This window comes from Peromyscus eremicus, chromosome 11 (assembly GCF_949786415.1).
Source record: "Peromyscus eremicus chromosome 11, PerEre_H2_v1, whole genome shotgun sequence".
Taxonomy (NCBI): Eukaryota; Metazoa; Chordata; class Mammalia; order Rodentia; family Cricetidae; genus Peromyscus; species Peromyscus eremicus.
The window spans coordinates 6,007,353-6,124,601 of record NC_081427.1 but is presented as its reverse complement, the minus strand read 5'-3'; the positions used below and the strand labels follow the sequence as shown (position 1 = coordinate 6,124,601).

At 40.3% G+C, this 117,249-nt stretch overlaps 2 protein-coding genes and 1 pseudogene across 5 annotated transcripts; 2 read left to right on the top strand and 1 right to left on the bottom strand.

Annotated features, from left to right (window-relative positions):
- Positions 1 to 26,270: 26,270 nt before the first annotated feature.
- Positions 26,271 to 85,648, top strand: LOC131921985 (zinc finger protein 493-like). The gene is given in 10 exon segments (XM_059276726.1): positions 26,271 to 26,736; positions 36,548 to 36,674; positions 37,665 to 37,760; positions 44,607 to 45,942; positions 47,745 to 47,779; positions 47,888 to 48,070; positions 69,432 to 69,544; positions 72,663 to 72,789; positions 73,948 to 74,043; positions 82,653 to 85,648. Coding segments are annotated over 10 exon segments (3,309 nt in total). The 5' UTR covers positions 26,271 to 26,730; the 3' UTR covers positions 83,843 to 85,648.
- On the bottom strand, positions 49,632 to 53,951 carry LOC131921397 (protein PIMREG-like; annotated as a pseudogene).
- Positions 85,649 to 86,912: 1,264 nt separating the features above from the next.
- On the top strand, positions 86,913 to 109,474 carry LOC131921395 (zinc finger protein 58-like). 4 transcript variants are annotated; one of them, XM_059276083.1, is made up of 5 exons: positions 86,913 to 88,945; positions 89,841 to 90,926; positions 96,539 to 96,665; positions 97,650 to 97,745; positions 107,972 to 109,474. In XM_059276083.1, the coding sequence occupies exons 3-5, from the start codon at positions 96,542 to 96,544 to the stop codon at positions 109,171 to 109,173; spliced, it is 1,422 nt and encodes a 473-aa protein (XP_059132066.1). In that variant the 5' UTR covers positions 86,913 to 88,945; positions 89,841 to 90,926; positions 96,539 to 96,541; the 3' UTR covers positions 109,174 to 109,474. The 4 variants fall into 4 exon arrangements, with proteins under 4 accessions (XP_059132066.1, XP_059132065.1, XP_059132067.1 ...); XM_059276082.1 differs by lacking the exons at positions 86,913 to 88,945; positions 89,841 to 90,926 and adding an exon at positions 91,288 to 91,397; XM_059276084.1 differs by lacking the exons at positions 86,913 to 88,945; positions 89,841 to 90,926 and adding an exon at positions 92,135 to 92,238.
- Positions 109,475 to 117,249: the final 7,775 nt, after the last annotated feature.

The following is a 117,249-nucleotide window of genomic DNA, read 5'->3' as shown; positions in this document are numbered from 1 at the left end:
ATTTGGCTCCAGAATTCTTATTGGTAAAATAAAAGGATAGAGTTAGTTAAAACTACAGGAAAGGCTTGTAGCTAGAGTTTTCCTGCCTGGCCCACCTCAGGACAAATCTCTCTCACCTGCCAGACCCACAGCCGCTCAGATCCAACCAAGTAAACACAGAGACTTATATTGGTTACATACAAACTGTATGGCCATGGCAGGCTTCTTGCTAACTGTTCTTACAGCTTAAATTAATCCATTTCCATAAATCTATACCTTGCCACATGGCTCGTGGCTTACCAGGATCTTCACATGCGGCTTGTCATGGTGGCGGCTGGCAGTGTCTCCCTCACCCAGCTTCCTGTTTTCTCAATTCTCCTCTCTGTTAGTCCCGCCTATACTTCCTGCCTGGCCACTGGCCAATCAGTGATTTATTTATTGACCAATCAGCAACACATTTGACATACAGATCATCCCACAGCAAAGGCTCTTCCAGTCTAAGGCCTCAGTGTCAAGGCAGAAGCTGCAGAGACACAGTCATCAGCTGAGGCAAAGATGGCATCAGGTGCAGCTGCTGTGCCTCATAAAAAACAACAGTGCCCATAGAGCAATAATGACAGGAAAGTTATGAGAGGAACCAGTCGCTTTCTGATTGGATTTAAAGCTCATTCCACAAACGGGAGCTAATGTGACATTAAGTTGGTGATACACTTTTGCCTGGGTGATATGTGCTAGGGAGAATTTAACGCTGTTATTCTAATAGGTGAATACTAACTACATCAACCCAAGTTCTCATCTTTATACCAACAGAGTGAGGCATCTCTCAACACCCACCAGAAAATTTAATTGTCTTGTCAATGGAGATGCAAATTGGTTCAAGTGTGAGAACATTAGGCTGTGGAGGGCCCTAATGTAAAAGTGACACCTGTGGCACATATTGTAAAAGAGGTCCCTTACGTACATCTAAAGCCAAATGTCATGGGTTTCTGAGGGAGAAGAGGCAGAAAGAATGTCAGAGCCAGATATAGTAGATGTCTCCACTAAGATAGTAGAAATGTTGAAACATCTGTAGAAGAGTGAAACATTGCTAGAAATGTCACTACCATTTCATGCATGAACACACTGTGGCACCAGGTAGTGGTGCATGCCTTTAATCCCAGCACTTGGGAGGCAGAGGCAGGTGGATTTCTATGAGTTCCAAGCTAGCCTGGTCTACAGAGCAAGTTCCAGAATAGGATCCAAAGCTAAGTGGAATGAAGAAATAACACAGAAAAAGCCCAAAAGTTGGGAGAGTAAAGTGTTTTTAAGGGTAAAAAGCAATAGGTGAAGGAATGTGTGGATTTAAATAAAACATTTAACATACATGTATTAAATTCTCCCCAAATAAATATCATTTTAATGCTTGTTGGCTTTAGACATACCAAACTGACCTGTTTTAACAACGATTACAGCACATGAATCTGGCTGTCATAAAGCTTACAGAGGGTCAGCATCCTCCTGGGAAGGCATCATGAGGGATCAAGTGTGAAAACTCCCAGAAGGGCTCAGATGCTGAGGACTCAGGAGCCCTGCATCAGTGTAACCTCAGGGCAGAGACAGGGACAGTTTTGCAGAGATGAGATTCAGCAGACTCACCATATATTGTCCGCTTGGCTTTGCCATGAGTACATAGAGTAATGATAAACAGTGGTTTTACCTCCCTCCTACCTTCATAGTGATCACAGTTGTTGTTGTTCCTGGTTACCCATCATTACTAAAGTTAGGAAAAGAATGTAACAGTCATATGAACTTGGTGGGTAGAAAGTTAAAAGACAACACATCACATATCTCTGTCATTGAGTTTTGTTAATGTGATATGCACAATAAAAAAACAGAAAAATAAACAAACCTCTAGATTACATTGCAATGAAAGAGTCTATGATTCTGGCTTTAATTTCCATCAGAGTTAATAACAAAGAAAGGCTGATATGTGGGAAGGTTTCTTTTTTAAAAATGTCTAAGATGTGGTCAGCAATACACCTTGAACAAAGGTTGGGTATGCTATGTGTATGTGTGTCAATGTTTTCTTCCTGCTTGGGTCTGTACCTAGTTAGTAATTTTTTCAGAACATAAGAAGATTTCGTTATGAATGGAAATGACCTTAATGAATGTACATTTGTTCTACAAGAGAATGATTTTTTAGAGCTACAGTCTGTAGAGAAAGCTTCTCAAGGGACCAGCGTATGTGAGAAGTATAGCAGAGATACACTCAGGAGTAAATAATGTAGCAAAGGCTCACACTGTCAAGAGTAGATAGTATAGCAGAAACATACTCTCAGGACTAAATAGTATAGCACAGACTCATATCTCAGCTGGCATTTCTCATTTAAATCTTTATTTTTGAACTTTATTAATTTGAAAGTAAAGAATGATTTATATGTGAAAATTATCAAGAGCTGAACACTACAGTGTTGTGGAATATTATTTTAACTAGACAAATTTGTAACTAATTTCCTGCCTTGCCCACAGTCAGGACAAATCTCTGTCACCCACCAGTCCCATAGCTGCTCAGACCCGACCAAGTAAAAACAGAGACTTATATTGCTTACAAACTGTATGACCGTGGCAGGCTTCTTGCTAACTGTTCTTATAGCTTAAATTAATCCATTTTCATAAATCTATACCTTGCCACATGGCTCATGGCTTACCGGCATCTTCACATGCTGCTTGTCATGGCGGCGGCTGACAGTGACTCCTTCTGCCTTCCTGTTCTTTCTTTTCTCCTCTCTGTTAGTCCCGCCTATACTTCCTGCCTAGCCACTGGCCAATCAGTGTTTTATTTATTGACCAATCAGAGTAATTTGACATACAGACCATCCCACAGCAGACAAAGAATTGTTACATTTGTTTATGCTGTGGAACATTAACTGTGTAAAGTTGTGTTACATTTGTTTCTGCTTCCTTTGTTAACAATGTAAAGATGTGTTGCATTTGTTTCATCTTGCCTGCCTAAGGCACCTGATTGCTCTAATAAAAAGCTGAATGGCCAATAGCTAGGCAGGATAGTGATATGTGCAGCTCACAGGCAGAGAGAATAAATAGGAAGAAAAATCTAGGGTGGAGGAAAAGTAGAAGAGAATGAGGGACAGAAGGACATGCCAGGGCCAGAAGCCAAGTAGCCACCAGACAGCCACAGAGGCAGCAGAAAAAGAAGATATACAGGAAAAAAAGAAGGATAAAGAGCCCGAAGGCAAAATATAAAGAGAAACAAGTTAAGCTATATGAGCTACCAAGAAACAAGCCTGAGTTAAGGCTGAGCATTTATAATGAATAAGTCTCCGTGCATGATTTGGGAGCTGGTTGGTGGCCCAAGAGACAGCCTATTACACTACAGAGGTCATGAACTTCTGTTCAGTTAGAAAAGACATTCAGTTAGAAGGGACATTCAGAACAGACTCTGAGGCATTCACATTGGATTTGACACTGTCTGCACTGAATATGTTTTATACACTTATACACCATGAAAATTAAAATCCATGGCAGATTTGGAACCTAAAAATCAGTTCTTATGTCCTCTTTCACAACCCATGTTCATTATCTGCTTTAAATCTTCCTCATCTCCTAATATTTAACCTTTATTCTCTTTTCTACTTTACGTAGTATATGCACATACACATTTTTCACATATGTAGATTATATTACTGTCTATACTAACCATATGAGAACATGCAGTATATTTCTTCATATGACTGGGTGACCTCAACTGATACATGTTCAACATTCGTTCATTTTCTGTAAAATTTTGTGATTTCTGAGGTGAGTACACATTCTTTCTCTTCTCCATTGGAAAATCACAGAAATAAGTGTCTTTTTAATTGCCATGAGAAGATACATTAATAATTCATGGCTCATTGTTTCATTGTGCAAATGTCCTCTGCTGGAGAGCATAGTATCTGGTGGGCAGGCTTTTCCCTCAATCAGTAACAGACAGCTTACATATTTATCCACAATAGGAGGTAGATAAAGCTAACTGGGAATGTCTTGGGATCCTGCATATTCAAAATCCACCCCCAGTGACACATCCCTTATGTCAAGGCCACACCTCCTAATCCTTCCCATATAGTTTCTACCAACTGGTGCCCAAGCATTCAGTTGTATGAGCCTATAGGTGCCATTCTCATTCTAAGACCACAGTGACTTTAAATTCATAGACCATTTGAAATCTGATGTAATTGTCAGAGAGATTAAGGTCAATATTGGTAATTCTAATACCTTGAGCCAATGATAAATGTGTTCGGAACCAAGAGCACATTCATGGAAGCCTCTATCTTTTGGAAGTGCAATTTAATTTGAAAGATAAGGGGCCCTTGTAGAGTTTCAGGCTCTAAACTATACTTCCAGGAAAGTTTCTTCAGGGACAGAATCCAGATAACAAAAGAAACCTTGCTATGGGATCTGGAACTATCCGAAGATTGAAGTCAAACTTGATGGCACTGTCCAAATTGCACTACTTATGTAGACACTAAGGTGCAACATGTAAGTCAACATGGAGCTTTGCAGCAGGGTTAAAGAGAACTGATTCAATATGAAAGATGGAAATGACAGCTAAGTTGTCTTGGAAACTGCTGTGGGATGTCTTTCTGTATGCTGTGAATATGTGTTGCTCTGATTGGTTGATGAACAAAGCTGCATTGACTTATGGCAGGGCAGGATAAGGTTAGGAGGAACATGCAATCTAAAGACGAGATGAAGAAGGGTGGAGTCGGGGGAGATTCGAGCCAGCTGCCCAAGGAGCAACAAGATGCCAGCAGATTGGTAATGCATGGCCACGTGGCAACATATAGATTAATAGAAATGGGTTGAATTAAGATATAAGAGCTAGCTAACAAGAAGCCTGACCCATAGGCCATACAGTTTGTAAATAATATAAGTCTCTGTATGCTTACACAGGACCAAACAGCTGTGGGACTCAAGTGGGAGAGATTCATCCAACTTGGGCCCAGGCAGGACCAGAGAAACTCCCAGCTACAGAAACATAGCAAAGTCTAGACAAAAGCTATCTTTTCTTCAGAGTGAAGAGATGAAAGTTGGAGTTTACACAATTCTTTGGAATCCAGACATTTCAATCAGGATCCTCAGATAGCGTGTATGCGATGTTGTAGGATTTGCAATTTCCCACTGCGTTTCTGTCTCACTTAGTCTTATCTTTTCTTGCTAGATAACATCTGCCTTGTGGAATGACAGGTCCCCACTATTCCATGGCATGTTGAAGCCATAATATTGTAAGCACAGTGGGATAAGCAATTGTTTGAATTACAAAGTCAGTTTGACTCTTTGAAGCATTAGATTCTAGAAGAACATAAAGAAGTGGACTGCTTTTCCCAGTAAGAGATGAAAGTGAAACTCTCAGAAACTGCCAGGGTAGAGGTTATGGTATATAGTTAGGTATTTGATTGTCAAATTCCAATAAGATTATTTGATATGTTTGTATTTTAGAAATAATAATTTCTGTGTCCTGATTTTGAGAAACTGAGGTAAATTCAAGGCAGAAACCATGAATTTCAAAGTACTGTCACATAGGAATCCTTTCAGCATCAGAAAAGAGTGTATTGAAACAGCAGATGAAATCTCTGCAGAGGGAATTCCAACAATGGATAAAGGGTGAGGTGTCATTAGACCCTGGAGCTGAGTCCCTCCATTTTGGAGAGGAGCAGGTTGTAAGCATGAGCTCACAGCACACCTGGTGCCAAATACACCCCTGGCATTGTGAAAAGACAAAAACCAAAGCTCAGAGAACATTGTTAAAATTGTAGTAGAGCCCTACAAAAACTGAATTTTTTAACTTAGATTAACAGTTGAGAGTTTCAAGAGACTTAAGGAAAGGTGACAAATACTGAGATAGATTATGGTGTTATTTATAAGTAAATGTCAGAGAGTTGAACTTTAACTTTCTTCAGTGATTATACTATCTCTGTGTCTCTGAGGAATCTCCTACACTGTAGGGATTCCAGTGTTCACAGGAAAACTGTTTTACAAGCTGTGGAGTCAGATCCATATCTGGAACATGAAGTATCAGTACAGAGCAACATGGATTATTTATATGTAGAACTGCATATTAAGACAAAGCCTAACTTGTACTCAAACTGCTTTACCATGTATGTTTTATTCATTTATATTGTGGTGGGTTTTTTTTTTAGTTTTTTGTTGTTGTTATAGTTTTTGTTTTTTCTTTTCTTTTGTATTTTTTTGTTTTGTTTTGTTTTGTTTTTTCCTTTATTTATACAGAAGGTCTCTAAATTTTCCAGTACAGGTTTGGGTTAGGTCCATTTGTCAGAAGCTGTCAGCACTTAGAAGCACATTCAGGCACACCAAGGTGTGGCAACATTCCTGGTAGGCTATACCTGGCTTGGTTCCAGAGAGTAGCACTAAGCCCTAATCCATCTTCTCTTTAGCAGACACTCTTTATTTCTCTTGTTTCCCAATGTGAATCTTGTCTCAGAGTCTCCCAAGGATACAAAACCTATGCAAAACTTGGTTCATGAAATCCAGAAAACTGTGGTACCTGATGAATTGAGAAATTTGCACTTGGCACTGTATTTTTGGAAGCTTCTTTCAGGTTGTTTTGAACATATGGAAATCAACTGGCTGCTGTGGGATGGTCTGTATATCAAATGTGTTGCTGATTGGTCAATAAATAAATCACTGATTGGCCATTGGCTAGGCAGGAAGTATAGGCGGGACAAGGAAAAGAATTCTGGGAAGTGGAAGGCCGAGGGAGAGACACTGCCAGCCGCCATCAGGACAAGGAAGATGTAAGGTACCAGTAAGCCATGAGCCATGTGGCAAAGTAAAGATTAATAGAAATGGGCTAAATATAAGAGTAAGAGCTAGACAATGACAGGCCTGAGCTAATGGCCAAGCAGTTTAAATAATGTAAGAGTCTGTATGTTTATTTTATAAGTGGGCTCTGAGACTGGCGGGACTTGGTGGTGGGAGCTGGAGAGAAATTCTCCAGCTACAAATGGCGCCCAACGTGGGGCAAGAGTCTCCACCTAAAAACAGAAAAAAAAGATTCTAAAACGGAGCTAAAAACAGCTCCTAGTTGTCTCTTTTAAGCTAGCGGCAGCCTGCATGTTTGAGCTACTATGGCGGGTTCCTGGCGTACATGCTCAACCTGCCGCCGTATGGCGGGAATGAGGCCTCTGCGAATGGCACATTAAGCTATGTGGTGAATTTAGCCTTTGCTAGCACAAAACAAAACAAAACAAAACAAAAAAAAAGAGGTTTCTGCGCTACACGCTGCTTTGATAAAAGCATAAACCCACTGTTTCTGAGAGTTGATGGCTCCCAGAGCTGGCGGAAAACGGACTACCGCCATGTTGGGAAGCTGAAGTGGGCGGAACCAGCAGCCACAGCGCCAGTGCCGTTTCAGGCTTAGAAGGCTACAGTTTAAAACAATAGGCTCAAGCTAATATAAAAAAATAAGCCACGTAAAGATGACTACCACACAGAGAATCTGGATTATGTTCTCTTTGATATTCGTAACTACAAAAAAACATTTGATTGTAAAAGCTGTTGAGTTATGCCAAAATGTATATTTTAAAGGTACCTTGACTTCAAAATTTGGATATAAGGATATGTTGCTTTGAAAAAGAGTCTCTGCTTTTGTTTCCACAGAAAGCCAGAGACTATGGATTTGTTCCAGATTAAGATACATCAGGTTTGACCAGCCAAGACCCCCTGAAAGGTCTCCAATGACACCATGGCCCAGATGATTCAACATCCAGAATGGTTTCAAGTCAACTGGCTCAGATATACAGCCTCACGGACTACTCCATGATCCTAAAATTTTCTTTCTGTCTCCAGGAGATACAGCGCCCCCCTCCAACAGGAAGTAGTAAGAGAAGCTACGCCCAAATTCCCAAATATACCAAGCTGGCTTTAGAGATGGAATTGGCTCACTCCCCCTCTAAACCCAGACATATTGCTCAAAAAAAAAAAATGGTTAAGAGATTCTTATGTCCCAAATCAGAAGAGCCCTCTGGTGTGGGACAGAGAAAAAACAATATTTTTATTTAAATCAGGTTGATTATAAATACAATCTCTTTCTAAAGAAAAAAAGGGGATAGTTTAGATATGATAAGATAAAAGGGTAAATTAATGAACCTACTTTTAAAGAGTAACAACTTGTTTAAAATGTTTTACATTGCTACAGATTTTAGTTTATTGATACAAGTTTAAACTTAATTTTGTTATACTATATATATATTTCTATTCTTGTTTGAGGTATTATGTTTATGTAACTCATTTAAAATTGTAATGGATAATTAAAAAATAGATTAATAGTTAGTCATCTATGATAATATTTGTAGCCATGTTAGTTAAGTCTTCTAGGTATACATAGATATATTTCAGATAGATAGGTAGTCTTCAAACACTTCAAAGACCTACAGAATATGGCATTTAAAATGTTTTAAAAGTTTAGACTTTTTGGACAGTGAGACATGTCTGCTCCTGACAGCACCGATTTACTTCAGAGAGGAGGATGGGCATCGAAGACACTCCATACGGAGTTTATCTTCACCTTGACAAAAATAGCCATTTGGGCAAGAAACTGTTCTTGCCTGGACTGTCTGATCAACTGGACATGCAGGACCCATACAAAGGCGACCACTGAACTTTGCTTGACAAAATGGTCCTTCAGGTTCCTGCTTTGCAGAGAAAACTGCCAGACATTCTACAGGACACAGAGAAAAGTGAATAAGAGACTCTAGGCCTGTGGGCTAAAGACAGATGCCCCAACTTTACAAGAGAACTTTGAATGACTGTCCAGGCTCAGCTGTCTCTGTCTACCCTACAAGACTCCTAAAAGTTGCTTATATCCTTCTCCATTTCTCAGGTAGTAATATATCCTTCTGAGGTCTTTGATGTGGTTAAAGACTAGATACTTACAATTTTCCTTAATGATAATAAAAGATAAGTTAGATATAAAACCTTAAACTTACAAATATAAGATAGATAGGATCTCTTCTTTAATATTGTAACTGTAATTCTTGCTTGATAATTGTTTTGTTATATGTAATTTTACTATGTTAAAGTTAAAACCTTCCTTTTTAAGAAAAGAAAAGGGGAAGTGCTGTGGGATGGTCTGTATATCAAATGTGTTGCTGATTGGTCAATAAATAAATCACTGATTGGCCATTGGCTAGGCAGGAAGTATAGGCGGGACAAGGAAAAGAATTCTGGGAAGTGGAAGGCCGAGGGAGAGACACTGCCAGCCGCCATCAGGACAAGGAAGATGTAAGGTACCAGTAAGCCATGAGCCATGTGGCAAAGTAAAGATTAATAGAAATGGGCTAAATATAAGAGTAAGAGCTAGACAATGACAGGCCTGAGCTAATGGCCAAGCAGTTTAAATAATGTAAGAGTCTGTATGTTTATTTTATAAGTGGGCTCTGAGACTGGCGGGACTTGGTGGTGGGAGCTGGAGAGAAATTCTCCAGCTACAACTGGCTAAAGTGTAAATATGGAGAAAAATAAAAATGCCCTGGGTGAAGGGAAAGGGCTTCAGTCCTTAGAGTCTGGAACCATTTGTGTAGCTGAAGTTTTCCTGGTCCTGCCTCACCCATGGCCAGGACAAATCACTCTCACCCACCAGTACCACAGCCTCTCCGATCCAAGTAAACACACAGAGACTTATATTACTTATAAACTGTATGGCTGTGGCAGGCTTCTTGCTATCTAGTTCTTATATCTTAAATTAACCCATTTCTATTAATCTATACCCTGCCACATGGCTTGTGGCTTACCGGTATCTTTACATGTTGTTTCTCATGGCGGCAGCTGGCAGCATATCCTGACTCAGGCTTCCACCTCCCAGAATTGTCCTCCCTCCTTATCCTGCCTACACTATACTTCCTGCCTCACTACTGGCCAATCAGCATTTTATTTATCAATCAATCAGAGCAAAACATTCACAGCATCCCAAGCACATCTGCAGCAGCAGAAGGCTAGATTCATTCTTTAGGTGCCTCTGAGTCTTCGTTCAATGGACATTCGTGACCCACACATCTGTGCTATGACAATTGGCCTTTAACATGTGGCTTGAAGGACAAAGGATCCACTGAGGAAGTAAAGAGGAGCCAGCTATCTAAAGAACAGAAAGGAAGTACCCTCATGGTAAGGGGACTCTAGGATTGGCAGGGTCATCGGGGATTTAAACTCCCCATCTCAGGAACAACAAAATGTACAGTTGCTAAAATGCTTGTCAAAAAAAAATTGGTAATTGCACAATTTTTAAACATAGGAATATAGAGGCTCCTGGGACCGGAAATAAATCAAGGAAAAAGACCTTTCTCAATAGAGAAAAGGGAAAGAAAGAAAATAGAAAAGGAAATCTTCACCAAAAAAAAGGAAAGAAAGGAAAGTGAAAGGAAATTTCTCTATGCAAAAGGGAGAAAATTTTAATCAAGAAAAAAAGGATTTTCCCAGTGAAAAGGGGGAAAATGTGGAAACTAGGGCTGAAGATTAAGAGGCCTTGTAAAAGAAACATAAAGGAAAGAAAAAGCCTCTTCGGAGTGTTGTGCCTGTGTCTTGGAACCCCCAGAGACCACCAAGGACCCAGTTTCTGATGCAAACACACAAGGGTCCACACAAGGTTTTATTATCAGATTTGAACCTGGGCCTTTAACATATGCTCCCATGCAATGAATACAGGAAAATTCGGAGGCCACATACCCAAGAATAGAGAGTTTTTATAGGGAAAAACCACAAGCTGGAAATTGGCAACTTGGGATTGGGTAGAAGGGGTATGGGGCCAGGTGAATTTTTGAAACTACTGGTCCAAACTTTGGGCACAAAACCACATTTGAAACCATTAGATTAGACTTTTGGTGGGGAACCACAACTTGCTGAGCAGGATTATCTGGGTTGCCTGGCAGGATTATCTAGGTATCTTCAAAGGCCATAAATCTCAGACAGGATGTCTGCAAGAGCATCTGGATCTTGTTAAACTTTACTTCCCTGGATCTGTTCTAGTTGCCATGGCACATTCCTGAGATTCTTTCTGGAACTGAGTACAGCAGGTGGTCTGAGATGGTGGCCCTTTCCCTAAGATGGGGTCTGTAAAAGTCAAGTTGAGATCTTCACACCCAGTAGAAATAGAAGAAGAAAAGACTCTGATATAAGAAATTGAGGATAAAAAAACTCTGAGTTCTTTCTGCCTGTCAGCTCTTTCACAGACCTGCTTGCCAGCACAGAGCAGCAGCATCTGAATAACAAGCAATCAACAGCCGGGGCCTCAGTGCTCCCACCTCAACAAGCACAGCCTGGAGCTTAGAGTTTTCTTGTCTGTTTGCTTAACTTTGGTTTAAATGTTTTTTTTATTTTTTCCCTCAGAGCATGAACAACTCAATATTAAGTATCCCTTCATGAGTAATGTTTTTAGTTTTTTCCTAATGATGGGAATTGTTATGTCCAGATGGTGGGAACCCCCAAAAGACCACTACGAAGACTGAATCCCATCTGTAAAAGCAAAGAGCCTTTATTTCAAGCTTGGAGTGGGGAGGGGCCCCAAAACAGCTTGATCACACAGCAGTCACGACAGGCTTAGGGGCCTAGACACAGCTTCTGTGACAGGCTTACTGGCAGGCAACACCCAGATCCAGGAAAAGCCTCCAGCTGATACCACCCAGGGATCCACCCAGGGGTGAGGAAGCACCTGACATCCCAAACATTCCAACCATTAGATAAGGTGGCCAGATGTCCTTGATTCTAGCGCACACCTATTTTTTGTTTTACAGATACCCCTAGACAATTGTCAGCCAATCAGGGTCCTGGACCCTGGAAATCCCCTCACCCCAACCTCTGCTATGATAAAAATCCCACCCTGCCTGGGCTCAGGGCTCTCTGCTTTCACCACTGTGGGACCAAGCTCTGAAGCTTGAAATAAAGGATCTTTGCTTTTACATGTGAGATTTGGTCTCTGTGGTGGTCTTTTGGGGATCCCTGTGATCTGAGCATAACAGGAGCTTGGTCTCCCTGTCTGTCCAATGCAGTGGTGAGAGCAGAGAGGCCTGAGCCTGGGCAGGGTGAGTTTTTTTTTTTTATCATAGTAGAGGTTGGGGTGAGGGGATTTCCAGAGTTCAGGACCCTGACTGGTTGACTTTTGTCTAAGGTATAGGTGTGTGCTATGGAATGTCAGATATTTCCCTTAGATGCAGGCCCTCCCTGGGTGGGGTCAGCTTATGAACTTTTCTGGATCCGGGTGTTGACTGCCAGCAAGCCTGTCACAGAAGCTAAAGTCTGGGCCTCCAAGCCTGTCAGGGCAGTTGTGTGGTCAAGCTGCCATGTCCTCCCCCTGCCCCCACAATAAATCATTAGTAGTTCCTTCATGGGATAAAAAGGAAGTTTAAATGGGCCCAACACCTGATGAGGAAGGGTTGCAGTTGAGAAATGGAATGATATGTCCATGCTGTTTGAATTTTCAGAGGTACTAATCCTCCATGGTATGGAGGATGTTCTCTTCTTTTGATTGTCTAACAATTGTTTAGATGAATGTTTGAATTTCATGGTAGATAAACTGAAGGAACAGGATTCACAATTTTAAACTATATATTGAGTATGCTCTTGTCTGCTTATCATTACTGAGAATTTGGCTCTGCTCTTTAGAGTGTTGCTTTTTAGAAATTTTTGGTCAAATTTTTAAAAATGTTAACACCTGAAACAGATTGGGTTGTTAGCTTATTAATGAGGTTGCTATGATAAAAACTCATAGAAAATAATCTCTCACCAATAAAGAGCTTAGAAGATCATTTTTCCACTAAATAAAATACAGATAAAGTGTGATCCACACTGTTAATAATTGGCAGCTTGCATTAATGTGTTACTTGGGATCTATAAAAAAGGATACTCTTTTTAAGATTTTATAAAAATACTCCAGATTATTGCCTAAAGTTACCTCTTAAAATCCTATAGAGATTGCTTTTATTGCTTTTATAGATAGCATATGTAAAAAGAACCATGGAAATAAAAGCTGGTGATAGAAATGCTCAATTATTTTTGCTTCCATATCTTAAAGGCAAAGTGGTGCCTATATGTAGAACTGGAGGCTTTGGAAGTACAGGGAAAAAAGGTGTTTTAGCAAACAGTTATCAATGATGGCCTAAATTAAAAGTAAAACTTAATGGGCTTGTGATTGAAGGATTAATGGATTCTGGTACTGATATATCTATAATTTCATAAGAACCTTGGGCTCCCAACTGGCCTTTACAAGAAGTCTCCACTCAATTTGTAGACATTCGAACCTTATCTCAAGTAAAACAAGGGTGTAGAGTGGCTTAAATATATAGGACCAGAAGGACAAGAAGGGATATCAAAGCCTTATGTGGCTGATATGGCCATGATTTTATGGGGAATAGATGTTGCAACAATGGGGAGCCCAAATTAATATCCTACAATTTCAGAAACAGTTCATAAAATGAAGTTGAAAATGGAGTATATTCCTGCACCGGGTGGTGATGGCACACACCTTTAATCCAGCACTCAGGAGGCAGAGGCAGGTGGATCTTTGTGAGTTTGAGACCAGCCTGGTCTACAGAGTGAGATCCAGGACAGGTACCAAAACTACACAGAGAAACCCTGTCTCGAAAAACCAAAAAGAAAAAAAAAGGGGTATATTCCTGGGAAAGGTATTGAAAAGAATTATAAGAGAAAGTCACAGGCTATGCAGGTTGTACAAAAGCAAGATTGGACAGGAATTGGATATCCAAATTTAGAGTAGGGGCCACTGCCAGTAGTCCTACTGCTCGGCCTTTAAAATGGCTAAGAAGCCTGGATGTGTAAAGCAGTGGCCCTTAACTAAAGAAAAACTACAGGCACTTAAACAATTAGTAAAAAAAAATAAATAAAAACAAATGCTAAGCACATAGAGAAAACTACTAGTCCTTGGAATTCTCCTGTACTTGTAATAAAAAAGAAATCTGGAAAATGGAGAATGTTGTCTGATTTGAGAGCTATTAATAAGATAATTCAACCTATGGGAACTTTGTAGCCTGGAATCCTTTTACCTTCTTTAGTATTTAAAGATTGGCCTATTATAGTGATTGATTCACAGGGTTGCTTCTTTATTATTCCTTTACAAAAACATGATAGAAATAAATTTGCTTTTACAATGCTTACTAATTATAATGCTCAACCAGTAAGAAGATATCACTGAATGTCCTCCCACAGAGAATGCTAAATAGCCCAACTTTATGTCAATATTTTGTAAATCAACTGTAGCTAGAGTTTTCCTGCCTGGCCCACAGTCAGGACTAATCTCTCTCACCTGCCAGTCCCAAAGCCACTCAGACCCGACCAAGTAAACACAGAGACTTATGTTGATTACAAACTGTATGGCCATGGCAGGCTTCTTGCTAACTGTTCTTACAGCTTCAATTAATCCATTTCCATAAATCTATACCTTGCCACATGGCTCATGGCTTACCGGCATCTTCACATGCTGTTTGTCATTGTGGCGGCTGGCAGTGTCTTTCTGACTCAGCCTTCCACTTCCCAGCTTTATTCTCCTCCTTGTCCCGCCTATACTTCCTGCCTGGCCACTGGCCAATCAGTGATTTATTTATTGACCAATCAGCAACACACTTGACATACAGACCATCCCACAGCACTTCCCCTTTTCTTTTTTCTTTTTTTTTTCTTTTTTCAAAAAGGAAGGCTTTAACCTTAACAAAGTAAAATTATACATAATTTGGGAATTTGGGCGTAGCTTCTCTTACTACTTCCTGCTGGAGGGGGGGGCGCTGTATCTCATGGGGACACAAAGAAAATTTTAGAATTATGGAATAGTCCATGAAGCTGTATTGTCTGAGCCAGTTGCCTTCAAACCATTCTGGATGTTGGATCATCTGGGCCATGGTGTCATCAGAGACCTTTCAGGGGGTCTTGGCTGGTCAAACCTGATGTATCTTAATCTGGAACAAATCCATAGCCTTTGGCTTTCTGTGGGAACAAAAGCAGAGTCTCCTTTTCAAAGCAACACATCCTTACATCCAAATATGTATATCTTTAAAATATACATATTGGTTTAACTCAACATTTTTACAATCAAATGTTTTTCTGCAGTTAAAAATCCCAAAGACAACACAATCCAGATTCTCTGTGTAATATTCATCTTCATGTGGCTTATTTTTTATATTAATTTTACTGTCTCTTTAAAGACTTTATTTTTTAAAACTATATATTTGTTTATATAACTGTATATATCCCCTTTTTTGTCTCTTTCAAGCCTATGTATATTTTACACACATTGTAAACTTTTACATCTGAATCTGTCTTATTGGGAATTTATTGCTTTAAACTGGCGCAGCTGTGGCTGCTGGCTCTGCCTACCTCAGCTTCCCAACATGGTGGTGGTATCTATCGTGGGTCTATGCTTTTATCCAAGCAGTGTGTAGCCCAGAAACCTCTTTTTTTGTTTTGTACTAGCAAAGGCTAAATCCACCATGCAGCTTAATGTGCCACTTGCAGAGGCCTCATTCCCGCCATACTGCAGGTCGAGCGCACATGCTAGGAACCCACAAGTAGCTCAAACCAGCAGCTGCCGCTCATTTGAGAGAGACAATTAGGAACTGTTTTTAGCTCCGTTTTAGAATCTTTTTTCTCAGTTTTTAGGTGGAAACTCTTGCCACCACATTGGGCGCCATTTGTAGCTAGAGTTTTCCTGCCTGGCCCACAGTCAGGACAAATCTCTCTCACCTGCCAGTCCCACAGCCGCTCAGACCCAACCAAGTAAACACAGAGACTTATATTGCTTACAAACTGTATGGCCATGGCAGGCTTCTTGCTAACTGTTCTTATAGCTTAAATTAATCCATTTCTATGCATCTATACCTTGCCACATGGCTCGTGGCTTACCGGCATCTTCACATGCTGTTTGTCATTGTGGCGGCTGGCAGTGTCTCTCTGACTCAGCCTTCCACTTCCCAGCTTTATTCTCCTCCTTGTCCCGCCTACACTTCCTCCTGCCTGACTACTGGCCAATCAGTGTTTTATTTACCAACCAATCAGAGCAACACATTTGCTATACAGAACATCCCACAGCAATCAACCACTGGAAATGATATGTAAACAATTTCCTTAGTCTATTATTTATCATTATATGGTTGAGTATTGGTTGCTTCTGCTATAGGTACCTTAGAAAAAATGTTTAATATAATAAACAAATTTTTACCCTATTGGGGATTACGGATTTCTCCTGAAAAAAAAATACAAAGAGGAGATTCTCTTAATTATTTAGAATTTAAATTGAGTAAACAGAGAATTCAGCTACAAAAAGTACAGATTAGGAGAGATCATTTGCACACTGTTAATGATTTTCAAAATTTATTGTGTGATATTAACTGGTTGTGGCCTACAATTGGATTGTCTACCTCAGAATTGAGTAATTTGTTTCAAATCTTGCAAGGTGACTCAGATTTACTCAGATTTAAACAGTTCAATACAGTTAACAGCTGAAGTTGAAAGGGAATTAGCCCAGGTAGAATGAAAATTACAAAATGACTATATAGATACAATAAACCTCACGAACAGGTGTATTTTAGTAATTTTACATTTAAATCATTCTCCTACTAGACTCATTTTGCAGAAAGAAGATTATATTTTGGAATGGATTTTCTTAGCTCACAGAGTAAAAAAATTAAAAAACTATATAGAAAACATTTCTGAACTAATCATAAAGGGAAGATTAAGACTTCATCAAATGTCAGGTATGGATCCAGCTGAGACTGTGGCACCCTATGCCAATGCTGAAATTAGGCAATTATGGGAGATTAATGATGATTGGCAAAGAGCTTGTAGTAATTTCTTAGGAGAAATTAACAACAAATATCCAAAAAGTTAGTGAATTCGGTTTATAAAAAGAACTGAGTGGATTTTTCCCCACATAGTGAGAAGGACACCTGTAGTCGGAAGATTTCCTGTGTTCCACCCAGCCTATGGTCAGAACAAATCTCTCTTACCCAAAACCCATAGCCACTTACAAAATAATCACTCAGAGGCTTATATTAATTACGAACTAGATGGCCTAAGGTTCAAGTTTCTTGCTAGCTAACCCTTACAACTTAACCCATTTCTATTGATCTATAAGTTGCCATGTGGCTGTGGCATTACCGGTCTGATGGCATCTTGCTGCTCCTTGGGTGGCAGCTGGCATCTGTCTCACTCTGCCCTTCTTCTCTCTGTCTCTCCTGGCTGTAAGCTTTCTTGACATAGGCCCAAACAGCTTTATTTACTAACCAATGGGAACAGCATGTATTCACAGTGTACAGAAAGACATCTCACAGCAGGCACCTATTTCTGGGGCTCTTACATTTTATACTGATACAAGTTAAAACTGATAATGCTCCAGCTTACGTTTCCGATAAAATGAAACAATTTTTTTGTATATTACAACATAAAACACATTACTAGGATACCATACAATCCTACAGGATAAGTAATTATTGAAAAATCTAATCACATTCTAAAAGAGATGCTTGTTTAACAAAAGGGGGATATGAGGACCCACAGGGATAGATTGCATAATGCTTTACCAAGCTGCTAAAAACTATTGGATTCTGGGAAAAAAAAAAAAAACCAAAATGCTAAATTCAATCAGGCCATCTATTGTAAATCTTTTTCCATCAAAATAGTCCAGGGAAAGTGTTAAGTTGAGGCCTAGATTATGCTTATATTTCCACAGGAGATGGAAAAATTGCGGATCCAATCAAAATTGATAAAAATCTAGCATGCACAAGAGACATCTCCAAGATACTGCAGGTGCAGAGATGCCTCTGCCAAAGTTGAGACACAGGAGACCTTTGCAACAAACTAATCTTCACACCTGGGAACAGCTTAAGAGTTTGTCTAACAAAGGAAAAATGATACTTCACATGACTAACAAGAGTCTAAATGCTACAAACTTTCCATGGTTACTGTACAGGTAAAAGGGATGGAGCATAGTTATTGCTCTTTTATCCCTAACCCCCCAATTAACTTAGCAGTGAGTTGGGGAGATATGAATAATTTTGTATTAATTCTGTAATAATGTAATTAATTGTTAATTAATCTTTTTGGTCCTCACTGATATGGATTCACAAAATGCCCCCACAGTTGGGCATGGTTGCACTTCTGCCTAGTCAAAACGTCTCACATGACCAGGACCCTGTGGCTTTGCGTGGTTGTGTAAAGCACGCAGCACAACCATGTGGTCTACGTGCATGGGTGGAATAGCCACATGGGCCTGTGTGCGCAGGCACAGCTCAGTCTTTATAGGCCGGCACCATGATTCTTGGTCCCATCTTTACTCATGTGTCCTTTCTACAGGCCTGTGCACCTCTGTCTCTTTACCTTATCTTAATAAAACTCTTGTTACTGGATTCTGTTGTGTTTCATGACATTTCCTCGCAGGATAAGAGCGCCACAAATAACCAACACTCATGACAACTGAGGTCCTGTTCAACCAATGAAGGAGAGTAAAATGATTGACAATTACAATGTTGGAGTACAGGGAATTCCTATTTGCATGGGAAATGGAATTCAGGGCCTAACTATAACTTCTCAAATATGGCTATCCATAGTCAATATTATCCAAAATTATTGTAATAAGTCTTAAATGCTTCATGAATCTGGTTTTAAAGGACAGGAGAATAATGCTACTAGTTCCATAAATCTACCATTCTGGAAGATGAGGGTTACCAATAAGGAATCTGACTGGGTCCATTGGCCACAATGTAAGAGTGAGAAACTTCAAGTGCTAATTAATCTCCCAAGGAGCCTTCATTGACTGGAGACCTTATGGCTCCCCTCAAGGAAAAGATTCTCACTCGAGTTAAGATGGAAATGATATAATACAATTGGAACTATGGAAATCAGTGCTTCTGTTAATGAACCTATTTGGTGGTGTGGAGTTAGAATGGCAAGTCTTCCTGCAATTTTGTCAATTCAATTCAGACTAACTTATAGAACTTGTCAAGTGCCTTCCACCCTCTTAAGGCATGGGAAGGAAAATTAAACATTAACAATGATAAGTACACTCTGTCTTTTAGACTAAATCAAAGCCATCCTTTTATGGCATGTGTACCTTACTTGCTTCTGAAAGAGTCTGTATAATGGCACCCAAATAATTACAACATCACTTTTGAACACTGTACTCTTCATACCTGTTTTAATTCTTGTATGTTTTTATATTTGACCTTTGAGAGTTTATATATTCTTAGAGCAAGGCCAGCAATCTGGATACCAGTGAAATTGTCAAGGCCACAGTAAGACTACCCTGTGATGATCCTGGTACAGAAGCTCACTGAATGAATATTAAAAATAACACATCCAGTGGTTGAACTGGTTGTTGCAGTTATTATGGGAATCATTGCATTGACAGCTACAACAGCAACAGCTGGAGTAGCACTTCATAAAGAAATCCAAACCACTGAATTCATTAGACATTCAGAAGAATTTTGGACTGAGCAAAATAAGATTGATAATGAGATAGTAAATGAATTAGCTGAGTTAAGGCAAGCTGTTGTATTCTTAGGGGATCAGTTAGAAATTTTGAAGGAGCAGATAAAATTAAAATGTGATTGGAATGTTTTCTTGTTATTGTATCAGACCCTTATGATTTAATGAAAGCAAGTATGATTGGGATAAGTTTAAGATGCATTTGATGGGTCACCCTAATTCTTAAATGGTTTATGATTTACAGACGAAATTAAAGAGACTTTTGCAAAAAAAAATTACCTGATATGACACAAATGGATATTATAGGAAGTTTTGCAGATACCATTGTAAGGACTCTGTCCTTAATTACATCACCAGCCTGTCCCAGCCTAAAAAGTGAGCAGGCCTTCTGTGCATCCCTTTCTCCTCTTCTCTCCCCCCCTTTCTCTCTCTCCCAATAAAGCTCTAAAAAGGTAACCATGGCTCTTGACTCTTCCTGTCATGGATACATCCAGTACTCTCCTCTGTCAGCCTGGTTGCCATGGGCACCAGCCAGCCACCAGTGTTGCTGCGTAACCAACATCGGTGCCATTCGGGTTCGGATACACCACCAAGACCTGCTGTGACTGCTGCCGCTTGCCACCTCCTCCACCATTCAGCGAGACCGCGAGACCATGAGCGCACGCGCATCCCTTGCCACTGGACCCCCTACACAGCTACCACTAATGATACCGCCATGATTTTTTTTTTTTTGCTTGCAATAGGGATTCTTTATTGTTTGCTACTGGGTGTGCCAAGCTTGCTGAATGCTAGGTTTCAAGGATTTTCTTGTGTCTGATTCCCTTCTCTCCCTAGGAGTGCTGGGTTTATAGATATGCACTATTGTACTCAGTTCTTGTGCTGGTTCTGGGTGTTCAAATTCAGGTCCTTGTGCTTACACAGCAAATGCTTTCCCACTGGGCCATCTCCCTGATCCCTTCAGCCTTTTAAAGGCATTAATCTCTTTTATAGCCGCCATGATCTTTAACACAGTGAGTCTGCCGTTCTCGCAGCTGTAGTCTGAGCTATATTCTTTGCGACGGACACCCCGGGGGTTGTCCTTGGGCTGTGCTGGCAATGGCAGGCACATTTTCACTCCTGACAAGGGGGTAAATGCTGTCTAGGGTCCAACGGTGGACCAACTCCAGCACAGCTGCAGCCCTCACAATCCCTTAACAAAGAGGATCTGTGACTTGAGCTGATTCTTAGATCTCTCTCCACTCTCGGGGACGCCCAAGATTGGAGTCTGATCCCGGTTTGTTATTTTATTTTTTTTATTTTTCTCTCGGCTACAGCCGTGGCACAAAGGGGAGGATACATCTACCACCTACATTGGAGGATGGGGTGGGTACCGATAACTCTGGCTGAATAACAGCTTTGTGGGAACTTCTGCCAGCAAATGGGCAAAAGCCATAGAACAAAGGGGCAGGTACTGGTAAATCTGGCCGCATAACAGCTTCGTGGTACTGGTAAATCTGGCGACATAACAGAGTTGCGAGAACTTCTACCAGCGAAAGGACAAATAAAAATTTACTTTATCTCCAAGCTTTCTGCTAAAGCTCTAAACCCTTCTTTCTCCCCACTTCTGCATCTGCCACGTGCAATCTTTTCTGTCTGACTTCCACCGGCAGTGGGTGGGCTCAAATGGGCAGGCTTGGGCAGTTTCTATGACTCTCGCCCTAACTCACCTTAACTCTACCCACTCATTCTCAAACTGCCTTGAAAAGCACAGACAGGTCTGGTAGCAGCTAAGATCCAAACAAATAAGTTTGGATCTTAAGCCAAAAATCAGCTTATAGCCTCAGACAAGTCTTCCAAAAGGATCAGTTTATAGTCTGTCTCCTGGCAGATCTTCTAAAATCTGTCCTTAAGCCACCAATCATCAGGAAAAAAACAAATCAGGCCATGGAGTAAAATCCATCTCTTGTTCCCCACACCTCCCCTACTAAAACTTAAGCATCTGGAGAGCAAGGCTCCTGACCCCACAGGCAAGAGAGTCATCTGTGGCATTTAAGGTTGCCAGGGAAGAGATAAATGCCCGAAAACAAAATTGCCAAGTGTTGGCACTCGCTGACTCCCAAAAGCTGTTGGGTCCCTGTTTTAAGTGAGGAAAAGGCCACAGGCTAGCGAATGCCCTGCCAGGCCATCGACAGCCTTGTTAAAAGTGCCACCTAGAAAGTCAGCTGACTGCCTCCAGGCACCAATATGCATGGGTACATCAAGCTAAGTATCAAGCCCCTCGATAGTCCCCTCTCAGGGTCCAGGAAGAATCTACAACCAGCTGATAATTAATCTTTGATGAAAAGAAATGAATCTATGTACACAAGACTCCTTGGTTCATACACTTTATTATTCTGTGATAGTTCTCTCTCTACACAGCTTCTATTCTGCTCTCATGTCTAGCTCCTTTCTTGTCTGATTTCTCTATATTTATCTACTGTCCCCTCTAGGTTCTATTTTAATTCCTTCATCTAGTTCTGTCTTTTCTAGGTTCTCATCTATCTAGTTCTTTCCCTTATCAGCTCCTCTCCCATCTCCTTCTCTCTCATCTGGCTCTTCCTCATCTTGTTCTTCCCCATCTGGCTCTTCCTCATCTTCCATCTCATTCCTCTAGTCCTCTCTTCTAGCCCTTCAATCTAGTTCTTCCCCATCTCAATTTGTTCCTCTCAAGTTCTTACCCATCTAGTTCTCCCATTCTCTTTTCTCCATCCTGTGCCCTGGAAGTCCCGGTATATAAAGGGAGGGTCTGAGCTAAATTGTGTAAAGCTATTACTTAACGTCCACCTCCCCTAGGCGGTTTCTCCTTGTGGAATTTACCTTAAGTCAGGAGACTTGCCTGTGGGCTGTTATCATTGTTAGTCCTCGGAAGTTGGGCACCCCCCTGGGTGTGTCTCCTTGTGGAATTTAAGTCAGGAGACTTGCAGGTGGGCTGTTATCATTATTATCCTCGGAAGTTGGCTGCCCACCTGGGTGGTGTTTCCTGTAGTCCTTGAAAGTGGCTAAGGGAGATAATCTGATTCCAGAGAAAGCCTTTCCTGAGGCTGTTCTCCAAATACCTGGAATGTGTATGTCTAGAGAGTGATCAGTCCACACTGTTAGCCCTTCTTAGGGAAAAGTCAATTCAGAAAACTGTGAAGGCACACATGATTTTCATAACAGAATACAGCTGATATATAACAAGCCAAGTAACACCAAAAACTCCTTGGGATTTGGCTTCCTCTGGAGGAATTCCCTCATCCCTCCAGGTAAGTGAGTTTGCCATAACCAGCTGAGTTCTTATGATATATTCCTGTGTAGCCTGCAGCAGCTAAGACCTCCAGCAGACCTAGGCTTGGCTACAGACATGCAGGGAATCCAGAATGCAGCAGGGAAGCGATCCATTTCTTTCCTTCTCGACACCAGTGCTGTGGGATGGTCTGTATGGCAAATGTGTTGCTGATTAGTCAATAAATAAAACACTGATTGGCCATTGGCTAGGCAGGAAGTGTAGGCGGGAGAAGGAGGAGAATAAAGCTGGGAAGTGGAAGGCTGAGTCAGAGAGACACTGCCAGCCGCCACCATGACAAACAGCATGTGAAGATACCGGTAAGCCACGAGCCATGTGGCAAGGTACAGACTAATGGAAATGGATTAATTTAAGTTGTAAGAACAGTTAGCAAGAAGCCTGCCATGGCCATACAGTTTGTAACCAATATAAGTCTCTGTGTTTACTTGGTCGGGTCTGAGGCTGTGGGACTGGCAGGTGATAGAGATTTGTCCTGACTGTGGGCCAGGCAGGAAAACTCTAGCTAAACACCAGAGCCACTGACTTAGTCCTGGGAGTTTTGGGATGTCACCTCTCCTTTATTGTCGGGCACAGAGGACAGCCTTACCACTTCTGTGCATCCCTTTCCTCTCTTCTCTTTCTGTTCTCTCCTGTCTGTTCTCTCTCTCTCTCTCTCTCTCTCTCTCTCTCTCTCTCTCTCTCTCTCTCTCTCTTTCTCTCTCTCTCCCTCTCTTGCTCCCCTTCTCCCAATAAAGCTCTAAAAAGGTAATCATGACTTGTGATTCTTCCGATCAGCACTCTCCTCTGCCGGCATGGCCGCCACCCACGGTGGCCAGCCATGAGCAGCGTCGTTTAACCAACCCCATAGCCTCATACACTCCTATGAATCACTTTAATAGGTTTCTTATCCTAGCAGGTCTTGCTCTTGTTCTAGTGTGGGGGTGCCCAAAAGAGACTGACCACACAACTACTATGACAGGCTTAGAGACCCAGACACAGCTTCTGTACCAGGCTTACTGGCAGGTAACACCCATATCCAGAAAAGCCATGAGCTGACCCCACCCAGGGAGGGGCTGCATTGGAGAAGAAATAACTGATATTCTAAACATTCCTTATACCTCTAGACAAATGTCAGCCAATCAGCATCCTGACCCTGGAAATCCCCTGATCCTAACCTCTGCTATGATAAAAACCCCACCCTGCCTGGTCTCGGGCTTTCTGCTCTCACCGCTGCGTCAGACAGAAAGTCCAAGCTCGCTGACCTTGAAAATAAAGGCTCTTGGCTTTTACATATGGGATTCAGTGTCTGTGGTGGTCTTTTGGGGGTCCCGGTGATGTGGGCATTAACACTAGCAGAAGTAAGTATATTGGCTTTAAAACGTGTTTTGGTCTACATATGTGAGATTGTAAGACCAATAGATAAAAGAAAGGCTGTATTTATGATGAGGCTATATAATGTTCAAGATAATTAATTTTTGTATAAAGGAAAGAGATCTATGGCAACATTCCCACTGGGCCACGCCAGGCCCTGCTTTTGAGAGTAGCACCTGGTCCTAATTCATCTTCTGTTTTGCAGATACCCTTTGTATCTCTTGTTGCCCTATGTGAATCTTGTCACAGAGTCTCCCAAGGATACAAAGCCTATGCAAAACTTGGTTCAGGAAACAGGGAAAACTGTGGTACCTGATAAATCGAAAAATTTGCACTTGGCACTGTATTTTTGGAAGTTTCTTTCAGGTTGTTTTGAACATACGGAAATCAACTGTAAGTATAGAGAAAAGTAAAAATGCCTTGGGCAAAGGGAAAGGGCTTCAGTCCTTAGAGGCTGGATCCCCCTGCAGCCAGAAAAAGGCTACATTCATTCTTAAGGTACCTCTGAGTCTTCATTCAGTGGACATTTGTGAATCCACACACCAGAGCGTCAAACCAAGGGTGGTTTCAAAATCTGCTTTAAAGATACTTTTCATTTCCATGTTAGTGTATTATATATGTTGTACTTGCTTGTCTGAACTGCCAGCTTGCAAATAAAGACAGGGAGAGTTCCTTTTATTTTATTAACAATTTTTTCATTTATTTTAGATACCAATCACAGTTTACCCTCCCTCCTCTCCTCCAATCTCCCCCCTCACACTCTCCTCTCTCCCCCTCCCCATCCACTCCTCCTCTGTCTCCATTCAGAAAGAAGCAGGCTTCCTATGTGCTTGAACAAAGCATGACATATCAAGTTGAGGTAGGACTGAGCTCCTCCCCCTGCATAAAGGCTGGGCAAGGTAATCCAGCATGAGGAACAGGTTCAGGGAGACTTCTTAGTGATTATGAAAACTTGCCCTTTAGCTTAGGCTTTTCCCCAGCTAGCTCTTATAACTTAATTTAACCTGCCTTCATTAATCTCCGATCTGCCCCATGGCTTTTCTTTAAATGTGTCCACCATGCTGTATGCCTGACTTGGTCCTCTTGTAGCTGGTGTCTCCCTGCAGCTGGATTCATCTCTTCTGCTCTATCCCATGAATCCTGCCTGTCCTCTCCTGCCTAGCTATTGGCCACTCAGCTCTATTAAACAAATCAGAAGGTGCCTTGACAAAGACAGATCTTCACAGTGTATAAAAAGATTATCCCGCACAGTATTGCTTTATCATTTTACAGCACAACTGAGTCAACATGATTCTTATTGCTGTAGTAAGATTAAAATCAGAACATATGGACCAGAAATGATCTGTAAGCCCAATATTTCTGTGTGTTGTGGATCTGGAAGTGAACACCAGCCTGACTTCCCATGGCTTTGAAACCAAAACAGAAGCCACATTGTTGTTAAGAAATCACATTTTTATACACTGTTATTAAGGATCCATATCTTACAAGAATAAGTTTCTGTTTCCTAAGCCTAATGTGCCCTCCAAAACATGTGTGGTGATATTTTATCTGTGTCCCCAATAAAATTTATCTGAGGATCAGAGGAAAAAGCCAGGCACTATATTAAGTAGAAGTCAGGCAATGGTAGCATAAGCCTTTAATCCTATCACTTCGGAGGCAGCTGTCTGGATCTTTGTGAGTTTAAGCCCACTCTGGGAACAGAGCCAGTCATGGTGAAACACGCCTTAAATTCCAACACTACTTAACCATGAAGGTCTGGAGGTCTATACAGACAGACAGGAAGTGACAGCTAGGCAGGAAGAGGAAGTGATGTAGCTGGGCATAGAGGAAATGAGATGGCAGAACAGAAAGGCATGTAGGTGTGGGTATACAGGAAGTAACTCTCTTTGGAAGCTGAAGGTCTGTAAGGTGAGATTGGCTTTGGCTTGTCCTATACCACTGATCTTTCGGAATTTACCCCAATATCTGGCACCAGGTTTTATTAATAATATCACTTAGCAATTTGTCTTACAACATGTTTCAACTATTCTGAACTTGTGGCCCCATGATGTCTGCCCATCATTTGCCTTACAAAAATAACCTGTGAAATGATTGCACTTTTGCCTAGATACCTTGATGTTTCCCCTCCCACGTGATTTATTTTTGAACTTCAGCTGTTTTTATTTTATCCTTTCTAACGGCCAACTCTCTTGACATCTGTTTTCTATTAACCATAACCCCCATCAAGGGAACTGAAAAGGCTATTGGGGGGGCGGGTGCTGCTCTCTGAAATACCGACTTTGGGAGAGAAAGCCAACGGGCCAGTTCCTGGTGCTCCTGTAAAATGAAGCCTGCTTTAATCAGACATTCGTGCAATTAGTTTTTCTCAGGCCAAATAGCTGTCCACCGGATTGTGTTTCTTCCTCCCAAACTCTTCTGCAAGTAACCAAACTAATCCAGGAAGACTAAACATCATCTAACTAGGAGAACAGGAATTCCTTGCTCAGACTTCTGGGAAATGTAGTCCATGCGACTGTGACATCACAGGGAGCCGACCAAGAAATCCCCTTCCGGCGTCTAGCACTCACAGGTATAGCTTCCTCAAAGTTTGGCGAGAGTCCTGCCCTACACAACGCATCTCAGACATGGAGGTTAGTCTAGGGTGCAGCGCGGCCTGAGGCACTGTGCGGGGTGCGGGGATCCGTCTTGGAGGGAGCGGACCTGGGCTGGGTGGGAGGGCGGAAGAAGCTGCCTTGGAGGTGCCGTGCTGAACTGGCTGGGTCACCTGAGGTTGCAGCTCATGGCTGGGGAGAGGTTGATAGGAAAGGTGCCCTGAGTGACAGTTTCCTTAGGACACCGCGCGCAGCCCGAGTCCACCTTGGGCTTCTGGACAGGAGAGCTGCCTGGTAGCGCGGAGTAGATGATAGTGCAAAGTCCAGGATTGCAAACTAATGATGGTCAGCTGACTGCCTGCTCCTGGGGTTGAGCTGGGAGCTCACTGAGCAGCTTTGGTGGGGAAGCATGCTTCTCTAGCTGAGCCGTTCTCACATGGACGCTGTCAGATTTCTCAGAATCTGTAGAGCAAACGGGGTCTGGTCCTTCCTGAACTCTGTAGCCAGCCTAGTGTAACGGTCTTGAGGTCTTGATCATGTTCATTTTCTCTGCCAGTTAAGGAATTAAGAAAGGAAAAAACCTGAGTCCCAATAACTCGCCAGTGGGAAATTCTGGATCACAGCTGACAGATCTACCAGAATCAGCTGCTATAGAAAAGCCTTTACTAGGGTGAGAGAACACACATTCTGCAGACGTGTGGAGGGAAAGACCCAGTGCAAAGCAGAATGGGGATTAGGGAAGCTCAACCCAGCTTCACCTTAATGGCTGGGTTTTCTGAAATCTTTGAAAGGCCCTCCATCCTTAATTTAGGTCTGAGTATTTGTAAGAAAGTGCTGATGTCTGCTTGTCCCAAAATGGTTGTGTCAACATGTTTTCATTGAAATTATTGAATTGTCTAATAGTAGGGTACCTAGACACAGGTAAAAAACTCTCATGGCCTTGTGTTCCAGTGCCAGGCTTTTGTGTCAGGTCAGCAGGGTGAGGAAGAACTCACAGAATGTGTGTATTCATGTGATTTAAAGTAAACAGACCTGTGATAGAAAAGAAACTTCAGTCTACTCTATTGCACATCCCTGTCATCTCTTGTGGTAATATTGTGTTTCCCAAAATATTGTGCACCCTAATAAACTTATCTGGGGTCAGAGAACAGAACAGCCACTAGATATAGAGGCCAGAAAATGTTGGCACACACACCTTTAATCTTAGAATTCCAGAGGCAGAGATCCATCTGGATCTCTGTAAGTTCAAGGCTACACTGGAAACAGCCAGGCATGGTGACACACGTCTTTAATCCCAGGAAGTGATGGCAGAAAGCAGAAAGGTGTATAAGGCGTGAGGACCAGGAACTAGAGCCTGGTTAAGCTTTCCGGCTTTTAGCAGCAGTTCAGCTGAGATCCATTTGGATGAGAACTCAGAGACTTCTAGTCTGAGGAAGCAGTATCAGCTGAGGAATTGGCAAGGTGAGGTGTTCTGTTTGTTCTGCTTCTCTGATCTTCCAGCATTCAGCCCAATACCTGGCTTCAGGTTTGATTTTATTAATAAGACCTGCTAAGATTCGTGCTACAGTCTCTGCATTTGTGTGTGTGTGTGGGGGGGCAGGACTTCTGGTCATCCTCTGCTTCATAGCAAATTCAAGGATGCCTAGGATACCTGAGTCTGTGACAGAAAACACTTGACCATACTTTATAGACATGATAAATACTTTCTGTTGTCCATTTCATGTTTTTTTACTTGTGTTGCTCATTCCATGTGTAATGTAAACTTTTTTCACTATCATGCTTTTGTTGTATGTATTAAATTTTTGTGATTACATACTTGTTTTCATTTATTCTGTGAGGAAAAATTCCTCTTTGCCTGTCTTGAATACTCATCACTATATGCAGTGATTGTTCATTGTTTCTGGATATTAATCTGTGTTATTTACTTAATGACCTGATGCTGATTTCTTCTGGTTTCACTGATTTCTTCCAGTTTGCTCCTTTCATATCTAATCTGAGACTCCATTATTTCTTCATTTCCATTCTGCAGTTCTTGACTGATGTGGCTGCTGTGGTTACATTCCTGGGTCTTTTTCTGCATTGGGATGCCTTCCCCTGTCCTTACACCAGAGGTTCCACTGTGTGCAGATGCTTCTTACAGTGAGCCAGAACAAAATCACTTCCTCCCTGTCCTTCACATGGGCACTGCCATATCCAACCAGTAAAGCAAAGTGCTAATGCTGGTTCCTGCTCTTCACAGGTCCAGTCCAGTTCTCCTTGTTGAGCAGTCCTGTCTCTTTCCTCCCAGGCTTCTTTCATTATATTCTAATGTCACCTAATGTCAGTGTGAGGGAAGGAGTTCCTTGTGTTTACAACTCATGCATGAACCTTGCCGTGTAAGAAATCTGGGAAACTCTGGAGGGGAGGTGTGCTGGGTGATGACATTCATTTCATGTTGATCGATCTATATGACTATGTCAGAGGCCTTGGAGAGACATTGCAAGGTTTGAACAGGGGTCAAAGACATGCAAAGGACTAAACCTGAGCAGCTCAGATTTTCATCACATTGTCGTTTACCGGTTATAAAAGTGTCTGCCATAGTGTCCTCCATAATCATTATCAAATGCAGCAACATATTTTGAATTGATAGGTGTGTGTGGTTGCAAGGCCAACTCTTTCAAAATCTGCATCCCATTGTTCTCTTTGCAGCATCTATATGAATTTAAATTGGATTTATGAGGATGCATGTCCCAAATCGTTATTGGATATATTACACATACTATTGCTTGAAGAAGACTCAGCAACAATATGTTGACAATTAAAATCCACAAATATAGCTAGACATCTAATGTACAGAGCAAAACATGTGATACATTATGAAACTAAAGTTATATAGTTCATGTTACCAAAGCCAGTACTATATTTTGTCTACCATATTTTTTTCATGGTTTAACTAACTTTCTGTGTCATAAGATTGCACAACTTGGTGGCTTGAAGCCAAAATTAGTCATTATTCATGGCACAGTTGTGTGAGTAAAGCCCTGGGAAAAAGATTTAGGAGTTGCTTCTCCATGATGTGTGTGCTGTGTATTTAAAGGACTGTGTTATGTATTCTGTAGATCGGTGATTTTGAATAGAGAGTAATTTTTTTTTAAGTTCCTGATCAGTAATCCAGTCCTCTCTTTGCCTATCATTTTGACTTCCCACCAATGATCTGCTAGTCTTCAGTTTTATCTGACTCTCTGAAAAGATATTTCTAAGGGACACTGACAGAAGATTCAGGAGTTCTTATTACATCTACCCTGTTCATTTTGTTGTTCTAGGCTCATCTCTAGGACTAGCCACCATGCAAGTGGAGTTCTATATCTACCTCCTAATTATAGGAAGAATGGGTAACAATTTTTAATGAATGGCAATGTGCCCCTCAGACCAGACATAATTTGCATTTTTTCTCCATTAAAAGTGAATTTTGCGCCGGGCAGTGGTGGCGCACGCCTTTAATCCCAGCACTCGGGAGGCAGAGCCAGGCGGATCTTTGTGAATTCGAGGCCAACCTGGTCTACAGAGTGAGATCCAGGACAGGCAGGCACAAAGCTACACAGAGAAACCCTGTCTTGAAAAACAAAAACAAAAAAACAACAAAAACAAACAAACAAACAAAAAAAAGTGAATTTTACCAGTTTCAAATGCCCCTGAAAAGTTTGCCATTAATAGAATTGGGTAAAATCTTTACTAAATGATATCCTGTTTACAGGTACACTGCCCTCCACCCACAGTGTCTTACAGGAGATAGGCCCCAGGACAGCAGACACTTTTCCATGTAGAATGGTGCTATGTTGTGCTGTGCAATGTGGGGAGTGGTCCTTACAGTTGATTCTGCTTTGGGAACCTGTTCAATTTCTCTCAGAGGTTCAAGATTTCATCTTCATTTTCTCTGGGCTCTGGCCCTTTTCTTCTGTGGTCATTTTTCCCTCTTCTTGGTGACCCGCTAGTTCTGCTGTCTTACCTTTCCTAATGCTGGGACCTTTAGTGCAGCTCCTCATACTGTGGTGACCCTAACCTAAAATTATTTTCCCTGCTGCTTCATAACTACAAGTTTGCAAAGGTTATTTATGATAATGTAAATATTTTTGGCGATGAAGGTTTGCCAAAGAGGTCATGAACCACATTTTGAGAACCAGTGCTCAATTTAAAAGAGAGTGGGATCTATTTTTCTTTCTTTCTTTCTTTCTTTCTTTCTTTCTTTCTTTCTTTCTTTCTTTCTTTCTTTCTTTCTTTCTTTCTTCCTTCCTTCCTTCCTTCCTTCCTTCCTTCCTTCCTTCTTTCCTTTCTTTCTTTTCTTTTCTTTCTTTTTTTTTTTTTTTTGAGACTGGGTTTCTTTGTGTAGTTTTGGTGCCTGTCCTGGAACTTGCTCTTTAGGCTAGGCTGTCCTTGAACTCACAGAGATCTGCCTGGCTCTGCCTCCTGAGTGCTGGATTAAAGGTGTGTGCCACCACCACCCGGTGGGATCTGTTTTTCCTTTGCTTACTTCTAAAGATGGTAACATTCTATACTAGCTACACAGAAGCTTTCAGAATAATTCAATTTCTTTTCCCTTGAGAATGTGCTGGGTGTTCTGTTTACCAAATTGTTTCATTCTGCCTGTTTCTTGAATATATGCAGGCCTCCTCATTGCTGCTCAACTCTGCATTTATTTAAATAAAAATTCTATTGTTATTCTTTGTAGAGGATATTCTTTAGTTGTCCCAAAAGTATTGTGATGATACGCTACTTTCTCCTCCCAATGGTGAAAACACCATGCCCTGGAGACACAAGAGTCAGGGGACTGGAGCTAGATCTTACCTGAACATCTCCTGCCTAAGGGTGAGTTTGCATAGTGCTGGAAGGTGCTTTGGACAGTCCAAGGGAGAGAAGTAATAAATAATCCTGCTTAGCTGTTACGCCTGTGAACCATAGCAATGACCAGTATAGCATGATATCTCTAAAGGTGCCACAGTGCCTCTCACATCTTGGCCTTAGCAGCAGCTGTCAATGGGACTTAGAGTGGACAGGAGACCTACAGAATACTTGGAGCTGCCTCTGATGACTTGTTAGGTCTTAAATCATAGAGGAGAACATACTAATGCCACTAAACCCTCATAATCCCTAACTGCACTCCAAGTACTTCTCCTTGGACCTACACTGCAGTGTAGCTGTCACTGCTCCTCAAAGGTGCTTCTTTCTGCAGCATAGAGAACATTCCAAAAAACTAAAACTTACAAAGTGCACAGAACTATTGCCTTGTGATGCCCTGACCCAAAAGATACCCTGCACCACAATTCCTGCACATGAGGCTCAGGGAATATCTCTGCACAGAGGTCATGTTGATTATGAGAGCCAGATGTCCAGGAAGTCTGCTGTGAGGTTGTGCCTTTTAGAAAGTGAAGGGAAGCCGCACCCATGATGCCCCAACAATATGACTGCCTGAACAAGGACTGATCAATGACAGTGGCACAAGATCCCCTGCCGGGGCCAGTGTGCTGGGTCAGCATCCAAGTGTAGGCACCTGAGAACTGCTGAGAGAAGGAGAATTAGTGTTTCCAGGATGAGAGCATTCACTGTTCATGCAGTAACAAGTGGTCAGTCCTTAAACTTACACAAAAATCGGCCATTTGTATTTATGAAGTTACGTATATCTTTACATATATGTATATTTATGTGCTGTGTTTGTGTGTGTACCAATAATAATTACAGAAGTATACACTATATATTTGAGATGAACTATATGGGGACATGAGAGGAGTTGCAATGAAGAGATAGTGGGGGAAATGACATTTTCAGTCATTTTTCAGAGTGAATTTACACTCTTGCCAATTGTGACTATATTGTTGAAACTAAGTTTTTTCAGGCAGTAAAGGTAAATAACATATGATCTCATTAATATGTTAAATGAAATGAATTGAAACTCATGTAAGATAAAGATATTAAACATAAAGAATTATAACAGAAGTTGGAGATATAACGGTATTTTCCATTGACCAGTGACCTCAGGAAGCCATCACTTTGGGAATTCCTTGTTGTGGAAAATTAGTTTAACTATGTAAAGATGTGTTGCATTTGTTTGTGAAATATTTATTTAACTATGTAAAGATGTGTTACATTTGTTTACCTTGTGGAATATTGGTTTAACTATGTAAAGATGTGTTTCATTTGTTTACCTTGCCTGCCTACAGCACCTGATTCGTCTAATTAAAAGCTAAATGTCCAAAAGCTAGGCAGGAGGTATAGGTGTAGCACGAATCTTAAAAGTTCTTTTTAATAAAAACAAACCTGGAGCTAGGTATTGGGGTGAACACTGGAAGATCAGAGAAACACAACTACCTCTCCTTGCCAATTCCTCAGCTGATCCTGTTTCCTCAGACTGGAAGTGTCTGAGTCCTTATCCAAATGGATCTCAGCTGAACTGCTTCTCGAAAGCCTGAAAGCTTAACCAGCTAGTTTCTGGTTTTCATGCCTTATATACCTTTCTGCTTTCTGCCATCACTTCCTGGGATTAAAGGTGTTTGTCACCATGCCTGGCTGTTTCCAGTGTGGCTTTAAACTCACAGAGATCCGGATGGATCTCTGCCTCCCAAGTGATAGGATTAAAGGCGTGTGTGCCACCATTTTCTGGCCTCTATGTCTAATCTAGTGGCTGTTCTGTCCTCTGACCCCAGATAAGTTTATTAGGGTGGACAATATATTGGGGGACACAATATCACCACATATATGTGGGACTTTCAGGCAAAGAAAGTAAGAGGAGGAATGTGTGAGACAGAGACAGATGTCAAGGGCCAGCCGGACAGGAAGGAAGCAGGAAACAGGACATACAGTATGAAAGAAAAGTAAAAGCAACATGGCGAAACAGATGAATAGAAACAAGGAAAATTAAGTTATAAAAGTGAGTGGAACAAGCATAAGCTAAAGGCCAAGCTTTCATAATTAATAAGAAGTCTTCATGTCATTAAAAGAAAAATGCCAACTACCCTTCCTGAAGAATGAATGTTCAGGGATAGGAGGGAGAAGCCCCCAGTACTGTTGTCCCGAATGCCACATGTGTATAAGCATCATGCAGGGTACTATCAGAAGCCTGAAAGATAGTGTTTGAGGAGGTGACCATACCGTAACTAGGAAGAGGATCCAAAGCTTAACCATGAAGTTAGAACGGCACTGGTGGTGGTGCTGGTTACCGGCGGAAAAGTCACAGGCCATGACTACCAGAGTTATAAAGAGCTTTATTAGAAAGAACGAGGGGATAGGAGGGAGGAGAGCCAGGCCCGTAGAGAAAGGAAGATGGCGGGAGCAGAGAGAGAACAGAGAGAGTGTGGGGGTCTGCGTCTGGCTTTTTAAGGTGGGGATTGCATGACCTTGGGGCAGGTACATAGTCACCAACGCCTGCTGATGATGTAAGATGTAAGACACAGGACCCTGAGCTGCGCATGAACAGAATCCTAACAGTTATTACAAAATACCTTATTATTACATAAAATACTAATATTTCCTGTATTGATAAAAAGGAAAAATAATGTGTGACTATTCCCATAGGTCATTCAAGGACTTTACTCAATAAAATATGAAAAACATAAATTATAAAATTAGAAACATTTGAAATACAAAAATAGCATCAGCAATTATATTGCTCAGCTTCAGCACACTGATGCCTAGATTTCATATGTGCAAAACATGCTTTAGGAATAATGTAAATACCTCAATTAATACCTGTTAGGGAAAAGATAGAAAGGGAAAATGGCAAAAAAATCAAATGATGTGTGTTCTAAGTTCTCATTTTTGTTAGTCCTGTACTTGCCTGTTTTCTCACATGATCAGATACTTAATTGACATTCAGTCTGTGAGTTCTACCTCCTGCCTGCTCCTTCTCATGTCCCTTGTCACCATCATTTGCATCATTAGTGAATCTGTAGAAATCCTGAAACCCAGATGACAGCCCAAGCTGCTGCATCAGACTCTGTATTTTCATTTCATTTCACATTCATGACTGTATCTTGTATAATATTTGAATGACAAGCCTTAATATTATACATCCCAGGGGCTCTGTCGAGAAACTATGAATGGCAAGGACTATTTTTGTAAAATAGAATCTCAGCACTCTGAGCTCCTTAGTCCATTCATTTTAATCTCTTCTGGGATAACATCCTATTTACCAGCTTCAGTTCTGTTCTCGTGCCTAGCTCCTTTCTTGCCTGATTTCTCTCTGTATTTATCTATTGCTCCAAGTTCTATCTTAATTCTCTCTTCTTAATTCTGTCTTATCTAGGTCCTTTTCATCTCATACTTACCCAACTAATACTTCCCCACCTGACTCTTCCTCACCTTCCATCTCATCCACACATTCTCTCTGGTCAAAATCCTCCTTGTACCTCTCCATTCTCCATCTCTAAGTTCTACCCAAGTCTCTCAGGAGTCTAGTTATAAACCCAAGCAATAGCAATTCCCTGGTCGAGCAAGGTCACCAGTCTTGAATTCTATGAGGTCACAAAGGTAGGTAAAAATTTTCCTCAGGCAGTGACCACCAGCCTTTCTTTTATGTCCTAAAAATGGGAGTGGTAAAAGAGGAGGTCAGCTGAGTGCTAATGACTGGTTAGTATATGGAAAAGGGATCTATATGCTCAGTCTGCATTCCTAGAAGTGGTTAGGTAAGAAGTTAGGGGTCTATTAGTAAGGTTGTATAGAAAGGATGGTCTCACCCTAAACTGCACAAGAAATAAAGCTATCTGCCTGACCTAGGAGACAGGTGTTGTTTCGTATGGCCTTGGATGCTTGATAGGCATTTTAGATAAATACACTGGTAGTTCTTGGAAGCATGCAAAACAATCATTTTAGCAACCAGCTAATATATATATATATAGATATAGATATAGATATATAGATATATATATATATAGATATATAGATATATATAATATATATACATATATACAAAAGCTAAAATATCACCAAGACCCCTTAAGCCATGGCTTGACCTTTGGAGAAGTCCTTGGCTTTTCCAAGTAGTAGCTTTTGTGATAGTAGCTGAATTCCATTATGTTTTCCTATGGCTTGCAGCAACTAGGCATATTAACTGTTGAGGAATTCCTTCTCCCTGACCATGACTTTCTCCTGTGAGATATGTGTGTATGTGTGGTGTATAGTAGCATATGGTACTAAATGCATGTTCTGTGTATGCATTTATTTTTACATTTCATCTGTCTTTAATGAATTATGTCCAACTGGTCTTATAGGAGCTCTTACCTTGTGTTTCCTAGAAGATAGGTTCAGGGTAAGATCATGTGACCACTTCAGACTTGTCTGAGGAATATTACTCACCTATGTAAGAAACATTTCCAGCTCTCTTTCACAAAAACCTACATTTTTTACCACTGACCCATGATGCCTGTGTTAGGGTTTCTATTGCTGTGATCAGGACCAGGATGAAAGACATCTTGGAGAAGAAAGGGTTTATTTAGACTACAACTTCAGGTTACAGTCTATCACTGAGGGAAGTCAACGCAGGAACTGGAGGGAAAAAAATGGAGCAGAGGCCACAGAAGAACACTTCTTATTGACTTGTCCTGCCTGCTTTCCTATATCATACAGAAAAGCATGCCTAGGGTGGGCACCACCCATAATGGGCTGTGCTATGTCGTTTCAATCAGTAATTAGTAAAATGCCACCTAGGATTAGCTACAGGAAGTCGCTATAGGCATTGTCTCTATTATGTTTTTCTGTTCTCAAATGACCCTAGGTAGTGTCAAGTTGACAGGAGAACTCTCCAGCCCAATGCATCTTGGTATTTATATTATTAATGGTTTTAATTAAACTAAAGTGTGATATCATTCATTGATCTTTATTTCAGGAAATGCTGTCTTTTTGGGATGTGGCCATTGATTTCTCTCCAGAAGAGAGGGAATGCCTGGAGCCTGCTCAGTGGAATTTGTACAAGGATGTGATGTTGGAGAATTACAGCAACCTTGTGTTCCTTGGTGAGGATCATATATTGTAAATTCTTATTTTACCATCAACATGTAGCTTCCTCACTTTGTATGGTATCTCATGGGAGCATTTCAACAGCCAGTTTCATGTCCTTCATTTTCAGAAAAATTAGGGAGATTGCTGTATTAAAAATAATTTTGGGGCTGGTGAGATTGCTCAGTTGTTAAGTGCACTGAATGCTTCTCTAGAGGACCCTGGATTCATTTCCCAGTACCCATATGCAGCTCAAAACTGTCTGTGATCCTAAGACCTGTTGCCCTCATGCTGTGTGATATTTTGTGTGTGTGTGTGTGTTCTCACATATAAAGCTTGCTTTAGTCAGAGGGCAGAGCTAGCCGCTATCTGACCATAGAGGTTTAGAGGACTGTAGAGAGAGGGATAGAAAATGATAAGGTGGGGCTGAGACAGGATCTCAGTCCTTTTTGATGGAGGAATGGAAGATGTAGCAAGTCAGTGATGGCTGCTCCCCTGCTTCTCTGATCTTTCAGGTTCTTTCCCTGATATCTGACTCTCAATTTTTTTTATTGATAAAGTTAATTAGATTAAAGCTTCATCCTCACACAGACATATATGCAGGCAAAACACTAATACATATGAAAAAGAAAAGTAAATTGTGAAAAAAAAAGAATCATTTCACTGTTGTTCTCTTTTTGTGTTTAACTTTTCTATGTTGGATGTATATTTCCTTCACTCTAGTGGGACTGTTAGAAATTCAGTGGCATGAGACTTGGAGTACACTTATTATTTAAAGTGTTTTATAATTCAGTTTTAATGTTATTTCTTTAAATGAAACTCATAATCTGAATGTTGTAAATTCCTTTATGTAGTGTAGTGATCCTATGAGAAAAAATTCAAGGAACTGATTGTCTGCAATCATTTATTACATCATCTCTTTCCTTATAAGCCATGTACTGGAAGTGACATGTCAATTCCAAGTAAGAGAACACATAAGCAATCTTCTCCCCTTTTCCTACAAACAGGTCTTGCTATGTCTAAGCCATACCTAGTGACATTTTTGGAGCAAAGACAAGAGCCTTCATATGTGAAGAGACAAGCAGCAGCCAATGTGCATCCAGGTCTGTAGGAATGAGGGGTTTGGGAGCAGAATTGAGGTCCAAATATTTAACAGAAAAGCAGGCTTTCCCATGTGTCTTGAAACATGATACTATGGTAATCATTCTTTGGGCCTCTCCTTCATGTCTTATCAAAGCACATCATTCATTTGTTTATGATGGTTGAGTCACTTAAGCTTTGTATTTCCCCAACAGAGAGCTGTGTTTGTATTTACAGTGTCTACCAGGTTTTTTGTTGTTGTTGAGTCTGTATTATAGTGTAAGACTCAGGCAACAAGAACTGAGTGCTGGTGACACTGAGAGTGATTTTTCTTTGCAGAGGTGAGAGTAGACTCATGCCAAAAAGATCTCTACACCAAAGTGAGCATGATAGGATTTATTAAGCCAAAACCACAATTCCATCACTGAGAGTCAGGCAGAGACAGAAACAGCAACACTTTCAGTTCTACTGATTAGAACAATTTGGGGAGGGGAGCAGTTGGATAAAACTCATACAAACCAGAGACACTTCGGACAGTTCATTCAGCACTGTTCTTACTTATTGTAATAGGGGTTGTATGGGGCCATTATGTGCACTGATTTACCGAGGATGTTTGGTATTTTCAACCCATTTACCACCAGTCCGTTCAGCAGGGCCTGACCATCAGACCTAGGAAGAGTAGGACAGGATGAGCTACAAGGCCTTAAACTGTTAACTCAAGCATGCCCATCAAACTAGTTTGTATACAGTGATTTTGTGCCTTACTTTTATGGCAATTAGTAGATTTAGATTTCAGTGTGTTGTAAGGCTCCTTGGTTTTTGGGTTTGTTTTCTTTTCTTTTTTTTTTTTTTAAATCTTTTTTTTTTTTTTTTTTTTTTTTTTTTTCCTGGAGCTGAGGACCGAACCCAGGGCCTTGCGCTTGCTAGGCAAGCGCTCTACCACTGAGCTAAATCCCCAACCCTTGGGTTTGTTTTCTATTCTTTTTTCAGATAAACATATTTATCATATATTAGGTCTAACTGTTATTTGGATATATTCTAGGTCAAAACTTGTTAGAGAAATTAGAAACATTTACATACAAACCTGGTAATCCCAGATACATAAGAGCTAGTAAAATGTTTTGTTTCACATCCAGTCAGGGTAGCTACTGTGGCTAGCCCTACAGGAAGCATTATGGCTAACATTACCATGAGTCCAATGAGCTCTTGGGGTCTCTTCTTTTCAAGGTCTCTTGCTGGTTCTCAAACTTCCTCTAAGTGTACATTTTCATTGGCTTCCAGATTTGTAATAGGATCAGGACTGTGGAGTGCAGGCGATATTTTTTAATGGACCATGATCAGCTGTGTCCCTCCAGCCACTCTCAAATAACCACTCAGACACTTATCATTAATTATAAATGTTCAGCTGATGGCTCAGGCTTATTACTAACTAGCTCTTATATTTTTTATTAATCCATATTTTGTATTTACACTCTGCCATGTGACGGTACTTTTATTCTCCATATGGCATGTTTATCTCCTTCTCCTCTGCCCTTACTCTTCCCAGCATTCTCTCTGCCCCCAAAATTCTTACCAGCCATGGGTCAATCAGCTTTTTATTAACAATAAAAACACATTCTCACAGTGTGCAGAAAGATTATTCCACATTATTTCCTCCTTTTTGTCTAATTGAAAAGGAATGTTTTAATTTCACAAAGTAAAACTAAGTATAACAAAAATGTTTATGTGAAGCAGGATATTCTGAAAGGCTGTCCTACCATTTCTTGGGAAAGTTAGGCAGTTCCTTTTTTGTGTGTGTCCTGCTTGTCCATTTTGGACAGCATACAGTCAGCAATTGAAGCAAGGGCACTTTCTTTCCCAGTGTCTAACTTTTCCCACAAGGAAAGGAAACTCCATATAGAGTTTTCCCAATGCCCACCATCTTCTCTGAAGTAGATTGGTGATGCCAGGACCACAAATGTCTCATTGTTATTAAAAAAAAAAAAAAAAAAAGAATCTATGTTATTAAAACATCTTAAATGCCACATTCTGTAGATGTATGAAATATTTGAAGATGACCTTTCTATCTAAAATATACCTCTCTTTGACCTTGAAAACATACCTAACTTTAATACAGGTTTGATTATAATTGGAGACTAATTAAAAACCTTGCATTTCTTCATTATCCTAAATAGTTTATAATAATAACTTTCAAGGACTAATAATTTGCATTATATTGTTAAATGAGTTGCATAAGTACAATGCCTTGAACAAGAGTAGAATTGTATGTACAGTATGTTCTAATAAAAATAACCTCAGATTTATATCAATATACAAAAATTCAAACCAATGTAAAGTTTTTATAACTAGTAGTTGTTCTTTTTTGTTGAAAAGCAGATTTAACAATCTATCTTTTTATCCTATCATGTCTATACCCCCTCTTCCTTTTCGGCGTAGATTTATTAATCTACTTTTATGCTATCATATCCGTATTTCCCTTTTTTTCTGTTCAAAACAAGATCCTTGAATTGAATCTCCTTTGTTCAGCTCTTTTCCTAATCATTACCAATAACAACTTTTAACCAACCACCCTAAATGATGATAAATATCCATAATCCATTGAGTGACCAAAAACTACACACATCACCTCTTGGGAATATGGTTCTTAAATTTACTTCCTGCTGTCTGTGGGCAATGGAATCTTTAGGGTACCCTATTTAGGGTATCCTAAATTCTATTTTGTATCCTAAATAATTAATAGAATGTTGCCTTTGAATTTTTTCAAGAGCAATTTGTAACCCGAAAAAAGGCACAATTTTGTTTCATTTCTCCAACAATCTAAAGTATCTATATTTGAGTCAGCTAGTAAAATGTAATTCACATAATGGAAACCTATAGATTCATGAAGTTGCTTATGTATCATTTCCAATGGCTATTATATAAAATGTTGGCACAAGGTGGGGCAATTTAACAGTCCCTATGGGTAAAGCTTTCATTGATATCTCTTAACAGGCTGAAAATTATTATAAATAGAAAACAGGAAGGAAAATTTTTTCTCTGTGCATTTTTTAAAGGTATAGTGAAGAAACAGTCTTTTAAGTCAATAACTATAAGAGGTCCTTCTTTGAGTAATAGAGAAGACAAAGAAATTCCAGGCAGTAGAGAGCCAGTTGGCTGTATCACCTTATTTATAGCTCTTATATCTGTTACCATTCCCCATTTTTCTTATTTATTTATTTATTTTTGATTTTTTTTTTTTGAGACAGAGTTTCTCTGTGTAGCTTTTAGAGTTTGTCCTGTGGCTCACTCTATAGACAAGGCTGGCCTTAAACTCTACAGATTTATTTTTAATAACAGACATAAGAGAATTCCAGTTCCAATTCTTGCCTGGTTGATTCTTCAGTATGCTGATCGTTTAGTTGCTTTTATACCAGTTGTTCTAAGGCCTGTAATTTCTCTGATGTTAAAGGCCATTGCTCAATCCATACAGGTTTGATGATTATCCATCTTAAAGGTAGGGCTTTTGTTGCCTTTGAAAGATCAGCAGCTGTTGTGCCCTGTTCTTGAACAACCTGAATGGTCAGTGACTGTTCTTTATAATAACCTTTTATATTATTTCCAGAAATATATGATAGTTTTGGTTTGTTTTTGAGATTTGAGGGATGTTAATCTGAATATATAATTGATGTCACAAATCACATCCTCATAAATTCATTGCTATGCTAGTCACATATGGCTTTTATATGCTTCTCTGTCTCTCTGGCCTTACACATTTGACCCATCTTGCACTCTGTTTTACGTGAGATAATGATCAATTCCCTAAAAGCTGAACATGTATCTCCTGAATAGGCTAATTTGGATGCCACGATTCTGGTGCAGTTATGTTTACATCCGCACCTGTGTCTACAAGACCTTCAATGGCAATGTCATTTATTCACATTTTTAAGTTTGGCCCCTGTTCATTTATAGAAGTTTACCAAAATATTTGCTTTACTGTTTCTCCAGAATTTTTTGTTTTATCTTCTAAAGGTGTTATATCATCTAGAGCAGGTTTTTTTTTTTTTTTTAAACAATAGGCTTTAAGTTCTTCAATTGCTGTAGGAATGTGTTCCCCCATAGTCACAGGAAATGACTGAACCAAATTTGGTACAGGGGCCAAATGACTCTAGATGTCAAAGAGTTATTTTGTCTGTTCCTTGTTGATCTACATTCTTTAGTTGAATGCTGACCTTTGCCACACCTTGTGCATACTCCAGAAGGGAGGGGCATTCTGTTTGGATTATTCTTAGCAATGTTGTGAGCACAATCCTTTGTTAGGTGACCTTGTTTACCACAATTGAAACACCTAACATTTTGGTGTTTCTTCTGGAAACTACCTCTCCTATCCAAGCATCGTCATGGTTATGAGATTCAATATTGACTGTATCTCAAATCTATTCCTCTGTGGGTGCTGATCTTGCCTTTAGTGGCCTAATTACCCTTCTGTATTGTGAATTAACATTTTCAAAAGGTAGAGATTCAATTATTACTAGTCTGGCTTCTGAATTTGGTATTATTCTATTTGTTGCTGAAGTCAATGTTTGTTAAAAAAAAAGTCATTGAAGGTTTCTTTTGGGCCCTGTATAACTGTAGTAAATAAGTCAATTTTCTTTCCTACTTCTTCAATTCTGTCCTAAGCATTCAAGGGTGCTGTGTGAGTGCAAAGCCACCCTGAATGAATCACATGAGATTGACTGAGTCTAAGAGAGAAACAGACAGGCATTGGTTGCATAACACCTTTAATCCATTTCTCGGGGGTCACAGGACTTTAATCCCAGCACTAAGAAGGAAGCACTATAGCTGGGTGGAGAAAGCTGTGTAAAGCTTAGAGAGACAGGAACTAGAAATGTTTTGGCTGAAGCTTTTCACTGAAGCTTTTCGGCTCGAGAGCTTTTGGCTGAGGACTCAGAGACATTCGGTCAGAGGACTTATGGAGTTGTTGACGTGAGACATGGCAGTGGCTTGTTCCTTTGTCTCTCTGATCTTTCAGCATTTACCCCAATATCAGGCTCCAGGTTTTTTTTTTTTTTTTTTTGGTTTTTCGAGACAGGGTTTCTCTGTGTAGCTTTGCGCCTTTCCTGGAACTCACTTGGTAGCCCAGGCTGGCCTCGAACTCACAGAGATCCGCCTGGCTCTGCCTCCTGAGTGCTGGGATTAAAGGCGTGCGCCACCACCGCCCGGCCAGGTTTTTTATTATGATACCATTTAAGAATTTGAACAACACTTACCAATTCTTCTCTTCCCCCCTGCCTTATGACTTCTTGTTTCCTTCTTGCAAGTGCTGGAATTAAAGGTGTGTGCCACCACTGTCTGGCTTTTATGGTTAACTAGTGGCTAGTTCTGCCTTCTGATCTCCAGGCAAGCTTTATTTGTTAGAGCACAAACAAGCTACCACCACAAAGGGCAGTTTCTTTGCCCTAAGGGCTGGCTTTTGCTGTAAAGAAAACAAGCTCCCTACAGAGTTTCTTCAATGCCTATCATTTTCTTTGAAGTAAATTGGTGCTACCAGGAGCAGATATGTTTTTCTCTATTTTTAATTACACATTACATTTTTAAATGAGCTGTATCAACACAATACGCAAAATGAGTAGAAATATACACTATTAAAAATCGACTTCAAATTTGATTTAATAAACTAAAATGCATACCAATATAAAATACTTTGAGATTAATGATTGTCTTTTGGCTTAAAGTAGATTCAATAATCTACCCTTTTATTCCATCATTTCTATATCATATCCCCCTTTTTTCCTTTAGAAAGAGATCTTTGAATTAAATTCTTTTGTTCAGCCTTTAAAAAAAGATATGACCAATACATACTTGTAACCAATCCCCCTTAAATAATAATAAGCATCCATAATTCATATTTTGGGAATGTGGGTGTTGTTTTGTGGACTACTTCCTCTTGTCTGTGGGCACTGCTCTTTTGGGGGAAACCTTGAGAACACCAGGATAATTGTTGGGTATTGTCTGGAGTAGTCTGTGACCTTTAAACTAGAATGTATTTTGCATACCAGTTGGGTGGGAGGCATAGGTATACAGATCCCCTCGGTATCCTCAACTATCAGAAGCAGATAGAGCTCTTAAGTTTTAGGCCAGCCTAGTCGAGATAGTGAGTTCCAGGACAGGAAGGTCTACACAGAGAAGCCTTATCTTGAAAAAGCAAAAATAAACAAACAAAGAAATCAGTAATGTTGTCATCTATTCGCTGACAAATATCTTGTCTCCAATAAAATTTGTGTAATGTACAGGTGAGCCTGAAGTTTTTTTAAATCAGGACTTGATATGTTTCAGGTTTATATTTTTTTGTCAACGAAATAAAACGTAAAATACTGTCCTGAATTTATGAGTTATAAATGCAATATTTTCATGAACCATCTACTTCTTGTGCAGCATATCTTTTATTCCTTCTAAGATAAAACTCTATGGGGAGAAAAATTTTGTATTTAGATGATACAAATTCACACAGTCACAATTAACTTTCTCCTTTCCTGGCTTGATTCATTTATAATTTCATGGGTTTCCATTCCAGCCATAGAACATCTCTACTGTTTAGTGGTTTTATTTCTGTTACTAAAATTCCCTTACACCTTACTTAGCTATTAAACTTTGAATAATATGCCAGCATATCTATGTTGTATTTGGTTGTGCCCTTATTCTAGTAGAAGTATAGATTATTTCTACCTCCAATATTTTGTCATTTATGCTTAGTGACTATAGGTTTTGAAATGTACTGTAGTTTCTCACTGATGTTTCAATATTTATAAGTAAATGGTTCCTTTAAAAAGACAAACATTAAATATGAAGAATATTTCCTAGCCTCTGATGATATCTCAACTTTTGCTCAATAGGAATAACCACCAATGATTATAACATTTACAAGACCATTGATTGTAAGTCACTGTATATTCAACGCCAGAGAATTCATAAAAGGGAGAAACTCTACAAGTGTGACGAATGTGGTAAAGGCCTTAGTTCTCATAAAACACTTTCCATACACAAGAGACTTCATACTGGAGAAAAGTCCTACATGTGTATAGAATGTCATAAGACCTTTAATACTCGTGAATCACTTTTTATACACCAGAAAAATCATACTGATGAAAAGTCCTACAAGTGTGAGGAATGTGGCAAATTATTTTACTATCCTTCAATGCTGAAGCAACATCAAAGAATTCATTCTGGTGAAAAACCCTACAAGTGTGAAGAATGTGGCAAATCCTTTTATACTCCTTCAGTGCTGAAGCAACATCAAAGAATTCATACTGGAGAGAAACCATACAAGTGTATAGAATGTGGCAAAGCTTTTTATGAATCATCAATCCTTCAGGTACATAAGCGAATTCATACTGCAGAGAAACCCTACCAGTGTGAAAAATGTGGCAAGTGTTTTTGTTCATCTTCATACCTTAGACAACATCAAATAATCCATTTTGAACAAAAACCCTACAAGTGTGAAGAGTGTGGCAAGTGCTTTTGTTCATCTTCATCCCTTAGAAGACATCAAACAATCCATTCTGAAGATAGTGCGTTCAAGTGTGAAGAGTGTGGCAAAAGGTTTTCCTACTTTTCACACCTTCAAGCACATCAGAGAGTCCATACTGGAGAGAAACCATACAAGTGTGAGGAGTGTGGTAAATGTTTTTCCTCATGTTCATCTCTTAGAAAACATCAACCAATCCATTCTGAAGGGAATCACTACAAGTGTGAGTCGTGTGGTAAATGTTTTTCCTTATCATCATCCCTTAGACGACATCAAACAATTCACTGGGAAGACAATCCCTACAAGTGTGAAGAGTGTGGCAGACGTTTTTGCTCATCTTCATCCCTTAGAGGACATCAAACAATCCATTCTGAAGACAATCCTTATATGTGTATACACTGTGGTAAACGGTTTTCCTGTTCTAGGCGTCTTCAGGAACATCAAACAGTTCATACTGGAGAGAAACTATACAAGTGTGAAGTATGTCACAAAGCCTTTTGTTATCGATCAGGCCTTAGGAGACACAAGAGAGTTCACACTGGAGACAAACCCTAAAAGTGTGAAGAGTGTGATGATGTTTTTCCTTATTTTTAACTTTTAGACGACATTAAAAAAGAAATTCATTCTGAAGACAATCCCTAAAAGTATGGGGAATGTGCCAAAGACTTTGCTAATTTTTATATCCTTACTCAACATATGATATAGTTCATACAGGAGAGAAATCTTTCAAATGTTTTAAGAAGTTTACTTCTTCAGTCTTTAAAACACATCAAATAATTAATTCTGACTACAAATTCTATGAATGTGTGAAATGTGGTAAAATCTTTGCTGATAATTCAGGTTTTATCCACCTCTAATGAATCCATAGTAGAGAATATTAAGTTAATTATGTTGGAATGTCCACATGAACACCTAACTTCCAAGAGCACAAATGCTAAGAATTATGTGAGCCATAGGAATATGAAATAGAAGTCCAGCTGTATATAATAATCTATACCTTGATGAGGCCAAGGGTCAAGTGGGAAAGCCAATTAGCAAGGTCTATTGGTGTTTTGCAGCTTAATATTCAGTTGTGTCTTGCTATGAATTCTTTGTGCTCATAATTCTCCTAAAGTGTGTGTGTGTGTGTGTGTGTGTGTGTGTGTGTGTGTGTGTGTGAGTCTCCTTTGCAAAGCACCTGAATAGTCAAGTAGACAGAACCTTCTGCCTCTGAGCTCCAGGCCCCCTCTTTAGCATTTGTTTTGGGTATCTGCCATTTGCAAATACCCTCCTTTAGCTACTTCCTAAGATAAAGTAAACCCCAAACAAAGTCTTAAAAGACAAGCAAGCAACAGACAGCTACCAGGTCATCTGTTAGATACCTGAGAACCCCCCAACTTAGATAAAATGTCCTTTTGGAGACTACATGTCTCATAGGCCAAATGCCTACCAACTAGATGAACAAGCTTTGTTTCTTGTGCAAATCAAGGCCCCCCATTTCACTGCCCCAGAGAACCTCTTAGATCAAAGGGAGTTTCCCCTCAGCAGGTGTTTCAAGCTATGATGCAGATTGAGTAGCTATCTGTACTCTTCTCCCCCTCTCTCCCACCCCCCCCCACACCTTCAGGAAACTGGTGGCAGAGGAAAAAGGTGACAGTTTTAACTTTTAGTGACCTACAGACTTTGCCTACCCTATTACCTGTAAGTCTATAGTTGATAGATTCATAACGCCTTACCACAATAAGGATATATTTCTAGCACATAAATTCCTTTTCTGATTTATCCCAACTGCTAACTGACTCCACTTTTATCTCTCCCCTTTTGGGTTGCAAATAAAATTGCCAGGAAGCCTCTAGTGGGGACCCCTACAATCTTATGCTGTATACAGAATATAAGGTGTTACTGTCTTGGATCGGATATAGACCAGTCCTGGGAGAAGGAAAGGAAGGAAGGACTGAAGGATGGAAGATTGAGGGGTTGAAGATGGGAGAGAGCTAGGATTAGAGAGAACTAGGAATGGAGGGAACAGAGAGTTGAGGGAATGAGGAATTGAGGGAACTAGGAAGTGAAGATTGAAGGATTGAAGAATTGAGGAACTGAAGATTAGAGGGAATTAAGAATTGAAGGAACAAGAAGAAGGGAACTAAGGAAATAGAGATCTGAGAGAGTTGAACTGGTGACTGAATGATGGTAACAGGAATAAATGAATTGAACTAAAGAGCTCTGAGCAACTGGATTTATTCCCACGCCGTTGGTAGTGTCTTTCCTGGGCCCCTGGATTTGTATAAATTTAAGACTGGACCTTGAATATTATAGAAAAAAGAATGTCATCAGAGAAGAGACTTCTTTTTGTTGTAACCCCCAACAGTTTGATCAAGCAATATGTTTTAAACTGCCTTGACTAATGAGTCCCTTTTTTCTGCAACTATAAGTATTACATGAAACCTTTACCATGTCATAACTTTGTCCATTGAGTGCATGGAGTCTGAGATCTAGGCTGTGGCATAGTTGCTGTTGTTTTTCCCAGTGGAGTCATCCAAGCTCCTGTAATATCTCCCCTTGGTATGTAAGAATCTCTGTCTCTCTAGCAGTATCTAGCTCCTGAATCCTTATTGGTAAAATAAAAGGATAAAGTTAGTTAAAACTACAGGAAGGCTCTTCCGGTCTTAGGCCTTAGCAGCAAGGCAGCAGCTGCAGAGACACAGTCATCAGCTGAGGCAGAGATGGCATCAGGTGCAGCTGCTGTGCCTCATGAAAAACAACAGTGCCCACAGAGCAATAATGACAGGAAAGTTATGAGAGGAACCAATTATTTTCTGATTGGATTTAAAGCTTATCCACAAACAGTAACTGGTATGATGTTAATTTGGTGATATACTTTTGCTTGGCTAGGTGATAAGCCCTAGGGAGAATTTAATGCTGTTATTCTAATAAGTGGATACTAACTAAATGAACCCAAGTTATCTTTACACGTACAGAGTCAAGCACCTTTCAACAACCACCAGACAATATTATATGGTGTGATAGATGAAGTGTGGGAGCCCAAAACTGACTTAGTTTCCCAGTTTTAATCTGAAGTCTATTCTTAGTCAATAGAGTTCAATCTTGCTTGCTCTAGGGTGTGAGAAAGTCCTGATTAGCCCACAGGAAGGAACACACTATCTAGCTAGATGCAGGCTGCTGATGCCAGCCGGAGGTACATGGAGATAGAAAATGAAACTGCTTGCTCCTTGACACAAGGCAGGACAGATAGTGGTTGAATGCCTGTTCTGTGCATTGTTTTACCTCTGTCCTTCAAGACTGTATATAAGCTGGCTGTGAAATAAACAAGGGACTGTCGGGCATTGACTGGCAATCTTCTCGACTCTTTTCTGTCTTCTTCATTGTCTCTACAGTTTGCATGCCCTCACCCAGATACCCAGCTGGTTGTCGGCAGAATCCAAAAATAATGAATAAAAGGAGATGCAAATTGGTCAAAGTTTAGAGAATATTAGCCTGTGGAAGGCCCTAATCTAAAAGTGACACCTGTGTCACACATTGGCTTCATATACATCTAAAGCCAAAAGTTGTTGATTCCTAAGGGAAAAGCAGCAGAAAGAATGTCAGAGCCAGATATGGTAGATGTCTGCAGTGAGACAGTAGAAATGAGAAACATTTCTAGAACCCTGAAACATTGATGGGAATGTCAGTACCATTTCATGCATGAACACACTGTGGCTGTTATTACATGGATAACACTTCCACAGGCTAAACCCCACCATACAATAAGCATGGTTGCCTAAGGGCCTCAATTTGTCTCTCACCTTGTGGAGAAGATACTGGCAATTGATGGCTCCTGAGGGAGACAGTCAATCTGAGAGGCTTCCAGGTTCCAGTCAGTTGTCCTACACCCCTACACATGGAGGGAGCACTAAGTGGAATGAAGAAATAATGAAGAAAAAGCCCACGAAGGTGGGAGAATAATGTGTTTCTAAGGGTAAGAAGCAATAGGTGAAGGAATGTGGAGATTTGAATAAAACATTCAATATACATGTATTAAATTCTCACAAACTAATATCATTTTAAACCTTGTTGGTTTTGGATATGTCCAAACTGACTTTTTTTTTACAATGATTACAGCACAAGAATCCAACTGTCATAAAATTTACAGAGGGTCAGCATCCTACTGGGAAGGCATCATAAGGGATCAAGTGAGTGGACTCCCAGAAAGGCTCAGATGCTGAGGACTAAGGAGCCCTGTATCAGTGTAACCTCAGGAGGAGACAGGGATGGCTTTGCAGCAATGAGATTCAGCCAGACTCACCTTTTTTTTTTTTTCCCAAAAGCGAGTTTTTAATTATGAAAAAGCAATGTGATCTAGAAACTGACACACTGGTATCTTTCTAATAAAATGACATAGTGGATTTCCTAAATAATTTACAAAGAGCAGAAACTGGTCTTGAACAGTGTTCCCCTTCCTGCACACCCCAGTTCCCCACACTGAGCTGATAAGTAGGCCCCAAGAGCTCAAGCTTGCAGTCTACAAATATCTCCTCTTTCTATGGGACCCTGTGGGATCATGGTAAAAGTGGCTCCCCAAGAATCTCTGCAATGGGAATAAAGGGGGTGGTTTCATGCAATGACTCCTGCGGGGCCTTGGTCCTAGTTACAAGGTTCAGAACTGTCTAGCATCTTCAGGTACATTCCTAATATGTGTGGGCCTCTGTGAGGCTGAAGAACAGGGTGCTGTATGAGTCCTCCTGGAGAGCATGGGCAGTTCCCATCACCTCTTCAAGGTCTTCCTAAATCACTCTTGGGCTGTGGCCAGTGGTTATCAGTGGGCCCAGATATGGCTGAAATAGAAGGCTTCTGGATCCGCTGTTAGTCAAGTCCTTATTAGCAGTGGCCTGGGGATGCTGATGAGCTCAGTGCCTCCTCTGGAAGTTCATGGGGTGGGTGGCCCGGACATCCTGATGGCTTGGTGGCTGGACAGGGCCTGTTTCCTGTAGGATGCCTGCTGTCCTCATTCACGAATAAGGGAGACAGTCATGTCACCACTCTCTTCGGCCTTGATGGCTTTGTCCAGTTTTTGTGACAGCTTCTGGAGATGCTGGATTCCAGCCCCCACAGGCTCTAGGTCACTGTCAGACTCACTGGGAGAGCAGAGAGGTTCTGTGGAGGAACAGGAGCTCTGGAGGACAGCCTCCCTCCTTAGCCACTGACGTCGATGGGCATGTAGACCCATCTGGCCAGAGAGGCGCGGATGTCCCCCGACTCTGGCATCCCGGTTGGCCCTGTATAGCCGAGTGTTCTTCTGGCTCAGACTGGGTGGTGAGGACCCTCTGTCCTTCTGGACTCGTTTTTTCCTCACTTTCACATGTGTTCCCATCAGCCACCTGGTGCCACTTTGGCAAGACTCCTGGATTCTCTGGGACATAGCACCCAAGGTGCTTTTGGCTGAGCGAGCTGAAGCCTGAAGATGCTGCTGCTCTGGCTCTGGGGTTTCCAGGCGTTTCCAGAAGGGGCCAGTCCTGAGGTTGAGGCTGATGGCTCTCAGTGGCAGCCTCCTTTGGAACTGTCTGCACAAGGAGCCCAGGGGACCCGTCTCCAGATGGCCCTCAGCAGACCGGGTCACCGCCTTCTCTAGATGTTCCTCCTTTAGGAGTGATCATCTGCGCATGGAGGCAGTCATGCCCTGCCACTGATATGCCATGTGCTTGGTCCAGTCTCCTCTGTGGCTCGATCCTCCCTGCCTGATACCCGAGACCTGAAGATTGACACGCGCACTTCGCACACCACAGTAGATTTCCAGACTCACCTTTTAACTTCCACTTGACTTTACCATGAGAACAACAGAGGAATGATGAACAGTGGCCTCCCCTGCTGTCGATATGTGCTATGGACACTGTTAAAAGATGGAAGCAAAACATGACAGCAACGCTGTGGGTATCTCTCTGTATAAATAAAATGCTTATTGGCCAGTAGCCAGGCAAGAAGTATAGGCGGGACAAGCAGAGAAAAATTCTGGGAACAGGAAGGCTGAGGCAGAGAGACACTGCCAGCTGCCACCATGACAAGTAAGATGTAAGGTACCTGTAAGCCATGAGCCACGTGGCAACTTATAGATTAATAGATATGGGTTAATTTATGATATAAGAACTAGATGACAAGAAGCCTGCCATGGCCATACACTTTGTAAGCAATATATGTAGTGGGTAGCCATTCCAGCTTTAATCTGGAAGTTCTAACCCCCATTGAGGCTTCAGCAACTGTCACACCTACAAGGTGGGGCCAAGGGAGGACCCTGGAGACCCGAGATTGGGATGGGCCAGCTCGTGCTCTGTTCCTGGACCCTTGACAGTGGAGGTTGACCAAGCAGAGATCCAGAGAACACTGCTGGACTGTGATACACCTTCCCCAGACCCTGCGACCTACCTATCCCTTCATTTGTAAGTTACCCACTAAATAAATCTTCCTTTTAACTACATGGAGTGGCCTTAATAATTTCACCAATATCTGGCGCTGACATGGGGCAAATTCCAAAGGCCTGGGTGGCTCCCACCCTCAGCCTCCTCCCCGGCTGGCGGGTACCTAACCCCGCCTGCAAAGTTCCATATAACCAGGGAACGCCTACACGGTTCTAGTCCCAAAAAAGGGAGCAGCTAGTCTGGTCTCAGTTCCCTAGCTTAGCCCCGAGACCAGTGAAAAACCGTTGTGAGTGAGGCATTCCCTTGCTCCCTGAGTGCCAGCTCTGGCTCCTGCCATCTCAACTCCTGCCTTCAGCTGTGGTCAGTCAAGGTCACCAGCAGGCCCTGCTTTGGAGCTGTACCAACGCCACCTGCTGGCTCAAAAAGTGCTACTACACCCCCCAAAACCACAAAAGGTAAGCGAGACAAACAAGCATATTGTTTCAAGTAAAAGTACTTGATAATTTTACACCTTAAAATTGACTAACAAATTTTGAGTAATTCTTGTAATATGGCTGACAATATTACCTCACAAGAATTTAAAAACCTTTTACCTGTATGATGAATGACATCTTCCTGGAAATATACAACCTTCCTAAGGCATATCTGGCCTGTACCATTTTGGCATTCATCATAATAATTCATACAGTGTTCAAACACTGGTTTAATAACAAGAACAAAGATGAGTCATTATTGGGACTGATACAGGCTTTAAAAAATAGCAATGAAGACTTACAGAAAAAGATTCTCTTTCTGGAATCTGCTTTAAAAAATAGCAATGAAGGCTTACAGAAAAAGATTCTTTCTCTGGAATCTGCTGATCAGGATTTACAAAACAGGCTTGTACCAAAAATTGATCTTATTGATAACAAATGTGAATATTTAATGGACAGAACACTAACTCTCCAGACACTATATAAGGAAGAAAGATTATCACTAATAGATAAGGTCCATGGAATCATGTGTTTCTGAGGAACATAAAAACTTCTATGATTCCATGAGAAATCTGGAGTCCCTTGCATGAGAGGAGGTTCACTCCCTAGAACAGACCCTAGGTGCTCGTTTGCAAGCCTTAGAAGAAACTCTCAGTATACATGACAAGACAAGGGATTTAATAAGCAGAAGGGCAAAACCATAGAGGTTGTAACATCTCCAAATGGCTCTCATGCAATGGCTTATCCTGTTATCATCCATGGGAAGCCAGCAGATGACACACACCCCGAGCCATATAATACATATACATTACAACCAATTTCAACAAGGGACTTTAAAAATATAAAGGAAGCAGTAGTTACTTATGGGATACACTCCACATACATAAAGCAAATGTTAAATTCGTGGTCTACTTCACATAGAATCATTCCAGATGACTGGCATCAGTTAATTTCAGCTGTTCTAGAATATAGCCAGCAGTTACAGTGGAAAAGCTGGTTGAGAGAAGAGGCAAAAAAATTTATAACAACAAGGTAAACTCAGAGGTTTTGTGATCTCCCAAGATCAAATACTTGGTGAGGGATGTTTCACTGACAGGAATGTACAAGCCACTTATGATGAGCATACAATATCCCTATGCCATACAGCAGCTCTAAATGTTTGGAAAAAAATTCCAGAACCTGGAAAACCAACTGAGGTATACACAAAGATATTTCAGGGACTGCACAAACCCTTCAACGATTTTTTACAAAGGCTGAACACAGCTATAACAAAAGCCGTATCAGATAAAGAATTAAGAAAAGTATTAATTGAGTCCTTGGCATTTGACAATGGTAATGCAGAATGCAGAAGAATACTTACACCATTAAAGATCAGATCAGCTCCTTTGGAAGAATGGATTCAGTATACTAATGGTGTTGAGTCTCTTAACTACAGTAATGAGGCTTGGATAGGAGAGACAAATCCCAGAGGTGAAAAAAGGGCCCATGTTACCAAATGTTTTAAATGTGGTACACCAGGTCATATAAGTAAAAACTGTACATGGGGTACTCCTAAAAATAATACTCCTTTTAGGAATAGCCTAAACAGGAGACCCCAACCACCTCCTGGATTATGTAGAAGGTGTGTCAAAGGCCGACATTGGACCAATGAGTGCAGATCAAAAATAGATATACAAGGCAACCCTTTACTGGCGGGGAAACACCTCGGGGCCTCTTGCAGGCCCCCAAATCAAACATAGTACGAACATTCTCAGCCACTGTGGAAGAAACTCCTCTCCAGGACAACTGAATAAACCAATGCCTAATGTAAAAACCGATACTGCAATGGATGATAAAACAGCTCTGATAGATGGATCACAGTTTACAAAGAACACTATAAAACAAATATTTTGGCAGACTTCCATAAATGAACAAAGACCAAAGCTTAGAATTCGAATTAATGGCCTGGTTATGGAGGGCCTGGTAGACACAGGTGCAGATGTGACTATAATTACACCAAAATCTTGGCATCCAAATTGGCCTCTTCAAGAGGTAGATGTCCAACTTTTAGGGATTGGCACCCTATCTCAGATAAAACAGAGTTCTAGATGGGTTGAATGCATAGGGCCAGAAGGACAGAGAGGAAGGCTGAAGCCATATGTAGCAAATGTAGCAGTAAATCTTTGGGGCCGAGATCTGTTAAAACAGTGGAATACCCAGATTAAAATTCCTACACTCTCAGAAAAGAAATACAGACCAATGCATGTTTCTAGGAATAATATCATAACATGCTATAAAAAACAGTCACCAACCATTCAGGCTGGTGCAAACAGAGCACAACTGCTGCTAAACTCTCAGAAGTACCAACTGTCTTACCTTTAAAATGGCTAACTAATAAACCTGTCTGGGTTGGACAATGGCCTTTGACAAAAGAGAAGCTACAAGCATTAGAACAGCTGGGTCAAGAGCAGTTAAATGCTCAACACATTGAAGAATCTACCAGCCCTTGGAATTCTCCTCTATTTGTTATTAAAAAAGTCTGGTAATTGGAGAATGATGACAGATCTGAGAGCTATTAATAAAGTAATTCAGCCAATGGGCTCCCTACAGACTAGGATGCCCTTGCCCTCTCTGCTACCTAAAGAATGGCCTATAATGGTTATTGACTTAAAAGATTGTTTCTTTACCATACCCTTACAAGAAAATGATAGAGAAAAATTTGCCTTCACAGTACCTAATTATAACAATTCTCAGCCAGTCAAGAGATATCAATGGAAGGTCCTCCCACAGGGAATGTTAAACAGCCCTACTTTGTGCCAATACATTGTGCATAAACCATTGGAGATAATTCGTGTAAAGTTTCCACAATCCATAATTTATCACTATATGGATATTATCCTATTAGTTGATCCAAAGTTAAATACATTAGAAAGCATGTTTGAAGAAGTAAAAAAAGTTTTGCCTCGCTGGGGACTGCAAATTGCTCCTGAAAAAATACAAAGAGGAGATTCTATTAATTACTTAGGATATAAGATAGAGCTACAAAAAATTAGACCCCAAAAGGTACAACTAAGGAGAGATCGATTGAAGACTCTTAATGATTTTCAAAAGTTATTAGGAAGCATTTCCAACGTACTGGGTATCATGGGAATACCCAAAGATGGACTACAAAATTTGGCTAATACTCTAGAAGGGGACAAAGAATTAAATAGTCCAAGAGAATAATCAGCCAAAGCTGAGAAGGAATTGGCTCTAGTAGAAAAGACAATTCGAGAAGCACATGTGGATCATGTGGATCCAGAACTTAAATGCATTCTTGTCATATTCCCCTCCAGACATTTCCCCCACAGGTATTTTGATGCAGAGGGAAGATATTATATTGGAATGGATATTCCTACCATGTAAACCAAATAAGAAATTAAAGACTTATATAGAAAAGATCTCTGATTTGATTCAAAAAGGTAAATTAAGACTTCGCCAGTTGACAGGAATGGACCCAGCAGAAATTGTAGTACCTTTAACTAATGAAGAAATTTCATCACTATGGAAAGATAATGAATACTGGGAGAGAGCCTGCAGTAACTTTTTGGGAGAGATTAACAACCACTATCCCAAAAGCAAGAGAATAGAATTCATAAAGAAGACCGCATGGGTCCTTCCTCACGTTGTACAACAACAGCCAATTTCTGGAGTCCTCACATTCTATACTGATGCAAATAAATCAGAGAAAGCAGGATATAAATCAGGAGACTTAAGTAAAGTGGTATAAAGTCCATACAGCTCTGTACAAAAGGCAGAACTGTATGCCATTCTTATGGTACTGATGGACTTCACAGAACCCCTTAATATAGTCACTGACTCTCAACATCCAGAGAGAGTTGTTTTACATATTGGAACTGCTGAATTTATTCCTGATAGTACAGAATTAACTTCATTATTCATACAATTGCAGGAAATAATCAGAAAAAGGGGACATCCTATATATAAAAATGCATATCATATCCCATACAGGTCTGCCAGGACTTCTAGCACAAGGTAATAATGAGATTGATCAGTTACTAATAGGTAATGTGCTAGAAGCCTCAGAATTTCATAAGAAATACCATGTAAATAGCAAAGGTTTGAAGAAGGATTTCTCCATCACTTGGCAACAGGCTAAGGATATTGTGAAAAAATGTTCCATCTATAACCAAACTCCATTACCTGCAGGGAGCAATCCAAAAGGTATACAAAGAAATGAAATTTGGCAGATGGATGTGTTTCATTTTGCAGAATTTGAAAGATTAAAGTATATACATCATACTATTGACACCTATTCAGGATTGCAATGGGCAACTCCTATGAGTTCTGAAAAGGCTGATTCTGTGATTACACACTTATTAGAAGTTATGGCCATCATGAGAATACCTGTACAAATTAAGACAGACAATGCCCCAGCATATGTCTCCAATAAAATGAGACAATTCTTTGCTTATTACAATATAAAGCCTGTTACAGGTATACCACACAATCCCACATGCCAAGCAGTCATAGAAAGCTCCTATCAAACTTTAAAGGATATGCTACATAAACAGCAACAGGTAACAATGTCTCCTAGAAATAGATTGCATAGTGCTTTACTAATCTTGAATTTTCTCAATGCTGATGAGAAAGGAACAACAGCTGCAGAGAGACATTGGACGACAGACAAAACTCCTGAGCTAAACCAACCCAGGATGACAGACAAAGCTCCTGAGCTAAACGAACCCGTTTATTTCAAGGATGTGCTGACCTCAGAATGGAAGCCTGGACATGTTCTACGTTTGGGAAGGGGTTTTGCTTTTGTTTCTGCAGGAGAAGAAAAGCTATGGATACCAACAAAATTAATAAAAATTCGATTCGAACAGGAAAAACCCCTTAATGAGGAGAAGTAAAAGATCATCCACCAATGTGACATCTCTACAAGTTGTAAGAAAAATTTAATAATCAAAGGTTGGGGTAGGGTTCTGTTTTTGTCTTTCCAGGATAATGGAAATAATCATCTTCCAGAAATCATAAGGCCTTGGATATCTGGATGTTTACAGCAGAAAGAAAGAATCTATTGGTACCAATCTACACAGGGTAAAATCTCACTGTCTAACATCTATATCTCTATCAGTCTAGAAAAGCTGTGGTTCCAATTCAACTATAAGCCAAGCTGGCTTTGAAAATGGAATTGGCTCACTCTAAACTCAAGCATATTGCTAAAAGTAAGGTTGAGAGATTTTTCAGTCCCATATCAGAAGAGCCTTCTGGTGTGGGACAGAAGGAAACCAATAAAAAGGGACCATTGTCTTAAAGATTCTAATTCTCTCCAAGCTTACTCTCGATTTCTCAGAATCCTTTCTTACATGTTATGTCCTCTTTAAATCCAAACTTTCCATTTTGATAACAAATAAGTTTTTCCTATAGCAATCTCAGAAGTCTCCAGAAGGAAGATGGGGCCCCAACAACAACAACTCTACACAATCCAGAATGATGCCATGGTAATCATCATCATACTATACTTCTTGCCAGAATTTCAGACAATCTTGCCCATTACTCTAAGACTTGCTGCGGAACCTACAGTTAGTCTAACTGAGATTTAACTATCTGAGCTTTCTCACAGTACCCAGCAGAGATACCATCACCCCCTAAACAGCAGGAAGCAATTCTAAGAAAACGACACCCCTTCTCCCTTAGGTTTCATAATTCTCAGGGTTATGGATAATGATTATAGGGTTGGGGATGGGAGAAAATATTAGACTCAGTATTCTCCTAAAAAAGAGGGAGAAGAAGAAATGGAATAGGTATAAGATATTATGGTAGATTATTGTATATACTAGTAAACAAATTTAGTAAAATAGCAGCCTTAGATAATTTGCGCTGTAATTTGCACTGTTATGGATTCTTATATGTTGATACAAATGTAAACTATTTTTATATTCCTGTTTAAGATAATTTGTATATTGATACAAATACAGAACTATATTTGTTATAATGTACATATATTTCTACTCTTACTTGAAATATTTGTATATTGATGCAAATGTAAATTTATATCTGTCATACTTTATGTATGTTCTACTTGTGTTAGGATATTTGGTATATTGATATATATTTAATATTATTGTCATATTGCATATTGCACTATATATTCCACCTCTGTTATAAATATCTTGTGTATTGTCACAATTTTGAAGTCATCGTTCTTTACTGTACATTTGCTTATAGACTGTTTACCTTGTTTACATGAAGCCTTAGTCCTTAGGTTATTTCAGTAGATAAGACTTATAGATTTATAGTCATCTATGCTTGTCTTCTCTATAGTTATGTTATTTAGGTTATCCAGATTTACAGATACATAGGTCAGATGAACAGGTAATCTTCAAACACTTCATAGACCTAGAGGATATGGCATTTAAATAACTTAGAATTGTGTTGACGTGAGACATAATTGCTCCTGGCAGCACCAATTTGATCCTGAGAGAATGTTGGGCTTCTAAGACATTTCCATTTGGAAGTTTGTCTTCTTGGCACAAAATGGCCTACTGGGCAAAGAACTGCCCTTGCCTCAACTGCTGACAGTACGAATGCAATGCTGTCCTTTCTGGACAAGCGGGACACAAGGAAAGTGACCACTGTACTCTGCCAAGACAGGGTAAGATGGTCTTTCAGAACTCCTGCTTCTGAAAATGGTCTGTCAGATACTCTAGGCCTGTAGCCAATTTGAACGCACCAACAATGCTGAGAAACATTAGGTGACTGTCCAGGCTGCCAGCTATCTCTGTCTACTCTTGCAAGATTCCTGAAAGTTGCTTGCATCCATCAACTATTTCTCAGGTACCATTATATTCCTTCTCAGGTCTCAGGTCTTTGATGGGATTGAAGACTAGCAGTTATAGTTACAAATATATATATATATATATATATATATATATATATATATATATATAATCTTAGATAGAACATATTAACTATTAGATTCAGATTCTTTAGGATAGGACACCTTTTGGAATGATCTTTGTAACATGCCGTTTACCTATGCTCTATACTTCTCTGGATTTTAGTATGTGTTTTTTGCTTGATATTGTTCACATTGGTTGTAGTTCCATCTTATCTAGGTCATTATCCCTCATTATTCCTGGACAATATTTGATAACCATTCCTTTGTATATAGTCTTGTATTAGATTGGAACCTTCTTATTTAGACAAAAAGGGGGAGATGTAGTGGGTAGCCATTCCAGCTTTGATCTGGAAGTTCTAACCCCCATTGAGGCTTCAGCAACTGTCACATCTACAAGGCGGGGCCAAGGGAGGACCCTGGAGGCCTGAGATTGGGATGGGCCAGCTTGCGCTCTGTTCCTGGACCCTTGATGGTGGAGGTTGACTGAGCAGAGATCCAGAGAACACTGCTGGACTGCGATACACCTTCCCCAGACCTTGCGACCTACCTAGCCCTTCATTTGTAAGTTACCCACTAAATAAATCTTCCTTTTAACTACGTGGAGTGGCCTAAATAATTTCACCAATAAATATAAGTCTCTGTGTGTTTACTCAGTTGGGTCTAAGTGGCAGCGGGACTGGCAGGTGAGAGATTTGTCCTGATCTGGGCCAAGCAGGACCAGGAAAACTAGTTACAAATGGTGCCCAATGGGTTGGAAAGAGTTTCCACCTAAAACCTGAGAAAAAAGATTCTAAAACGGAGCTAAAAACAGCTTCCTAGTTGTCTCTCTCAAGTTAGTATCAGCCAGTGTGTTTGAGCTACTCTATGGCGAGTTTGTGGTGTGCAGGCTTGACCTATGATATGTTACACAGAGATGTCTCCAAGCTGCTCACTATGCTGTGTGTTGGATAGTTTTTGCTAGTTTAAAAAAAAAAGAGAGAGGTTTCTGGGCTACACCCTGCTTTGAAAGAACTGCTTCTGATAGTTGATGGTACACATGGCTCCAGACCCAGAGCTGGTGGTACCACCGCCATGATGGGAAGCTGATGGGGGCAGAACCAGCAGCCACAGTGCTGTTTCAGTCTTAGAAATGCTGCAATTTAAAGCAATAGTTACACAATAAGACAGATTCAGATGGAACAAGACTTTAAGTGCTTTACAATGTGTGTACACATGTACATAGGCTTGGAAGAGAGAGAAAAAGGAATATATAGAGTTATATAAAAAAAACGTAGTTTTTAAAAATAAAGTCTTTAAAGAGATTGTAAAAGCAGTATAAAAAAATAAGCCATCTTAAATACAGGCTTACAGCACAATGCGAGAACCCTGGAGGGCAGAAGTTCGCTACTGATGTTTTACAATCTCGTATCTAAGCTGTTAACGCCCGTTATGCAGGATACACAGACAAGGATCTTCCCTTAAGCATTCAGGAAGGTGGAACCAGGCAGGGAATTAGCATAGGGAGGATATTAAAGTCAAGGTCAGCAAGCAAGGCAACAGTTACCCAAAACAGGGGTGAGGGCCCTACAGGTCCCTTTTTTACTAAAAAATGAGCTTCTGACTTAGGTTGCGTGGGACGTCAGCAGGTCACCTTACCCATCATGGAGACGCCTGCACAGGCCACACAGTCACTCTGTCTTAGGTTGGTGAGCGCCCCCCAAGCATTACCCATCTCTGAATACTCATTATCATACAGGCTCAATTGTGTGTGAGCTGCAGAGTTAACTGCTGCCAAAGATCTCAAAGTGGCACTGGGCTTGCAATGTGTGTGTTCAACACAGAAAAGACCAATAGAAATCCTAACCCACCCATAGCCAGTAGGCTAAAGGCAACTGAACTATTCCCTTCCTTAACAAGCCTTATTGCAAATTGGAGTCCTTGTAAGATAGTATCCCAAAAGCAAATGGATCTTGAGTTTATAAATTTATAATTTTCAAAGCCAATCGAAACGTATATACTATTGAATTAAATTTATCATGCCCAATAGAATGAAAAATTAACTAACGATGGTAGCTACTTTTGCTGCCAGGGTCTCCACTGTGCTAGCTGTAGTAAGTAATTATGAAATGGTAATCCCAGAAACAGTAGCAGTGGTGGCCGCCACTACTATAACAGCAACAATGGCAGCAGCAATGTCAAATTCTCTTCTGGGGCGTGTATCTTTTGGGGACACAAGGAAAATTTTAGGATTATAGAGTAATCCTTAAAGACTGTCTTTTAGCACTAAGAAGGTAAAACTTTTTTTGGGGGGCAGGGAGGGTTTGTTTCAGGACAGGTATGGTGATATTTTATTTGTATTAAAATTTTATTTGTATGTTAATAAATAAAGTTGCCCGGGGGTCAGAGCTATTAGCAAGCCATAGGAAAGCAGGGCAGTGGTGGTGTACACTTGTAATCCCAGCACTTGGTATGCAGAGCTGGGTAAGTCTCTGTGTGTTCAGGGATACAGCCATTATTGGACACACATGCCTTTAATCTCAATACCAAGCAAGGAAAACCTGGAGGCCTATACAGACAGGCCGTGACGAGGCGGTCATGTGGTTGGGTTTACAACCAATGAGAAGGCAGAACAGGAACACTATATAAAGACATTAACACAGGGGTAGTGAGTTCGGAGAGGTAGGACCACTGCAGGAGGAAGGGTAAGGTTTTAGCTCTTAGCTCTGACCTCTTGGCTTTCTTCTTTGCATTGGTTCTGTGTTTCTTATTTAATAAGAAGGTTGGTTACATCTACAGACAGGTTTCCCCAAGTTAAAAAAAAAAAAAAGAATCCAAGCACAGAACCTGACATGTTGTAAAGGCTCAAGTATAAACTATTATTCTCACTATCAGCAGGATTTTTTTATTTTGTGTGCATTGGTGTTTTGCCAGCATGTATGTCTGTGTTAGCGTGTCAGATCTTGGAGTTACAGACAGTTGCAAGCTGTTTCAGTGCTCATAACCACTGAGCCATCTCTCCAGCCCCTATTACCAGTATTTCTATGTGTAAGTCATTGTATGAATGGAGAGATGGTGTGAGCTCCTTTCCCTTTGGACTGCTGGTTGGTAAAGGGGAGACAAACTTGTCTGTAGGTCAGGATGACTATCATTTCACTGTTGTCTGCCTGGAACAGTCCAGGTTTTAGCACTCTATCCAACAAAAACTCTTAACATCCCAGAAAATCCTTCAGTACCAGAAAATTGGAACTGTTGGTCCCTACACAGTAGATAAATACTTGGCAGAATGAATTGCATATTATAATAGACTTGCAAGCAATGTGTCAGGATGGAATAACCTAAATTGAGGACCTGAAATGACACCTTGAAGGTGACATTTGAGTGTTTCAGTATATTAAGAGTTTGATAGGATACACTATCAAAAAGAAAAAATACTTCATTAAGAGTGTGAACAAAGTGCCTGGTGGTGGTGGCATGCACCTTTAATCCCAGCACTCAAGAGGCAGAGGCAGGCAGATCTCTGAGTTTATGCCAGTCTGGTCTATAGAGTGAGTTCCAGGCCAGCCAGAACTATACAGAGAAACCCTGTCTCAAAAACCAAAACAAAACATAATTAATTAATTAATTAAAAATAAAAGAGTATGAACAAAAAATAAACCATGTAAAGATGGATATTACACAGAGAATCTGCAATGTGTTGTCTTTGGGATTCTTAACTGCAGAAAAATATTTGATTGTAAAAGCTGTTGAGTTAAGCCAATATGTATATTTTAAAGATACCTTGACTTCAAAATTTGGATCTAAGGATATGTTGCTTTGGAAATGAGGCTCTGCTTTTGTTTCCACAGAAAGCCAGAGGCTATGGATTTGTTCCAGATTAAGATACATCAGGTTTGACCAGCCAAGACCCCCTGAAAGGTCTCTGATGACACCAAGGCCCAGATGATCCAACATCCAGAACCGTTTCAAGGCAACTGGCTCAGATGATACACCCTCACAAACTACTCCATAATCCTAAAATTTTCTTTGTGTCACTATAAGATACAGCACCACCTCCAGCAGGAAGTAGTAAGAGAAGCTACACTCAAATTCCCAAATATACCAAGCTGGCTTTGGAGATGGAATTGGCTCACTCCTTCTCTAAACCCAAGCATATTCCTAAAATAAAAGGTTAAGATAATCTTGTGTCCCATATTAGAAGATCTCTCTGGTGTGGGACAAAGAAAAACCAATATTTTTATTTAAATCAGGTTGATTATTAATGCGATCTCTTTCTAAAGAAGAAAAGGGGATATGATATAAATATGATAGGATGAAAGGGTAGGTTATTAAACCTACTTTTAAAGAGCAACTTGTTTAAAAATGTTTTACATTGCTATAGATTTTAGTTCATTGATACAAATTTAAAGTTAATTTTGTTATACTGCATGTATATTTTTACTCTTGTTTAAGGTAATATTATATCCTTCTGAGGTCTTTGATGTAGTTAAAGACTAGCTAGTTATAATTTCCTCAGTTATGATAAAAGATAAGTTAGATATGAAAACTTAGACTCACAAATATAGGATAGATAGGATATCTTCCTTAATTTTGTCAAATAAAAATAGACTAGATGTTGTAACTGTAATTTTTGCTTGATAATTGTTCTGTTATATGTAATTTTACTACATGAAAGTTAAAACCTTCCTTTAAAAAAAAAGGAAAAAGGGGAGGTGCTGTGAATGATTGATTGATAAATAAAACGCTGATTGGCCAGTAGCCAGGCAGGAAGTATAGGTGGGACAAAGAGAGAAGAGAGGTCTGGGAAATGGAAGGCTGAGGCAGAGAGATGATGCCAGCCACCACCAAGACAAGCAAGATGTAAGGTACCAGTAAGCCATGAGCCACATGGCAACTTATAGACTAATAAAAAATGGGTTAATTTAAGATATAAGAACTAGATAACAAGATTCCTGACACAGCCATACAGTTTATAAGTAATATAAGTCTCTGTGTGTTTACTCAGTTGGGTTTAAGCGGCTGCGGGACTGGCAGGTGAGAGAGATTTGTCCTGACCTGGTCCTGGCAGGAAAACTCTAGCTACACTCCCCACCCTCCCTTACCTCCCTCCTACATCCATAGTGATCACAGCTGTTGTTGTTCCTGGTTATCCATCATTATAAAGTTAGGAAAGTAGTGTAATAGTCAAATGAATTTGGTAGTTATGAAGTTACAAGACATCACATACCTTCTATCATTGAGTTTTGTTAATATCCATTTATTAACCTGTAAAAGTCATATGCATATTATAGAAAACACAGATAAATGAATAAGCCTCTAGATTACATAGCAAAGGGAGTCTATGCTTCTAGCTTTAATTTCCATCGGAGTTAATAACACAGAAAGGCTGCTGTGTGGGAAAGTTCTGTTAAAAAAAAGTTTAAGAATTGGTCAGAAGTACACTTTGAAGCAAGGTCCAGTTTGCTATGTGTTTGTGAGTCAATATTTCCTTCTTGCTTAGAATCTCTGTAGACCTAGTTAGTAATTTCCTTAGAACACAGGAGATTCCCTTATGAATGGAAATGTCCTTAATGGATATACAATTGTTCTAGAATAGAATGATTTTTTAAAGTTTTAATCTTTGCAGAAAGTTTTTCAAGGGACAAGTTTATGTGAGAACTATGGCAGACACACACTCTCAGGAATAATAGTTCAGCAGAGACTCACAAGCTCAGGAGTAAATAATATAGCAAAGGCTCACACTGTCAAAAGTAGATAGTATAGAAGAGACAGACACACTCAGGATAAATAGTACAGCAGAAACATATGCTCTCAGCGGTTAATAGTACAGCAGAGACATCATCCTCAGGAGTAAGTACTATAGCAGAAATGTGTACTCTTAGGATTAAATAGTATAGCAGAGACTTATAATCTCAGCTGGCATTTCTCATTTCTCTCTTTAATTTTAAACATATTTTAAAAGTAAAAAAATTCATATGTGAAAATTAACAAGACCTGAAAACTACAATGTTTTCAAATATTGTTTTAACTTGGGAAAGGTATGTTTCATTTGTTGATGCTATGAAATGTTACTTTTACTGTGTAACGTTGTGTTAAATTCGTTTCTGCTGCTTTTGATAATGATATAAAGATATGTTGAATTTGCTTCACCTTGTTTGCCTAAGGCACCTGATTGGTTCAATAAAAAGCTGAATAGCCAATTGCTAGAGAGGGATAGATGGAGCTTGCAGGCAGAAAGAAAAAACAGAAAGAGAAATCTAAGATGGAGGAAAAGGAGAAGAGAAGGCAGAGAGGGACACACCAGGGCCAGAAGCCAGGCATCTTCCAGACAGCCATGGAAACAGCAGGGAAGTAAGATATACAGAAAAAAAGAAGGGTAAAGAGCCCTGAGGCAAAACGTAGATGAAAAACAGGTTAAGTTATAAGAGCTGGCAAGAAACAAGCCTAAGCTAAGTCCAAGCATTCATAACTAATAAGTCTCCATGTCATGATTTGGGAGCAGATTGGTGTCCCAACAGAAAGCCTGTGAAATTACAGAGGTGATGAACTTCTGTACAGTAAGAACAGACATTCTGAACAGAATCTGAGGCATTCACATTGGATTTTACACTATCTGTACTGAATATATTTTATGCACTTATACACCATGAAAATTAAAGTCCATGACAGAGTTGGAACCTGACAATCCATTATCATGTGTCCTCTTTCACAACCCATGTTCATTACCTGCTTTAAATCCTTCCTCATCTTCAAATATTTAAACTTTATTCTCTTTTCTACTTTACATAGTATACACACATATACATTTCCTCACATATGCACATATATTAAAGTTTATATTAATCATATGGGAGAGAAAATGCAATGTATTTCTTTATATGATTGGATGATCTCATCTGATATACAGTCAATATCCATCAGTTTTTCTGTATATTTTGTGATTGTACTTTTTTTAAGGGCCAAATATCTTCACATCTGTGTGTGTATATAAAAACATATACATTTATATTTACCAACATATTGTCCATTTTGTGTTCATCGATGCTTATGTTGATTCAGGGTTTTTTTTTTTTGATTCATGTTTTTTACAACTGAGAATAAAGAAGCAATAAACATGGGGTACAAATATCTCTATATTAAGGTGTGAGGTTCCCTGAGCATAGCGCAGGTGTGAAATAGGGGGAACAGGGCAGGGACTTGAGCCCTGGTTCCTGTGGTGTGAGGTCATAATGGGTGTGAGGTGCTGACTTGTGAGGTTCCAGTTGTCACTGCAGCACCCAGAGTCTATGCTGTGGTCATCTCAGAGGCTACTTGAGACATGGCTCTAACCACAGACTGCACTGCATCTCAAGTTTATACCTGTCTTCAGCAGGCTCATAGGGTCCAAGAGGTGACCAAAGATTTGACTCCATGTGGTCACCTGGCTGCCTAATGAGCAGCTAGCCACACCTGCACCGGTAGGAAATCTTGGTTGCTGCCGCTTTCCTAAGGCTGTGAGGGTAGGCAGTGTTTAATACATTTGAACCCTGTACAGTCTTGCTTCCACAGTAAACCTGAGGCCCCATGAGTTCATTGATGAACTACATACTTCAAGCTGGGATAAATGATTGGATGCTTATCTGCTTTGAAATAGACATTTTTTTTTCCCGGAGTTGAGGACCGAACCCAGGGCCTTGTGCTTGCTAGGCAAGCACTCTACCACTGAGCAAAATCCCCAACCCCTAAACAGACATTTTTATACCACAAGATAAACAATGGTATTTTTCATACCATTCTCATTCTCATTCAATAACCACAATGACTTGACATTTATAGACAATATGAAATATATTACAATCATTGGAGAGAATAAGGTCAATAATGGCAATCCTGGTAATTTGAGTCAATGATAAATGTGCTCCGAGAAAAGAATATATCCATGAAAATCTCTGTCTTGTAGAAATGCAATTTTGAAGGGAAAGGACTTCAGTCCTTAGAGGCTGCATTCCCCTACAGCCAGGAAAGGCTAGATTCCTTCTTAAGGCACTTCTGAGTCTTCATTCAGTGGACACTACTGAACCCACACACTTGCACCCCGAACCAAGGATGGTTTGAAAATCTCTCTCTCTCTCTCTCTCTCTCTCTCTCTCTCTCTCTCTCTCTCTCTCTCTCTCTCTCTCTCTCTCTCTCTCTTTTTGAGACAGGGTTTCTCTGCGTAGCTTTGGAGCCTGTCCTGGATCTTGCTCTGTAGACCAGGCTGGCCTCGAACTCACAGAGATCCACCTGTGTCTGCCTCCTGAGTGATGGGATTAAAGGCATGTGCCTCCTCTGCCTGGCATTCAAAATCATCTTTAAAGATACTTTTCATGTCCTTGTTAGTGTATTGTGCAAGTTTCACTTACTTTTCTGAACCAACAGCCTGAAAATAATGAGTTAGTTTTCTTTTCATTTTATTTTATTAACATTTTTTTCATTTATTTTAGATACCAATCACAGTTTACCCTCGCCCTCTCCTGCCACATCCCCCCCCCCAAACTACCATCTACCCCTTCTCCCCATCCATGCATTCCTCCTCCATTGCCATTCAAGGAGGGGCAGGCCTCCCATGTGTTTGAACAAAGCATGACATATCAAGTTGAGGTAGAACTGAGCTCCTCCTCCTGCATAAAAGCTGGACAAGGTAATCCAGCATGAGGAACAGGTTCAGGGAGACTTCTTAGTAATCATGAAAGCTTGGCCTTTAGCTTAGGCTTCTCCTTAGCTAGCTCTTATAACTTAACTTGCCTTCATTAATCTACAATCTGCCCCGTGGTTTTTCTTTAAATGTCTCCACCATTCTGTATGCCTGACTTGGTCCTCCAGTAACTGGTGTCTCCCTGCAGCTGGATTCATCTCTTCTGCTCTATCCCGTGAATCCTGCCTGTCCTCTCCTGCCTAGCTATTGGCCACTCAGCTCTATTAAACCAATCAGAAGGTGCCTTGGCAAAGACAGCTCTTCACAGTGTACAAAAAAAGATTATCCTGCACAGTATTGCTTTATCATTTTACAGTACAGCTGAGTCAACATGATTTTTTTTTAATGCTGTAGTAAGAGTAAAATCAGAACATATGGACCAGAAATGACCTGGAAGCCTAATATTTCTGTCAAAGTCTTGACTCACATACACACATATCCTGTTGTGGATCAGGTGGTGAACACCAGACTGACTTCCCATGGCTGTTTGAAACCAAAAGAGTAGCCACATTGTTATTAAGAAATTTACACACTCCTACTAGGTCTCCATACATTACAAGAATAAGCTTCTGTTTCCTAAGCCTAATGTACCCTCCAAAACATGTTTCAACCCATTCTGAAGTTGTGACTCCATGATTTATGTCCACTGCTTCCATTACAAAAAACAAACAAACGAACAAACAAAAAACCTGTGAAATGATTGCACTTTCGGGTTACAAAAATGTTTGTCCAGATACCTTGATGAATCCCCTCCCATATGATGTACTGTTGGAGTTCAGCTTTTTTTATTTCATCCTTTCTAACTGCCAATTATCTCGATAGCTGTTTTCTATTAACCCTAACCCTTCCCCATTAAGGGACCTCAAAAGGCAATGAGGGCCTGCTCTCTGAAATACCGACTTTGCGAGAGAAAGCCAGTTCCTGGTGCACCTGTAAAATGAAGCTTGCTTTAATCAGACATTCGTGCAATTGGTTTTTCTCAGGCCTAACAGCTGTCCACCAGACTCAATTTCTTCCTACCAACTCTTCTGCAGGCAGCCTAATTAATCCAGGAAGAGTAAACATCATCTCACTAGGAGTCCAGGAATTCCTTTGCTCAGACTTCTGGGAAATGTAGTCCAAGCGCCTGTGACATCACAGGGAGCCCTCCAGGAAATCCCCTTCTACTGTTTGGTCCACACACGTGAATCTTCCCCAAAGTTGGGCGAGTGTCCTGACCTGCTCTACATTCCTGTTGCGGCTCTGACATGGAGGTTGGTCCAGGGTGCAGCTCAGCCTGAAGCACTGTGCGGGGTGCGGGGATCCGTTTGGAGGGAGCAAGACCTGGGCTGGGTGGGAGGACCGCAAGAACTGCCTTGGTGCTGTACTGAACTGGCTGGGTCACCTGAGGTTGCAGGTCAGGGCTGGGGAGAGTGCGATGGGGACTGCATTCTGAGTGACAGTTTCTTTAGGACGCCGCGCGCAGCCTGAGTCCACCTTGGGCTTCCGGGACAGGAGAGCTGACTAGTAGCTCAGAGTAGACGTTAGCGCAAAGTCCAAGATTGCAAACTAATGATGGTCAGCTGACTGCCTGCTCCTGAGGTGGAGCTGGGAGCTCACTGAGCAGCTTTGGTGGGGAAGCATGCTTCTCTAGCTGAGTCATTCTCACATGGACGCTGTCAGATTTCTCAGAATCTGTAGAGCTAACGGGGTCTGGTCCTTCCTGTACGCTAGCCTATCTATTGTAATGGTCTTGACGTCTTGTGTTCATCTTTTCTGCCAGTTAAGGAATTAAGAAAGGAAAAACCTAAGTCCCAACAGTTCACCTTTGGGAAATTCTGGATCACAGCAGACAGATCTACCAGAATCAGCTGCTATAGAAAAGCATTGACTAGGGTGAGAGAACACACATTCTGCAGACATATGGAGGGAAAGACCCAGTGCACAGCTCAATGGGGATTAGGGAAGCTCAACCTTGCTTCACCTTGAGGGCTGGGTTTTCTTAAATCTTTGAAAGGTCCTCTATCTTTAATTTAGGCCCTAGTAATTGTAAGAAAGTGCTGATGTCTGATTGTCCCAAAATGGTTTTGCCAACATGTCTTCATCTGGCCTTAAACTATTGAGTTTGTCTAATAGTAGGTCCTAGAAACAGGTGAAAAGCTCACATGGCCTTAGGTTCCAGTGCCAGGCTTTTGTGTCAGGTCAGCAGGGTGAGGAAGAATTCACAGACTGTGTGTATTCATGTGATTTAAAGTAATCAGACCTGTGATAGGAAAGAAACTTCAGTCTACTGTATTACACATCCCTGTCATTTCTGCATTTGTGAGTGGGAGACAGGACCCTCTGGTCCTCCCCTGCTTCAAAGCAAATTTCAAGGGTAGCCCACGATACCCAAGTCTATGACAGAAAACAGTTGAATGTATTTTATGGACATGATAAATACTTTCTATTGTTCATTTCATGTTTCTTACTTGTGCTTAACTTTTGTGGCCCATTAATGTGTAATTTTATCTTTTTCATTATCATGCTTTTGTTATAGGTATTACATTTTTGTGATTACATACTTGTTTTTATTTACTCTGTGAGGAAGAATTCCTCTTTGCCTGGCTTGAATATTCCTCCCTATATTCAATGATTGTTCATTCTTTTTGGATATTAATCTGTGTTTGTCACTGTCATGATCTGATGCTGATTTCTTCTGGTTTTATTTATTTCTTCCAGTTTGCTCCTTTCATATCTAATCTGAGACTCCATTATTTCTTCATTTCCATTCTGCAGTTCTTGACTGATGTGGCTGCTGTGGTTACATTCCTGGGTCTTTTTCTGCAGCTGCAGCTGGGATGCCTTCCCCTGTCCTTACACCAGAGGTTCCACTGTGTGCAGATGCTTCTTACAGTGAGCCAGAACAAAATCACTTCCTCCCTGTCCTTCACATGGGCACTGCCATCTCCAACCAGTAAAGCAAAGTGCTAATGCTGGTTCCTGCTCTTCACAGGTCCAGTCCAGTTCCCCTTGTTGAGCAGTCCTGTCTCTTTCCTCCCAGGCTTCTTTCATTGTATTCTAATGTCAGTGTGAGGGAGGGAGTTCCTTGTGTTTACAACTCATGCATGGACCTTGCTGTGTTAGACATGTCATATCTGGAAAACTCTTGAGGGGAGGTGTATTGGGTGATGACATTCAGTTCCTGTTGATCCATCTATCTTTATGATTATGTCATAGGCCATGGAGAGACATTGCAGAAGATTTGAACAGGAATCAAATACATATGTAAGGAATAAATCTGAGCAGCACAGATTTTTATCACATAGTCAACTTTGGTTATATTTGTGCCTGTCCTAGTGTCCTCCATAGTCACTATCAAATGCAGAAACATATTTTGAGTTGAAAGGTGTGTGTGGTTCAATGACCAACTCTTTCAAAATCTGCATTCCATTGTTCTCTTCTCTGCAGCATCTGTATGAATTTAAGTCAGATCTATTGGAGTGCATGTCCTAAATCTTTATTGGGTATACTCCACATACTGTTGCTTTAAGAAGACTCAGAAACAACATATGGACTCTTAAAATCCAAAAATACATCTAGACATCTAAGGTACAGAGCAAAGCATGGGATACTTATTTTGAAACTAAAATGATAATTATATAAAACAGATACTTTTTTATTTTTATTTTTATTGGTCTTTTCGAGACAGGGTTTCTGTGTGTAGCATTGAAGCCTGTCCTGGAACTCACTCTGTAGACCAGGGTGGCCTAGAACTCACAGAGATTCAACTGCCTCTACTTCCCAAGTGCTGGGATTAAAGACCTGAGCCACCACTGCCCAGCCAAAGCCAATACTATATTTTGTCTTCCATATTTTTTCATGGTTTAACCAACTTTCTGCATCATAAAATTGCATAACTTGGTGACTTGAAGCAAAAATTAGTGATTGTTTTGTGGGACAGTTGTGTGAGTGAAACCCTGGGACAAAGATCCAGGCATTGCTTCTTCATGGTGTGTGTGCTGCAGATTGAAAGCAGTGTGTTATGTAATCAGTAGATCGGTGATTTTCAATGGAGGGTTATTATGTTTTAGATTCTGACCAGAAATCCAGTCTTCTCTTTGCATACCATTTTGACTTCCCAATGTCCTGCTAGTCTTCAGTTTTGTGTGACTCTCTGTAAAGATATTCTAAGGGACATCATCAGAAGATTCAGGAGTTCTTATTACATCTACCCTGTCCATTTTGTTGTCCTAGGCTAGCCTCTAGAACCAGCCACCATTCAAGTGGAGTTCTATATCTACTTCCTAATTATAGGAAGAATGTGTAACAATTTGTAATTAATGGCAATGTGCCCCTCAGACCAGACATAATTTGCATTTTTTTCTCAATTTAAAGTGAACTGTGCCAGTATCAAAGGCCCTTGAAATGTTTGCTGTTAATTTTATTAGGTAAAATCTTTACTAAGTGATATCCTGTTTACAGGCACACTGCCCTCCACCCACAGCTTCTCACAGGAGATTGCCCCCATGTAGAATGGTGCTATGCTGTGCTGGGCAATGTGGGGAGTGGTCCTTACAGTTGAGTCTGCTTTGGGGACTGCTCAAGTTCTCTCAGGGGTTTATGTTTTCATCTTCATCTTCTCTGGGCTCTGGCCCTTCTCCAGTCTGGTCATTCAGGTCACAGTCCATCACCAAGGGAAGTCAAGGCAGGAACCTGAGGCAAGAACTGGAGCAGAGGCTGACTTGTCCTGCCTGCTTTCCTACACCATATAGAACTGCCTGCCCAGGACAAGTACCACCCATAATGGGCTGTGCTATGTCATATCAATCGGTAATTAAGAAAATGCCCATTAGACTTGGCTACAGGGCAGTCCTAGGGAGGCCTTTTCTGAATTATATTTCTTTCTTCTGAAATGACCCTAACTAGTGTCAAGTTGACAGGAGAACATCCAGCCCAATGCATCTTGGTATTTATATTATTAGTGGTTTTAATTAATTAAAAGTGTGATATCATTCATTGATCTTTATTTCAGGAAATGCTGTCATTCTGGGATGTGGCCATTGAATTCTCTGCAGAAGAGAAGGAATGCCTGGAGCCTGCTCAGTGGAATTTGTACAGGGATGTGATGTTGGAGAATTACAGCAACCTTGTGTTCCTGGGTGAGGCTCTCATCCATAGTGAATTCTTATTTCACCATCAACATGTGGCTTCCTCGCTTTGTATGATATCTCATGGGAACATTTCAACAGCCATTTTCATATCCTTTGTTTTCAGAAAAATTAAGGAGATTGCTGTATTAAAATCATTTTGGGGCTGGTGAGATGGCTCAGTTGTTAAGTGCACTGAATGCTTCTCTAGAGCATCCGGATTCATTTCCTAGCACCCATATGCAGCTCACAACTGTCTGTAATCCCAAGACCTGTCGCCCTCATGCTATGTGATATTTTTTTGTGTTCTGACAAATAAAGCTCGCTTTAGTCAGAGGGCAGAGCTAGCCGCTATCTGACCATAGAGGTTTAGCGGTGTGTAGAGAGAGGGACAGGAAGTGGTAAGGTGGGGCTGAGACAGGATCTCAGCCCTTTTGGATGGAGGAACGGAAGAGGTAGCAAGTCAGTGGTGGCTGCTCCCCTGCTTCTCTAATCTTTCAGATTCTTTCCCTGATATCTGGCTCCTGATTTTTTTATTGATAAAGTTAATTAGATTAAAACTTCATCCTCACACAGACATACATGCAGGCAAAACACCAATGCATATGAAAAATAAAAATAAATTGTCAATAATTAATCATTTCCCTATTGTTCTCTTTTTGTGTTTAACTTTTCTATGTTGGAATTATGTTTCCTTCACTCTAGTGGGACTGTTAGAAATTCAGTGACATGACACATGGAGTACACTTATTAATTAAAGTGTTTCACAATTAAGTTTTAATGTTCTTTTCCCCTTTAAATGAAACTCAGAATATGGAAGTTGTAAATTCCTTTATGTAGTGTAGTGATCCTGTCAGAAAACATTTAAAGAACTGATTGTCTGCAATAATTTATTACATCATCTCTTTCCCTATAAGCATGTACTAAGAAAGGACATGTCAATTCCAAGTAAAAGAACACATAAACAGCTGGGTGGTGGTGGCGCACGCCTTTAATCCCAGTACTAGGGAGGCAGAGGCAGGTGGATCTATGTGAGTTCGAGGCCAACCTAAGCTACAGAGTGAGTTCCAGGAAAGGCGCAAAGCTACACAGAGAAACCCTGTCTCGGGGGGGAAAAAAAAAAACACATAAACAGTCATAAACAATCTTCTCCCCTTTTCCTACAAACAGGTCTTACTGTGTCAAAGCCACACCTAGTGACATTTTTGGAGCAAAGACAAGAGCCTTCATATGTGAGGAGACAAGCAGCAGCCAACATGTATCCAGGTGTGTAGGAATGAGGGGTTTGGGGGCAGAGTTGAGTTCCAAATATCCCACAGAAAGGCAGGCTTTGCCATGTGCCTTGAAACATGATACTATAGTAATCATTCTTTAGGTCTATCCTTCATATCTGTGTTGTCAAATACATCTCTTAGTTGTTTATGTTGTTTGAGTCTCTTAAGCTTTGTATTTCCCCAACAGAGAGCTGTGCTTCTATTTACAGTGACTTCCAAGGTTTTTTTTTTTTTTTTTTTTTTTAATTTTGTTTTGTTTTTGTTGTTGTTGAGTCTCCATTATAGTGTAAAACTCAGGGAAAGAGAACTCAGTGCTGGTCAGACTGAGAGTCATTTATTTGCTGAGATTGAGAGTAGACTCATACCAGAAAGATCTCTACACCAAAGTGAGCATGATTGGGTTTATTAAGCCAAACCCACAATTCCATCACTGAGAGGCAGGCAGAGACAGAAACCTCAACACTTTCAGTTCTACTGATTAGAACAATTTGTGGGAGAGAAGCAGTTGGATGTAACTTATACAAAAGAGTCACTTTGGATAGTTCTTTCCAAAATGATCTTAGGGATGATTAAAAACATTAACATGTTGTATAATGGGATTATATTGGGTTATTAGGTACACTAATTTAATAGAGGCTGATTGGTTTTTTTCAACACTTTTACCAACAGTTGATTCAGCAGGGCCTGACCATTAGTCGGGAAGAGGAGGACAGGATGAGCTACAGGGCCTTACACTGTTGATTCAGGGATGCCTAGCAAACCAGTTTTGGCATAGTGATTGTGTGCCTCGCTTTCATGGCAGTAAGTAGTGTTAGGCTTTTCATTGTGTTGTGAGGCTGCATGCTTTTTTGAGTTTTTTTGTTTTTTAAGTTAACATATTTGTCATATATTAGGTCTAACTGTTATTTGGATATATTCCAAGTCACAGCTTGTTTGAAAAATTATAATCTTTTATGGATAAACCTGATATTCCCAGATACATGAGAACTAGTAAAAATGTTTTGTTTCAGATCCAGTCAGGGTAGCCACTGTGGCTAGCCCTATAGGAAGCATTATAACTAACATTAGCATAAGTCCAATAGTAGGAAGAGATCTGGTGGTCCGTTTTCCTCAGTGTGAGATCTGGTGGTCCATTTTCCTCAGTGTCTCCTGCTGATACTCAAACTTCTTTAAAGTGTACATTTTTATTGGCTTCCATATTTGTAATGGTAGTAAGGCTGAGGAGTGTAGGTGGTGTTTTTCATTGGGACCATGATCAGCTCTATCCCACCAGCAATTCCCAAATAACCACTTGAAGAATTAATATTAATTATAAATGCTCAGCTGATAGTTCAGGCCTATTACTAACTAGCTCTTTTATTTTAAATTAGCTCATATGTTTTATTAATACTCTGCCATATGGCTGTACCTTTTCTCCATATCACATGTTTATCTCCTTCTCCTCTGCATCCTGATGACTCCTCTGGCACTGCCCTTTCTCTTCCCAATATTCTCTCTGCCCCTAAAATTCTGCAAGCAATACATCTTCACAGTGTGCAGAAGGATTATTCCACAGCTTTTCTCCCTTTCTGTCTAATTAAAAAGGAAGGTTTTAATTTTAACATAGTAAAACTATAACAAAAACAGTTGTCAAGTAAGCATTACAGTTACAATATCCAGTCCATTTGTATTTGGCAAATTTAGAGAAAATATTTTATTATCTATCTTATCTTTGTGAGTCAAAAAAAGTTTTATATCTAATTTACCTTTTATCATAACTAAGGAAAACTTCAAGTCTAATTATTTAGTCTTTAACTCAATCAAAGACCCCAGAAGGGTAAAATGTTACCTAACAACAGGGACTTCTGGCTGCCTGGACAGTCAACCAGTGTTCTCATACAGAAGACAGTGTTCTTCTGTAACACTAAGACATTCATCTTTGGCCTACAAGCTTAGAATATTCGGACAGACATTTTTTTTTTTTTTTTTTTTGGTTTTTCGAGACAGGGTTTCTCTGTGTAGCTTTGCGCCTTTCCTGGGACTCACTTGGTAGCCCAGGCTGGCCTCGAACTCACAGAGATCCGCCTGGCTCTGCCTCCCGAGTGCTGGGATTAAAGGCGTGCGCCACCACCGCCCGGCTCGGACAGACATTTTTGAGAAGCAGGGAATTTTGAAGAACTGTTCTACCTTGTCTTGGCAAAGTTCGGTAGTCACTTTGTTTTGTATCCTGTTGGTCCAGTTTGGATAATATACTGTTAGCAATTGAGGCAATAGCAGTTTCTTTGTCAATGGCTAGCTTTTGCCATAAAGTAAATAAACTCCATACAGATTATTTTCAATGCCCATCATCTTCTTTGAGGTAAATTGGTGCTGCCAGGACCACACACATCTCATTTTTTTTTTTTTTTAAAAAAAGAAGAACCTATGTTATTAAAACATCTTTAATGCCACATTCTATAGATCTATTAAGTGTTTGAACATGACCTGTGTATCTAAAATATATCTCTCTTTGAGCTTGAAAATGTACCTAACCTACTACAAATTTGATTGTAATAGGTCACTAACTAATAACCTTGCATTTCTTTATTATCCTAAATAGTTTATAATAATAACTTTCAAGGACTAGTAATTTGCATTACATTGTTAAATTAGTTGCATAATTACAATACCTTGAACAAGATTAGAAATGTATATACAGTATGTTCTAACAAATATAACCTCAAATTTGTATCAATATACAAAAATATGAACCAATGTCAGGTATTTAAAACTAGTAGTTGTTCTTTTTGTTTAAAAGTAGATTCAATAATCTACTTCTTTATCCTATCATATCTGTACCCCCTTTTTCTTTTCAGAGTAGATTGAGTAACCTACCCTTTTATCCTGTTATATTTGTATCCATTTTTTCAGAGTAGATTCAATAATCTACACTTTTATCCTATCATATCTATATCCCCATTTTTCTTTACAAAACAAGATCTCTGAATTGAATCTCCTTTATTCAGCTTTTTTCTTGATCATTACCAATAACAACTTATAACCAACCACTCTAAATGGTGACAAATATACATAACCCATTGAATGACCTAAAACTACCAACCCTACCTCTTGGGAATGTGGGTATCATGTTCTTAAATACAATTCCTGCTGTCTGAGAGTGATAGAATCTTTATGGTATGCTGAAAAAAGTTGGGATAATTATCAAGTCCTGATATCCAATGTCTCTTCGTAGCTGTTGTTCCTTTCTCCTTAGCATGTAGAGAATTCAAAGTTAATAAAGCATTATGCAATCTATTTCTGGGGGTCTTTATTGCCCCTTTATATTTATTTAGCATATCCTTTAGAGTTCAGTTTCATCTTTCTGAAACTGCTTGCCCTGTTGGTTTGTGTGGTGTTCCTGAATTATGCTTTATATTGTAATAAGCAAAAAAGTGTTTCATTTTACTAGAGACATATGCTAGAGCATTGTCAGTCTTAATTTGTACAGGAATACCCATGATGGCCATAACTTCTAACAAATCTGTGATTAAAGAATCAGCCTTTTTGAAACTCAAAGCAGTTGCCCATTGAAATCCTGAATAGGTATCAATGGTATGGTATACATATTTTTATTTACTAAATTCTAGAAAATGAAATATCCATCTGCCAGATTTCATTACTTTGAGTACCCTTTGGGTTCCTTCCAGCAGGCAGTGGAGTTTCATTGTATTAAGAACAAGTAGGACATTTCCTTATAATTTCCTTGGCTTGTTGTCAAGTGATAGAAAAGAAATCCCCTTTCAAACCCTTGCTATTGACATAATGTTTTGTTTTTATTTTTATCAAATTCTGAGGCCTCCAGCACATTTGCTATCAATAGTTGCTCCATTTCGTCATTACCTTTTGATAGAGGGCCTGGCAGACCCATGTGGGATTTGATGTGTGTTATATAAAAGGGATGATTTCTATTCCTGATTATTTCTTGTAATTGTATAAGTAACAAAGTTAATTTGGAATCATCAGGAATAAATTCAGCAGTTTAAATGTGTAAAACAACTCTTTCTGCATACAGAGAGGCTATAACTATGTTAAGGGGTTCTGTAAAATCCATTAATATGATGAGAATAGCATATCATTCTGACTTTTGAACAGAATCATAAGGGATTTGGGATACTTAACTTAAATTTTATGATTTATAACATGCCTTTCCTGATTTGTTTGGATCAGTATAAAATGTACTGCCTCCAGAAATTGATGTTCCCTGTACAATGTGAGGAAGAATTCAGTTAGTTCATTTTATAAATTTAATTCTCTTGCTTTTGGTATATTTGATGTTAATCTCCCCTCAAAAATTACTGCAAGCTCTTTGCCAGTCTTCATGTTCTGCCCCTAAAGAGAAAATTTCATTATTTGTAAAAGGTGATTTCCACTGGGTCTAATCCTGCTTATTGATGAAATCTTAATTTTCCTATTTTTGCTCTGTTTATGTGGTAAAATAGCCATTCGAAAATATCTCCCCTCTGCATTAAAATTCATGTAGGAGAATGTATAGAGGGTAAAATAAACAGAATGCAATCAAGCTCTGGATCTAAATGATCCACATGTACATCCTGTAATTTTTTTTCCACCAAAGCCAATTCTCTCTCATCTTTAACTGATAATTCTCTTGGACTATTTAAATTCTTGTCACCCTCTAAGGTTTTGAACAAATTACCTATTTTATATCCTACACTTTTTGTTCTCTCTGCTATAGCTGTTCCATCAACCCACCAGTATGGTTTTTTACAATACACATTTGGTTATTTAATTGCTCTGGAAGGGGCTTCTTCTATGATGGCAGGAAAGGACTGAACTGAAATTGCCATGGGGGCCTCTGGAAATCACCTCTCCTATCCAAGTATCATCATGGTCATGAGATTCAATATTAATTGTATCTCAGATCTGTTCCTCCAAGGGTGCTGATCTTGCCTTTAATGGCCTAATTATCATTTTGCATTGTACATTAGCATTTTCAAAAGCCAGACATTCAATTATTATCTATCTAGCATCTGAATTTGGTATCATTCTATTTATTGCTGAATATAGCCTTTGTAAAAAAAAATCCATGAAGGTTTATTTAGGGGTCCGTATAACTTTAGTAAATGACTCAATTTTCTTTCCTACTTCTTCAACTCTGTCCCAGGCATTCAAGGGTGCCATGTGGCATAGAATTAGCATGTGGTCATCATATAAAGATTGTCTTTGTATATTAGCATAATCACCTCTCTAAGAAGTTGATCTTGGGAAATTGCCATATCTCTAGCCCTGCATCATTGTTCTATAGTCTTATTCTCATCTTTCCACCAGGTTCTCCTGTAACATAGACCAGCCTCTAGGACAGCTGTAACCAAATCTTTCCAGTCTTGAGGGATAATTCTATTACAAGTTGACCATGAGTTTAACATCTGCTTTACAAATGGAGAATGCATGCCATATAAGACTATAGCTTTTTTTGGGGGGGCGGGGGGGTTGAGACAGGGTTTCTCTGTGTAGTTTTTGCACCTTTCCTAAAACTCACTTTTTAGACCAGTCTGGCCTCGAACTCACAAAGATCTGCCTGCTTCTGCCTCCCTAGTACTGGCATTAAAGGCATGCGCCACCCCCGCCCGGCAGACTATAGCTTCTTTAAATCTCCTCAAAACTATCATTTCCACAGGAGCCCAGTTAGCTCATACACAGCCTTGAGCATTTGGCAGTTCCTGTAAGGTTACTGGATAGATTAAGGTGGGCTGTTTGAAAACCTTCAGCTGTTTCTTTGTAACCATATAATTCAATGCTGAGGTAGGTTCACCTTTAAATTCTTCCGTCTGGGTCTGAATTTCTCTATGATTTGTTTTAACAAGTTTTCTAAAACTTTTATCTTGGCACTCAAATTAACTAATGTTTTTAATGATAAAACAAAAATGACCAAACAAATAATGTTCACAATTGATGTTATGTAAATCCCAACAACATTAATTATCCTCTCATTTAATTGTTCCATTTTCAGACCACGTAATGTGTTATCAAACAGAGACCAAATTCCCTCCATTGTAAAAATGTTAAAAAAAATTCTCTTTTAACTAATTTCTCCCTTTAAGAAATCTTGACTCACCAAATTTGCTGACAATGATGACACAGAGGGAGGCTTACTCATCTGCATAGAACTATACAAGCCCAAGTAGGTTTCAAGACAGTTATTTAGTGTGGTATCAGCCCAAGATGGGGATCCAGAGAGAGCCCACAACCCACCAGGAGAAAAGAAGTGAAAGATCTATCCAACTGGATTCAGTTGGTTAGGGACTCTGGCCCACATGGAGTGGAGACTGGCTGTGTGCACCTAGGCTTGAGCAGGGGCCTGTAAAGCCACAGGCAAGTGGGTTTTTTCATGAATTACTATCACAAATGTTGGGGCACCAGATGTAACTTAACATTCATATTAACCAAGATTTCTAGTGATAAAACAATAATGATCAGATAATATTTAAAATTGACATTATGTAAATTTCATCTACCTTAATTATCCTCTCATTTAATTGTTCCTTTTTCAAATTGTCTAGTATATTATCATGCAGAGACATAACTCCCTCTATTCTAATAGTGTGTCCCATTTTTTAATGTGTGACAAGATTCTCTTTTAACTAACTTCCCTTTTTAAGACATCCCATTGTCTCACCAAATCTGCTGCTGCTGATGGTAAAGATCTGGTGTTGACTGCTTTGCATAGAACAGTAGAAGCCCAATTGGTTTTCAAGGCAGCTACCTAACATGGCAGCCCCCCAGTAGGGCACCCAGGGAAAACCCACAACCCACTGGGAGAGGGAAGAAGCCAAAGAGCCAGCCTTCTGCACAAAGGAACATGCAAAAGTGGTTAACTCCTGCAACTTTTGGAGACCCAAAGCCTGTGGAGTTTGCTGCAGATAGGCTGCAACAGAAAAATCCAAGACTCCCTCAGAGGGCTTGGGGAAAAGAAAGGAAAATCTAGCTGGTGGCATAGTGACTCTGGCCACGTGCAGCTCCAGCCTTTGCCAGTGGCTGCAAAGCCACGAGCATGTAGCTTTTTCCTGAATTTGTGCTCCACAAGTTGGTTGCCAGATGTAGTGCAAATCCTAGTTGATCTTAATAATGAAATCCCAGATATATATATGAGTAAATGCTGAAAGATCAGAGAGATGAAGGAGCTAGCTCAGCCACTTCTTACCTCCCCACTCCTCTGCTGGAAAGGGACCAGGCATCTGTTTCTGCCTGCCTTATCACTTCCTCTCTCCTCCCAGCCTTGTCACTTCCTGTTTCCTCCTCACAAGTGCTGGGATTAAAGGTGTGTGGCACCAGGGCCTGGCCTCTATGGTTAACTAGTGGCTAGCTCTGCCCTCTGATCTCCAGGCAAGCTTTATTTGTTAGAGCACAAAGTATCACCACAAGGGCAGTTTCTTTGTCCAAATGGCTAGCTTTTGCCATAAAGAAAGCACACTCCATATGGAGATTCTTTAATGCCCATCATCTTCCTTGAAGTAAATGGGTGCTGCCAGAGGCAGACATGTTTTTCTGGCAAGAAAACCTTATATATTAAAAAATTTTAAATGCCATATTCTGTAGTTCTTTGAAGTGTTTGATAGATCTGCTGACTCTGCTGACTGGCCCTGTGGCAGAGCCTCTGTCATATGTTATCTACCACTTTGCTGAGGACTCCTTACACAATCAGACATGGACATCTCAGCTCTGGGGTTGGCTTTGTTAGGAGGAGGAAATTCAAAGACAGGGGACAGGGCATGGCCATTTGAACTAGCATGTAGTTCATATACCAGTTGGGTGGCAGGTATAGGTATAAGGATCCCTTCGGTATCCTCCACTATCAGAAGTAGGTGGATCTCTAAGTTTGAGGCCAGCCTGGTCTAGACAGTGAGTTCCAGGACAGGAATGTTTATACAGAGAAACCTTGTTTTGAAAAAGCAAAAACAAACAAAAAAGGAGATAAGTAATTTTGTCATCTAGTCACTGACGAATATGTTGTCTCTGATAAAATTTGTGTAATGCACAGGTGATCCTGAGGATTTTTATCATGACTTGAAATGTTTCAGATATATATTTTCTTGTCATGCAAATAAAACATAACATATTGTCCTGAATATATGAGCTATAAATTCAATATTTTTGTGTATCATCTACTTCTTGTACAGCATATCTTTTGTACCTTCCAAAATAAAACTCTACATGAAGGATAATTATTTTGTATTTAGATGATACAAATTCACACAGTCACAGTTATCTTTCTCCTTTTCTGGCTTAGTTCCTTTATAATTTTATGGGTGTCTGGCCGTAGAACATCTCTACTGGTTCATTTCTGTTAGTAAAATGCACTGACAACTTACTTAGCTATTGAACTTTGAATAATTTACCATACATCTGGGTTGTATTTGGTTGTGCCTTTATTCTAGTAGATGTATAGATTATTTCTACCTACAAGATTTTATCATTAATGCTTACTGCCTATAGGTTTTGAAGTGTACTGTAGTTTCTCACTGATGTTTCAATATGTATGAGTAAGTGTTTCCTTTTAAAAAGACAAACATTAAGTATAAAGAATATTTCCTAGCCTTTGTTTATATCTCAACTTTTACTCTATAGGAACAACACCTAATGATTATAACATTTACAACAAATCCATTGATTGTAACCCACTGCATATTCAACGCCAGAGAATTCATACAAGGGAGAAACTCTACAAGTGTGAAGAATGTGGAAAGGGCCTAAGTTCTCATAAAACACTTTCCATACACAAGAGACTTCATACTGGAGAAAAACCCTATATGTGTATAAAATGTCATAAGACTTTTAATACTCGAGCATCACTTTTTATACACCAGAAAAATCATACTGATGAGAAATCCTACAAGTGTGAAGAATGTGGCAAATTATTTTACTATCCTTCAATGCTGAAGCAACATCAAAGAATTCATTCTGGAGAGAAACCCTACAAGTGTGAAAAATGTGGCAAAGCTTTTTATGAGCTATCATTCCTTCAGGTGCATGAGCGAATTCATTCTGGAGAGAAACCCTACAAGTGTGAAGAATGTGGCAAAGCTTTTTATGAACCATCATTCCTTCAGGTACATCAACAAATTCATACTGCAGAGAAATCCTACAAGTGTGAAGAGTGTGGCAAAAGGTTTTCTTACTTTGCACACCTTAAGCAGCATCAGACAGTCCACACTGGAGAGAAATCATACAAGTGTGAGGAGTGTGGTAAGTGCTTTTCCTTATCTTCATCCCTTAGACGACATCAAACAATTCACTGGGAAGACAATCCTTACAAGTGTGAAGAGTGTGGCAGATTTTTTTACTCATCTTTATCCCTTAGAGGACATAAAAAAATCCATTCTGAAGACAATCCTTATATGTGTGTACAATGTGGCAAACGGTTTTCCTGTTCTAGGCATCTTCAGGAACATCGAACAGTTCATACTGGAGAGAAACCATACAAGTGTGAGGAGTGTGGTAAATGTTTTACCTTATCTTCATCCCTTAGACGACATCAAATAATTCACTGGGAAAACAACCCCTACAAGTGTGAAGAGTGTGGCAGATGTTTCTACTCATCTTTATCCCTTAGAGGACATAAAAAAATCCATTCTGAAGACAATCCTTATATGTGTGTACAATGTGGCAAACGATATTCCTCTTCTAGGGATCTTCAGGAACATCAAACACTTCATACTGGAGAGAAACTATACAAGTGTGAAGAGTGTGGCAAAGCCTTTCGGTATCACTCAGGCTTTATGAAACATAAGAGAGTTCATACAGGAGAGAAATCCTAAAACTGTCTTAAGTTTACTTCTTCAACACTTAAAACACATCAAATAATTCATTCTGACTACAAACTCCATGAGTGTGTGAAGTGTGGTAAAATCTTTGCTAACGATTCAGGTCTTATCCACCTCTAATGCATCCATAGTGGAGAATATTAAGTTAATTATTTTGGAATGTTAACATGAACATCTAACTTCCAAGAGCATAAATGCTAAGAATGTCACCAGGGAAAATTATAGGCGTCTCTTTGCTGTAACCCCCATCAGTTTGTTCAAGCAATATGTTTGAAATTTGCCTTGATTAATGAGTCTTTTTCTTCTGTAACTATAAATGTTCCATGAAACCTTTACCATGTCATAACGTTGTCCATTTGGTGCCTGGAATCTGAGGACTAGGCTGTGGCACAGTTGCTGTTGTTTTTCCCAGTGGAGTCATTCAAACTTCAAACACTTCAGAGATCTACAGAATATGGCAGTTAAGGTATTTCAATAATGTAGATTTTTTCTTTTTTTATGATAATGAGACATGTCTGCTCCTGGCAGCATGAATCTACTTCAGAGAAGATGATGAGCATAGAAGAAACTCCTTATGGAACTTACTTTATTTGTGGCAAAAATTAGCCACTGGGTAAGAAAGTGCCCTTACCTTGACTGCTGACAATATATAATCTCTGGACTAAGTACGGCAGAGACTCTGAAACTCAGCTGGCATTTCTCATTTCTCTTTTTAATTTTAAACCCCATTATTTTGAAAGTAAAGAAGTTCATATGTGAAAATTAACAAGACCTGAAAACTACAGTGTTGTGGAATATTATTTTAACTAGGCAAAGATGGGTTTCATTTGTTTATGCTGTGGAATATTACTTTAACTGTGTAAAGATGTGTTACATTTGTTACTGCTTCCTTGTTAACCATGTAAAGATGTGTTGCATCTGTTTCACCTTGCCTGCCTAAGGCACCTGATTGGTCTAATAACAAGCTGAATGGCCAATAGCTAGGCAGGAGGGGGATGGGTGAGGCTCACAGGCAGAGAGAAAAAATGGCAAGAGAATCTAGGATGGAGGAAAAGGAAAAGAGAACAAGGCAGAGAGTGATACATCAGGACCGGAAGTCAGAAGGCTCCAGTAAACAATGGATACAGCAGGAAAGCAAGATATATAGAAAAAAAGAAGGGTAAAAAGCCCTGCCACAAAATGTACATGATGAGAAACAGGTTAAGTTATAAGAGCCAGCAAGAAATGAACCTAAGCTAAGACCAAGCATTCATAACTAATAAGTCTCCATGTCATGATTTCTGAGATGGTTGGTGGCTCAAGAGAAACCCTGTTATACTACAGATCATGAACTTCCATACATTTAGACTGGACATTCAGAACAGAATCTGAAGCGTTTACACTAGATTTGACACTGTCTGCACTGAATATATTTTATGCATTTATACACCATGAAACTAAAATCCATATCAGAGTTGGAACCTGAATATCAGTTATCTTATGTCCTCTTACAAAACCCACATTCATTACCTGCTTAAAAATTTCCTCATCCCCTAATATTTAATCTTTATTCTCTTTTTTTACTTTACATAGTAAACACACATACACATTTCTTTACATGTATACATATATTGCTGTCTATACTAACCATATGAGGGAGAACATGCAGTGTATTTCTTCATATGACTGTGTGATCTCAACTTACATACATTGTGTGTCCATCTATTTTTCTGTAAGTATTGTGATTATACTTTTTTAGAGTTAAATAGCATCCCCTCTGTGTGTGTATAATAAACATATACATTTATGTTTACCAACTTATTTTTTTTTTTTTTTTTTTAAATTTTTATTTTGCAATACAATTCAGTTCTACATATCAGCCACAGATTCCCTTGTTCTCCCCCCTCCCGCCCCCCTCACCTTCCCCCCAGCCCGCCCCCCATTCCAATCTCCTCCAGGGCAAAGCCTTCCCCACAGACTGAGATCAACCTGGTGGACTCAGTCCAGGTAGGTCCAGTCCCCTCCTCCCATGCTGAGCCAAGGGACCCTGCATAGGCCCCAGGTTTCAAACAGCCAACTCATGCAATGAGCACAGGACCCGGTCCCACTGCCTGGATGCCTCCCAAACAGATCAGGCCAATCAACTGTCTCACCCACTCAGAGGGCCTGATCCAGTTGGTGACCCCTCAGCCATTGGTTCATATTTCATGTGTTTCCGTTTGTTTGGCTATTTGTCTCTGTGCTTTATCCGACCTTGGTCTCAACAATTCTCTCTCATATAAACCCTCCTCATTCTCGCTAATTGGACTCCCAGAGATCCACCTGGGGCCTAGTCATGGATCTCTGCCTCCAGGTCCATCAGTAGTTGGATGAGGTTTCTAGCACGACAATTAGGGTGTTTGGCCATCCCATCACCAGAGTAGGTCAGTTCGGATTGTCGCTCGACCATTGCCAGCAGTCTGTTGTGGGGGTATCTTTGTGGATTTCTGTGGGCCTCTCTAGCACTTTGTTTCTTCCTATTCTCATGTGGTCTTCATTTACCATGGTCTCCTATTCCTTGTTCTCCCTCTCTGTTTTTGATCCAGCTGGGATCTCCCACTCACCCAAGCTCTCTTTCCCTCGACCCTCGCCCTTCACTACCCCCACTCCTGTCCAGGCTGTTCATGTAGATCTCATTCCATTTCTCTGTCATTGGGCGATCCCTGTGTCTTTCTTGGGGTCCTGTTTTCCAGGTAGCCTGCCTGGTTTCATGTGCCAAGCACAGATCCCCATCTCATCCCTCCTCCCACTGCCCTACTCTGTGCCCCCCACCCTCTCATCCCCTCCTCCAAAATGATAAAGCCTTTAGCAACTTATTTTCTATTAATGTGTTCATGGACATGTACATTGATTCAGGTTCTTTAAAATTGAGAATTTATAAGCAATAAACATGAGGTACAAATATCTCTGTAATAAGGTGTGAGTTTCCCTGAGCATAGCCCAGGACTGAAACAGTGGGGACAGTGCAGAGACTAGAGCCCTGGTTCCAGTGGTGTGAGGTCATAATGGGTGTGGGGTGCTGATTTGTGAGGTTCCAGTGGTCACTGCGGCACCCAGAGTCTGTGCTGTTCAGGTCTCAGAGGCTACGTTGGGTCTGTGGCTCTAACCACAGCCTGTAGATAGTAGACTGTACTGCTTCTGAAGTGTAGTGCCTGCCTCCAACAGGCTCATAAAGTCAGAGGGGTGACCAAGGGATTTGACTCCATGTGGTCACCTGGCTGCCTAATGAGCAGCTATCCCAACCTGCACTGACTTCTGAGGTCACTGGAAGGAAATTATGGTTGCTGGCTGTGAGTGTGGGCACCATTTTATATGTTTGGACCCTGTGCAATCTTTCTTCCATAGCAAACCTGAGGCCTCATGTAATTATGGCTGAACTACATGCTCCAAGCTGGGATAAAATGACTCAATGTGTCATTTGCATTTATATAATCACCTTTTATACCAGGAGATAAGCAATGGTAGTCTCAGTTGGACTGTTAGCCTGTTAGCTGTTCATAATCACACAATGTCTTCTTTGGCTGTTCATCTCCTTTTTTCTGTCTCAGAGTCAGGGGCACAGACTCAGGACAGGAGAGTTAACAAAGACTATTGGGGTCCAGCCCCTCTATAGTCTTTTCCCAGAGTTCCAGAAGAGACGCTACCAGTGGTGAATTAATTTATCTGAGGGATAATTGAATGAATCTACATATATGAAACTCTTTAGTCCATTCACTTTATTGTTCTAAGCCAAAATCTCTCTACACAGCTTCAATTCTGTTTTCATACTTGGCTCCTGTCTATCTCTTCCTCTCCTGTCCTCTCAATGTTTGAAGAAAAATCAAAATGCCAAATGTTTCATTTGCTGTACACAAGGTCATCTAAAATGTGATTGTACACTGGGCGGCGGTGGTGCATGCCTTTAAACTCAGCACTCAGGTGTGGTGATATTGTGTGCCCCAACATATTGTCCACCTTAATAAACTTACCTGGGGGTCACAGAACAGAACAGCCACCAGATATAGAGGCTAGAAAATGGTGGCACACACATCTTTAGTCCTAGCATTCTGGAGGCAGAGATTCATCTGGATCTCTGTGAGTTCAAAGCCACACTGGAAACAGCCAGGCATGGTGACACACACCTTTAATCCCAGGGAGTGATGGCAGGAAGCAGAAAGGTATATAAGGCATGAGTACCAGGAACTAGAGCCTGGTTAAGCTTTTAGGCTTTTAGCAGCACTTCAGCTGAGATCCAAATGGATGAAACTCAGAGGCTTCCAGTTTGAGGAAACAAGATCAGCTGAGGAATGGCGAGGTGAGGTTAGCTGTGGCTGGTTCTGTTTCTCTGATCTTTCGGCGTTCACCCCAATACCTGGCTCTGAGTTTGTTTTTATTTAATAAGACTGTTTAGAAATTCGGCTACACTCAGGAGGCAGAACCAGGCAGATCTCTGTGAGTTCGAGGCCAGCCTGGTCTACAGAGCGAGATCCAGGACAGGCTCCAAAACTACACAGAGAAACCCTGTCTTGAGAAACCAAAAAAACAAACAAAACAACAACAAAAACGGGATTGTAAACTAGTTGTTCCTAGAAACAATGTTTTTTGTAAGAATAATCCAAACAGAATGCCCCTCCCTTCTGGATTATGCAGACTGTGTGGCAATGGCAGGCACTGAACTAACAAATGTAGAACAATAAGGAACAGGCAAGGTAACCCTTTACCACTGGGAAATACCTTGGGGGGCCTCTCACAGGACCCCATGTCAAATTTGGTTCAGTTCTTTCCTGTCATCATGGAGGAAGCTTCTTCTCTGAGCAATTAAATAAAGTACCTAATGCTCATTGTAAAAAAACACACTTCTGTGGGTGATAGAGCAGGTATAGATGAGGAGCCACTTTGAGATCTGGGGCACATGACATTTAAAAATTTAAGTTTTCTGCAATGAGCCAAGACCATGTCTAATAGCAACCTGTGAAGTCTCCAAAAGGATGATGTGGTCCCACAATGATGATTCCACATGGACTATGATAATGCCACTAAGATGACAAACACCACCCAAGGATCGGCTTTGGACTACAATCTGCACAGGACAATTTTGAGGTGAGATGATCCAGCCTCACAGACTTGGGACAAGCCCTGTACTTTCCCATTATGCAGAGCCTGGACAACAAATGATACAGCTACCTCTCTCATTTCTTGACAATTAACCCAAATTCTTTTCAGGATCCCCCTAGAGATGCCGTTGCCCACAAACAGCAGGCAATAATTTTAAGACATGACACCCACATTCCCAAGAGGTGGGATGGGTGGTTTTTGGTCATTCAATATGTTATGGATATTTGTCATTCTTTAGGGTGGTTGTTTACAAGTTATATTGGTAATGATCAGGAAAAAAGCTGAACAAAGGAGATTAGATCCAGGGTTTTGTTTGAAAAAAGAAGAAGGGGATACAGATATGATAGGGGAAAAGGGTAGCTTATTGAATCTACTTTGAAAAATAATACAGATATGATAGTATAAAAGGGTAGATTATTGAATCTACTCTGAAAAGGGGAATATAGATATGATAAGATACAAAAGCAGATTATTGAATCTACTTTTATAAAGCAACTACTAGTTTTAAATATTTTACATTGGATTGAATTTTTGTATATTGTATACAAAACTTGTATATTAATAAATTTTGAGATTAATTTCGTTAGAACATACTGTACATACATTTCTAATCTTGCTCAAGGTATTGTACCTATATAGCTCATTTAACAATGTAATGCTAGTCCTTGAAATTTCTTATTACAAACTATTTAGGATAATAAAGAAATGCGGGTTAGTAGTTTGTCACCTATTACAATCAAACTTGTAGTCATATTAAGTATGTTTTCACAGTCAAACAAAGATATATTTTAGATCGTCTTCAAACACTTCAGAGATTTACAGAATATGGCATTTAAGATGTTTTAATAACATAGGTACTTTTTTTAATTTTTATTTTTAGTGACAATGAGACATGTTTGCTCCTGACAGCACCAATCTACTTCAGAGAAGATGATGGGCGTTGAAGAAACTCCATATGGAATTTACTTTCTTTGTGGCAAAGTTAGCCAGATACTGGGCAAGAAAGTGCTTTTTTTTCCCTCGACTTCTGACAGTATGCTGTCCAAATGGACAAGCAGGACACAAATAAAGGACTGCTCCACAGAAAAGTCTGTCAGATACGCTAGCCCTGTAGGATGAAGACAGATGCCTTAACGTTGCAAAGGAATCTTGGGTGACTGTGTAGGCAGCCAGGTGTTTCTGTCATTTCTCACAATTTTTGGAAGTCGCTTGCTTGCACTTCATGGAACGTGCAGGGATAGCTAAGTGGAATTGGAACCCCACCATATACTCATGACAGAACTATAGGAAACTGGACTGTTTAGACAGTGTGAGCTATCTGTGCTTCAGTCCTGAGTGAATGACCCAGGACCAGTGACCCTTCACTAGGGAGGTAAGCATGAGCTCCTAGCACACAGGTGGTGAATATGGACCTGAGTTTGTGAAAAACCATGGAGACACTGGTAAATTTCTAGTAGAGCTCTCACAAAAACTAAATGGCTTACAGAAATTACTAGTTGAAAGTTTTGAAGAGAAAGAAGTACAGGTGGAAAACTCCTGAGATGTATTATGGGAGATCTTTGCAAGTAAGTGTCAGAGAGTTGGGCATTTAACTTTGTTCACTGTCTCTGTGTCCCTCATCAATACACTGTAGAGATTCCAGTGTTCACACTAAACTGTTTTCCAAGCTGTGGAGTCAGATCTATGAATGACTTACACAGAGTGTCAGTACAGAGGAACAGGATTGTTTATTTATTATTTATTTATTTGTTTGTTTGTTTGTTTGTTTATTCGTAGGACAAACACAATGTACTCAACTGCTTTAACCTGTGTTTGTTTTGTTTTGACTTTCCCTTTTTACATAGATACAGGGTCTCTTTAAATTTTCCAGTCCAGCCTTTCATCTCGGGTCCATTTATCAAGTAAGCTCCTAGCAGCTAGAAGCCGTCTGACATACGACGGCTGGATTCAAAATCATCTTCAAAAGGTACTTCTCATTCCCACATTAGTGTATTGCTTCGTTATTTTAAAGTAAAACTAAGTCAACGTGATTTTTAAACGCTGTAGTTAAGTATCAATTCACAAAATATGGACCAGAAAACTTACAAGGCTAGTATTTCTGTCAAAGGCTCGACTCTCACTCATACATCTCATGCTGTGGATCTGGAGGTGACCACCAGCCTGACTCCCCAGGGCTGTCCTGCTGACTCAGCTCCCTCCTCCAGTACTCTACTGCGGGCAGTCAGACTCAAATCCAGAACAGGAGAAATCTCTGTTTCTGGGTTACGGGAATTCCTTCGCCTAGACTTCTGGGAAATGTAGTCTGCGGCACTGTGACATCACGGTGAGCCATCCAGGAAATTCCCTTCTGGACTTCAGTCCACACACGTGCAGTTTTCTCAAAGTTAGATGAGAGCCCTGCCCTGTTCTACATTCCTGTTGTGTCTCTGACATGGAGGTTGGTCCAGGGTGCAGCGCAGCCTCAGGCACTGTGCGGGGTTCAGGGGTCCGTCTTGGAGGAAGAGGAACTGGGTGGGAGGGCGGAAGAAGCTGCCTTGGAGGTGCTGTGCTGAACTGGCAGGGTCACGTGAGGTTGCAGGTCAGGGCTGGGGAGAGGGCGATAGGGACTGTGCACTGTGTGACAGTTTCCTTAGGACTCGGCTGTCAAGTGGCGGCTGTCAAGTGGCGTCCTAAGTGGTCTTCTGGACAGGAGAGCTGCCTGGTAGCGCGGAGTAGATGATAGTGCAAAGTCCAGGATTGCAAACTAATGATGCTCAGCTGACTGCCTGCTCCTGAGGTGGAGCTGGGAGCTCAGTGAGCAGCTTTGGTGGGGAAGCATGCTTCTCTAGCTGAACTGTTCTCACATGGACGCTGTCAGATTTCTCAGAATCTGTAGAGCAAACGGGGTCTGGTCCTTCCTGAACTCTGTAGCCGGCCTAGTGTAACGGTCTTGAGGACTTGATCGTGTTCATTTTTTATGACAGGTAAAGAATTAAGAGAGGAATTTTTTTTTTTTTTTTTTTTTTTTTTTTTTTTTTTTTTTTTTGGTTTTTCGAGACAGGGTTTCTCTGTGTAGCTTTGCGCCTTTCCTGGAACTCACTTGGTAGCCCAGGCTGGCCTCGAACTCACAGAGATCCGCCTGGCCCTGCCTCCCAAGTGCTGGGATTAAAGGCGTGCGCCACCACCGCCCGGCTTGAGAGGAAAATTTTTGAGGCGAAACAAAGGTCACAGGTTCGAAATTCTGGAAGCAGCCGACAGATCTGCCAGAATCAGCTGCTATAGAAAAGCTTTGACTGTAGGTGAGAGAACACACATACACCCCCCACACCCACACACACACAGAGGGACCCTCTGCAGGAAGAAGGGGAACTGGAGAAGCTGACTCCAGGCCTCACCTTGAGGGCTGGGTTTTCTTAACTTTGAAAGGTCTTCCATCCCTTCTGTAGGGTGGACCACAACGGTTGTGTCAACATGTCCTGATCTGGCCTTGAGCTTGTTGAGCTAGTCCAGAAGCAGGGTGTCTAGGAACAGGTGAAAAACTAATATGTGTTGTACTCAGAGTCCCCCAAAGACCACCAAGAGACCAAATCCAATGCAAAAGCAAAGAGACTTTTTACTATTGCGAGTTAACTCAGGAGTCTTTGTCTGACACAGCAGAGCAGGAGCAACTCCAAGTGACAATGGGACAAGGTTTTTGTGGGGAGTGAAGCAAGGGGGTGGTGGGGGTCTACAGACTTCATAGGAACAGACTCAGGATTGATGCACCTCCCATCCGGAAGTGCTGTCCTTGGTTAGCTTGCAGGTAGGTGCAAGATAACTAGTATCTCTTTCAGCGGTTGCCTTGGTTACCACATTTTTTCTTTATCATGAGCCCATTAGTTATACCTTTTAATTGGCTTTTTTCACCATTTTGGGACGTCTGGTGGGGTTTTTCTGTAATTTGAGCTAGGCCCAAGGTCAGGGGTTCAGGGGCACACCGTGCTGTGCTGTGCTGTGCCAAGGGTCTATATCCTGTTGGGTCTTTTCTACAGCCTGTCATGGCTGCAGAATGGCCAGGGCAGGAGTCCAGGCAAGGGCTTGAGTTCCTCATTTCCCCTTCTCAATGTTTCTTATGAGACCCATTCATGGGTTCTCTCTGAGGGCCCCTAATGGAAGGTGCTGTGACCTCAGCACCATTAGCTGTACTATATTTATCTGCTCCTTAACAAAGGAAATTAGCTTGTTTGGGATACAGGGGCCAAAGGTGAGTAAGAGCAATAAAATCATTATGGGGACCCAGGAAGGTGGAAATCAGAGTAGTTAACCATGGGGTTGAGTTGAATAATGACTTGAGCCAGCCCCGTGTTTGCTTCACTCCCTTTTGCATTTTTGGAACCTCTCTCTGATCTTTGCCCTGAACGGTCAACATAGAAACATTCTTCCCCAAGAGCTGCACATAGCCCTCCCTGCTGTAAGAATATAAGGTCCACCCCCCCCCCCCCGTTTGTTTTGTAACACTCCGTCAGCAGGGGAAGATAGTGAGGCCTGCAGGGGGGCAATAGTGTTCTCAAGGCTCGCTACGTCTGTGTCAATAGCAGCTCGCAGGTCATTGTCATATTTATTTGCCTTGTACCACTTAGGATGATATCCCAGTCCCTGCACCTGCCAGTCACAGGCTGAGGAGGACACTAAATGTGAGGTCTGTCACAGGCTTTCTCTTTAGTCGAACGTGGTACCCCTCTAATCTTCGATATACGTTTTTTTTGATGATAGATTATTTTGGGATCCAGATGCACCACTGTACAGAAGTCCTTAGCCTGACTTAATACCTGTCCATGACACAGGGAGCTAACGCTGTGGAGCACGCTGACCGACCATCCATCCTCCGGGGGTAGGATAGATCAGGGGGAAGCACCTGAATTGTCAGATTACATAGTGGCTTGTGAGAGGCAGGCACCGTTCCTACGCAGAGCCCCTTTCCCGCAACAGACTGCAGAGTAAGCCTGGCCTCCCCCTTTCTGTTGCCAAAGGCACTGGGAAGGGTGGTTAGATTCTGTGTGCTGCCCCGTGGCAGCTATTCCCTCCTAGTAGGGGGGCTTAGTGTCCAGACATAACCAACAGGCACAGGTGAGGTTTGGTTTAGAAGCATTAAGGACTTGGTAGGAAGCCTCTAGTAGCTTTAAGAGGATGTCTGGTTCTGGTATGGTAAGGCGAAGTGTGCTGAGAGGTCTAACAACCTGATAGGGGGCCTGGGATGGTATGGGACCGGCTGATGTTTTTCCTGGGGGAAGGGCCAGTTCAGGTGGGGCCAGCACTCTGCTGGGCCCTATCTTTTGGGGATCCTCCTGCCCTCTGGGGAGGTAGGGTTTGAGGCCATTAGCTGGAGTGAATAGGGCCCATGGATCGTATCCATTCTCATACAGCCTAATGCCCCATGCTTAACCCATATCTCAATCTTTTGCCTTTTTACCTTGATCTATGAAGGTTAATTTTACAGGGCTACAGAGGTGTGGGACAGGTCCTGGGCAAATTATGTCACGTGGGTATCTGATAGTAGGGTCAGCAGAGGGCACCCTTAGGCTTTCGGTGAAGCGTGATAAGATCTGTTGTGACCGGAGGCTTCCGTCATACGTGTCCAGTGGACTCAACCCCAAACCCCACAGAAGTAGCGAGATGGGCTATGTCAGCCCTTGATCTGTCCCAGCCTAGACAGACATAAAAATGTGCCCTCCCCAGGGGATCAGCTGACCATACAGTTGGACATCCAACATCTTGGGCTTTTGCTTTCCAGTCAGGGCCCGCTACCTCACAAAGGTCAAAGTCAGTGTCTGGGAACTAGATCCCCAGTGGGGAGACTTTTGAGACCCGCTTGGCCAAGTTCCCATAAATGTCTAAAAGCTGCCAAGTGAGATTTAGGGGTTGATGTGGGCTACTAATGTCCCCGACTGATGTCAGAAGGGCAAGGAACAAGGCAGGCATCATCATGGCCATCAGATCTGACCTTCAGTTTAAGTCTCGGGGTTGTCGGGGTCAAGTTTTGCAGTCCAGTTCCGGCCGGGTTTGGTGTCTCCTGACGCTGGTCTCGGTGGTTTAGTCAACTCTGAATCAGCTGCACTGGCGTGGGAATGGTGGATTCAGGTGGCCATCCTGTCGATCTTGATGGCAGTGGGGTGGTCAGGATCAAGACATAGGGTCCATTCCATCGAGGTTCTAGGGTCCTGTGGTGATGTCTGCAGATGTAGACTCAATCTCCGGGCTGGAACTGGTATGGGATGGGTGGAAGGAAGGGCTTTTTCATACACCTCCTGTAATCCCGGCCAGATATCCTTGAAAACTGAGGTTGCTGCATTTAGGGAGGCAAGCAAGTTAACATCAGTGAAGTCAGTGAGCAGTTCTGACATAAATCTGGGAGTATGGGAAGGCGTCAACCGAACATGATCTCAAATAGTGTGAGTCTGAGTGTATATGGAGAATTTCAGACTCGATACAGGGCAAAAGGAAGGAGAGCCACCCTATCTCCACCAGTCTCCATGGTTAATTTGGTAAGGGCCTCATTTAGCGTCCAATTCATACATTCCACTTATCCAGAACTTTGGGGAGTGCAAGCAAAATATAATTTCTAGTCAGCCCCCAAAACCTTAGCTAAGTGTTGAGTTACCCGAGCAGCAAATGCAGGTCCATTGTCTAAGCCTGGCAATGCAGATGTTCCATACCTGAGCAGTACAGATATTCACTACATTGTCAATTCAAGTTATAAAAGTGACTGTCATAGTGTCCTCCATAGTCATTATTAAATGCAGCAATATATTTTTAGTTAAAAGGTGTGTGTGAATGCATGGCCATCTTTTTGAAAATCCACATTCCATTGTTGACTTTTTTGTACTAACTATATGAAATTAAGTCAGATCTATGAAGGTGCATGTCCCAATTCTTTATTGGATATACTCCACTTACTGGTGCTTCAAGAAGACTTAGAAGCAATAGATGGACTTTTAAAACCCACACATGCATCTAGACATCTAATGTAAAAGGCAAAGCTTGGGATAATATTTTGAAATTTAAATTATAATTATGTAATTCATGTTTCCAAAGCAGATACTACATTTGGTCTCCAATATTTTTCATGGTTTATTCTACTTTCTGAGTCATAATTGCAAGACGTGGTGGCTTAAAGCAAAAATTAATGACTCTTTCATGCCACACATATATAAGTATAGAGCTGGGACAGAGATCTAGGAGTTGCTACTTGATGATGTGTAATGTGTATTTTAAGCACTATGTCCTTTGATCAGGACATAGGCTGCTCTGAATGGAAGGTCACTACTGTTAGGAACCTGATCAGGAATCCAGTCCTCCCTTTGCATCTGGCTTGGCCTTCCCACCAATCTTCAGTTTTGTCTGATTCTCTGAAAAGGTATCTCTGAGGATACTGACAGGAGATGCAGGAGTTCCTAATGTATCTACTCTGTCCATTCTGTTGTTCTTGGCTTGACACTAGGACCAGTCTCTATTCTCTTTATATTATATTTACATTAAAATATTATTGCTGTTAATATCTTAATATTGTTAATGGTTTTAATTAAACTAAAGTGCAGTATCATTCATTGATCTTTATTTCAGGAAATGCTGTCCTTCTGGGATGTGGCCATTGAGTTCTCTGCAGAAGAGAGGGAATGCCTGGAGCCTGCTCAATGGAATTTGAACAGGGATGTGATACTGGAGAATTACAGCAACCTTGTGTTCCTTGGTGAGGCTCTCATCCATAGTGAATTCTTATTTCACCATCAACATGTAGCTTCCTCACTTTGTATGGTATCTCATGGGAGCATTTCAACAGCCATTTTCATATCCTTTGTTTTCAGAAAAATCAGAGAGATTGCTGTATTAAAAATCATTTCAGGACTAGTGAGATGGCTCAGTTGTTAAGAGCACTGAATGCTCCACTAGAGAACTGGGGTTCAATTCCCCAGCACCCATATGGCAGCTCACAACTGTCTGTAATTCCAAGACCTGACACCCTCATGTTGTGTGATATTTTGATTGTGTTCTGACAAATAAAGCTTGCCTGGATTAAGAGGGCAGAGCTAGCAACTAGCTTATCATAGTAGTTTGGAGGACTGTAGAGAGATGGACAGCAAGTTGTAAAGTGGGGCTGAGACAGGATCTCAGCCCTTTCAGAGGGAGGAACAGGAGATAGGAATTCACTTATGGCTGCTCCCCTGCTTCTCTGATCTTTCAATTTCTTACCCTGATATCTGACTCTAGATTTTTTTTGATAAAGATTAATTAGATTAACGCTTCATCCTCACACAGACATACATGCAAGAAAAACAGCAGTGCATATGAAAAATAAAAATAAATTAATAAAAAAAGAGTCATTTCACTGTTTTTCTCTTTTTGTGTTTAACCTTTCTGTGCTGGATGTATGTTTCCTTCACTCTACTGGGACTGTTAGAAATTGAATGGCATGAGACATTGAGTACACTTGTTAATGACAGTGTTTCACAATTCAGTTTTAATGTTTTTTTTTCCTTTAAATGAAACTCAGATTCTGGATACTGTAAATTCCTTTATGTAGTGTAGTGATTCTGTCAGAAAACATTTAAGAAACTGATTGTCTGCAATCATTTATTACACCATCTCTTTCCTTATAAGCCATGTACTGGAAGGCTCATGTCAATTCCAAGTAAAAGAACACATAAACAATCTTGTTCCCTTTTTCTCCAAACAGGTCTTGCTGTGTCTAAGCCACACATGGTAACACTTTTGGAACAAAGACAAGAATCTTCAGATGTGAAGAGACAAGCAGCAGCCAACGTGCATCCAGGTGTGTAGGAATGAGGGGTTTGGGGGAGGAGTTGAGGTCCAAATATCCAGCAGAAAGGCAGGCTTTCCCATGTGCCTTGAAACATGACACTATGGGAATCATTCTTTAGGTCTCTCCTTCATGTCTTTGTTGTCAAAGCTCATCTCTCAGAAGTGTATGATGGTTTAATTTTCTTAGGCCTTGTAATTCCCCGACTACTACCCACTACCTGTGCTTTTTACAGCGATTTCCAAAGTTCTTCTCTTTGTTGATTCTCCATTGTAGTGTAAGATCAGGGAAAGAGAACTCAGTGCTGGTCAGACTGAGAGTCATTGATTTGCAGAGGTTGAGAGCAGATTCACGCCATAAAGATCTCTACACCGAAGTGAGCATGATTGGGATTATTAAGCCAAACCCATAATTCCAGCACTGGGAGGCAGGCAGAGACAGAAGGTTCAATAGTTGAAGTTCTGTTGATTAGAACAATGTGGGGGTTTTGAGCAGTTGGAATAAACTCAGAAAAACCAGAGTCAGCTTGGACAGTTCACTCCCCACTGATCTTAGGGAAGAGTCAAATCATTAACATATGCTTTAAAGGGGTTGTGTTGGCCATTAAAGGCCAGTTTCTTTTTCAACTCTTTTACCACCGGGTGGTTCAGCAGGGCCCAACCATTAGACCTAGGAAAAGTAGGACAGGGTGACCTACAAGGCCTTACACTGTTGATTCAGGGATGCCTATCAAACTAGTTCTGGGTACACTGATTGTGTGCCTCTCTTTCGTGCCAGTTGGTAGATTTATGCCTTTTAGTGAGTTGTAAATCTTCATGCTTTTTGGGGGTTCTGTTTTGCTATGTTCTTTCAAGTTAACCTATTTATTATCTATTAGGTCTAACTGTTATTTGGATACATTCCAATTCAAAAGTTGTTAGAGAAGTTATAAACTGCTATGTATAAACCTGATGTTCCCATATACATCAGAGCTTTAAAATTTTTTGTTTCAGATCTAGTCTGGCTAGACACTGTGGCTACCCCTATAGGAAGCATTATGGCTAATATGACCATGATTCCAAATGGTAGGAAGAGATCTTTTGGTTCCTCTTCTCAAGTTTGATACTCAAACTTCTTCCAAGTGTACATTTATCTTTTTTTCCAGTTTTGTAACGGGAGCAGGGCTGAAGAGTGTATTCAAACTTTTTTGTCAGGACCATGATCAGCTCTGTTCCACCAGTTCTGCCCAAATAACCACTCAGAGACTTAATATTAATGATAAATTCTCAGCCAATAGCTCAGGTTTATTACTAACTAGCTCTTACATTTGAAATTAACCCATATGTCTTATTTACATGCTTTCATCTTGCAGTACCTTTTCTATATATGGCGCATTTACCTCTTTCTCCTCTGTACCCTTGTGACTCCTTTGCCTCTACCCTTCCTCCTCTTCCCATCATTCTCTCTGCCCTGAAAATCCTGCCTAGCTATGGGCCATTCAGCTTTTTATTAACAAAGAAAGTAACACATCTTCACAGTGTACAAAAAGTTTATTCCATAGCATTTTCCCCTTTTTGTCTAATTAAAAAGGAAAGTTTTAATTTTAACATAGTAAAACTATACATAACAATAACAGTTGTCAAGTAAGCATTACAGTTACAATATCCAGTTCATTTATATTGGCAAATTTAGAGAACTTATTTTATTATCTATTTTATCTTTGTGAATCAAAAAAGTTTTATGTCTAATTTAACTTTACTTTTATCATAACTAAGGAAAACTTTAAATTTAATTATTAATCTTTAACTTGATAAAAGACCCCAGAAGGGTGAAATGTTACCTAATGACAGGGACTTCCAGCTGCCTGGATAATCACTTAAAGTTCTTCTGTATCATTGGGGCATCCATCTTTTGCCTACAGGCCTAGAATATATAACAGATATTTTTTAGAAACAGGGAAATTGAAGGACTGTCCTACCTTGTCTTGGCAAAGTTTTGCAGTCACTTTCTTTGGTGCCTTGCTGTTCCAGTCTGGATAGTATATTGTTATCAATTGAAGCAAGAGCATGTAGTGGGAATTCTAATTGGTCCTAATAATAAAAACCTGGAGTCAGATATTGGGCTAAATGCTGTAAGATCAGAGACATAAAGGAACCAGCTACTAGAGAGACTTCTTTTTTCTTTTTTTTTCAAAGATTTATTTATTTATTTTGTATACATTGTTCTGTCTGCATATATTCCTGCATGCCAGCAGAGGGCAACAGCCAAGCGTTGGTGGCACACGTCTTTAATCCCAGCACTCAGGAGGCAGAGGTAGGTGGATCTCTGTGAGTTTGAGGCCAACCTGGGCTACAGAGTGAGTTCCAGGAAAGGCACAAAGCTACACAGAGAAACCCTGCCTCGAAAAATAAAAAAACAAAAAAACAAAAAAACAAAAAAAAGAAGAAGAAGAAGAGGGCACCAGATCTCATTATAGATGGTTGTGAGCCACCACATGGTGCTATGAATTGAACTCAGGACCTCTGGAAGAGCTGCTGGTGCTCTTAACCTCTGAGCCATCATGGCCAAGTGGTTAAGGCAACGGACTTGAGACTTCTTTCTTATACTGAATAATCAGGCCGAAGGCAGCCGAGTTCCTGTCTCCTCCTATCATCTTTATATCTACCCTTTTATACTATCATATCTATATCCCCCTCTTTTCCTTTCAAAAAAGATCCCTGAATCTAATCTCTTGTGTTCAGCTTTTTTCCTGATAATTACCAAGAACAACTTATAACCAACCACCCTAATCGACGATAAATATAACCCATTTTAACGACCACAAACCACCTACCCCCTCTTGAGAATGTGGACATCATGTTCTTAAATTTACTTCCTGCTGCCTGGGGGCAAAGGCATCTTTAGGGGACCCTGAAAAAAATTGGAATGTTTATCAATTCCTGGGAAAGCTAGCTGTATCATTTCTTGTCAAGTTTCTGGGTAATGGAAAAATGCAGGACTTATCTCAAGTCCTGGATAGAGTAATCTGTGAGGCTGGACAATATCAGCTAGCCACCTTGAAGTTGCCCCAAGTAGTTTATAGTCCAAAGCCAATCTTTGGGTGGTGTTTGTCAGCTTAGTGGCATGACCATAGTTCTGGTGGAACCGTAGTTTCAAGGACCCATCCACCTTCTGGAGACTTCAGTGGTTTTTGTTAGGCATGGTCATAGTTCACTGCAGAAAACATAAACATTTTAATGTCATATGCAGCAGTTCTCTAAGAGGTTAAAGGATCATCATTTGTTATGTACATTCAGAGTACAAAAACTTAATTCCTAGTTACCTGAGAGAGACTCAAACCCAAAATTGTATATAGAAAGCTAGATGAAGCCTGTTTCTAAAATTAGTTATATATGTATATATGTTATTAATTTTGAGATAATATTTATGCCTTCAGAATAGTGTTAAAAATTTAAAGTTTTAAAAAAAGGACTATGAGATTATTGGCAATAAAATAATCCCTAAATTTGGTTTTTCTTCTGTCTCATATCAGGTGGCTCTTCTAACATGATACAGAGATTTTGCATTTTCTTTTAACAAGCATGCTTGGGTTTAGAGAAGGAAAGAGCCACACTCCAACTCCAAAGCCAGCTTTAATTTTTAATTGAATTGGAACTACAAAGAGGACATTTGTGTAGTGTGTCTGTATACAATAGCAGAAACAAACATTTGGGAAGCATTATGAAATTTTATTCTGTTGGAGATGTGATATACTAATACACCAATTTACTCTTTTTCTTGGGACATTTTTTCTGGATGATTTGTCCTTTTTCTTCACATGTCTCATTCATCCAGTGGTCTTCAGATTCCTTAGCTAGATGTCTTCATTCTCCTGAAAAGACAAAGACAAAACCTTTCCCCCAAGCCTAATTTTGGAGATGTTCCCTTTTGGCAAGTTATATCTGATCAAATGAAAAGCATCTGTTAGTCTTAAAGTTAGTTTAAATTGAATAGTCATGGTGGTTGGTGAACCACCAGCTCTTCTAATTAAGAGGTCTTTCTTGTTCAAATCGAACCTCTATCAATTTTGATAGTATCCATAGCTCTTCTCCTGAGGAAACAAAAGCAATGCCTCTTGCCCAAAATAACATATATCCTGGTTTCTATTCTGAGGTCAGCACATTTTTTAAACTATAAGACTGATTTAATTCAGTAATTCTTCCTATTATCTAATGTCTCTCTACAGCTGTCCTTTTTTTTTTTTCTTTTTTTGGAGCTGAGGATCGAACCCAGGGCCTTGCGCTTGCCAGGCAAGCACTCTACCACTGAGCTAAATCCCCAACCCTTTGTCCTTCTTTTCTCATTAGCATGTAGAAAATTCAAAGTTCTTAAAGCATTATGCAATCTATTTCAGGGGGTCTTTATTACCCCTTTCTGATTATTTAGCATATCCTTTAGAGTTTGATTTGATCTTTCTATGACTGCTTGGCCTGTAGGATTGTGTGGTATACCTGTAATATGCTTTACATTGTAATAAGCAAAAAACTGTTTCATTTTACTAGAGACATATGCTGGAGTATTGTCAGTCTTAAATTGTACTCATATATCCATGATGGCCATAACTTCTAACAAATGTGTTATTGGAGAATCAGCCTTTTCAAAACATACAGCAGTTGCCCATTGAAATCCTGAATAGGTATCAATGGTGTGATGTACATATTTTAATTTTCCAAGTTCTACAAAATGAAACACATCCATCTGCCAGATTTCATTCCTTTGAGTATCCTTTGGGTTCTTTCCAGCAGGTAGTGGAGTATGGTTAAGTATTTATTAAGAACAAATAGGACATTACCTTGTAATTTCCTTGGCTTGTTGCCGAGGGATGGAAAAATCTTTTTCGAACCCTTTTTATTGACATGGTGTTTTTATGAAACTCTGAGACCTCCAGCACATTTCCTATCAATAGTTGAACAATTTCATTATTACCTTGTACAGGAGGGCCTGGCAGACCCATATGGGATCAGATGTGTGTTTTATATATAAGGGATGATTCCTATTCCTGATTATTTCTTTAACTGATAAAATAATGGAGTTAATTCTGACTCATCAGGAATAAATTCAGCAGTTTCAATGTGTAAAGCAACTATTTCTGCATACTGATAGTAACTATGTTAAGAGGTTCTAAAAAAAAACATTAATACCATCAGAATAGCATATAATTCTGACTTTTAGATAGAATTATAAGGACTTTGAGCCACTTCATTTAAATTGTCTGATTTGTAACATGCCTTTTCTGATATATTTGCATCAGTTTAAAATGTAGGTGATCTAGAAATTGGTGTTCCCTGTACCATATGAGGAAGAATCCAGTTAGTTCTCTTTATAAACTGAATCTCTTGCTTTTGAGATATTCATTGTTAATCTCTCCCAAAAAAAATTACTGCAAACTCTTTGCCAAGGTTCACTTTCTTCCTGTAATTTTTCAAATTCATCATTCATTAAGGTACTACAGTTTCTGCTGGGTCTATTCTTGCTAATTGATAAAGTCTCAATTTTCCCTTAAAAATAAAATCATATATCTTTTCCACATATGTCTTTAGTTTCCTACTCTGTTTATGTGGTAAAAATATCCATTCCTGCCAGGCGGTGGTGGTGCATGCCTTTAATCCCAGCACTCGGGAGGCAGAGCCAGGCAGATCTCTGTGAGTTCGAGGCCAGCCTGGACTACCAAGTGAGTTCCAGGAAAGGCCCAAAGCTAAACAGAGAAACCCTGTCTCGAAAAACCAAAAAAAAAAAAAAATTATTCCTATATAATATCTTCCCTCTGCATTAAAATTCCTGTAGGAGAATGCTTAGAGGGTAAAATAACCAAAATGCTTTGAATCCAAACAATCCACATGTGTATCGTCTAATTTCTTTTCCACCAAAGCCAATTCCCTCTCAGCTTCAGCTGATAATTCTCTTGGACTATTAAAGTCCTTGTCACCATCTAAGGTTTTGAACAAATTACCCAGTTCATGTTTTTTTTTACCCCAATAGTGGGCCATAGATTGACAATGTCTCCCAGCAATCTTTAAAAGTCATTAAGAGTCTGTAATTGGTTGCTCCTAATTTTCATCTTTTAGTATCTAATTTTTGTAGACCTATTTTTATATCCTAAATAATTAATAGAATCTCCTCTTTGTATTCTTCAGGAGCAATTTGTAATCCCCAAGAAGGCAAAATTTTCTTTACTTCTTTAAACATTCTTTCTAAAGTATCTACATTTGAATCAGCCAGTAAAATATCATCCATATAATGGTAAACTATAGATTGAGGAAATTGCTTATGTATGATTTCCAATGATTATTGTACAAAATATTGACACAGCATGGGGCTATTTAACAGCCCCTGTGGGAGAACCTTCCATTGGTATCTCTTAAAAGGCTGAGAATTATTATAAGTAGGAACCATGAAAGGAAAATTTTCTCTAACTTTTTTTTTTTGTAAAGGTATAGTGAAGAAACAATCTTTTAAATGAATAACTATAAGAGGCCATTCTTTAGGGACCAGAGAAAGCAGCAGAATTCCAGTCTGTAGAGAGCCCATTGGCTGAATCACTTTGTTAACAGCTCTTAGATCAGTTACCATTCTCCGTTTTCCAGATTTCTTTTTAATAACAAATACAGGAGAATTCCAAGGGCTGGTTGATTCTTCAATATGCTGAGCATTTAGCTGCTCCTGTGCCAGCATTCTAAGTCCTACAATTTCTCTGATGCTAAAGGCCATTGCTCAACCCATACAGGTTTGTCTATTAAACATTTTAAATATAGGGCTCTTGGTGCCTTTGAAAGATCAGCAGCTGTTGTGCTTTGTTCTTGTACAACCTAAATGGTCAGTGACTGTTCTTTATAATACCTTCTAATATTTTTCCCAGAAACATATGTTAGTTTATCATTTGTTTCTGAGATTGGAGGGATGTTAATCTGAGTATTCCATCTGTAACAAATCATATCCCCATAAATTCATTACAATTTTAGCCACATATGGCTTTAATTTTCCTCTCTGTCCTCTGGCCCTATACATTCAACCCATCTCATGCTTTGTTTTACCTGGGATAACATTCCAATCCCAAAAAGCTGAACATTTGCCTCCTGAAGAGGTCAATTTGGATGTCAAGATTCTCATTCAATTATTGTTCTGTCTGCACCTGTGTCTACAAGCTCTTCAATGAGAACATCATTTATTCATATTTTTAATTTTGGTCTTTGTTCATTTATAGAAATTTTCCAAAATATTTGCTTTATGGTATCTCCTGATTTTTTTCTTCTCTTTTCTATAGCTGTTTCATCCTCCAGAGCAGTATGATTTTTTGCAGTAGGCATTAGGTTCTTTAATTGCTCAAGGAAGAAGTTTCTTCCATGATGATAGGAAAGGAATGAACAGAATTTGACATGGGGGCCTTCAGTGTGTTTCCCAAGGCAAAGGCAAAGGATTACCTTGTCTGTCCCTTGTTGATCTACATTTATTACTCCCATGTATGCCTTTGCCACACCTTCTGCATACTACAGAAGGGTGGAGCATTCTGTTGGGATTATTCCTTGAAAAAACATTGTTTCTAGGAACATCCTATTTACAGTCCCTTTTAGGTGACCTTGTTTACAGCAAATGAAACATTTGACATTTCAGTTTTTCTTCAAACCTCTGGAAATCACCTCTGTTATCCAAGCATCATTATAGTTATGAGATTCAATATTGATTGTACCTTGGATCCATTCCTCAATGGGTTCTGATCTCTCCTTTAATATCCTAATTACCTTTTTGCATTGTGTATTAGCATTTTCAAAAGCCAGAGATTTAATTATTATTTGTCTAGCTTCTGAATTTGGTATTATTCTATTTATTGCTAAAGTCAATCTTTGTAAGAAATCCATGAAGGTTTCTTTTGGGTCCTGTATAACTTTTGTTAATGACTCAATTTTCTTTCTTACTTCTTCAATTCTGTCCCAAGCATTCATGGCTACTGCATGGTGTAAAGTCAGGGTGTAGTCATCAGATAAAGATTGCCTTTCTACATCAGCATAATCTCCCTCCCCAAGATGTTGGTTTTGGGAGATTTCAATACCTCTATCTCTACTCTGTTCAATGGTCTTAGCCTCTTCCTTCCACCAAGTCCTCCATTGTAATTGGGTACCATCCTGCAAGACTGCTGTAACCAAGTCTCTCCAGTCTTGAGGGAAAATTGTATTACTAGTTGATCACTAGTTTAACATGTGCTTCTCAAAAGGTGAATATATTCCATATGAGACTGTCACTTCCTTGAAGCTCCTCAAGTCTAAAATTTGCACAGGAGTCCATTCAGCTTGTACACAGCCTTGGGGATATCTATCATTTGGCAATTCCTGTAAGGTTACTGAAAAAATTAAGGTGGGTTGTTTGAAAGCCTTAGGCTGTTTGTAACCTTAGAATATAATGCTGAGATTGGTTTTCCTTTATATTCTTCTGTCTGTGTCTGAATATTGCTATGATCTGTTTTAACAAGTTTTTCTAAAACTTTCATCTTGGCACTCATATTAACCAACTTTTTAAACAATAAAACAGAAATGATCAAACAAACATCTTTTGTAATTGATATTACCTAAATCCCATCTACATTAATTATTATCCTCCCATTTAATTGTTCCATTTTCAAATCACCTATCATCTTATGAAACAGAGACCAAACTTTCTCCATTGTGATAGTGCTTCCCATTTTTTTAATCTGGGAAAATGCTCTCTCTGTCTTTTTTTTTTAAATCTGATTTCTCCCCTTTAAGAAATCTCAACTTTTTCATCAAATCTACTGACAATGCTGATTCACATGATAGGGAAGTGAAGCAGGTACCTAGTGTGGCAGCAGCCAGAGGAGGAGGTCCAGTGAAAGCCCACCATGCACCAGGAGAGGGAATCTGCTGTCTGAAAAATGCACTCAGGGCAGTGTGGGGAAGAAAGTTGTGTAGTGGGGATGGCCTAAAAGGCAGAGCTGGCTGATGGTGACAGGCTAACTCTGAAAGGAAAACCTAACTGGCAGGGTAATAACTATGGCTGCATGTAGCTCTAGCCTGTGCCAGTAGCTGCAAGCCACAGACAAGTGGCTTTTTCATGAATAAATGCCCCAAAAGTTGGATGCCAGATATTGAACAAATCCTAATTAGTCCTATATTAAAATCCTGGAGCCAGATATTGGGGTAAATGCTGGAAGATCAGAGGAAACAAGCCACAGCCACTTATCACGTTGCCAACTCCTCAGTCAAAAAGGGAAGATCCTGTCTCCATGAATCCTCAGACAGAATGCCCCTGAGTCCTCATCTGAAAGAGTGGAACCACTGTTTCCTCCCACCTTATATTCCTTTGTGTGCCCAGCCATGTGACTTCCTGTCTCAACTTTTCTAGTGCTAGGATTAAAGGTATGTAACTTCCAAGTACTGGGAATAAAGGTCTGAGCCATTTACACCTGGCTCTGTTTATCTTCTAATCTGGATTAATCTTGTATAGTCCAGGGTGGCATGGAACTCACAGAAATCTCTCTGCCTCTGCTTCCCAAGTGCTAAAATTAAAGGTGTGTGCCTCCATTGCCTGCCTCTATGGCCAACTAGTGGCTGGCTCTGCCATCTGATCTTCATGCAAGCTTTATTTGTTAGAGTACAAAGAAAATATCACCACAGTAATTCAGAGGTGAACCTGAAATTTTGTTCTTTTTTTTTTTAACCATGACACAATATATTTCAGGTATATATTTTCTTGTCATCCAAATAAAATGTAAAATACTGTCTTCAATTTTTGAGCTATAAATTTAATCTTTCTGTGGACCATCTACTTCCTGTACAGCAGATCTTTTGTATTTTCCAAAATAAAACTATGTGGAGGATAAAAATTTTGTATTTAGATGATACAAATTCACACAATCACAATTAACTTTCTCCTTTTGCAGCTTGGTTATTTTATAATTTCATGAATGTCACACCATAAAACATTTCTACTGTTTAATGGGTTTATTTCTGTAAGTAAAATGCCACAATTTACTTAGCTAATAATATACAAATAATATGCTATTATATCTATGTTCTATTTCATTGTGCCCTTATTCTAGTAGAAGTATAGATTATTTCTACCTACAATATTTTATCATTTATGCTTAGTGCACTGTAGTTTCTCACTGATGCTTCACTATGTATGAGTAAATATTTCTTTCTAAAAAGATAAGCATTAAGTATAAGGACTATTTCCTAGCCTTTGTTGATATCTCAACTTTTGCTCAACAGGAACAGTACCTGATGATTATAACATGTACAGAAAGGCCATTGATTGTAACTCACTAATTATGCAACGCCAGAGAATTCATACAAGGGAGAAACCCTACAAGTGTGAAGAATGTAGTAAGGGACTTAGTTCTCATAAAACACTTTCCATACACAAGAGACTTAATACAGGAGGAAAACCCTACACATGTAAAGAATGTCATAAGGCCTTCAATACTCGCTCATCACTTTTTATACACCAGAAAAACCATACTGATGAAAAAACCTACAAGTGTGAAGAATGTGGCAAATTATTTTACTATCCATCAATGCTGAAGCAACATCAAAGTATTCATTCTGGAAAGAAACCCTACAAGTGTGAAGAATGTGGCAAATTATTTTACTATCCTTCAATGCTAAAGCAACATCAAAAAATTCATTCTGGAGAGAAGCCCTATAAGTGTGAAGAATGTGGCAAATTATTTTACTCTTCTTCAATGCTGAAGCAACATCAAAGTATTCATAGTGGAGAGAGATCATACAAGTGTGAAGAATGTCACAAAGCCTTTCATTATTACTCAAGCCTTAAGAACCACAAAGCAGTTCATACTGGAGAAAAACTCAACAAGTGTAAACTGAGAAGAAAAAGATTTACTAAGCCTGCCTTCCACATGGAGGACAAGGCAGCTCATATCACAGAGAAAGCCTACAAGTGTGAAGAGTGTGGCAAGTGCTTTTGCTCATCTTCATCCCTTAGAGTACATCAAAAAATCCATTCTAAAAACAATCCGTACATGTGTGAAGAATGTGGCAAAAAGTTTTCCTCCTTTGCACTCCTTCAACAACATCACAGAGTCCATACTGGAAAGAAACTGTACAAGTGTGAAGAGTGTGGCAAATGTTTTTGCTCATCTTCATCTCTTAAAGGACATCAAACAATCCATTCTGAAGATAATCCCTACACTTGTGAAGAGTGTGGCAAAAAGTTTTCCTACTTTGCACACCTTCAAGAGCATCAGACTGTCCATACTGGAGAGAAACCACACAAGTGTGAAGACTGTCACAAAGCCTTTCGTTATCACTCATCCCTTACTAAACACAAGAAAGTTCATACTGGACAGAAACCCTACCAGTGTGAACAGTGTGGCAGATGGTTTTCCTCATCTTCATCTCTTAGACGACATAAAAAAAAGAAAATTCATTCTGAAGAAAATCCTCAAAACTGAGGGGAATGTACAAAGACTTTGTTAACTGTTTTATCTGTACTCAGTACATGATAGAACTTATATGGGAGAGAAATCCTACAAATGTCTTAAAAAGTTTACTTCTCAACCCTTAAAAGAAAGCAAATGATTTATTCTGGCTACAAACTCCCATGAGTATGTGAAGTGTGGTAAAATCTTTGCTGATAATTCAGGTCTTATCCACTCTAATGTATCCATAGTGGAGAATATTAAGCTAATTATTTTTGCAATATCAACACAAACATCTAACTTCCAAGAGCACTAATAAAGTTATCAGAGAACAGTGAAGACTTCTCTTTGTTGTAACCCCCAACAGTTTATTCAAGCAGTGTATTTGAAATTTGCCTTGATTAATGAGTTTCTTTCTTCTGTAACTATAAATGTTCCATGAAACCTATACCATGTCATAACTTTATCCATTGAATTCCTGGAGTCTGAGATCTGGGCTGTGGCATAGTTACTGTTATTTTTCCCAGTGGAGTCATCCAAGCTCCTGTAATGTCTCCCCTTGGTGTGTAAGAATCTGTCTCTCTGAGCTAGCAGGTTTTCACCCAGCATTTGGCTCCATAATTCTTATTGGTAAAATAAAAGGATAGAGTTAGTTAAAAGTACAGGAAGGCTCTTCTGGTCTTAGGCCTCAGTGTCAAGGCAGCAGCTGCAGAGACACAGTCATCAGCTGAGGCAGAGATGGCATCAGGTGCAGCTGCTGTGACTCATGAAAAACAACAGTGCCCACAGAGCAATAATGACAGGAAAGTTATGGGAGCAACCAATCACTTTCTGATTGGATTTAAAGCTTATTCCACAAACGGTAACTGGTGTCATGTTAATTTGGTGATATACTTTTGCCTGACTAGGTGATAAGCCCTAGGGGTAAATCAATGCTGTTATTCTAATAAGTGGATACTAACTAAATGAACCCAAGTTCTCATCCTTATACTCGCAGAGTCAGGAACCCAAGTCCTCATCTTTATACCCACATTATATACACATCTAAAGCCACAAGTCAGAGATTCCTGTGGGAAAAGAGGAAGAAAGAATGTCAGAGGCAGAAATAGTAGATGTCTGCACTGAGACAGCAGAAATGTTTAAAAACTTCTAGAACAGTGAAACATTGATAGAAATGTCAGTATCATTTCATGCTTGAACATTCTGGGGCTATTACTACATGGACAACAATTAAATAAGCTAAAGCCCACCATACAATAAGCATGGGTGCATAAGGGCCTCACTATGTCTCACCCTGTGGAGGAGCTATTGGCAATTGATGGCTTCTGAGGGAGAGAGTCAATGTGAGAGTCTTCCAGGTTCCAGTCCACTGTCCTGCACCCCTACACATGGAGGGAGCACTAAGTGGGAGGAATAAATAACAAAGAAAAATCTCAACAAGTTGGGAGAGTAAAGTGTTTTAAGGGTAAGAAGCAATAGGTGAATGTGGAGTTTTGAATAAAACATTCAATATACATGTATTAAATTTACCCAACTAATATCATTTTAAACCTTGTTGGTTTTGGATATGTCCAAACTTGATCTGTTTTAGCAGTGATTACAACACGTGAATCTGGCTGTCATAAAGTTTACAGAGGGTCAGCATCTTACTGGGAAGACATCATGAGGGATCAAGTGAGTGGACTCCCAGAAGGGCTCAGATGCTTAAGAAGAAAGAGCCCTGTACCTGTGTAACCTCAGGGAAGAGACAGGGATGGCTTCGCAGAGATGAGATGTGATGTATTTTTCTGATTCGTCCCCAGGATTTTGTGTTTATAGCCCTATAGTTGGAAAATCAAGGACATAGTTTCTCTGTCTTGTGGCTCATCTTGTTCTAATTTTTTCTTAAACTATATTCCTAACCCAGTATTTCTATATTCTACCTTGCTCTAAATTTTTTCCTACACTATTTTCCTATAGATAGAAATTAAGAGATAGAGAAAAGAAACCTAGATAGAGAGAAATATACACTGCAGTCATACTTTTCAACATTGGCATTCCACTGCCTAACTTGACTATTGAGAATAAAATTCTGTTGCCTTTATCAATTCCTTTTCAGCATGCTTTACACCAGAGACACCCCCTTGTACCCCTTTCACCAAGTCCCTGGGTCCCCATTTCTGGAGCCATTTGTGGGGGATCTGCCCCCACCATTTTTGCTAAGGGTAATCTGAGGAGTGAGGGATAAATGATTTAGATAGAAGTATAGAGGGGAGACAGAGACAGATAGAAACACAGGATAGCCTTGGGAGGGCCTGGATCCTAAACCACCAGCCTCTTCTGTCTCTCCTAAAGGGCTTTTTAAAGGAATGCCAAGGGGTGGAACAAAAGACCTCCCCCTAGCACAGCCAAATGCAGACTCTTGCAAACACCTGCTAACCATGCAAATGGTCAGTCCATCCCCTTATGCACCCTGCTAGGTAAAGCAAGCTCAGATCTCACTAGGAAACCTTTGTGAGCTCTGACAATAGTGCCCTCTAAAAACTAAGGTTGTTTTTTTTTGTTTTGTTTTGATTTTGTTGTTGTTGTTGCTGTTGTTTTCATAGATTAACAATTGAAAGTTTCAAGGGACTAAGGACTGATGACAAATTCTGAGATTGATTATGGAGTTCTTTGCAAGTGAATGTCAGAGAGTTGAACTTTAACTTTTTTTCAGTGATTATACCATCTGTATCCCTGAGGAACCTTGTAGCATGAATCTTAAAAGGTCTTAATAAAAACAAACTCAGGAGCCAGTTATTGGGGTGAACGCTGGAAGATCAGAGAAGCAGAACAAGCCACAGCTAACCTCACCTCACCAATTCCTCAGCTGATCTGTTTCCTCAGACTGGAAACCTCTGAGTCCTCATCCAAATGGATCTCAGCTGAACTGCTGCTAAAAGCCTAAAAGCTTAACAGTTCCTACCTAGTTCCTGGTCCTCATGCCTTATGTGCCTTTCTGCTTCCTGCCATCACTTCCTGGGATTAAAGGCATGTGTCACCATGTCTGACTGTTTCCAGTGTGTCTTTGAACTTACAGAGACCCAGATGGATCTTTGCCTCCCAAGTGATAGGATAAAGGCATGTGTGCCACCATTTTCTGGCCTCTATGTCTAATTCAGTGGCTGTTCTGTTCTCTGACCCCAGATAAGTTTATTAGAATGCACAATATATTGAACACAATATCACCACAGAACCTCCTGTACTATATTCATAGGAAATGTTCATAGGAAAACTGTTTAACAAGCTGTGGAGTTGGATCCATGTCTGGATCATGCTGAGTGTGAGTACAGAGGAACATGTATTATTTTTTCAATGATAATTTTTTTTATTCATCTTACATACCAACCATAGATCCCCCTCTCTTCCCTCCTTTCACCCACCAGCCTTCCTCCCCAACCCAACCCCCATTCCCTCCTCTGACAAGGTAAAGCCTCTCATGGGGAGTCAGCAAAGCCTGGTACATTCAGTTGGGGCAGGTCCAAGACCCTCCCCCTGTTTCAAGGCTGTGTAAGGTGTCTCACCATAGGTAGTGGGACCCAAAAAGCCAGCTCATGCACCAGGGATGGATCCTGATCCTACTGCCAGGGGGCCCCTTAAGCAAATCAAACTACACAACTGTCTCACTTATGCAGAAGGCCTAGTCCAGTCCCATGCAGACTCCACAGGGGTTGCTCTAAAGTTCATGAGTTCCCACTAGTTTAGTTTGGTTGTCTCTGTAGGTTTTCCATCATGATCTTGATGCTCCTTGCTCATAGAATCCCTCTTCTCTCTCTTTGACTAGACTCTTGGAGCTCGACCTAGTGCTTGGCTGTGGGTCTCTGCATCTGCTTCCATCAGTTACTGGATGAAGGCTCTATGATGACAGGGTATTCACTGATCTGATTACTGGGGTAAGCCACTTCAGACACCCTCTCCACTATTGCTAGTAGTCTAAGCTGGAGTCATCCTTGTGGATTCCTGAAAACTTCCCTAGCACTCGGTTTTTCCCTACCCCCATGATGTCTCCCTCTATCATGGTATCTCTTTCATTGATTTCCCACTCCATTCTTGTTCCAGCTTGACCATCTCATTCCCTCATGTTCTCATTCCCCATCCCCTACCCTCTATTGCCCCCCCATCCTCACTTTACTCATGATCTCCTCTATTTCCCCTTCCCAAGATATTCATGCATTATATCATCTGCAAATAGCAAAAGTTTGACTTCTTCCTTTCCAGTTTGTATCCCCTTGATCTCCTTTTGTTGTCTTATTGCTCTAGCTAGAACTTCAAGTACTATATTGAATAGATATGAGGAGAGTGGACAGCCTTGTCTTGTTCCTGATTTTAGTGGAATCGCTTTGAGTTTTTTTCCATTTAATTTGATGTTGGCTGTCGGCTTACTGTAAATTGCCTTTATTATGTTTAGATATGTCCTTTGCATTCCTGATCTTTCCAAGACATTTATCATGAAGGGATGTTGGATTTTGTCGAAGGCTTTTTTCAGCATCTAATCATGTGGGGTTTTTTTTTCAGTTTGTTAATATGGTGTATTATATTGATAGATTTTCGTATGTTGAGCCATCCATGCATCTCTGGGATGAAGCATCCCAGAGTGACTCTTCTCCCACCCAGAGAGTCATGGTGTATTTATATGTAGAACTGCATATTAAGAAAAAGCCTAAAGTATACTCAACTGCTCTACCATGTATGTTTTATTTATATTGTTGATTATTTTTTGGGGTTTTTTTTGTTGTTATTTTTTGTTTCTGTTTTTTTCTTTTCTTTTACTTTCTGTTTTGTTTTGTATTTTCCCTTTTATTTACAGAGAAGGTCTCTAAATTTTTCAGTCCAGGTTTGGATTGGGTCCATTTGTCAGAAGCCTCTGAGCACTTAGAAGCACATTCAGACACACCAAGGCTGGTTTGAAAATCATCTTTAAAAGATACTTTTCATTCTCAAGTTAGTGTATTATGCAGTCTTACTTACTTGTCTGGACCACCAGCCTGAAAAAAAGATAACAGGGAGATGTCTCTTTTTTATTTTATTTCATTTATTTAACATTTTTTCATTTATTTTACATACCAACCACAATTTACCCACCCTCATCTCCTCCCATCTCCCCACACACACTCCCCACTATCTCCCCCCAGACTCCTCCTCTGTCTCCATTCAGAAAGAAGCAGGCTTCCTATGTACTTGAACAAAGCATGACATACCAAGTTAAGGTAGGAACGAGCTCCTCCCCATGCATAAAGGCTGGGCAAGGTAACCCAGAATGAGAAACAGGTTCAGGGAGACTTCTTAGTAATTATGAAAGCTTGGCCTTTAGTGTAGGCTTTTCCCCAGCTAGCTCTTATAACTTAATTTAACCTGCCTTCATTGATCTACAATCTTCCCCATGGCTTTTCTTTAAATGTCTCCACCATTCTGTATGCCTGACTTGGTCCTCTTGTAGCTGGTGTCTCCCTGCAGCTGTATTCATCTCTTCTGCTCTATCTCATGAATCTTGTTCTCTCCTGCCTAGCTTTTTAGTGGTATTAATCCAATCAGAAGGGTACAAAAAGATTATCCCACACAGTATTGCTTTACCATTTTAAAATACAATTTAGTCAACATGACTTTTAAAGCTTATTTTCTAATTCAGAACAAATGGACTAAAAATGACGTATAAGCCTAAAAGTTTTGACTCATATTCACATATCTCATATTGTGGATCTGGAGGTGAACACCAAACTGACTCCCCATGGCTGTTTGAAACCAAAACAGTAGCCACACTGTTATTAAGAAACTACGTTTTTATACATTGTTAAAAAGTCTCCATACCTTACAAGAACAAGTTTCTGTTTCCTAAGCCTACCCTGCAAAACGTGTTTCAATCTATGCTGAACTTGTGACCCCATGATGTATGCTCACCATTTGCCTTACAAAAATAACCTGTGATAAGTTTGCACTTTTGCCTTATGAAAATGTTTTTCCAGATACCTTGATGATTTTCTCCCACATGATGTATTATTGGACTTCAGGTTTTTTTTTTTAATTTCATCATTTCTAACTGCCAATTATTTCAACATTTGTTTTCTATAACCCTAACCCTTCTCCATCCCTCTGCTGTGGGATGTTCTGTATGGCAAATGTGTTGCTCTGATTGGTTAATAAATAAAACACTGATTGGCCAGTAGCCAGGCAGGAAGTATAGGCAGGACAGGGAGAATTCTGGGAAGTGGAAGGCTGAGGCAGACAGACACTGCGAGCCACCGCCATGACTAGGGAGATGTAAGGGACTGGTAAGCCACGAGCCACGTGGCAAGGTATAAAGTAATAGAAATGGGATAATTTAAGATACAAGAACAGTTAACAAGAAGCCTGAGCCATTAGGCCAAACAGTTTAAATAATATAAGTGTCAGTGTGTTTATTTTATAAGTGGGCTGTCAGACTGTTGGGGCTTGGCAGGACCGGGAGAGAAAACTCTTCAGCTACAGTCCACTTAACTCTGTTTGTTCCTCCCATACTCTACTGCAGACAGGCAGGCACAAATCCACAAAGAGTAAACATCATCACACAAGAAGTCCAGGAATTCCTTTGCCCACACTTTTAGAAAATGTAGATCATATCATTGTGACATCACAGAAAAACTTACAAGAAATCACCTTCCAGGTTTTGGTAGACACATGTGCGTCTTCCCCCAAGTTGGGCAAGAGTCCTGCCCTGCTCTACATTCCTGTTCCATCTCTAATATGGAACAGCCTGAGGCATTGTGCGAGGTTGTGGGGGTTATTCTTGGAGAGAGCGGACCTGGGTTGTGTGAGAGAGCAGAAGCTGCTGCCTTGGAGGTGCTGTGCTGAACTGGCTGGATCATGTGAGGTTGCAGGTCAGGGATGGAGTGAGGGCGATAGGGATTGTGCCTTGAGTGATGGTTTCTTTAGGGCGCTGCATGCACCCCAAGTCTGCCTTGGGCTTCTGGGACAAGAGAGCTGTCTGGTACTATGGAGTAGATGAGAGTACAAAGTCCAGGATTGAAGGCTAATGATGGTCAGCTGACTGCCTGTTCCTGAGGTGGAGCTGGGAGCTCAGTGAGCAGCTTTGGTGGGGAAGCATGCTTCTCTAGCTGAACCATTCTCACATGGACGCTGTCAGATTTCTCAGTATCTGTAGAGTAACCAGAGATTCTGACCCCCTCCTGTACTCTGTAGCCGGACTAGTGTAATGATCTTGACGTCTTGATTGCGTTTATTTCTTCTGCCAGTTAAAAAATTCAGGAAGGAAAACCCAAGGCCCAACAGTTCACTGATGGGAAATTCTGAAATATGGACAGATCTGCCAAAATCAGCTGCTATAGAAAAGCTTTGACTAGGGTGAGAGAACACACATTCTGCAGACATATGGAGGGAAAGACCCAGTGCACAGAAGAATGGGCACTAGAGAAGCTGAACCCAGCTTCACCTTGAGGGCTGGGTTTTCTTAAATCTTTGAAAGGTCCTCCATCCCTAATGTAGGGATGAGTAATTACGAAACAGTGCTGGTGTCTTGCTTGTCCCAAAATGATTGTGTCAACATATCCTGATCTGGCCTAGAGCATGTTGAGCTAGTCCAGAAGCAGGATGTCTAGGAACAGATGAAAAACTCTCATGGCCTTGTGTTCCAGTGCCAGGCTTTTGTGTCAGGTCAGCGGGGTGAGGAAGAAGTCACAGACCTGTGTGTATTCATGTGATTTAAAGTAAACAGACCTGTGATAGGAAAGAAACTTCAGTCTACTCTATTGTACATCCCTATCATCTCTGAATTTGGGAGGGGGAGGCAGGATCCTTTGGTCATTCCCTGCTTCATTGGAAATTCATGGGCAGCCTAGGCTACCCACTCTGTGACAGAAAACACTTGATCATACTTTATGGACATAAGAAATACTTCCTAAGGTTTATTTCATGTTTCTGAAACTGAGCACTACGTTACAAATCCATGCAATCAACACTTTACTGACATAAGAACTACAAGTGCTTAACATCTGGGGCCCATTCCAGGAGTAATTTGAACTTTTTTCACTATCATGCTTTTGTTACAGACATATATTTTGGTGAAGAAGAATTCCTCTTTGCATTGCTTAAATATTCCTC

What these genes read in the sequence shown, in the direction of transcription:
- LOC131921395 (XM_059276082.1), top strand. An exon ending in CAGCAACCTTGTGTTCCTTG is followed by an intron (nt 96,666 to 97,649) that starts GTGAGGCTCTCA and finishes TTCTCCAAACAG; the next exon opens with GTCTTGCTGTGTCTAAGCCA. An exon ending in AGCAGCCAACGTGCATCCAG is followed by an intron (nt 97,746 to 107,971) that starts GTGTGTAGGAAT and finishes TTTGCTCAACAG; the next exon opens with GAACAGTACCTGATGATTAT.